Source organism: Puma concolor, chromosome C1, assembly GCF_028749965.1.
Source record: "Puma concolor isolate L17-30 chromosome C1, mPumCon1.1.hap2, whole genome shotgun sequence".
NCBI classification, from domain to species: Eukaryota; Metazoa; Chordata; class Mammalia; order Carnivora; family Felidae; genus Puma; species Puma concolor.
Window position 1 is genome coordinate 137,759,411 of NC_141674.1, and position 144,179 is coordinate 137,903,589.

At 36.1% G+C, this 144,179-nt stretch overlaps 1 pseudogene; it reads left to right on the top strand.

The window, feature by feature from the left end:
- The first annotated feature begins 33,774 nt into the window (after positions 1 to 33,774).
- On the top strand, positions 33,775 to 96,532 carry LOC147578459 (ganglioside-induced differentiation-associated protein 2-like; annotated as a pseudogene).
- The last annotated feature ends 47,647 nt before the right edge of the window (positions 96,533 to 144,179 follow it).

Below are 144,179 nucleotides of genomic sequence, written 5' to 3' on the forward strand. Positions count from 1 at the left end.
TACTCACTACTCACTCTCTCTCTCTCAAAAATAAATAAACATTAAAAAAAATTAAAGTTGAATGTCTTCAATAATTATACTTCATGAGATCTTTTTTCAAAAGCTTTATGCATATTCCTTTAATTTTTTGTCTACATACATTAATAACTTCCAGATTTTTATGTAAAAGATCATGCAATTCATATTATTCTTCAACATACTGTCTTCATATATCAATATATTAAATTTATTTAGCTTATTCCTTAAGATAAAATTAAGGTATCCACATATTCTCATATTATATCCATGTATCAGCATGCATATGTGATGAAGTATTTTAACCCTCTCCTTTGATAGACACTTGAGTTTTTCAAAAATTTATATTATTACACATAATACTATGGTAAATTTTTATAAATGTATTTGTATTGTGGGGGCATTTTTAGAATAAATTCTCAGAAGTAGAAATCCTGAGTCGAAGTTCATACAGAGATTCAACTGCAAGATTTATTGTCAATATAAAGGTGACCAAAACTACATCAACTCTAGATTTAACAGTATTTAATTTGATAGTTAAATAGCAGCTTTTACAGCAGTCAATTTATTTTATTACAGAAATAGGTTGCCTTTTCATATATATATTGACAATTTGTAACATTTTTCGGTTAATTTCCTATTGATATTTGGTTAATTTCAAAATATTTTTTCTTGTTGATCTATAGAAACTTTTTTTATTTTTATATTTTTTATTTTTTTTATTATTTTTGAGAAAGACAGAGACAGAGTGCGAGCAGGGGAGGGACAGAGAGAGAGAGAGAGAGACAGAATCTGAAGCTCCAAGCTGTCAGCACAAAGCCCAACATCGGGCTCAAACTCACGAACCACGAGATCATGATCTGAATCGAAGTCAGATACTTAACCAACTCAATCACCCAAGAGCTCTGTCTGTAGAAACTCTTTACGTGAAAAATTATATGAGTCTCAGTTATCCATGTAGAAAATATTTTAACCCATTAAGGTGTCTTGTCATTTTTTGTATGAGTTAAAAAGACTTTCAATATTTAGTCAATATAGTGTCAATCTTTTCCCTTATCATATTTTAGACTTTATTTATTTTCTTAGAACCATCTGAACAATTTCCAAGGAATAGAGACTTCAGCAAAATTTCAAATTAAGACTGTGATAGGTCCCAAATTCAAGTGGCCAAGATGACTATGTAGTATAACTAATTTTCTTTATACTTTAATAGGGTGAACCTCTGTTAATGCTGTCCTTCTCTAACCTAAGATATTGTAAAAATAAAATAAGCCTTTGTTTCTGAGAGCCCTGGTGGTGACTCACTAGGTAAGTCCTGCCAAAATCAGTGATCACAGGGAAGATTTCTCTGAGGAGCAAAGGTCACCACTTGTATTCTTAACCATATGAGTATTCTGGGCATTACTGGTTTTAGGGGATCCATTTTTATATAAATGGAAATCCTGGTTATAATTTCACCATTTAGCCTGTAGTTGATTCTCTGTTACCTGAGATAGCTCAGGAGACTGTAGATTTACTTTGTAGAAACACCTGAATGGCTGGGGTTAGATTCCGCTGTCATTGCACATCTGATGGAATCCCAGGGAACTTTCAAAGTAGCTCTGGAGTCTAAGGAAAACAGAAAATAAAACTAAGTGATTCTCAATTCAAAAGGAGCCAGCTTTTAATTTCAGGTCAGAATCTGAGGTTGGAGCAGGATATAACACCTTAAAGAACAAATTGTTGGGGCACCTGGGTGGCCTGGTCGGTTAAGCCTCTGATTTAGGCTCAGGTCATGATCTCACGGTTAGTGAGTTCGAGTCCCATATGAGGCCCTCTGCTGACAGACCCTGTGTTGAATCCTCTGTCTCCCTCGTTCTCTGCCCCCCGCCCCCAGCTTGTTACTCTCTCTCTTTCCCTCTCTCTCCCCCTCAAAAACAAACATTAAAAAATTTTTAAAAAGAGCAAATTGTTTCCCTTATTTAGATTGGAAACACAATGCTAAGAAGTGCAATAGAAATGTTGTTTCACTATAACAAGTGTTCTATCCCTTCCCTTCATGTACTAAAAAAATACACATTAAGTATCTACACTATTCAAAGTATTGTGCTAAGCATGTGTAAAATAAAAAAAAAAAAGATGAATACAGATGATGATGATGTCAAGAAACTTTTTGACTTCAGACAAAGCTGTATCAATAAAGTCCTTCACCAACAGAGTAAGCCCAATATCCTAATATCACATGATTGCCTACACTATGGAGACTCTCTCTCTCTCTATATATATACACATATATATTTACATATACACATACATATACATATATTCTTTCAACTCTTGGATACCACCACAAGCTCAAACTCTTAGTAAATTTCTTAAATAAGAACTAAAGATAAACTGGTTGACTTTTATCTGTGATATTGGTAAATAGTTTGACATTTTTCCCGTGTTAATAGATATTCTTCTTATGCAAATAAGAGGTCTGATAAAAGGCAGGCTAAAAGACTTGATATTTTTCATATATACCTTTGTCATATATGTATTTTATGTTAGAGGCATTCCATTTTTTTCCTAATTCAAATGTTTGAAGAAGGGTTGGATTTGCAGATGAGGAAGCGACTCAAAGGCCTTTGATTTTCTGCTTGTAGACCTAGATGAATGCATGTCTGAAAATCAGCATTCTTTTGCTTCTGTGTCCTAATAGGTCAGAGATACTAGAATCCTCACTGATATAGCCTAAAACATGGGTGGGGGGGAATCAATCAAACACTTCAGCGTATACCAAAAAGGAGTGTGTGGGAAGGACTGTCATTTCATCTGGTAGCTACCCTAAGTAGAGGCTCTTGCGAGGACTGTGACCTACCGCATAAAAACAACAGACGAAGCTGATGCTTTGAGCTCCCCAGTTATGTGCAACAACAGTGTAACATTCACAGAGTGTACAGATTGTCTCCAAGAAAATGTTTATTATCAGAAAATGTGAACACGTGTCGGCCTAAGTCCCCCATGTGTAATATGGGACAAAGTGACAGCAGTGAGGAAGCTTGCTTCCTCTTTGCCTCCAACCCAGGCCTGTCATTCTGTGAGGTCCAACATCTCTGACCATAATTTGGGTGCTGTGAATAAGTAAATAGGGGCATCCTGTTAAAACGATCAGTTCCAAGGAAACTGGATTGTTTCACTGAAATAAAGATAGGACAGCTTTGAGAAACTCACTCCTCTGTTCAAGAGTATGTGGGTGTGAAGGCAGGAATATGGCTTGGATGACCTTCCAAAGAATCTTTAAGCCTGAATATTCTTTCAAATATATGGAGATCATTATCCTACAAGAGCTGTATGGAAAGAAATAGCACGCCCTAGAATCAGAATATGCCAAATATCATTGGCGTTAACATGAATTAAAATCCATTTTACCTTAAAAGGAGAAAGACTAAGAGGAATGCAAGGGGCTTAGATACAAAGAACGCATCTCATGCAGTTTGCTCAAGAGGGAGACAGATTGGGAAACCCTCAAGGAAACAAAGCTTGAGCCATAGAAGCAAATGGTCATTGCCGCAAAGCCCAATAAATTCCAGCTTTGTGTATACAAGTGGATTGAGTAGCTTTGGAAAGCACACCTCTGTCAGTTTATACTCATGGATCTGGTCCTGCTGTTACCAGTCAGATTTTAAGCTTTGATTTATGCAGCTTTTGGCGTTTGAGGTTTTGTTTGGTTTGGGAACCAGCACCCCCCCTCCCCATGGCCACTGGTCTTTTTTTTTCTTTTTTCTTTTTTTTAATTGCAGCAACACCATTTGTCCAAAACCACACACCAGAATGTTTAATTATATGTACATATAATGTCATTTCATACAACATGCATATTTAATATAATCTGAATGCTCTAAATCAATGTTGAGCAGACCTTCTGCAACTGAAATAATATGGAAATTTGTGTAACCTACAATTATAAACAGCACAGTTACAGGAAAGAAATGTTTTCCTGTCTCTTCTGGGAACCCTACATAGCTTGTTTATTCACCCTACATTTGATTTATAACAAATGAAATGAATTGCCATCAAACTCCTCAAAATGAAATTATTTCTATAGGTCACAGATTGAAAATTATGCCATAAGAAGTTCAAGTTAGAAGGGACTAAGCCCTTCAGTGTTGTCCAAGCCCTTTAGTGGACAGATGCAGGCAGTGTCAGAAAAGCTGGTTAACTGATGTGTTCAAGATCGTACAACTTGTTAACTCAAGAGTTGTGTGTATGCCCCTAGCCCTTGGGCTCCTACTGCAGATTTCTCTTCTCTACAACATATGTGAGGCAGAGGGGCCTTAAATCTTAAATCTAACATTTCCTTACCTTGGGAATGAGAAATTTGAATATCAAGGTGCCCACAGTAACAAATAAACTGAATTTCTGTAGGACAGAATAGCTTCTATTGATCCCATGTCCCCTATCACCAGGCCTCCTTACAAGAGTCATCCATCTAAACACCAAACCAAACAAAAACAGCAGTTGAGGGAAAAGGAGAGAGAAAATTTTGGTTTTCCAATAAACCAGGTGCTTTAAAAGATGATGTTGAAAAGATTCCCTCTCCCTGTGACATTATGGAAAGGGGTGATGGTTGATCTAGGATTTGGGAGAATTTAATGATTATTACTATTAAAAACTTTATTTTTATTTTCTTTCAGATTTTATAGTACTGAATCAACTAGAAAATCACTAGCTGCTCACAAGTGTATAGTTAAAAGCTTAAGTTGTTGAGTATTAATGCATTTTTTCTTGGAGAATATGGGAGATCTTTTCACATATCTAAGTTTTTTTTAATGTTTATTTATTTTTGAGACAGAGAGATACAGGATGTGAGCGGCGGAGGGGCAGAGAGAGAGGGAGACACAGAATCGGAAGCAGACTCCAGGCTCTGAGCTGTCAGCACAGAGCCCGACCTGGGGCTCGAACTCACTGACCGCGAGATCATGACCTGAGCCGAAGTCGGAGGCTCAACCGAATGAGCCACCCAGGCGCCCCTCTTTTAACATATATAAATTCGTACATGAAATAAAGATTGATTTAGAAGTAAAAGAATGATATGCATGAATACATTCTGTTTTTCAAAGCAAATACATAACAACTCACTATATATTTACAGTAGTTTTTTTTTTTTTAAACTTCCATTTCCTACATTATAGGATGTCGATAAAACCTTTAAATTCTGCGAGAACAGGCAAAATTTTAGATTAGTGCTTTCAACACTGGCTGCTTATTGGGATTACCTTGGGTGGTTTAAAAAATACTGATGCTTGGTTCTCACTTTCAGATTACGAATTTATTAATTAGTCTGGGGGTGTGGCTTGGGTATCAAGTTAAAAAAAATTCCGAGGCGATTGTAATTGCAGGCAAAGTTGGGAACTACTTCGTAGACATTTTCAGGGCCATGACTTCGATATCGTTAGTCCTTGTCTGCTCCTGTCCAATTGACCTGGAGCTACAAAAGCCTCTATGATCAGGTACTGCTGGCTAAAGTCTTGGCCTGGAAAGGATTTGATGGACAGTTTATCAAAAAGATGAGTGGGGTCTGTAAAGAGAGAGCTGGGACACTTCCCCTTTCTGCATACTCCCTGAAATCGCTGGAAAACAGCAAAAACACCCTCTCCACAGATGTCTAACAAAATTAAAATGAAAGAAAATATCACATAACTGTCCTTGAAGTATGACGATCGCATACAAACACTAAAGCTTCCTAGGTTAAAATGCATAATCCATTGACATCCTTCACAACCCCTTAAGCTTTATTTATTTTCTTGAATGGGCATGCAAGGCCTTGGAGTTCTATTTGCTTCTATGTTCAGCCTCCTGGCACTCTTAGGGACTCCACTGCATATGATAAAAGTCAGCCTCACCCCAGGCTAATGGATATCTCACTTCCACAGAGACATCAGCTCTATTTCTCTGGTTTGGTATCATAGTGATCCTCTTACTTCCACCTTTAAGAAGTCACTGACACTGGTATGGAGGGAAGGGGATTAATATCTTTCACTACTAATCAGCACCTCACTTTATTTCTTTCTCTCTTTCCTCTCTTAACCAAGGAGTGTTTTTCCATGTGAAATCTTAAAAGTCTATTCTGTTTCCTCTGACCCTCGAAGGTACATCCCTGTATAGCTCTGTGTCACCATCACAGGATACTCTTATTTATTCTCTTTGCAATTGCATATTCATGCATTGTTTTGCCCTGCAGAGTTGAAGACATATTTCTGACAATTCAGAAAAATAACTTCTTTTACTCAGTGAATGGTATGCTTGATGCATTGTCTTTACAACTAGGGTTTTGTTTGTTTGCTTGCTTGCTTTCAGCCACTAGAATGAGACTTTACTCTCTAAGAGGCAGCACAGCCTGTTGCTGAGATTGGCAAAATTCATTGGTTAGAAGAATCACACAGAAAGCTTATTAAAAATACAGAATCCTCAGGACACCTGAGTGGCTCAGTCGGTTAAGCATCCAACTTTGGCTCAGGTCATGAGTGCTCCGTCTGTGAGTTTGAGCCCTGCTTTGGGCTCTGTGCTGACAGCTCAGAGCCTGGTCTGAGCTTGCTTCAGATTCTGTCTCCTTCTCTCTCTGCCCCTCCCCCACTAGCGCTCGCGCACACGCGCGCTCACTCTCTCTCTCTCTCTCTCTCTCTCTCAAAAGTAAATAAACATTGAAAAACATTAAAATAAAATAAAAATACAGAATCCTAGGTCCCATCTTGGACCCATTACATCAGAATACTTGGAACCCAGATTGTACACAGTCCCGTGGATGGTGGCCCAGGAAGCAGGACTTGGCCTTTAAAGCCATGTAGTTCAAATCTCAGCTGACTAATTTCCTGAGCCTCAGTTTCTTCATCTCAAAATTGAGATGAATTCACAGTGATTTGTGAAGGTAAATGAAAGTATACGTATAAAGAACACAGTACAAAGAACTCAGCAAATATTTGCTTTGGCCCTTCCTCAGAGCTGTGATGAATCAGTGTATTTACAGAGATTTACAAGGGAAAACGGTCCTATTTACAAATACATAATTTTTCCCATTACCTTTTCATTCTTTCTCTTCCAAAAGGAGTTCCCTTGGCCCAAAGCTGCGTGACGAAGAAATGCATTGTTGAACTGATAGTAAGATTGCTGTTCCCATCCAATCTGAAGCTATTCAGCATAGTGCAAAGCCCTCTTTTGGTCCTTCTCTGCTTTGCCCTTTCCTTTCCCTGCCTGGAGAGAGCTGTTCTGGTCCACCCATTTTGTTGAAATAGACCTGAGGGGGAGAACTTTGCCTTTGCTTTTGTCATTAAAACCTCTCTCCATTGCTTCTTTGTTCAGCAGAGGTGCTAAATTCTTGACTTTGCTTTTACTAAGGTCAGTTGGGTTTACATTCAGATTGCATTTCAAAGGTGTAAATATCAATGCGGATAAGGGAGAAAGAAACAATTATTAGGCCCTTTTGAATGCAAATTTGCAAGAGGGAAAATAAGGAAAAATACTTCTGGGTGGATGGTAACTCCAAATGAGGTGTAGAAACCATCTGTGTCTATTTCACCCGAGAACTCTCCTTCAGATTTGCTAGAATATAAAACACGTCTGACAATTCAGTAGTTATATTTTCAGTAAGCAACAGATTAATTTCTATACCTGAACATTTGGAGTTCTGCTTTAAAATACAGAATAGTCACCAAAGGGTGCCTGGGTGGCTCACTCCTTAAGCGTCTGACTCTTGCTTTCAGCTGTTTGATCTCACAGTTTATGGGGTTGAGCCCAGCGATGGGCTCGGTGCTGACAGCATGAAGCCTGCTTGAGATTCTCTTTCTCCCTCTCTCTCTCTGCCCCTTCTCTGCTGTCTCTCGCTCTCACAATAAATAAATAAATAAACATTTAAAAAATAAAAAAGTAAAACACAGCAATAGTCATCACTGACTAGTTCAACCAAGTGGAACTAACCAGAAGGAAAAAAAAAAAAATCTATAATCTTTTCTTTTTCCTTCACAAAGGATAGACCAGAAAGCTCAAGAAATCAATGGGAAATGGAAGGCATTTACAAAATTAAATCTAATTTAGAAACTAAATGTGATTCTGAGAAACAATAGAGCAATTGGAAAGTACTTGTCAAAGTAGGCAGACTACTTCAGGACAGACCAGTACATATGAACTTCCGCCATATAAATCTTAACCAGAGACAGAATCATTTCTTCCCTTCTGTTCACAGGAGTCCTTCCGGGTTAAAAATATCAGAGAATGAAGGGGTGCCTGGGTGGCTCACTTGGTTAAGTGGCCAACTTCAGCTCAGGTCACGATCTCTGAGTCCGTGAGTTTGATCCCCGCGTCAGGCTCCATGCTGACAGCTCAGAGCCTGGAGCCTGCTTGGGTTTCTGTGTCTCCCTCTCTCTCTGCCCCTCCCCCATTCGCGCTCTCTCTGTCTTTCAAAAATTAATAAATGTTAAAAAATATATATCAGAGAATGAAAGCAGAAAACGTTATCACCTTGGGTAATGGAAGGTATACCTCGGCTTGGGTCATGATCTCACCGTTTGTGAGTTCGAGCCCCATGTCCTGCTCTGTGCTGACAGCTCAGAGCCTCAAGCCTACTTTGGATTCTGTGTCTCCCTCTCTTTCTGCCCCTCCCCTGCTCACGCTCTGTCTCTCTCTGCCTCAGAAATAAACATTAAAAAAATTAAAAGAAAAATGCCTTCAGAACACTTGACTAGAAAGCAGAGCATAGAACCCAGCCCACTGCAGATCTGATAGAAAAAAAGACATCAATAATGCTGGACAGAGGACAGGAACTTCAGAAGCCAGTGACCATGTGGAAGCCGAAGTCGGACGCTCAACCGACTGAGCCACCCAGGTGCCCGGATCTGAAGGCATTTTGAACTTCATCTCTCTCAAGTCCTGGTGCACCTAGTAATAATTCACAGTTAGAATACATGCTTAGGATGCATTATATTGTTAAAGAGCTGAGAAAACATGTGTATTGACCCCTGGAATACAAAGGTTTGTGTTTACCACCAACCCAGTGCCATCACAGTTCCTCTGGGTTACAGGTTCTTGACCCTCCCCAGACTCCTCCAACACACCCACACTCTTGATGAAGTCAGACATCTGTCATTCTTATTTTTATTTTTCATATGATTTTTACTTCTTAAGGCACTTAAGCAACTGTTCAGTGAAGATACAGTAAGTACCTGGCTTTTATCTCCATTCAATCTCACTTTGAGTAGAATCGCTAAACCCTTGGTATGTCTTTCCTACCTCTGATCGACAGGTAGCTTTTTCAAAAACTTCCCACTTACCTTCATTCTACTCAGCCACACTAGCCTACTTCTAGAAATATGCTGTCTCTCCCCAGCTCAGGCCTAGGGTGCTTGGTTTGCCCTATGCCTCAAAGCTCTGTTCCAATATATTGTTCAGGTGTCTCTTTAAACATCTCTAAATGGCCTTCTGAGATCACCTTATCTAAAATAGCACCTCAGCCAGTGACTATTGACTCAGTCTGCTCTGGTTTTCTTTTTGATTCCTATCAATCTCTCCATGGGGAGCATGTGAGCCCCACAAAAGTAGAGATATTAAGTTTTCTTCATGTCTGTGTCTCTAGTATCTACAACAGGGATTGGAATATGGGAGTTCAGGAAATATGCTGACTGAATGAATACATGTATGATTGAATGAATGAATAGATATCTCCTATTGAACTAAAAGTTTCAAGAGCAACAAACTAACAGGATATAAAAATAAACTCTCTGGTACATAGCAGGTGCTTAATATAATTTATAAAAGAAAGAATGTGTGAATCAATAAAACAGCTATTTGATTAGCTAGAAAGCATTATTCTCTATCCACAATTTAGTGTATTAGAGAGATTTTCTAAGTGTTAATAACACAGGGGGAAAACGAGAGAGTATCATTGCTGGGGTTTCTAGATTACAATTAATTAAGATTTCTACATTACAGTTTCTTTAGAGCAAGGGTCAATGGATATTCACATAGCCTGAAAAAGGACTAATACTGTTCCAAGTAAAGGAGAATGGCATCTGTGCTTTGTGGACCCTAAATCTCTACTAAGTCATCTGGTATGATTGGGTTTCACCAATCCTTTGGGAGTAGAGTTAATTGAATCCTGATTTAATCTTACTTTGGAAAATTTCATGCTATTTTTCACAGTAGGATAAGCCATACATTATTATTCCATAATAATAGGATATTTGTATATTCTATTATGTTGTGAATATTTTAGAATTATGGAGCCCTTAAGCATGGGGCATTTACTATGCTTCTTCATAGCCTCAATCCCATTCTTTAACCTAGGGAATGATTACATATATATTACTAATAGGAATTTATCCTTGCTGAAAAATAATAGATATGTTTAGACTTTTCCTTTGAAATTTGTACTGAAGCAATCTTTAAGGATAATTTGCTCATTATTCTACAAAATAATTAATACTTAAAGACAAAAAAATACAAAAAACAAAAAACAAATGAGGGGCACATTTCACATAACAAAAGCCTTCCGATGTTTGATTCTGAAATCAGTAGTTGTCCAGGAAAAAAATAAGAAAACAGAAATCCAGTCTTAAATGCTGAGATTCAGTTCTAAGCTCATAGCTGACTGCTTCAAATTGGCTTTAAACTCACTATTATTATTGTGAGTGATTTTATGAGCCCATTATTTTGTAGTAACTCATATGGTGTTTATACTACCAGTATGTACCATACTTGATCTTTGGCTCTTCTGGAAAATACCTCCAATAGATTATCCATAAATTACATATTCATAGTTATCACTGTACCATTTGGGCTTGATGGATTTCTCTTTCTATCCATTTACAATTGTAAGGCAGTGTTTACAGACCTGGAAGTTCTGAACGAAGAAAAGCATTCCATTAGCTGTAATCAAAATGATACTTTTTGTCAGGTGTTACTATTTGTCACTGACCTCATCTTTATAGGCCAGTTCATTGCATGATCTGAATTTCAACTCAAGTGTCATGCTTGCTATTTGCAAATACTGTGCCGAACTTTTCCCCCTTTGAATTCAGAACATCAGCTAGAATGAAATAAGAAAACTGACAAAGATTTCAAGGAACCAGCATAGTGTGTGTGTGTGTGTGTGTGTGTGTGTGTGTGTGTGTGTGTTTTAAGGTCTAAAGGTAACCACAACACTCCAGACTTGTAAATCAAGGAGCAAATTATTTGCATAATAAATTAACACTTAGGTTTTAGAGAAGAAACATGCTAGTATTTTCATTTGTCCCTTTCAAGTCTGACCTCTTCAGGGCTATACTAGAGCACAGTTTGCTCAAATAAGTATGTTTTATGATTTGTTGTGTTTGCAATTTCTGTTAAAATATTTATTTTGTGTTCATGTAGACTGTACTTTTTCCTGTGAATTCGGGTTCCCTGATAAGACTTTTCCTTTTTCATGGGGCAGAATTGGCTGATAGATTTGTAATTCACCTTTTAAAATCACTTTCTCTCATCTTCTATTCCCACCTCTTAATTTTTAATATTATCAGAAACTATAATTATGTAAATTCTCAGGCCACATAAATATAAAGTTTAGATATGTATAGATATTATTCTTTATAAAATGTTATTTTTAATTCCTGAGATCAATTCCTGAAGGGTTAAAGGACTTGTCTAGTGTCACACAAAGTTGTTGGTAAATACAGAACTAAGGGCCTGAGGTTAAACATAAGCTATAACATACATTATTGAATACTTCATTTGATATGTAATATTTGATTTAACCAAAACAATAATATGATACTGATTTTTGTAGCATTTTTATATGTATTCCTACAACATATGCCTAGCAAACACTAAGGTCCAACCCTCAGACCACCTATACATTATTTTTAACTGCAGTTAGCAATCCAAGTGTTACTCTGAGACAATAATGAGACCAACAGTAGACATAATAAAGAATTCCAATAGAATTAGCCTTCGCTATTCTGTCTTATGTAATAACTTGAGATAGCAATTATTTTTGCCTCACATCAAGTCGCTACAACTCAAATATTATTGAATTACAATATATGTTTAAATAAAAATGGTAAATTTTCAAGCTTATTACAAGAATGATATATTATTGAATGGAGCTACATGCTAATACATAACAGCTTTCACTTTATTTGCCATACTACTTATATTTACATCTCAGGGGTGAATCCCACAATCATTTTATATTAATCAAGCCTTAAAAAGTGTCTTAAATCCCCCCTATGTTGTTCCCCTTCCTGAAAACGGATAGGCGATATTGAAAAGAGTGTAGGGCTTCCTTGAAGCATAAAAGCAGGACAATTTTTTTAAAAAAAGAGAGTAGCTGAGAAATGAAAACAAACCATTAAAAGCACAAGGCAAGAGGAAAAGAAGACCAGTTGTTGTTGGGAATAATTGGCACCTGACAAATGCAAGTTATCCTAAAAAGTTTTGCAAGAACAATTGTGCAATATCGGAATTAAAAAAAATCAAAACACTCTTGAATAAGTACATCATCCATCTTGTCTTCTTTATTTTTGTCTGAAGAAATATAGTGACTGGAATTAGCTTTCCTAAATAAACTAATCCTATTGCGGGGAAATGTCATTTTCCATGTGAAAACACCTGTGTAACACTTCCAAGTCTTCTGCGGAAAGTTTTCTCATTGTGTGCGGTGTTTACTTGTTCCTCAGCGGGGTCTGCTGATGCTAATGGACTCACAGCAGTGCCTCCTACTTCAGTTATTACAGGTCTAATTCAGTCATTAACATTTCATTAATGGACGGGCCTCCTAGCTGCCTGTGAGGCTGTGCAGATATTGATGAGCTCCCTGCTAGAAGAAACAAGGCTTTAAGGTGGACTGCTTTAGAAATGAAGTGTCTTAGTGAGGGTGGTGCAGAGAAAAGCAGGGATTGTTTTCTGAGGGTTTGGCTGGGGCTTTAGGATTAGACAGAATGGAGAATGAAAAAGTTCTGTCTCTCACCCTCAGGGATTCCAACAGCATTCTATAAATTGAGCACACATTTCATTCTAGGATGGATGGTTAACTAATAATCCCCCTATCCCCCAAATAAAACAAAGTGGTGTACATATGCCCCTTGTAACAAATCTCAAACCCGTTTCCCATGGCAATTTAATCTTCGTTGCTTTGTTACTGGGAGTATGAACTTGAAGAAGTACTTCATGAAGACATCGTTTAAAACCTCTCCTTTCCAAAAGCTTCTGTCACCATAGAAAAACCTCCTCAGCTTAATGCCTATGGTCACTTTGTCCACTTTCTCCCCTCTATTTGCTCCAATCAGGCTTTGGTCCTAACCACCCCATCGAGGCTCAACTATCAGGAAACCAGCGATTTCCATGTTGCTAAACCCAATGGTCTCCCAAATTTGCAGTCTTTCAGCAGCATTGAATGCAGACCCAGTCCTTATTTATCTTCTTCTATCCCATATTCTCTTGAGTTTCTCATCATTGTACCAGTTATTCCCCTGCAGCCTTCTTGACTAAGTTCCTCGTCTACTGCTTAACAGCTACAGGTTGGAATGCTCCCCACCTTCCATCCTTGGGGGACTGAACCCAACCCAAAAGCATTGAGTATCCTTTTTCTGTGTAGAAGATTTCCAAATCTAAATTTTTGGCTCCAACCTCCTGTCGTGATCTTGAGAGAGTGAAGAAGAGGCTTTTGTTCTAGCTCCGTCACTAATGTTCTATGGTACGTGATTTAAGTCAGATCACGTCCCCTAACTTCTACTTTCTTTTCTCTAAAATGAGATTGTTGAACTATTTGATCTCTAAGGGCTCTTCATGCTCTAAAATTCCATGACTGGGAGTCCAAGCTTTGTATAAAGCAGGACAATCAGATCTAAGAGTATGAACTGTATCCCCAGTCCTCCTATTAAACAAATTGTTATCTTCCTGTGCAACTGAGAATTGAAATATATTGTATCATACACATTTCTAATGCAAGTACTTTGTGAAAATTACTAATTTGATACCACAATTATGCATGTAATGTAAAATTATTAAGTACAGCCATATTGCTTATAACTGTACATGGAACTTATATTGTTGCAATAAAGTGTGTTTAAATTCCATTACATAACCTTATTGTATTCTTTAATAGCATTCACAATTTAGATAGGAGAAAAAAGAGGCAAGCAGTCAAAAGAGAATGATTATGGGTTCTGTAAATTCTATTGTGATGCCTTAAAAGGATAACTAGTGAGTTTTCTACAAGCAACTTTAAATTTTCTTTATGGTCGACATTACAGAACTGTGTTTATGGTAAGCATGGTAACCAGCAGAAGCAGGATTAAGGTTGAGTCCCTTCAAAACACATTGAATAAGATAACACAGAAACATATTCTCTGAGGTATGATTTCTGCTTCATAAGTGGGACTTTCATATTTCTGTTTAGTATAGTTTTCTAGAAATATGCTCTTTGGTTTTAGAAACAAGTAGAAAGTGTACTTATATTTATGGGATGAAGCTAAATATGAGGAAGGAAAAGACCTTTAACAATGACATAAATAGGTAATCCAGAATAAATGGGTGTATGTGTTTCCTACAGAAAACTGTAACAGAAGGTGAGTTAAGGATGTATGTAGATGGTGCTCATTTAATATAGGAGAAAATATGTAGAAATTATAGGCCAATTGACTAAAGCTTTATTTAAACACATAGATCTAGGGGGCTTTGTTCATTTGAGTGTAACAAACCATATCTTTAAAGAAAGAAATAAACCACAGCTTATAAAGATGGACTGAATTTAAAAATAAAAAACACATGACTCTGCTGAAATATCATAATTTTCTTCTTCAGAGATGACCATGTGACCTCATTATGATTTTCTCATCATTTAAAAATTGTTATGTCTTTAAAATAGCAAAAGCCCATAGTCATCACTGATACAAATGTGACACAATTAAAAAATGGGAGTAGGGACTCCGGTGGCTCAGTTGGTTGAAGAACTAACTTCAGCTCAGGTCATGATCTTTCGGTACATGGGTTTGAGCCCTGCATCGGGCTCTGTGCTGACAGCTCAGAGCCTGGAGCCTGCTTCAGATTCTGTGTCTCCCTCTCTCTCTGCCCCTCCCCACTCACGCTCGGTCTCTTTCTCTCTCTCTCTCAAAAATAAATATTAAAATAATAAAAAAAAAAAGAATGGGAATACCTCAGTTTCACCTAATTTTAGTTTTATGCTCTATATGGAGAAAAACATGTAAAAGATAATTTATTTTGAAATTATGTTAAGTGTTTATAACAACTAAAGTCAAGGTTACTGCAGGAAAGAGAAAAACTGCTGCCTGTATAATCAATAAAAATGATAATAAATATTTTTATGACTCAAACCACATCTATAATACAAACCCCAATACTTGATATTTTTTGGAGACTTATAATTTTAATTAATGTTGATCTAGTCACTTGAACTATTTAATACCTTCACATATTTTCCTTTATTCTGTTGGTACCTTGTAACGAGCCTCTAAACAACCACAAATGTTCTGCCATGAACGTGTTTTGGCAAGTGTCTACATCTAAGATCTGGCAAAAAGGCTTATGTATTGGCAGTGTGAATAGGGTATAAAAACGAATCACAAAGAACTTGCCATCGTCCACGTCAGTTCACTTTGATTCAATATGGTCAACTCCCCTCCTAGTATGATGTATTTCCAACTTTCTTTATTTGCAACAATAGTGCGAAGAACTGTAATCCATCTGCCCAGGAGCTGGTAGCCATGTCTCCATCACATATCTAGCTTTCCTGTACAGTTGCCCTGAAATTGTAGAGTTGCTCCAGATTTTCCCATTATCAATGCTGTTCCAAAATTCAGGAGAAGGGAACATTACCGACCTATCACTTTGCAAGCCACTTCTTAGTACTTGTAGAAAATGTGAGAACTGTTGTTGGGTAGATTTTCTCTTTTACTAACACAGTACTTTTGTATTACAGATCCTCCAGTTTAGAAATGCGACTTTATAATGTTCTGTGGAAAGCAATTGGTCTCACATTTTACCTCAGACTACTTTTTCAGATAAATATTATCAGATTCCTCTCACTCATTATGTGATTCAGCTGCATTTTCTTATTGGTCATTTCTAGAATGTGGCATATACTCTCCCCTTGCCAGGGTATGGAATTGCACTTAACTGCATCTCTGTTTGGAATACCCATGTCTGCTTGACAAGCCTTTACTTGAACTTTAAGCCCAAATGTTAGGTTCCCAACTATGCTCTTTCTCTTCTGTGATCCTGAAGCATTGGGTATACTCTCTGTGTTATTTATTTATTATTTTTTTTTAGAATTTTTAATGTGTATTTATTTTTGAGAGAGAGAGAGAGATGGAGTGCGTGCAGGGGAGAGGCAAGGAGGGAGGGAGACACAGAATCTGAAGCAGGCACCAGGCTCTGAGCTATCAACACAGAACCCACTGTGGGGCTTGAACTCATGAATGGAGAGATAATGGCCTGAGTGAAGTCGGTCATTTAACTGACTGAGCCACCCAGGCACCCCTCTCTTTATGTTATTTAAAATGTTGCATAAGGATCATTTATTTGTATAGAGGCTACCCGGACTGAACTGAGATCACAGTTTAAGATGAAGGATCTTCTTCTTCACTTTTGTGCCTCCAATGCTTGGAATATTGCTCGATAAGTAGTAGGAGTTTGATATATGCAAGTTGTTATGAACGTTTGTAAAATTATTGACTAAATTGGGCATTTAGGAAATATTTTGTGCTATGAACTGAACTGTGTCCACCAAATTTCATATGTTGAAGCCCTAACCCTCAGTATGATGGTATTTGGAGATGGGGTCTTTAGGAGGTAATTAGGTTGAGATGAGGTCACGAGGGAGGGGCCGTCATTATGGGGTAGGATTAGTACCCTCCTAAGAAGAGGTATCAGACAGTTTGCTCTCCTTTCTCTTCTGTATATGAGGACACAATTACATGAGGACACATTCTATGAGGACACAATGGCAGTCTGCAAACCAGGTAAAGAGCTCTCACCAGAGTCTGAATGTTCCAGCTCCCTGATCTCAAATTCCGAGGCTCCAGATGTGTGAGAAAATAAACTTCTGTTGTTTAAACCACCCAGTCTATGATATTTTGTCATGGCAGCATGATCATACTAATACATTTAGTATCCTCAAATTTTTCTCTTAGAAAACAGTCTCCTTATAGTTTAGTTACCAGAGTTGCCTGTCAGGAAATATACCAAATCTTTAGTGGCAGTAAATTTTGAAACTCTACTGTTACTATCGTTTTGGGTGTGTTTGTTTGTTTTGATTGTGTTATAAAAACCATTTGCAGGGACGCCTGGGTGGCTCAGTTGGTTAAGCGTCCGACTTCAGCTCAGGTCACGATCTCGCGGTCCGCGAGTTCGAGCCCCGCATCCGGCTCTGGGCTGATGGCTCAGAGCCTGGAGCCTGCTTCCGATTCTGTGTCTCCCTCTCTCTCTGCCCCTCCCCCGTTCATGCTCTGTCTCTCTCTGTCTCAAAAATAAACATTAAAAAAAAAATTTAAAAAAAAACATTTGCATACCTTTAACTTCTCTAATTACTTTTCCCCACTTTCATAGATTTTGTTGCTATAAACCATTACTTAGGGAGAAAATAGAATACAGAAAATAGTTATCCCAAAATTTTGCCAATATGGATTCAACCGTTAATGTTTTCTGGCATTGGTGTTTGAGTTGGGGTCAGTTTTTCATAATTGAAGGAAAGGTTATTCCAAATTTCTCTCTTGCTACTCATAAGGAAGTCACTGGGGTTTACTGGGTGGTCCGATGTTATTTGCAATTGGAAATGAAATTCCTCCTATCTGCTATGGGCTATGAATTTATTCCTGAAAGATGGGAGTTGATTTACCTTTATCATATTCACTTTGTAGCACTGAAAATGTTATTAGTGGCCATAAAATGATCTAATTCTATCTGTGTAGATTATTTAATTAAATCACCCCCTGAGCCAGAAATTCTGCAGGTTAACTATATGCTGTGTGAGAAAATATTTCTTTTTATTTGGTCTATATTTATTGCTCTTTAAATACAATGAAGGTCCCTTTGCTCTCATATTCCACACTGCGGTGAGGAGGAGGGAATGATCAACTGTCATTTGACTCTGAAGGTCTGACTCAGCTCCACATATGTTACTGGTCACTTCTCAAAGTATAGACTCATTCATTTTGTATTTTAAAATACAGGTTGTGTCTTCTCTCCACCTCCAATTATTTTTAGTATTTTCTTTACTTTCCATTTTATTTTTGATAATTTCTTACTCTTTCCTGGTGATGACACAGGTTTAAATAAATATATTCCCTAAAACATTGGGAAATAATCATCTAGGAAGGGAGAAATCCCTGGGGCTATGAAATAGACCCCACACAGGAAGTGGACATGATACCCTGTTAATCACCTCAGCTGTGCCTGGAATGAGTCAGGGTGAACAGGTGGAATCAGTCAGGTGTTAGGATTTCCTGTTTGATTCCCAAATGGGTGTTTCTCTAGACTCACTGTTGTATGGGCAATGGGTTCTGTCAACAGAAGAATTCTTTCCTAGTGGATGATAGGACACTTTCTTAAACTTTGTTCTCAAAAGCTATTAAACAGAAGTCAATAGCAGAGGGAAACAATACTGATTAGATTAGGTAATTATTCTTAAAAATCACTGAACCTTTATATTTTTGATATATTAGTAAATATTCATACTTACAGGATTCCAGAGAAGGAAGATAGACTATATTCATTTGAAACTCTGGCACATTTTTCCAAATGATATTATCCATTTGTTGGCCAATTTATAGATCCTATCAATCCTAATAATGCATGGATTATCTCAATGGCTTATATAAAAATATTAAAATGAATAGAAAAATCATCATATTGAAGAAAATTCTGACAAATAAAAAAAGCAATTGTCTTAGCTCATGCCTGAAAAAATCTAATACTCTACCAAAATGGAGGTAGTCTTATTTAATATGGCTTAGTAGCTAAATTCCCATGCACTGGGGTCAAACTACCTGGGTTAAAAGCCAGGCCTACCTAATATGTGATATTAGGCAAAGTTCTTAACCTTTCTGTTTCACAGTTTTCTAACTTTAAAAAATGTTGATTTTAATATTACATTATAAGATGTGGGAATGAAAAATATGTTAATGTCCTTAAAGTTCTATAAGTCAAACCAATTCCTCATTCAAGTACCATAAGATACTGCTCTCAAAGATGCAGAGTGTAAATCTCTGAAATATCGTAAAAGTTAGCTATTGCTGCCTAACAAACATCTTAAAACTTTAGTGGCTTAATACAACAACCATTTGTTGTTTCTTACCTGTCTCTAGGTAGGCTGGGGATTTGTTCATCTAGGCAGGGATCTGCTGGGCTCTGCTGAGTTCCTCATGGTGTCTGTGGTCAGCTGTTTAGTAGTCTAGGGGCTGATAGATCTAGAAGGATGTTGGAATAGATAATTAAACTCTGCCTGGTCTCTCATCCTCCACATCTCCTGTAGTAGACTTTCAGGGGAGTAAGTAGAAATTTACAAGGAGTTTTTTAGGACTTTGCTTATATAAAGCCTGCTAACATCCTTTTGACCAAAGTATAGGGGCCAAGGACAGGCCACCCCAAGATGGGTCACTTTGGCATGAACATTATTTTGAGTCAAAAGCAATCAAAACCTAGCACATTCTGGAAAAACTCTTTACTTCTCCTTCAACTGCCTTCTGTTATTAAGAAGAGAGCTATTAATAGATTTTCCTCCTTACCTGAGAAATTTATCTACACAACAGGGCAACCTTTGTTTTCCTAGCATCTCCTTTCACCTTCTTGCTAGTGGTCTTCCTTCCCTTTGTATCTCCAGGCCCCTACTCCTCTCCTCAGCTCATAAAAGCTTCATGTTGCCTGTCTTTAGAATTTCCCTATCTGTGTGGATTCCTTGTACTTACACTATCACATTTGATTTTCTCCTGTTCATCTGTCTCATGTCAATTTGATTCTTAGTCTAGCTAGAAGGAACTTGAAGGGTAGAATAAATTCTTCCTACCCAACAAAAGCAATTCACATGTCTATGCCCAGATTCAAGGAGTAGGCAAATAGACCCTAATTCCTTTCAGAGGAAATGCAAAGGCTGTGGCTATAGGGATGGGTAAAGTATTCAGATCATCAGGACTGTCCGTCTACCACAGTTCTGTACCCAATCCTCGGGTGATGTTAAGAAGTGAAATTCATTGCAATGATTCAATACCACCCTTCAGTAAACCCTCAAATGTAATTGTACTTCCTAGCTATGAACATTCACTCATTAAATCTCTTAAGTTTGGAACTCTGAGAAGCAAGAAAGAAAAGTAAAAAACAAAGGAAAAATGTATGAGGGATTGGTAAGAGTTGTAAGACAAGGTAGCGTTTTTCTTTTTGTTCAGAAGTAAAAGGGTAAAATTGCCTCAGAGAAAACAATTCCTCTCATATCACTTTTACACACCACCATAATAATATATATACCAGAAGCACTAAACCCAATAAAAACATAGCAGTCACTTAATCATTTACCAAGACTGGCTCTTTGCATTATCCCATCTCATTAAATTTTTCAATATCGCTTTTAATAGTACCTTTGTGATTTAGAAAAGAGTCTGACTTCTGGTGTCTCAGATGGTCAGAGGGCCACAATATTGTATTTGGTTTACCAATTACACTAACAAGTGGATAAATGGAAGCGTGGATGGATGGTTTTGCAGGATTCTGGAATTGTTATTTAAGTCATTTATATTTGGGTTTATTCTGGTATAATATTTCTGATTTAAAACTCCAGGAGGCTGCGGTTTTGCTGGGTATTATTAGGATGGCTTACATTTAGTTTCAATCTTTCCCCAGAATCTTTACTCAGTTTCTTGCTTTATTCTACTTTTATTTTTTTAAGTTTTATATTTCTTTAGCTATTCTGATTCCACTCTCAAATCATACCTTTCTCAGTTGTACTCAAGCTAACAGTGCACTGTCCTCTCTCTGTGAAATGTGTCAGATGTCCCCATAGAGACTGTGAAGCATCACCTACTCACACGAAAACAAGGAGGAATCCCTTGGATTCTCTTTGAGCTGCACCTACAAACATATTGAGCAGGATCATTTAGCAGCAGGTTTCAGCCTTTAACTCTCATTCTAAAGCAATAACACCACATTTGGAAGATAAAGGGTTTAATTTCCAAAGACTTGCATGACTCCCAGTCTTCTTGGTTTAGGATTTGCATGAAACCCTCCTTGTGACTTTGAATATAAATTTAAGCAAAACTGAAGTGTGCTCCAATAAAACATTTAAAGGTCACAATAGACAAAGACGTGTATGTGTGTGTGTGTGTGTGCGCGCGTGTTGTGTGTGTGTGTACAAATGAATTCATATCTATAGCTTCACCATAAGAAAGGCAATGTTAAGGTAAAATTGAATTTTATAAAAATCTTCATTTTTGATTGACCCAAAACTCCTTGTTTGAAATTACATGTATGTTTGTTACCTGGTGTCATGGAAAACCAATCTGAAAAAAAAGTCAGCAACTGAATTTGATTTCTGCCTCCTTGTGTTCCCAATATTTAAAGTTAGGGAAGCAAGAGTTTAGTTTCAAAACTAGTGTTCCAAATGAAATCTTTTCTGTCCTCATAAGAGTGTGCATTTTTACCAAACTGCTGTTTTTATTGTAATGTGTTAAAATTTTGTACTCTATAACATAGTATTTTGCCCACTGAAAATAAGAGAAAATATTCTCATTCTAGGCTCAGCTAGAATGTGTTTAGAGAGTATATTCAAACCTGGCACACACTTAGCACTAACAGTTTCCTTTTTTCATCTAAATTCTCCTGGGAGAACCGTAAATGGCAATGGATACAGCAGCAGTTGGAGCTAATGTACTGATGGCTGCGGGAACTGTTACAACAGTGAGCCCCTCAGCTAGAACATTCGATTCAAAGACCATTTCTGGAGAAAAATGGTCATTTCATGGAAGATAATTATTAGATAGGAGCTGGATTATATTCATTGCAAAACAAAGCAGAAAATATGCTAGTTAAATGGTGGTATGTCCTTCCTTTAGAAAACTTGACACAACTATAATGTTTGTGTGTGTGTATGTGTGTGTGTGTGTGGTGTTTATACTCACAAAGAGTACACACAAATTTATGTCAAGAATTTTATATATACATATATATATAATTGAGGTGTGATTCATAATTTTGTAAATAATTCAATCATTTCATCTCTTAAGTATTAATGTAACTTAAAAATTTTAAATAGAATTTGGTAAAGCAAAACATACTAAAAAATAGTTCCACATCTAGAAAAACATATAAATAAAAGAAGATTCCGCTCCCCAACCCCACCGCCATGTATGCATACTAATACCTAATTCATTGGGCTATGAGTATTTGTTTTGTTTTGTGATCAATCATTGCATTTTAGAGATACCAAAAAATGCATCTTTTGACTCATTTCAAGTATGTTTTCATATCTGAAATTGTGTGGATACCATCATTTTCCTAAGTCCATTAAAAAATTAATTATAAAATTAGCTATTTCACAATTGGTTTCAGTTATCCCATTTTAAAAGTAGTGTTTCAATTGTAATTCAGTAAAGGATACCAAAAGTCCTACCGGATGTCTGTGGACTGCAAGCAACATCAACAGTTAAGAGTACAGAGCTCAGCAATTACTGGAAATGATGAAAGGAAAGCTAACAGGGCCACTACTCCAAAAGAAATCAGCCAGGAAAGGATTGTGATTTGGCCCCCTGTAGCCTCATAATACACAGTCAGATGGTAGAAACTGGGCTAGAAGAATTCTTTGATACACCTGCAAAACACCAATGTTTCTTCAGAGGAAACATCTTCTAGTGATATGTACAACAGGCAGTGCCACAAAAACACTAATTCTCAAATTGTACAGTAACAAGAACCACTGTATTATCTACATGAAAATCTTTCCTTTGGGATTTATGCCTGTACTTAATGGCTTGCATTTGGTGTTCTACATTTACAAAGTATCTTCACTTTACCTAGTCTTTCTCCCAGAAGTTGACAGAAGCTTAAATTTTTATAGCACAAACAAGCCTGGTATTAGCATACTCAAACTATTAAGTAGATTTTTGTTGAAACTGCTGCCATAATTCACATATATTCTTCCCTCTTATCCTTGCTCCCATCAGTCTGTCTCAGTTATTCTGTTCCTCTCCCCCACCTCAATACATAGTAAGAAACTTACATAATACAAAATACAAAGGAAGAAAGTTTCTCTGTGAAACAGCCTCATCTCTTACATATGAGTAGAAGATGGAAAAGAATATAATTTTATTTCTTACTATATTTACTTAGACTACCCCAAATTCTAAGACAATCACTTATACTCATGGTTGAGAATTTGCACAGGCAGAATAGGATGGCTTGCCTCTCTGTTCCATGTTATCTGGTTCCTTAGCAGGAAAATTAGAAAACTGGGTGCTGGGAGAATCATCTGAAGGTTTACTCATTCATTCACATAACTGATTGGAGTTCAATGCTGGCCGGTGTGGTTGGGGGACTCATTTCCCTTCCATACAGGCACCTCTTAGGGGCCAAATCACAATCCTTTCCTGTCTGATTTCTTTTGGAGTAGTGGTCTTGTTAGCTTTCCTTTCATCATTTCCAGTAATTGCTGAGCTCTGTACTCTTTTACTGTGTGAAAGCCACACGGCATCTTTGAGCTGCATTCTATTTGTTAGGACAATCACAAAGTCCTGCTTAATTTCAAGAGGATGGGAAACAGATACTGTTTTCTCACAGAGAGTGGCAAGGTTTTAGAAAGAACATGTGGGGTTGGAAATAGTGTCGTGGCCATTTTTCAGAAATATAATCTGCCATTGAGAGTTTAGGATTTTTAGGCGAGATTTGACAATGAACAATTCTTCATATGTAATATCAGATTCTCACTGTTCGTGAAGCTAGGTCCCAAGCAAGCCCAGCTTTCCTGATATGGTACATACTTCTTCAACAAACATTAACTAATTATCAAGAAGAACACATTGTGCTACATAATTTAGGAAATACAAAGAACTCACTGCTTAATAAAGGGAAAAGCATGTACATGAACTGGTGTAATACTAAGTGTTGAATTTAGGTGAGAATGGGTAAGAGGAAGATTAACTATATCTGGGAATCTGGAAGAAGTTTTATCTTGACTTAACTCCTGAAGCTTAGGTAGGACTGTTTTGGCAGAGAGAAAAAAGAATATTAGTGCTAAAGAAAAGAGCTTAAAGAAAAGTAGCAAAGTGAGAAACAAATGTATCTTCAGACTCAGTGGTCTGAAATTCTAAGTAGAGAGGAAATACCAAAAAGATAACTAGAAGGTTTGAATTGGATTATGGAGGTTTTAACATGGAGGTCTTAACCTTCTAAAGAAAAAGAAATCATTAAAATTGGTTTTGAGAAGGAAAATGACAATCAAAATTATGCTTTAGGAAGCATCCTCTTACAGAAGCATGTAGAGAGGGGAGAGACAGGAAATGACTGTCAGGCAATGGTAAATATTGTTAAACATAAGTCAAGTAGAGATGAAAGTCTGGAGTAGAATAGATCCAGAGGTCACTGAAAGAGGATACAAGAATAAGAAGTTTTTCCAAGGTAGAAATGATGGAACAGTATGCATAAGTGAGTTTATGGACAAATGATTATATGTTGATTATAATGAAGAGACAACCCCCTATTTTAAAACCAACAACACCTGGATTCTGGTAAGAATAATGATAGTTAACAGAATAGGAAGTATGAGGAGGTTTGGAGAAATAAGGTCATTTTTAGGTAGGTGGATTCCATCAGTTTCAAGTATCAATGCATAGTTTCCAGAAGATAAGTGGAAATCTGGAACTTAGAAAAGTCTGAACTAGAGGAAAAGCGGTATTAGTCAATAGCAGCCATGGTCATCAATAAAATTAGCTAGTAGAAAAAAGGGGGATCAGAGAAAAGTACTGAATCTTACTGACTCACTCTGCAACATAAAGGGAGATGAAGAGGAGTCACAGGAAGTCAGCAATGTCAACCTGTCAGAGATCCTTCCATGCGAGGATGGAAATGTGCTCTCCTCAAATGGGTTACATGCCCCATTTTTCTTACCCTAGAGCAGTGGCCCTGTGCTAGGAATGATTTGTCTCTCCCTCCCAAGACATACGGCAATCTCTGGAGATATATTCGGTAATTACAACTGGGAGGGTGCTACTGGCACCTAGTAAGTAGAGTCAAGGGAAGTTTCTAAGCATCCACGAAATACAGGATAAGCCCCCAATAACACATGATGTGCCCCAAGATGTTAACACAGTAGCCCCTGCTGCTTCACAGTTTTGCTTTCCATGGCTTCAGTTTCCCGTGGCCAAACCTCAGAAGCAAAGGATCCTTTTTCTGATATATTGTTAGAATGTCAACAGTATCCTAACGCTACGTCACAGGGCTACATCATTCACCTTACTTCACCTCATCACCTAGGCATTTTATCATCTCACATCATCACAAGAAGAAGAGTAAGTACAGTACCATATGATATTTTGAGAGGGAGCAACCACATTCACATAACTTTTATTACGGCATATTGTGATAGTTGTTCTATTTTATTATTAGTTATTGTTATTAACCCCTTACCGTGCCTAATTTTAAGTTAAAAATTAAACTTTATCACAAGTATGAATGTATAAATAAGGTTTAATGCTATCCATAGTTTAAAGCATCCACTAGGGGTAATAGAATATATGCCCCACGAATACGAAGAGACTACAATAGGGTCAATGTTGAGAAACACTGCTCTGAAACCTGTTGAGCGCAATTTACCATAAAAGTGAGATTTCTATCCCTTTTCAGATTCTGCAGCCCTTTCCAAATCAGGGAGAGTCCTCAGAATGCCAAAAGTTTTATGGTACCTCTTAATTTAAAAAAAAGTGGGCCCAACAACTCATTTTTTCTCTTTGTAGACTAAGTAGTAGCAACAGATCCTATATGTTTCCAACATTAAATGTCAGGTCTATTTAAGAATCATGAACTGGGTTATATTTACCTTGTCTAATCCAATATGGATTTTTCAATGCACAGCTGGAAAACCAGTCTGCCGTAGGTTTGTATGTTACAGGTTAATGTTCATTTTAAATGCATTAAAAAGTTACTTAAATACATCTTAAAACTTATTTGCTAAGGTCTGTGAATGAAATATACAAAACTTAGCAAAATGTAATTTTTTTTAAAAATCTTCTCTCTAAGGCAGTTATATTTTTAGGGTAATCAAAAAAAAATGTTTGTGGGAAAAATCCATTGTCAGAGAACCTGACATTCTGATAACAGTGATTTTTCCCCCAAATGCATATCTTAAAAATAATTTCTGACACATGTGGTTCTTCTCTCAACAGTGACCAATTTTTAAGGGCGTAATATCACTTGTTTCATCTTCACATGAAGCAAACTTCTTAAATTTACTACCTACACGGTCAAATATCTTTCAGAGGATGTTGATTTATTTATGTAAAAAGCAAGATAATACAAAGTGGCACTGGGGAATTATTTCCCTTCTGCCCTGGGCCTTTGAATCATAGGCTACATCATGCTGCTCAGCTGTTGACTCTGGACAGAGTCCAGAACAGCACAGTACTGTGAAAGATGCCAAAAAGATACACCGCCCTATCGCAAATGAAGTAAGAGTTATCTTCTCTGCAAACTCAAGAGGATAACAGATGATTTGTATTGCAGTTGATATGCAGAACATTCATCTTTAATTTTCAGTGTAGGTCAGGGGCACTTTTAGTTCAGAGGATGGCATATTGCTCTCCTAGGAAGGGAAAGGAAGGAAGACACTTGGAAAACACTTATGCCCATCTTGGCTGACTGAATCCTAGCATGTTTAAGCACACAATACGGATTTCTTCATTTTCTTCATGACTTAGCCATCCTTGCTGAAAGACTCAAGGCTTATCACAAAGGAAAATAAAACAGATTCCTTCTACATGGGCGAGTGACACACTTGTAATAAACCACTGTCTGATTGTCCTTTTGGTAGCATCCTGCTCGTTGAGACTACACAGGTAATAAAATCGGTGTGCTCTTCGTGTTCTGTGGTGAGAGCAGCAGTACGCTGGCATTTCCAGAACTTGTTCATGGTTTCGACAGCCAGGATAGTTGTTGTTTGCTTTATTAGCTTCCCAGGGCTAGGGAAGTTGCCAGGCCTTGCAGCTGTGCACAAGTATGGAGTCTCATTTTACAGGAGAGACTTTCCATGGAATTTCATGGAAATTTCATAATGGAGAAATATTTGGCACTTTGAGAAGAAAGTATTTGTTTTTAATTTTCTTGGCAGAGCTCCTCCATGACAATAAAGTGCTCGGAAAGCTGTGCCGATGTGGGGCTCAAGTCCTTCTACCTCTCAATACTTTGAAAGGTCATCAGAGCCATTTTATTAAGATGTAGGCTTCTCCCAAGTTTAGATGATCTGACCAGGAATAGTGAATAAACAGTTAATTTCACTTTATTTTAAATCAAATGAAGAGCAATAAATCCAATTACTGGATTACCAAGTAAATCCATGAAACCCACCAACTATGGGTGAGCCATACTGGATTCATTTCTGAAGGATAAATTCTAGCATTTATTTTGGACCTGAAAAATAAATAATTTAATATAAAGTCAAACAAAAAATAAGGAGAGATTTTTTGAGGTATTTATCAAGAATTAGTTGTATAAATATTCAGTTCAGAATAGAATAATGTACTAGGAAGCTGCTATGATTGCTAGTGAGTATCAAGCCCTAGGAAGTTTAGAATGAAGTGCTTTGTGATTTAAGACATAACAATTTAGAAGAAATTATAGGGGCCAAGGGCAGACCCCCCTAAGATGGGCCACTTTGGCTGGAACATTATTTTCAGTTAAAAGTGATCTAAACCCATCAGATTCAGAAAACAATCTCTTTACCTCTTCCTCAGCTCCACCCCCAAGAGAAGAGAACTATTCACAGAGACTCCTCTTTACCTAAAAAACTAATCTGCAGAATATGGCAACCTTTGTTTTCCAAACATTTCCTTTCATCTTCTTGCTAATGATCTTTCTTCCCATTGTGTCCGCAGACCAATGCTACCCTTCTTCTCAGCTCAGAGAAGTATCATGTGGCCTGGCTGTCTTTGGAATTTCCTTAGCTGTGTGGATTCCTCATACATACGCTATTAAATTTGATTTTCTCCTGTTAATCTGTCTCATGTCAATTTGATTCTAAGTCCAGCTAGAAGGACCTTGAAGGGCAGAGGGAGTTCTTCTTCCCCAACAAAATCTCTCCTGGATTTTTTGCATATGGTTTACTTCTTGGGACTCAACACCCTTTTTGACCTTTATAAGCTATGACATTAGACAAAAAATATGCTTCTGTATCTGAAACATCTTCACATTTTCACTGAGATTTCATGGACATAGCATATAAGGGAATAAGTTTATGCAGGCATTTGGCACATAAAATGAATTCACTACATGGTAGCAATATTTTTTTTCTTTATGGAACACTGAGAATAACAACACGAACAAGCTAATGTTGAATAAAACTTTTACCATCCATACTCATTAATAAATTAAATCCTATTATGACTCCCAAATGCACACTCCTCCTTTGTCTACCATCCAAGTCCAAAAAAAAAAAAAAAAAAAAGAATAGATTTACTGATTTACTTTTTGGGCATAAAATTGATTACTCATAAATTCACTCATAAATTGTGATGAGGGAGCGTGGGGCAAGCTGGGGCCAAAGTACAGGCTAACAGCACCCTCCTCCACCAGGTGATATATGTGTGATATATCAGACACTCCTGGCTACCCAAGAACAAAGGAAAGGGGTTTAAGTGCTTGTCATGGTGATGTGGGAAACAAAGGCAAATGAAAAATTAAAATTCCCTTACTGCCTACAGCCCATTGACAAGTCTTTGAAACCAGCAGAGTGACCTCCTTCTAGGAGCTCAGGTGCCTCAATGACGACATTTTACTAGAGGCAAAAAGGAACATTGGCTTAACATTATCCTGACCCTCCAGGATCCTGTAAGTCTACTTTCTCATATAAAAATTCCTTTGGAGGGGCGCCTGGGTGGCGCAGTCGGTTAGGCGTCCGGCTTCAGCCAGGTCACGATCTCGCGGTCCGTGAGTTCGAGCCCCGCGTCGGGCTCTGGGCTGATGGCTCAGAGCCTGGAGCCTGTTTCTGATTCTGTGTCTCCCTCTCTCTCTGCCCCTCCCCCGTTCATGCTCTGTCTCTCTCTGTCCCAAAAATAAATAAACGTTGAAAAAAAATTTAAAAAAAATAAAATAAAAATTCCTTTGGAAACTTCCTTTATCTCAACTCCCCCGAGATGTATTCTGGCAATCATACTCCAAACTTATGGCCCCCTGATATACATCTGAAGGACCTCATGACTGAGGTTTTACTAAATGGTAATAAATGGCTTGTTTTCCCTACAATACCTAGGCCCTAAAAGTGGAAACCTTGCTTCCAAAATACGTTAGAGACTCACTCCATCCCTAACCCCCTCCCAACTGGAGGGTATTTAATCAGTATGCATCACAACCCTAGTGCAGCTATTCCTGCCCATGGGTCCTGTCCCCTTGCTTTAATAAAATCACCTTTTTTGCACCAAAGACATCTTCAAGAATTTTTCTTGGCTCTCTGCTCTGAACCCACCACCATCACCCCAAAACTTCATCAAATTGTACATCTGATGAGGGAGCACAAGGCAAGCTGAGGGCAATGCACAAGCTAACAACACATCCCCATCCTCGGTGGGATATATGTGACATTCCTCAGGCGCTTCTAGGCTACCTAAGAACTGTAGAAAGAAAACAGTTAACTGATAGAGATCACAGTCATGCTAGATATGAGTCTCCATCAGTTTATAAATATCTTAGTAAATTACAAGACAAAGGCAACCTATAGAAACCTATAGACTCAGGTTCCTGGAGCCCCAACATCACCCTCCTCTCCATAGTGATGGGGGGAACAAAGGCAAGAGGGAAATGGCAGTTAAAATTAAATGTCCTTATAACCTGCAGCCCATGGACAGATACCTGAGGCAAATACAGAGTATAAACCCCTATAGTCTTAATGCCTTACCAGAGGGAAAACAACCTTAGCTTTACAATAGCAAGGACTCTGGTACCTTATGAGTCTTCGTTAGCGTATGAAAATCCCTTTAGAAACTTCCTCTTGAGTTTATCTCCCTCCAGCTCCATAGTATATAACCAGTCACTCTTCACAACCCCAGTGCAGCTCTCTCTGCCCATGAGTTCTTCCCAGTGCTTTTAATAAAGTTACTTTTTTTTAACACCAAAGACATTTCAAGAATTCTTTCTTGGCCATCGACTCCAGACCCCCACCACTCCAAAATTCCATCACATCCATCTGACAACATACCTTGGCATAGTCTTATTTTCCTCATCTTTAAGGCACCTGTAAGCTAATAGATACTTATTGTGATGTCATGATTTATAATAAGATGTGTATATATGGATTTGTGTATCGTGATGGTACAAAACTCCTTAAGCCCTTGGAATTCCCTAAGTGATAACAGCAAAAGGTGTCTTTTGTTATGTTAATGAGGTGATTTTTGCACCTAAGGATGGACTTTGGTTGCGGCATAACCAATCATGTGATTAGAATGTTGAACTTTCATTCCCATCCCACTGACCTCCAAGGAGAGGACAGGCCCTGGAAGTTGAATCAGCTGCCAATGGCCAATGATTTGATCAATCATATCTCTGTAATGAGGCCTCCATAAAAAGGATGAGATCTGGATGAGAGCTTCCAGGTGGTGGAAATGGAAATTCCATGTGTCACTGTGCTACCCCTGAACTCCATGAGGACAAAAGCTCCTTTGTTTGGGGCCTTGTTCTATATGTCTTCATACGGCTGTTGATTTGTATCTTTTAATATCCTTTGTAATACACCAATAATCTAGTGAGTCGTTTCCTCAGTCCTATGAGCCATTCTAGCAAACTAATCAAATTCAAGGTGGGAGACGATGGGAACCTCTGATCTATAGCCAGTTGGTCAGAGGCACAGGTATTAACCTGGGTTTGCAATTGGCATCTGAAGTACAGGGCGATCTTATGAGCTGAGTACTTAATCTATGGAATCTGATGCTGTCTTTGGGTATGTAGTATCAGAATCCAGGTGAATTTTAGGGCACTAAGTTGGTGTCAAAGAATTGCTTCGTGGTGTAGGAATACCACATTACACACACGCACACACACACAGAGGAAATTTTACCAGAGTATCATACTTGCAATACTTACTAACATTATTTAAGGCAAGTAAAGGAGTTCATTTCCAATATACTATTTTGCTGAAATTCTTTAGATTGGAGTTTAAAAAACTCAAGGGTACCCACGAGAAAAGCAGGAATGAAAAAGCTGAAGAAAAACAAAAAGAAAAAATTTGTAGCAAACCACTGAAAGTAAACAATCTTTACCTCTTTCATATGCCCTTAATCAGAAGTTCTATTAACTACAGCTAATTTCAAGATTCTTATTAAAGAGATCTGAACTAGAGGATATCTGGGAAAAATATAGTTGTGACTGGCAGATTCTTGAAGACCCACATTAAAGTCAATAATTATCTGCCCTACCAGAAAACAGCAATCCCTAACAGCCAAAGAGATAAAATCCAAAATTCCATTTTAAAGTGGTTATTTAGAACTTAAAAATCATGTTCTCCTTGAATAAAATTGTTATTCAGTATTGGGATCCACTATCTTCTATGAATTATGCTCAACATTGAAGATATAAAGATACATTAGATAGAATTCTTACTCTCAAGGAATTCGTGGTCTTTTAGGGAGTCAAAAATTTCCACAGATGGAGAAAATTTTATTTACCAGAATCCTTGTGGTGAGGAGAAAGGCAGGCCAGACTGGCAAGGATGCATCCTACCAAAGAGGTTAGAGCAGTGGAATAAACTACCCTTTTCCTCTGGTATCTGTCCGTCCACAACTGGGCAGGGAATGTAGAAGGTCAGCTGTGGAGGAAGGTGAAGCAGAATACTACAATATGATGTTGAAAAAGGCAAAAATAGAGTCACACAATCTGTTCCTCTCTGGAGCCCCTTATTTCTCAGAGAAGTTATTAAGCTTGTGAAAAGCCAAATATACTTGGATTTCTACTGCAAGTCATGGATTTGTGGGGCTAAAGTTGGAACCAAGGTATGACACAGGACAGAATGATGCAGCCTATAGAGGCCTGTAGAACAGAGCAGGATCTCCTATAGGGTAACAGGACTCAACTGGCATGCAGTGGGGTCACAGCACTGAAAGGAGAAACTAGGAAATGTTAGTGGAGCTCAATAAAGACAAGGTAGGTGAGAAGGGGAAAGAAATCAAAGAAGGCTTCAAGGAGGAGGAAATGCCTGAGAGGAGTCTGAAAGAGAAACAGGAGTTTTTAAAGTAGATCAGGAATTCTAAGCAGAGAAGTAGGAAGGCACAAAGAAACAGCTTATGGTAATTATAGAAGGTACAATGTGTTCCCAGTAGGGACATTGGTGGAGATAGGATCCAGATCACAAGAGACCTTGTATCTATTGTTAGGAAGCTTGAATTTATCTCTCAGGCTGTAGGAAACACTGAAAGCTTTTAAACAAGGAATTGATGTGTTTTATAGTGGGGCTGGGCTTGCAGTTCAGTCTACAAAACTTGTATAAGCCATAGTATGCCTGAAGCCCAGGATGGGTGACAGTTCATCAATCAAGGGCAGCAAACAGACATCATGATTTCAACAAATCTCATCATCCCCCAAAGGCCTTAATAAGTTCCTGTCATCAGAGCCATTCCAGCAGCTGTGTTGTGTAAACAATGTGTCTATGGCAAAATGTTTTGGAGTTCGATAGCAATTTTTCCTACTCTGCAGTAGGATGGGGTATTTAAATGCACTGTTGTCCTTTCCTTCAAGATGTTTTTGGTAGTGGAAATGGGACCAGTTCCAGGAGCTTAAGATATGGTTACAGTCAGTCAAGGGCTGATGAATTTGGGAAGTTCCAAATAAGGGTCTTGCAAGTGAGTTGTGAGAAGCAGACTTTTCTGACAGTGGCTCTCCCGCACTTTCCAAAAAAATGTTGAGTGTGATAGTCAAAAGGTGAACTGTGTTCTCTCATATCTACCAGGGTTCCCTGAAGCATCTTCACTGGGCTTTTTCCCATGAGTTACCTGTGTCTACATGCATATTTATATCTGTAGGTTCTCTAGAAAAATTGGGGAATGGACAGGGAGTTAAAAGCACATGTTTCTTTTTCTCTTCATTTTCTATTTTCTCTCTTTTTACTTATAATTGATTTTCTGCAGTGTTATATTTCAGAAGCAAACTAATGTGGGGGGGCGGGGATGGGGGAGAATGGAGTTTTCATTTTCCGGTGGACAGCAGGGCAGGGCCCCAAGAGACATGGGGCTTGAGAGAAGGTGAGAGCTAGCAAAGATGACTGGCTGGAGACGGGTGATGTGGAAATAGCAAGACCAGCAAGGAGCAGTGGATGTATTGATGTGCCTCTCGTTCAAACTTCCTTTTCAAGACCCTTGTCAGGATACTTTTTCCAAATGTTGAAGGATTAGATCTGTTTTGTTTTTGTATTCCCAGTTCCAGTATACGCTTATGGCTTAGTTGCACTCAATAAATAAAAAAACGAATGAATAGGCTTCCCTTGCACTATGATCTGAATGTTTGTGGCATCTCAAAGTTTATAATTTAAAATCCTAACCTCAAAAGATGATGGTATTAACAGTCATGCCCGTGTGAGTTGCTTACGTCATGAGGCATGAGGATAGAGCCCTCACCAATGAGATTACTGTTCTTAAAAAGAGACCCCAGAGATTCCCTTCCCCCTGGCACAAAGGAAAGGTGCCAACTATGAACCAGGAAGAGGCTCTCACCAAACACAACCACGCTGGTGCCTTGATTTTACACTTCCCATCCTGTGGGACTGCGAGAAATACATTTCTATTGCTTATAAGCTACCCAGTTGGTGGTATATTGTTACAGCAGCCCAAACAGACTAAAACATCTTGCTTGGAAATGAAAAGCAAATGGAAGGATGAGAGGGCCAGATGGAGGAGGTTCACAGGTAATAGTTGATTTAGAATCAGTGAGAGAGCAGATGACCTGGTGATTCCCCATTTCCCCCCAGAGATCCCTTCTCTGCCTCCCTCTGACCCACTCTGTGACCTGGGAAACTAGTTTCTACAGAATGCATTGCCAGCTTTATTGTTGTTGTTGTTGTTGTTGTTTGTTGTTGTTACTTGTTTATTATTGTCTTGCTGGGCTTTCAATTGAGGGTGAATGGCAGAGGTACAGGCAAACTATGAGGGATTGGAAGAGGCATGGTATTTATTTCCCCACTGGATGTCTGGGATATGTGGTTGTCCATGGTTCCATCTCTCACTGGACTTAGATAATAATGTCCCCTCCCTTCTTTCCTTCAGGTCTAGGATTAGCAATAGCTTCCTTTTGTTCAAATGTGGCCAGCACCTCAGACATCTCTAGTTGGTTCCCTTCATCCTGATCTTTCTATTAAATGGTTTTCAGTTGAACTATTTTGAATGTACCATGTTTCTTGGTGAGATCTTGGTTGGTAGAATAGGGAATTCTAAACCATGATGAAAAAGAGGGGTTATGTGACAGATCTTTAGAAATGGACCTCAAATATGCATAGAAAACACTTCAAAAGGCCCATAACAAAAAATAACCATAATTGAATATAATGAATATTATAGATATGAAGCACATATCTTCAATCTGAATATTTTCCCGGCTGTCTGACATTTTGCCCTATTTTTAATTCTATGACCCAGGTCTGGGTTGAGGGTGGGTAGAGTCAGTACTTTTTAGAAGCTTAGCATAACAGCCACCTCCCACACTAATTCTAAAAGCTTGGTTATGGAGCCCAGGACCTGAGGAAACACAATCAATGCAAACAAATCCCAGATGAAAGTGAGTGCTTCCTGATGATTAGCAAACTTAAAAAGATAAAAGGAAAAAAAGAAAACAAAAACTTTAATAGCTCAAAATTGGCTTAATGCAAAATATTAACAGACCACAAAACACATACTTCGATAGAACTGAGGCACTCTTTTTGAGCTTTCTGTGTTTGGCTGCCAGTCAATGCCCAGTTCTCCCTGAGATATTTTGTGATCATTAACATCGGAAGGAAACTCAAGACTTGATGTTCCCTTTACCACTGAGGCATAGGTCTAAGCTCAACACTTGGAAATCAGAAAGGTTTTCCATTCACTCTGGTTATAAACAAAGCAGATTAACTTGGTGAAAGATGTATATTCTTAATTTAATAATCATTCCTTGCATACTTAGACTCTAGGAAACATTGTTGTTCTTATCTAGAATTAGCCATACAGAGATTACCATCACTAATATCTATAAAAAAACAAACATACATTTAAGACACTTACCTGTAACTTTGTCATTGCTCACATAAATAAAATGGGGTATTATTTTATGTAAATTTGGATTGTGATAATTTGAAATAGTGTGGTATAAAATATTCATGGATCCTCAATTTTGATGCCAAATTTGAAACAATGCAATTTTTATTTTATGTTTATTCCTATGAGAAAAATAATTTTGAATTATATGAGTTCAAATTATGTGAAGTCTTTAAGAAAGCATTCCGTTCATAAAATATTATTGCACCTGTCTTCCTTTGCAGGACAATTTATATTATCTTTTGTTAATAATAATGATAGGCAAGATGAATAAATTCAAAAAGCATTTATCAGCAGATTCCAAGAAATATAAAAACTACCCATATTCAAATCACAGATTACAAGGGTTCAAATTCACTTAGTAAATTTATCTAAGCCACATTGAATGGCTGGAATAAATTCAATTGAAATTTTTAAGTAAATATCTTCAAAAACCTAAAGAGTTTGTTTTGATGTGTAAAGATTTTGTTTAGGTCATATAAGACTCGTTTTCTCAGTTGTTTGAAGTGCAGGGCTACATAGACAAGACTGTTAAATGTGTGTTGCACTTGGGTAGGACTGTCAGCTTCCTCAAGGTCAACAATTTGTACTCAGATCACAACCTGTACCATGGCTCCAGCCAGACATCTTCAAAGTATGTGCTTCTGCCTGAAGGTCATTGAGGGTTTGTGTAGCAAGTCAATCACCAATTTGAGCAAGCTCTTAACTTACAATAAGTTTATTCCAGAATAGTAGTTGACAATTTTTGTGTTTAGAGATTAGATCTCATTTTCCCAAACAAGTATTGCTACAAATTTTGAGAAACCTTCACAGTGTTCCACAGAAGTCTATTTAACCCATAACAGACCCAATACTAATTGCACTGTGATTCACATTCCTAAGGGCTCTCTCCCACGTAGATGAATAATAATAAAGTTCCACTGAGGAAAGTACCTTAATATCCTCCAGTTTACACCATCACCTATGTGGTACATGTAAGAAGATGTGAAATTTGGAGTTTCTGCTAAGGAACCAAGACTCCATAAGATGCTATATCACAAACGAGATTTTAGACCACCAACAGAATTTCAAGGTAGAGAACCTATAGCTGACTCAGGAACTGTCACATCTACTGAAGGGTGAAAGGGGGTCAAGAGATAGGGAAAATGTGTAGAGCGTGTCTTTAGAGAACAGTAAGTGTGATTTGAGCTCTATTCCATATCTTCCCTCTGGGTATGTTGGTGGGGGCAATTCCTGCCTCTCTGGGTGCCCAGTAAGAGGGGCTGCAGGAATACCACCAAAAGAGTAAGGACTATGACCCTATTGTGAGACCCCCAGAAGATCAGTTCCTGATTTATTCTTAAGAAAGTAAAGTCTCTTGTGGCATGGAGTGGAATCGATAAAGGAATCGTATTCCCATTCAAAAAGCAGGCAAAGTACATGAACCTCCAGAGAATTCATGGGAATCCCCATTAGGAATGCTGACTTGAGGTCATTTTTAAAAAATCATACTATCCAATGGAGTATGATACCAAGGGAAGTAGACCTAGACAAAAAGATGTTGTGAATTATATTACTGGCATACAGAAACTTGCCAGAGCTCAAGAGCAGTCAGTTTAAGGAGACACATTGCTCAAATCAAGAAAGCTGACTTTAGAGGCACACAGAAGGGAGCCTCTCACAAATGAAGATAGTGCACACAAGGGACAAGCTCTGAGTGTCTCCAGGCTGATAGAGTCCAAGCCATCTTTACATGACTCTTGTTAATAAGAACATATGTCTAAGCTTGACCTCTCTTCTCCACAGTAGAAAATTTTGCAATGAGGCTCCAAGTTCCTATGATCCCTAAATTGCAAATACTCATGGTCCTGGTTTTTTTCTTCATTACTAAGTCAAAGACACACTGTGTTGATCCCATGTTTCTCAGATCCTTGTTCATCTTCTGCCTGCAGCTGTTTACTTCTCAGGGCACAGGCATCGATGCATCACATAAGCATATATGATTCACATATATAAGAACTGCACAAGTAGGGAAAATAATAGACCTGCAGTTGGAAGGGCCTAAAGAGGGGATGACTAAAGAACACGATTGAACATAGTAGTTGACCAGAAACCATGAAATTGAACATGGCCATTAGATTTTCAGTACCTCATAATAAAATGGAGCCCCTATTATGGGTCAAAACTTCTGCTCGCATACTGTCACTAATTTAAATGCTATCTCTGCCATATAGGTTTTATTTTCCCCACTTCAGATAAGAAAATCGAATTTAGAAAATACAAAGTAACTTACAAAAGCCTTGCAGTAAATAGCAACAAATATCCACTTGCATGATTTTTAATCACCCACTCCTCTGAATCTGAGAAGTAAGGTGTTTGGTGTGTGTTTATCTGCATGTGTATTAGTACAACTGTGCATTACTGTGTCTGTGATTGTGTCTGTCATATATTGCTATCTGCAGATCTAGTTATTCATCTATCTATATTTATACTAGCATAGTCTGGATTTACGAGGTGAGAGAAACACCAAGAGTAAAAATGAAAAATTTTTTTTTTTTTAATTTTTTTTTAACGTTTATTTATTTTTTTGGGACAGAGAGAGACAGAGCATGAACGGGGGAGGGGCAGAGAGAGAGGGAGACACAGAATCAGAAACAGGCTCCAGGCTCTGAGCCATCAGCCCAGAGCCCGACGCGGGGCTCTAACTCACGGACCGCGAGATCGTGACCTGGCTGAAGTCGGACGCTTAACCGACTGCGCCACCCAGGCGCCCCTAAAAATGAAAAATTGAAAGCACATTGAATCAAGCCAAACTAGAGTTTTTGTAAAAAAAAAAAAGAAAAGAATTAGTGGAAAATTGAATAGGGATGTAGTATTATTCTGAGGAGTATTATTTCTGACAGAGAGGCCAGAATGTGATGTCTTTAAAACAAATGTAGGGGGGCGCCTGGGTGGCGCAGTCGGTTAAGCGTCCGACTTCAGCCAGGTCACGATCTCGCGGTCCGGGAGTTCGAGCCCCGCGTCGGGCTCTGGGCTGATGGCTCAGAGCCTGGAGCCTGTTTCCGATTCTGTGTCTCCCTCTCTGTCTGCCCCTCCCCCGTTCATGCTCTGTCTCTCTCTGTCCCAAAAATAAATAAACGTTGAAAAAAAAATAAAAAAATTAAAAAAATAAAAAATAAAACAAATGTAGGTTTCCAGGATGGGCATACTCAGTAACTTTTTTATTTATTTATTTATTTATTTATTTATTTATTTATTTATTCAGTGCACTTATTTATTTTGAGAGAGAGAAAGAGCATGAGTGGGGGAGAAGCAGAGATAGAGGTAGAGAGAGAATCCCAAGCAGGCTTTGCACTGTCAGCACAGAGCCCTACACGGGGCTCACACTCACCAACTATGAGATCATGACCTGAGTGGAAACCAAGAGTCAGATGCTTAGCTTACTGGGCCACGCAGGTGCCCCTGTCTTATTTTTAAAATAAAATTTTAATATTAGAATAGATTTATATTTACAGAAAAGTTTAAAGAATAGCACAGCATTCCCATAAACCCCACAGCCAGCTCCTCCTTTTATTAACATCTTTGTTTAGCATGATACCTTTGTCATAATTAATGAACCAATATTGATACATGATTGTGGAAGAAAATCCATACTTGATTCAAATTTCTTAATTTTTGCCTAAAGTTTTTCTTCTGTACCAGAACCTCAGCCAGGATACCACGTTCTATGTAACAATCACGCTTTCTTGGGCTCCTCTTTGCTGTGACACTTTTTCAGACTTCTATTGTTTTTTTGTTGGTTTGTTTGTTTACTGTTCTTAAATTTTTCTTCAAGTTTTATTGAGGAATAATTGACAGACATCACTGTATAAATTTAAGGTGTATGGCATGATGATTTGATTGACATATGTTGTGAAATGGTTGCTCCAACAGGTTTAGTCAAAATCCATTATCTCAATACAATAAAAAGAAAAGACCTGCTTCTTGTGATGAGGACCTTTAGGATTTCCTCTCTTAACAACTTCCCTACATATCCTATAGCAGTGTTAGTTACAGTCACCATGCTGTACATTGCACCTCTAGTACTTACTTATCTTATAAGTGGAAGTTTGTACCTTTGAGGAGTACAGGTTAGGTGTTTTGTAGAATGACCTTCATTTCATGTTTTTTCCATATTTTTTCTCATGAGTAGAATGGGGTTATAGGTTTGGGAACTAAAAAGTGACTTTTTAAAGTAAATATATATTGGTGATGAAAGGAAGAGGGAAATTTTTGGTTTGAAGCGGGAAAGCCTGAATGCTTCTTCCTTCCCTACCACCGTTACTGGTACTACCTTGGGAAAATTATTTAGTCATTGACAGTATTAGGTCCCTAAATAGAATTCCATCTCCTGTGATTCTTTTCTTTTTCCTTTCTGTTCCTTTCCTTTCCTTTCTTTCCTTTCCTTTCCTTTTTTTAAAAATAAGATATGGCTTAATTTCTATTATAAACCTCTAAACCGCCGAAGCTTAAGAAGAGTCATTTGTCTTTGAAGACACATGCTGAAAAACACACTGTCCCATTGCTTATTTCCATCAGTCCACTAGGCTACTGCTGATCATTCCCTATTCCTGCCCACTGGATTCTTCAATCCTACATTTTCTTCTGTTACTTCAGAACCACACTTGGGGCATGGGAAGATATCTGCTACTTGTGCCCATCATCAGGATATTCACTTCTGTCAGGCTCTGTACTAGGCACCATAGCCACCATTGTGTCTCTGGGAGTCTGCTGCCTTCCAAAGGCTCCACCTGGAAGGAAATGCACAGGTCCTCTTCTAGCCTCTGTGTAGTCTCATCACCTCACTGAGGGCTCTGCCCAGAAAATAGAACACAAGACACTTTTCTTTTGGTTTTACAAAACTATCACCAATGGCTCATTACTCCCTATTGTATTACACTTTCCTCCAAAGTTAGGAGGATGCACTTTTCTCCTCCTGAGGAAATCTCCCCCTCTCTTTTCTTGCAGTTTCTATCTCAAAAACAGGCTGTTATGGTTATATCTGCCTATGAATCATAAAGGTTACATCTTTAATTGGATTTATGTCTTTGAAGCCAGGAAGGTTTAGAATACTTTTATTATTATTATTATTTTTTTTTTTTTTTAACATTTATTTATTTTTGGGACAGAGAGAGACAGAGCATGAACGGGGGAGGGGCAGACAGAGAGGGAGACACAGAATTGGAAACAGGCTCCAGGCTCTGAGCCATCAGCCCAGAGCCCGACGCGGGGCTCGAACTCACGGACCGCGAGATCGTGACCTGGCTGAAGTCGGATGCTTAACCGACTGCGCCACCCAGGCGCCCCTACTTTTATTATTATTGATATCATCATCATCATCATCAACATCATCATCATCATCATCTGCAATAAATGTCACTTCTCTAAGGCAAAAATCCAAGGCCAATTATCTGCATACATTTATTTAAAGGTAGGGATAGGAATAACTGGAAGGAAAGAATCCTAGGGGGAAAAAATCTAAAAAATAATTTGAGTATCTACTTCACATATATGCTATAAAGACAAAAAAAAATAACTTGTATAAATCACTTCATACATTAAGTATTCTCATAAAGTAAACTGTGAATTACACATGGTATAACTTGCAAAAATCAGTGGTTTTAATGATTCGTGCCGTCACAACTGCTGCAGACTGGCTAGAAGCATTATAATGCCAAAGTTCGATACAGGTGAAAAAATAAAAGCAAAGCAAAATGTCATCTTTAATACCTTCTTAGTAAGTTAGTATCGTAAGGCAGGTCCAAGGCAATTTAATTGATTTCTGTTTTTAAACAAGTACCAATCCTCAAATTCAACTCTTTCTCACACGTGGGCTGAGGGGGGTATTTTGACTAGATAATATTAGGTTATACCAGCTGACAACTTATGCTCAAATAGATGGATCTGTGAGACAAGACCATGCACATCTATAAAGCAAACACACTTGGGATGGTACAAATGACTTCCTAAACTATGAAACCATGTCCATGAGGGAAATGTTATGATACACAGAAGCAAAGGAAGTGAAACCAGAGCCATGAGAAATAATGATATGGTTTGAGACCTAGGAAGAGTACAGATATTGTAAAACATACCCAGGCACAGGATGAATGTGAAACACTTGGCTGACAGCCCTATCAATCACCTATGTCTGTTATTTTCATTTGGTCAATGTGTCTAGTGTTTAGCCCCAAGCAAGCAGGACCCTTGGCCTGGACTGGACTTCCCCAATCAGAAAATGGTTTTAGGAGTGGAGAAAGGGCTATCAGACAGGAAGAAAATGAAAACTCCACATATTCCACAGGTGATGACATTCTAAGGGACCAAGATATTCTGAGAAGCGTCAACTTTCATATGAGAGCAAAACTGAAGCAAGGAGCACTTTATGGACCAGGCGATAAAGTAAGGACTCTGAGTCTTAAGTTAGGGTTCCCAGAAATAAACTCTGGGATCATTGGACGAAGTCTATTGGAGAATATACTCAGGAACAAGAGCTATAAAGAGTGAAGAAACAGAAATTGTGCAAGGGAGAGATTGAATAGCAGTGTTAATAAACAAGAGGTCTTGGCTGATGCCATAGGAAAGCCTGCAGTTGGAGAGGCCCTTCACATTTTCTCCTACATGGACACAAAGGTAGAGGCCTTTTGTATCCCTCAAGGAATAGACATTGGATGGGGCTGGTGTCAGAGAGTGGGCATAGCTTTGGGCAAAACACTTCTTTCTCTGAGAAGGGTAAAAGGTGTGAGTCTTTAACAGCAAATACTCTGGTCTTCTGAAGAAATGAGTGCTCCTGAACAGAGAATCTGGGTGTTTCACCACAAAGTCTGTTTACTATGCATCCAATCACTTCACATGGATAGCTATCCTCTGAGAACAACTCCTTGATTTTATTTGGTCTTGTTTCTGGAAAAATCTATAAGAGGAAGATTTTTTTTGAAAGAATTACAGCACTTTATATCTCTATCCTTACTACAGCTGTTCTTGGGCTGCAACTGATGATTTTCGTCTTTCTCCTGTACTACTAATTCTAGGTTGTCTTCACCCTTGGCTGACATCTGTGCTGTTCTAAGTAGCTTGTATGCTTAGGTGACTGAACATAATCTCTGAAAGTCCTGAGTCCATTTCACTGTGTCTTCCCAGACGCTGGCTGTTGCACTTGTCCATGTACTGTCAAAAGTTGCCTAGGAAAAAAACTTGCCTAGGAATAGGCACTTTTTGTGTAGAAAGTGTAAAGAGATGCTTTAGTGGATCATCTAGGTAATAAACCTATTTTTCCTTACCCAATCATATGTCAGAAGCTTTTCCTCCTGCAGATGATTAGAAACAATGGATCTGGTTAGAGTCAGGAGATCTCTCCTGTGGACTTTTCTCCTTTCAGCATGAGGAGCTGAAAATGACTGAGCATCAGTCATAGATTAAATTTAAATGTTCATTGGGACTCTTGCTTTGTTTTCTGGCCAAACCATTTCTCTCCAGGGATTAAGTCCTTAGGCTTGAACTGTCCAGTATTATAGCCAGCAACAAACATGTGGCTATATGAGTTTACATTCATATTAATTAAAATTAAATTAAATAGAAAAGAAAGTTCCTCAGTCACACTAGCCACATTTGACATGCTCAATAGCCACATGCATTCTAGACAGCTTGGATAGTGATCATAACGATCATTGCAAAAATTGCTATTGGATGTCACTGCTCAAGATTCTCAGAACCTAAATTTGCAGGGACAAAGTGCAAAGATCCCCTAAGTGGGACCCTGGAGATGATGGCAAGTTGACCACTCTCCTACTTCCATCCTCTGTTTCCTGAACCCATGTGTTTTAGCTACTGGGGACAATTTAGGCCATATAACATTAGAAGTGTCTCATCCTCAGAGAGCAACATATTCAAGTTGCCCCCCAAGTATATATCTTCCAAAGGCTGACTTTTTACTTTATTAGGTTAGCAGATTCTAACTGGTGTGGAATGTGTTATAGCCATAGTCATACGCCCCCTGCTGCATCTCCTTGATGTAAAGTGGACTCCTTAGTACACAGCAATTTTTTCAGTATCTGGTATCAGTGGGATTAAACACTGTCTGAACCTTTGGCTAGTAGTGTTGGCTAAAATAGAAAAGGAAAATCTATACCCCAAATATGTGCAATCCCTATCGAGTCTAATTATTAGCCCTACTGCAGCATAAAAAGTGTTCAATATAATCCATTTGCAGCCAGTAGTATGTTGGTCCTCTCAGTGAATGGTGTTATAAAGGGGGCTCAGAATTCCTCTCTTTTGTTGGAATTTGGACATTGTACAGAAACATGGTTTGTTGAGTTGGAGACTAAGGTATTTTTTTGTTTTTGTTTGTTTGTTTGTTTTGTTCTGTTTTTTGAGACCAAGTTTTGAGGCCATGCATAGTCTATTCCTACCACCATAGGTACTCTGTTTATGAGCCCATTATTCTTGTCAGTGATAGAGGCTGCCTAAAATATTGTGTTTATGTGGTTAATTTTTAGTTTTCTTCTCTTGAATGTCTTCCAGTGAACATTAATGTATAATACAAAGATCTTTACATCTGTATTCACTTTAATGCATCCATCCACATGCCTCTTTTTCATATCTTGTCCCTAATCTTCCAATTCTTTTCCTTCCAGACCCTTGACTAACCAGCCAAAACATTAATCACTGCTAATGACTCTATATGTACTCTTATCTTAAGCTACTTCTCTATCCACACAAAATAGATGATTAGGTAGATCACGCAAAGCTCTGTCTACTGGACAGATGACCCTTTACCACGTTGTTGCAGAGCAACTCCTGTGTGGAGATATACCACCACAGCAACTCATTTCCAGTTTATATTAACATATTAAGCCAACACATCCTGGGATTCTTCCATCCTCTGTCAGCCAGTCAAAAAGATTGTCTGCGAAATGCTCATAGGTGTGAGCTGAATGAAAAGCACTGGAACAACAGAGGAGCTTGATATGGGTTCTGGGCCACATGTGCATGCAGCTCATTCTGATTTCTGGCCCTTCTTATGCCAGATCTTGGCTATCTTCTGAGGAATTGCTGTTGGACTCACCAAGCCTTATCAATTTTTGGTCTGAGAATCCAGCTCATAATGTATTGCCCTGACTACATGTTCAGGTGATGTCTTATGATCAGACACTCCATTGCTGCCAAGACTCAGTATAGGCTAGATGCTGTTTTTCAAATGGTGCATAGTTCTCCATTACAGATGGTACATTCCTTCTCAAAAACCCTGGGTCTTCAAATTGTGGTTCTATATTGGGACATGCTATAAACACTATATATCATTTTCTTATCACAGGTACATCCAGGGTCTACCAGAATATATGGCCCAAGCTGTGGGCTTGCACTATAGTGTTTACTTTGTAGAAGAGTTATTTCACATTCTCCATGCAATTCAGATGTGACTGACCTCCATATCATCAGGTAAAAAGTACAAAGAGTACTTCCAGCTGTGAATTATGTTCTTGCCAGAACCTAAAAAAAGCCTAGCAAGCAACGTATGTCCTTCTTAGTGCTGAAAGGCACAAGATACAGTCGCTAGTCCTTTCCTTTAGAAGATATGAGCAGACATACCCCAGTGAACTAAATTTCTAAGGCTTAAATATTTGTAAAGCTTATCTCCCACTCTCTAGAGTGTCATTCCAAAGACTCCAATGTGTTTTCTACTCCTTGTTATCTATTTTGAGGAACCTGATACTATTGATATAATAGACTAAGTATAGAGTTAGCTTGGTCTTAAAGCAAAGCTGAAAATGTACACTGCTTCTTGTCCCACATAAGTGTAAACTTTTGATCTCCATTTCTCATAGTAATGGAGATGAATGCATGTGCCAGATCAGTGCTCACACATTTTGTATACTAGTCGTGTCAATTGATTCTAGAAAAGATATCATATTCAGTGCAGCAGCTTCAAACGAGGCACTACTTGGTTGTGCCAACTAGTACTTCTGCTAGTTTTACTTTTTTTTCAATGAAAGAATGGACTCAGGTTAAATAGTGATATGATATAGACTGCCACTCCTGTATTCTTTAAGTCATTTAAGGTGATATGAACCTCTAATTGTTCCTAAGATGAAACAATGTTTTGTTTTAATATGCTTGTTGAAGGTGTGTAGCAGTTTCAGAGACTTCCACTGTACCTTCCCCACTATGATGGCTCTTTCCCCACAGGTCAAGTAGATGTAACAATTTTAATTACACATTGGGTGATCAGGGAAATGATTACTGAGTCAATCTATAGACAAAGTAGGCCCATTGCAAACCGGAAGTAGGTTCATTACCTATTGAAAACTGGATGTGGGTTTATCACTTGGCGTTTTAGGTTTCTACTCTAACATGGAAAATATAGTGACACTTTAGGTCCTTGAGTATTAATGTCAACTGAGCTTCTGTGTCTAATAGTGATTCTAATGCTTGAGTATTCCCTTTTTCCAAAAACACAGTTATCTAAGCAAACGGTCATAGATACCTTTGAGAAGTTAGGAAAAATCATGGCTGTACAGATTTGCCATAGTATAGCAAGGTCTTCCCCATTTGGGATCTGACCTCTCCTTTAGTCGTGAGGTTTGGGTTTCGTATGATATATCCATGTTAGCATCCCCACTTCTCTGAGTCTTTCAGCTTCTTACTCACTGTTTTCCATGGCAGCCAGCATTTGTAGTTCACATTGTGTGGACTATTGCATTATTCAACCTTCCAAGAGACATTCTACTAACATAATAGTGTCATCTCTCTGAGTCCGTGCCAGGAAGCTAACTGCTGTATCATGGAAGAATGCTCTTACATTGATACACTCTTTGTTATCCAACTTTTTACTCCATCTTCCTTAAGCCATCATTTTTAATACCCTGTGCCATATATGTCTCTTCAGTGTCTTCATGTTGGCTAGAACCTGCAGCTCCCAGCATTTTCCTAGATGGTATATAATTATCGGTATGTTGGTTAGAAGGAGAGGTGATAGATCCTGAAAAAGTTTATGTTGGAATACAAAACAGAGTTCTCTGCATTTTCTTCACCAAGAGAGGAAGGCCAGATTTTAAAAGGGATAGTGAGCTGCAGATCCAGGATGTTCAGGAAGATCTGGCATTTTAAAATTCTTGACTGCACCAACCCATATATAATTATTTCAAATCTCAATGCCCCACTCCTTCCAAACCAATGCTCTAATATTGGTGTAGCCGATGTTGAGATGAGAGTTTTACCTTCTCTAGAGAGCCATTTTAGTAAGTGCTGGGCCTGATGCTTGTTTTCTTCTATCTTCTGCCTAACAGGAATGCTTATATCTTTACATGCTACCAAGGTACTTCTCTGGCATTTATACTTTGTTTCACATTGTCCAAAATCATCTTTAGCCTATTGTTTTATTTATCTAATACACTTAACAAAACTCTTCCAACTTCAAAACCTTTGCAGTGAATATTCTGTTTCTCTCAAACAGCATAGGTATTGCACTGGCCATTGCCTTCCTTTCTGTTGTTGTTTAATACCTGATCACAACCAAATGAAACTGTAATAATTGACCCTATTGCACATCAGGAGCTATTGATAATCCACTTATCACTAGTAATGAAATTCTCAATGTCAATAAGCCAAAGGATGACCTAGTTTCCAAATTCCATTCCAGGATATTATTATCTTAGGTCGATTTCTCTAGAAGCATACTCTGAGATTGAGATTTATAAGCAGGGATTTTATTGTGGATGCTCCCAGGAACACCTGTAAGGAACTGAAGGTGCCAGTATTAAGCAAAGGGAAAAGCTGAACTGTAATAAGTTACAATAGAGGCATTAGCCAATGCCAATCCCACGTGGAGTCCTAAAACTGGAAAGAGTTTTCAAAACTGACCCAAATTAATGCAAAATGGCTGGGCTTTGGTAGCCTCTCATATGTTGTTCAGTCTATGCAGGCTGATTCTGCAAAGGCAATTCCCACAGAGAAATGCAGCTCTGAATCGTCAGTAGCCAACACTCTCGGAAGCCGGTGGAATGAGTGCCTCCATTTGAAAGGGGGGTATGAGTGGCATATCACACCATCTACTCTAGAGATATCACTTAAAGCATTAAATTCTGATGGGAAACTTTATAGATTGGCTATGGCTAGGAGATTGATTAATGATAGATAAATCGGTAGACGTTTCCAATCTCAGGACCATGAGGGACAATGTAAGAGCCAGGACACGACCAGGACAATGTAAGAAGATTTGTGAGTGAATGAATGAATGAATGAATACTTAGGGAAAATAGTACCATCTTCCAAATAGAAGCTGTACGACAAATGTCATGACCGGTGACAAATTTTGAATGGTTCTGCAGTCTACTCCTGTACATATATATATAAGAATTTTTTCCTTCCAAGAACAAGCCTGGCCTTCAAATTTACATTTCACTAGAGTGAAATATAAAGCCACTAGTGACTTTTTATTTCAATGGTGGAAATTCTTGTCACACTTCCACAGTTCCATTTCTGTAGAACGTTTTGATTTTTTATTTCTAATACCTTAAGATATCAGCACTTCTGGAAAGCATAAACTCATTTCATTGAGTTTTCTTTAGAATAAAAAGAAACAATGAAAAAATAATATAATTTATTTTAAAATACTTATGTTTAATTTGCATTTGTGTTTAATTTGCAACCTCTTTCTCAACCTCAGTGCTATTGACATTTTGGGTCAATGATTCTTCATTGTGAAAGCTGTCCAGTGCATTGTGGGTTGTTTAGCAGTATCCCTTATCTCTACTCACTAGATTCCAGTGACAGTCCCCTTCCCCCAAGCTGTGACAACCAAAAAAATGTCCCCAGACATTACCATGTCTCTGGTTGAAAACCACTAATTTAAAATCATGTTCAGGTGTCAGTTGGGTTTAAAATGCTTGTACAGAGAATAATTTATTTCTAAATCAAGCCAATCTTGTATACATGACATTTAGGAATGTAATTTATTTAAGTGTAAAGTAAATACTGAAAGAATGAGGAACTAAGATCACATGGAAAAGGAGAGGCTGATTTTTTTTTTTAAATAAGAGGAATTAAACACAATATTTAGTTTTTCTTAATGTAGGTAACATGACAGCATATTTTTTCTTGTTTTAGGTTTTGTCCATGAAGGAAAAAAATAATAAATTTTAATGCTAATAAAGAAGATCAAAACTGCTGAGAGGAAAACCTAAAGTCCTTTGAATAGAAAATTTTGGCTCTTTAAAAAGACTTGGAATACCTTTGTGAGGTTAACTACATGAATGGATTTTTTTTTTATTATTGGATAATATCCAGTAACATATGTTCTGAAATTAAATACATATGGCAGGTACTGTGTTAGGCAAATACAAGGATGAATAAGCCATGGCTCCTACCCTTAAGAATCTTACAGTTGAGAGCAGTAATTCTCAACTTGGCCATATGTAAGAATAACTGGGAGACTTTTGCACACTACTGGTGCTCAGATATGACCCGAGACCAATTAAATCAGAATCTTGGGTTAGAGGGAGTCAAAGCATAAAAATTTTTAAAGCTTCCCAATTGGTTCCAATTTGCAGCTAAGGTTGAAAGAGAAGCTTAAGAACAAATGAAAGTCAACACAATCATTATATAATAGGAGCATATGCCCAATGATATTGAGGCACAGAGAAATAAACATCCAAATTTAAATATATGGAAATTTCATGAATTTGAGTATTATCCCTATTGCAAAAGAGACAGAAATTCAAATACATAATTTATATTAGCATAAACAAAATGCAGATGAATAAACTTTAAGACCATTTTAAAGCCTGGCGTTTGTCAAATGAGGAAATTATGAATAAATACAAGATACAGTTTTTGATGCCAAACTTCCATAGAGTCCATAGAGTCACATATACTATCCCAGAAATTTTTATTTTCCCCCCAGAAGATTTTTATCTTTATAGTGAAAATCTCAGATGAATGGTTAAATAACAGAAAAGGTAAGCAGAATGACATTTGATTATAATTACCATATACTGTAGTCATTCAAATTATTGGCCTGGGATGATATATTAATTAAATCTTTATGGAACCACACAAATGTTAGGTATTCCAATGTGTAGTCGTAATTAATTTAATGGTCAAAATGGATAGTCATACTTGCTGTCAATTTTTCCTAACCAGATTAATTAGACTGTGCTCTATGATGTGGAAATCTAGCTTGGCAAGTGAGAATTTATTCAGTGAATCCAGGAGATCCAGTACTACAAATTGGGGATTATTTGAGCCAGTTTTGAATGGATTCTCAATCTATTCCTGTACATATATAAAACTTTTTTCTCTCTCTTTTGAATAAACTATAATTCAGGTTCTTGAGTTTTCATGACACAGAGTAAATACTGTGCTATGACACACAGTTTACACAAAGAACGGGAATTGTTCATTGTCAATATTGCTAATGCACAACTTTTGTCTCCACACGTTTACTACTGCTCAGTCTTGGGCTCCAGCAACCTTCCTGTTGAAAGTCTAGCTTTGAGAATCTATAATTGGAAAAGGATGGCTGAGACACTTAGTAACTAATAATTTCCCTTCTAATTTCCAAGCTTTATGAAAAATCAATTTAGAACCAGAAATCCATACACCTGGACATCTTTAACCTACTTCCCTAGAATAAAACATCCAAATGAAATGACCATGTGAAATACGTCCTTGCATCTTTTGCAAAAGCACTTTTGAGGGAATTTCCCATCATGTTGTTCAATATGACTCACATAGGACATTAGCAAATTCCTTTTAGAATTCAGTTTTGAGAAAAACAACGTTTTTATTATCACAAGGTAGTGTATATTTTAATATAAAGGACAATATTATAAATGTCAAGTTACTCATCCACTTTCGTTATAATACCATAACCATATACTATTCTGTTTGTGACATTTGGGGCTTGCTTTTCTATTTTTTTTTTAATATTTTTATTTCTACAAAACTTTAAGCTAACTGCCATGTTCGATTACAGTAAAACTATTTAAGTTCATGGAGTATTTAATTTTTCTAAAATCTCATCATTTTACATTTTTTATTTTTTACAATTGCATTTTATGTGCATTTTATTTTAAATTGCATCAAATAATGAGAAAAGTATTTATAACAGGTACTAATGAGAAGTTAAATAACTATATGCATTATGTGGATTCATTCAGGTTCTATTTCTTTTTTGTTTTTTAAAATATAATATTTAAAAATAATTCCACTTTCATTAAAGAATGCATTGTTAAGTGGCAAAGTATGGCGATGGTTTTGTTTATATATATACATGAAAAGTATTCCTGTTTGGAACATAAAGTTAAAAGTTAAGATCACAAAAATTAAATAAATATATAAATAAAATAAAATAAAATAAAATAAAATTTAGAATCACAGAAGCTGTCTATTCTGTCTAAAGACAAAAGACCCAGAAGTAAGTGCCCAGACTTCTTTACTTGTTTGGGGTTTAGATTTACTTACTTGAACATCCAAAATGATTACAGATATAGACTATAAAATGATGGTAAAATAACTGCTATTCTATTTTGTCAATATTAATACATATTATTGGTAACATTTGGAAGTTACCTTTCCAAAGTAGACTCACTTAATGACACCTGCTTTAAGAGGCTAATGAGATAAAGTGCATATATTTCATCAAGTTTGATTTCAATAATATGTTCTAAGATATCTAGTAAACATTTTTCCCACCTGTGAAAATATTGATTCTAGCAATACCAATATTGTAGCTTATGCTTTTTTTTTAACATCAATTTTATGTCATATTCTTTCCCAACACATTTTTGTTTTCACCATTTATGTGTCATGAAATTGCAGGGTGGCACCTGTTCAGTAATAGAATGGATGCCAACGGAGTGTTTTAGTCACTACTTTATCTGCATTTTTAAAATAGCTGTCTCCCTTAGATAAACAATTCAAACTGATGACATAATATAAATATATGAGCACATGTAATGATGTAGGTTTACATCATGTCACACTTTGCATGCCCAAATAATGAAGAGTTATAATGCAAGCAGCCTAATTTTCATGGATCTAAATTTCATCACTGATTCTTTCCAAGTAAATTCAAATTTATGAAAATGGCATCTTGAAAAGAGTTTTATTACTCTTGCACCATGTTCAGTAAGTGAGAAAACCTACCAGTTAATGTATTTTCAGATGTAATATAGGGATAGATTGGAAAGGTCTATTAATTTATGGCCCAATTCAGAACATAAGAGAGATTTCTCTAGAATTGCACTGCCCAATATGGTAGTCACTGGCACCATATAGTTAAAATTAAATTAAATTAAATTAAATTAAATTAAATTAAATTAAATTAAAAACTTGGTTCCTCATTTGCCCTAGACTCATGTCAAGTGTTAAATAGTCTTGTGTGGCTACTGACCACTGTACTGGACCATAAACACTTCTATCATTGCATAAATTTCTGCATGGTACATGGATAACCTAGAACCTCATCTCACCAACTGCATTCTAAGTGGAGAGCCCCACTCTTCATAACTAATGGAAAAATTGCACAAATGGGAAATTTTTCCACCCTCACATTGATATGAATTTGTTCTGATATCACAAAAATTTTCATTTTATACAATCTAAGGAATAGATTAGGAAATTAGGGAATAAGACACACCTTACATAAATTAAACTTGGATTTAAAATTGTTCAACTACAGTAGGAAAAAATTGAGAAATCTCCTGAAGATACCTTAGGAAATTGATATGTTTCTCTCTAGGAAGCTATGGCCATGTTCCTCTTCTTAAATTTTGTAATTATTGATAATTATGTATAGTTTTTATAAAAAGTTTTTATAGATTTTTTACAGTTTTATGTTTTTATATACAAACGTGCCTATAAAATTATATTTCCTAAATTAATCTATAATCTTTGATTTTTCTTTTTACACAGTAATGTTTGATACATTAATATACTTGAAGAAAGTAATATGTGATAGATTAATATTTCTAGATAACACGTTAAAATGTTTTTATTTCAATCATTGTTGAAAAATTTCTTAAAATAACTAGCCTATTTTTTGCCTTAATACAACTAATATCCTGAAAATAATATATCATTTTTGATAATCTCTGTGTCCAAAATATGAAACATATTTTGATATGTAGCACTGTTGCTATTCACAGATGTAAGGCATAGGGGTGGATATTGAGCCATTTGATATAATTCCTTTTGTAATAACTTCCTGAATCATTATCCACCCAATGTTTGAAATTGTCAAGTAATGCAGAACCCTATGACTAATTTATATGGGCTTCATTCAATCAACCCACTCACAGATTCTTGAGGAATGAATGTAAACTCATCATATCCCTTGTCCTCAAGAAACTAATAGTTTAGTGGAGGGTTTCTGATAAGTAAGCAGGCAATTATAATAAGGTATGAGAAGTACAACCATACGTTTAAGTATAGATGTTAAATGAGAAGTAAAAAAAGTAATTAAAATAATTATTGAGGTTTATCATGTAATAGACACGTTGACATGCTTGGTCACTTTCCATAAGGAGCTTAACCTGCCTCGTTTGCTGCCCAGATGAGACCACCAGAATGCTCGAAAGTCTCCAGTGAATACTGAATTGCTGAGGAATTTGGCAAAAAGGCAAGCTAAAGTTTCCATTCCATAGATTCCATAGGGGCACAATCCCAGTTTGTGGATGTAGATAGGTACAGAGAGCTAGGCAACTGTGTGAAGATGAATTAAATGCTTCTAATACTGCAGCTGAAACATTTTGGAAAGACGCTATTAAATCACCTTTTTTTTTTTTTTTATATAATAAGGATATCAATGAAAAAGTGGTCCTCTGGAAAGGAGACGTGGCATTACTGATCAACATACAACCCTTGTGAATACCAGCAACGAATGTCTCACAAAGAAAAATCCTGTGTCAGAAAGTACCTTCATGCTTGTGGGGCCTGATCTGAAGGAGGAATTCCAGAAACTTAAAGGTTGATTAACAGGTAAAGAAAAATTGACAAAAGGATTTAAGATCGCCGCCATTTAATCATTCACACATCAGAACCTAAATATAAGAGCCACTATCCAACAGCACCTGAGGGTTCCCTATAAGGCTGCTAAAGACACATAGTTCAGAAAAAGAGTAGTCAGTGTCTTCGTTTGCATTCTGTGTCATCTGTTTCTGCAGAACAAATTTATCGTTAGAGAATGAAACATACACAGCACTTTGCATTGTAAGGAAATTCCTAGAGATATATGAAGAGACCACAAAAAAGTAAGATTTGCTGTCTCTAAACTAAAAGTGGCTACTTATCAAGAGCTGCCACTTCCAGAGTTCTCAAGGTCATTAAAGGAGGAGAGTCGATCACAGCCATACCTACCCGAGGATGTTGAGAATGTAGAAAGATGGACTGTGGGACCTAAAGGGAAGATTAGAATAAGTGAAAAACTTGGTGACTCAGAGAATGGGTGGCTGGAAGAAGACTTGAATAAGGTGAGCCATGCAAAAATTGGTAGAACAAAATAGCAAGAAGGGGGAATTGTGGCTCGAAGGCCCTAAGGCAGGAAAAACACACCTGACCTGTTAGAGGAATATGAGGACCAGAGAAGTCAAAATGGTAATAGAACCCACATCACTAAAGTTCTGGTAGAGCATTGTTAAGTACATCCACTTTACCCTGAGAAGGAAACAAAAACATTTAAGAGATTTGAGCAGGGGATGATATGATTAGAAATTCATGTCTAGACATTTCATACAGACCAGTTCAGGGAGACTAGATGGCAGGGGAACAAGAATGAACTGAAAAATTTGTTAAGAAATGATGGCAGGAATTCTGGCCAGAAGTGGTGGTGGCTACATCTGGGGTGGTGGTGGGAGGGAAGTGGAAAAGGTGAGAAATGGCTAGAAACTGGATTTATTTTAGGCTTCAAGCTAATAGGATTTCCTGAGAGATTGGATATTAAGTGTGAGGACAGTACCTTTTTTGACCTGTGAGTAAGGAGAGCGGACTTGTAATTAAGTGAACAATGAAGGGTGATCATGGAGCAGGCTTTAGGGGAGATCGGTTTAGTATGGGACATATGAAGTTTGGAACATTTACTGACCATTCAAGCAAAGAAAGATATAGGCATCTGGACTTTGGAAAGATGTCTGGACTAGAGATATAATATGACGGTCTTTAGCACTGAGATCATATTTAAAGCCATGAAATAGCCAAGGGGTTCGGTGCAGATAGAGAAGAGAAGAAAGCTGAGAACCTAGTTGTGGGGAATGTCAACATTAAAAGATTAGGAGAAGAAAAGAAAACTACAAAAGAGATGGAATGCCCAGTGAGTGGGAGGAGAAAATAAGAGAGTGTAATGTCCTAAAAGGCAAACAAAAGAGGATATTGATCAAATACATGTGCTCAATTATCTCAAATGCTGCTGACAAGTCCAGTAAGATGGGAAATAAGAAAGCTTAGATATTGGTAGAGAGGATGTGTAAGAGAGAAGAATCAAAGGAATGCTTGGACAACATGCCTGGACAACTGGATATGCATGATGTTTCAAGTCAATGGGATAAAGAATTTAGGAGAAGCAGGACTGTGAGAAAGATAATGTGCTAAGTATTTGGCTTGGACCTCAGTGCACATACACACACCTAGTCTAGTCTCTCCAGTGCCTGAAGGGAGTGGCCAGATGTGGACTAAGGTCTGAATTGGCAGAAGCAAGGACAGAAGGGAACAGTAGCTATAGCAGCAGAGGCGGTAGCAGGTGTCATTGCTGCTGAAGACAGGAGGGCTTCGTATGGGACAGCACCAAGCCCGTGAGTCTGTGCCTGCAGCATCTCACAGAGAGCAAAGATCTGGCCTGAGACCCCTTGTGGGCCATGTCAGTTATCAGACACTAAACGTTGTCTATGCATTGTCAGAAAAGAAAAGTGTGCACAAGGACACTGCAGTAAAGGACAAAAGAGAGATATTAGAATTTTTCAGAGTTTACAATCTCTGGCTTTAAAAACTGCTGCCATATTTCGAAGCACATAACCACAGTTTTATTAGAAATTAACTTTAAAATGACCACATGACAGAAAAGAAATATTTTCAGGCCAAACTTTGGATGAATCAGTTACTAATGAAGAGGCAATTTTGAAATTATTTGTTTTCTTGTAATTGAAGTCATAGCTATAAAACACATGGACTGGACTCTGGAAAACAGTGTGGAGGTTCCTCAAAAAATTAAAAATAGACCTACCCTATGACCCAGCAATAGCACTGCTAGGAATTTACCCAAGGGATACAGGAGTACTGATGCATAGGGGCACTTGTACCCCAATGTTTATAGCAGCACTCTCAACAATAGCCAAATTATGGAAAGAGTTAAATGTCCATCAACCGATGAATGGATAAAAAAATTGCGGTTTATATACACAATGGAGTACTACACGGCAATGAGAAAGAATGAAATATGGCCCTTTGTAGCAACGTGGATGGAACTGGAGAGTGTGATGCTAAGTGAAATAAGCCATACAGAGAAAGACAGATACCATATGATTTCACTCTTATGTGGACCCTGAGAAACTTAACAGAAGCCCATGGGGGAGGGGAAGGAAAAAAAACAAAAGAGGTTAGAGTGGAAGAGAGCCAAAGCATAAGAGACTCTTAAAAAGTGAGAACAAACTGAGGGTTGATGGGGGGTGGGAGGGAGGGGAGGGTGGGTGATGGGTATTGAGGAGGGCATCTTTTGGGATGAGCACTGGGTGTTGTATGGAAACCAATTTGACAATAAACTTCATATATTGAAAAAAATAAAATAAAATAAAAAAATAAAAAATAACAAAATAAAACACATGGACTGGTATTTTAAAATTTTGAATTATTGGGGCACCTGGGTGGCGCAGTCGGTTAAGCGTCCGACTTCAGCCAGGTCACGATCTCACGGTCCGTGAGTTCGAGCCCCGCGTCGGGCTCTGGGCTGATGGCTCAGAGCCTGGAGCCTGTTTCTGATTCTGTGTCTCCCTCTCTCTCTGCCCCTCCCCCATTCATATTCTGTCTCTCTCTGTCCCAAAAAATAAATAAATGTTGAAAAAATAAAATAAAATAAAATAAAATAAAATAAAATAAAATAAAATAAAATTTTGAATTATTTACAAGTCATGAAGCCATTCTTGTGCCTTGTATAATAACCAGTAGTTACAGGAAATGACAGCAAAAACATTAAAATGCTATTGTATAAGTTTACATTCAAAATATATATTTATATTTGAATTATATTAGACTTATATTATTAGTTATAAAAGACATATGAAACTGATTTACATAAAGTGTAAACTGTCTCTAAAAAACTGTTTCTCAAAAATTATCAGCCTGGATACACTAAAATTTATATTTCAAAATAATGTATCTGAAATTTATACCAATATTTTCAAATCCTATAAAATACTAAAAACAGTTCTAGTAACAGTTGTATTAGCAGAAAGATCCTTCTCAAAATAAAAAATTATCAAAAATTATTTGCAAACTTGCGTTTGCCAAGATTAACTAAAGTCATCTTAATTATGTTAATTGAAAATGAGTTGATGGCCAAATATACAAATTTTCTGAAAAGTAAGCCAAAAAAATCATATCATCAAAATTTAAAAATTTTTATTTTAGAGAAAGTGAGAGAGAGAGAGAGAACGTGAGAGGGGGGAGAGGGTCGGAAGGAGCAGGAGAGAATTTCAAGCAGGCTCCACATTTAGTGCAGAGCCCGATGCAGGGCTCAATCCCATGACCTCCGGATCATGACCTGAGCCGAAATCAAGAGTCGGACACTCAACCAACTGAGCCACCCTGGTGCTCCCACATGTATCAATTGTTGGTAAATGTATAATAATTTTTTTTTAAGGAAAAGCCTTATATTTTAATACTTTTTACTGTACTTTTTCCCTGCTTCTTAAGCAAGGGGCTACATTTTTGGGGCCCATTTTTGGCTCCCATTTTGACACAGGTCCCCACATATTATGTAGCCAGCTCTGTTAAGAAGTTGACTTTCTGGGGTATGCTATTTCAGAGAATAGAAAGTTTTTGCAAAAGAGAAACAGGAAAAATTCTTAAAGGAGAGAAAGTATGGAGTGGTTTGAGAATGAGAACAAGGAAGAGGTTAGATGAAGTGGGAGGGAGTGTTCATACTAGGCAGTGCCCAGAGATATTCAGTGTTAGAATAGATTGGACAAATTGGAAAAAAAATGCTGATAGTACTAGTCCCAGCAACCCCTAGTCGGAGACGGAAGAGAGAAGGGTAAGGGGCTAGGGAATCAGAACTGTTTCACCTGTATTATCTAAATGCTGGTTAGTTGCAATTTTCCTCTATGTTTCTCAACTGGCTGCCATTCTCTCAAGAACTCCTCAGGGGAATTACTCACTTCATTTTGTGCATTCATAAGAAGTTATTCCTTCTGAAGTACTAGTATGCAGTTGTCCATGAGAGGCAGCTCTACAGCAAATTAGTGCCTTCATTCCTTGCGACTGTTGCTTTGAGACTCATGTTTGAAATCCATCTTTCAATTATCTGTCCTGGCTTTGCTATTAAACAAGGCAAACCTATCCTTTCTCTTCACCTTTGGGTCTCTGAAAGGCTAATGGCCTATGCTTTCATGGTGCTTCCAAAGAGCCCTCATAGGTATTTGTAAGAACATCGTATTCTGAATGTTAGCATATACCATTCCAATTGGGTGAGGAACAAAATCCTGATTTTCCAGATTGGTGAAAAACTATTCAACTATTTTTTTTTTCTGACATAGACTGTATTACTTTGCTAGAGATGGCATAACAAGTTTTCTGAAAGTGGATAGCTTAAACAACAGAAGCTTATTTTCTCATAGTTCTGGAAGCTTGAAGTCCAAGATCAAGGTGTTGGCAGGTTGGTTCATTTTGAGCTTCTCTCATTGGTTTGCAGATGATTGCCTATTTGCTTCCTTTTCACATAGTTGTCTCTCTGTGCATATCTGCCTGTGGTATCTGTATGTCCAAATTTTCTCTTCCCATGAACACACCAGTCAGATTGGATTATAGCCCATTCTAATAGCTTCATTTTAATGCAATCACCTTTGTAAGGGCCCTATATCTCTAAATATAGTCACATTATAAGGTTTGGGGGCTCAGAGATTCAATGTATGAATCACAGGTGAGAATACAATTGATGGACAAGTAATGTTATTTTTATAGAGCAGAAGTAACATACCAAAATGCTTATAGAAATTAGAAAGAAAACACTCATGGATAAAACAGTTATGTAGAGGAAAACAGCAACACACAAGAGGGTAGCTTTTACAGAAGAAAAGCAATTTCACTGACAGAATATCGGATACTTTGATTGTGTTCAAGAGAAACCAAAAATCTGGATAATTAAGTTAGTTTAGTATGTATGTCTGGAACACACACACACACAAATAAAAGCTCTGGTGGGCATGAACTAACCCAAAGGAAACCTATGTGCAATCTCTGATATGGACAGTAAGCACAGGGTCCTGTACATATGTGTTTCTGAAAAGTAGCAAGAAACTCAGCAATGGGTAATTAGATAAGTTTTTTTTTCATAAACAATCCAAGAAGTTAAATTATTTTCAGGTGGAGACCATGCCAATGCTACAATTTCTAAGAAAAGTTAGAGAAAGAAGAGACATATGGAGACCAGTTAAATCAGGTAAAACAAACAAAAATTAAAGAACTATTTGGTAGAACTAATATGACTCTCAAATTTAAATCTATAGTCCCTTTCCCTCTCTGTAAAGATGTCCTTAATATGGAAATGAATGTCAAAGGGTGGGAAGAGAGGCAGCAATCATATTCAATATGAGATAAGAGGACTCTATCTTTTCTGCATATAAAGCTTTAGTTCTGCATTTTATTTCAAGTTTGGTGAACAGCAATCAGTTCCCATTTGTGATTAGTCTCTGTCTTTGCTCTGAAGAGAGGGTTGAGACAGAGCTTTAAAGGTTATTCTACAGCAGACAAAAGGAATACATGAAAAATAAAAGGCTTTTCAAATGATCTAAAGTGCACTTGAATCTGCCACTTTGATATCATTAGCAAATTGTGATTGATTAAGTATCATAGTTAAATCTCTTCCAAGCATTTTTGGAATAAAAGGGGGTATAGCAAGTGTGGATATTCCCAGTATGTGGCATTATTTTCTAAATGTACAAGTGATATTTTTTCGGGTTGCATAATCCTATCTTTTACTCCTAAAATTTATAATGTTAGATAGAATCCTGAGAGTAGTTGCTTCTGATTCATTGTTCAAGCAGATGATTTTCTCACCATCTCAGCCTGGGGATTCATAGGAGAAGTTGTGGGATGATGCTAACCTTCCACTCCATTGATAATGCAGAAGATGAGTCATGCATAATTTATTTGATTGTTTTTATAAATCATTCTTTTAGTTAGAAATCTTTTACTTGTCATAAGGTTGGTCCATCTTAACTAAACAGTTTGAGAAAATCTGTTTCCAGGGGGGCATAAAGATGCTGTTTTCTTTAATACTGATCTAAAAATATGTACTCACTAAAGGTCACTGAAGTTTTCGTAAATATAATAATAATGCTATACCTATGAAACCAAAGTGGTTTGATATACTAGGTATCCTTTAATCCATGCCTTTCTTCTAACAACTTTTTGGTGAGGGGAGTATTGAGGGATACAAAACAAAATTATAGACTGACACAAGAATATGAAATTCACTGATCCTTTTTTGAAAGTCTATGAAAGTGGAGGCAGTAGATTATACTACTAAAAATATGAAAGGATTTTGAAACTAAAATCCAGCTATACCTCTGCCAATAACTATTTGTTTCACATTGGCATTTTATTCCACTTCTCAAAGATTATATTCCCTTCTCTGTTCTACATTCTTAGTATGATTTTCTTGATTAGAGGGCCCAGAGTAAGATTTTTCACTACCCTACTTCTGTAATCCACTCAAAGCTATCATTAGAATGGTTCAAAAATAATCTATTTGTTTCTCCATGCAGGCATTTGGTAAGATCTCACTTTCCCATGTCTTTTGAAGTTGGGTAGATTTCATGATTTTCTCTGGCCAAAGAAATAGGAGTTGGCAATGACAACACTCATTTCAAAAGACAGCTTTGAGAGCCAAAAAATGATTTCTCTCTGTTGTTTTAATCATGGATTATAATGCTTAATTAAGCATTAAGCAATAAATAAACCTTCAATAGGAAAGCCACTAAACTGTTTGCATTTTTGTTATTGCAATATATCATCACCTATACTGACTGATACAACATGTTTATGCCATAAGTAATTTGTTACATGAAATAATACATCCATGTACATAGCTTATAATTATAGCATAACCAAAACTTTAAAAACATTTTAAAATAAATTTTAATCAAAATTATTCATAACAATTTCTATTCAATGTTAATACAGTAACTCTTTGGCTTATTTTTTTACTAATATACAACTAAATTTTGAGCTTATGAGTGTCATTTATCTCCTTTGCAGTGACTACAGATCTGTCAACTCTTTTCACTTGGTTTCAGTGTGATTGTAACTCACCTACCTGATAGTTATGCAATAATCTCCATGAACTCTCAGTCTTCACAGACTACCCTTTATATTTGGAAACCTTCTTTTAATCCTTCCTTTCTGAAATTGTATTTAGCTTATTTTCAAAACATAACATCTCTATGCAGTTCAGTAAAGGAGAAGGATTTTATTTTACTTAGAGTACCTGGGAAGGTCATTTTTATTCAACCAGTCAGAGACATCCCCTCTCCCAACTTTCCTGTGATTTTTTTTCCCCACACTATCATTCCTCTCTACACATTACACCTCTATCTTGCTTAAAGCCCACTATGTCTATTTGTGTACTAAAGAGTGGGAGAACTTCGGGCTGCACAGCAAATTTGATACTTACCATGTCATTTATTTATTTCAGACATTTTCACCAAGTGTCTAGTAAATATGTAGTACTGTCTCAGATATGAAAGATACAAGTGAGATTTGAGCCTAGATCTTGAGGGGGTTGTTTTCTGGCCAGGGACCCCGCCAGTAGACAGGCAATTGCAAGACAGTTCTTTTAAGTTTATTTATTTATGTTGAGAGAGAGAGAATAAGTGGGGAGGAGCAGAAAGGAAGAGAGAATGAGAATGCCAAGCAGGCTCTGTGCTGACAGTGCAAAGCTGGATGTGGGACTCAAACCCACATACTATGAGGTCATGACCTGAGCTGAAATCAAGAGTCAGACACTTAACCGACTGAGCCACCTAGGCACCCAACAAGACAGTTGGATGGGAGGTTAAGTTACTGTGAGAGCACATAACAGATTATCCACACCCGGCTTTGCCTAGAGAAGCATCTGGTTGTGTTGTCTAATATAAGAATGCGTCAAAGTTTGTGAAGGCATGTAGGAGAGGATGAAGGGCAGTAGGAGGGGCTCCAGACAGAGGAAACATGTAACAAAGCTCCAAGGTGAAGGTTCATTGCTTTTTTCTAGGAATCCCTATAGGTTAGTGGGCCTGATGAAAAATTCTTGCTGAGGGGCAAAAGGCGGACTAGCAAGATTATAAGAATCAGATTGAAAAGTAGATGACATAGGTCTAATAATAAAAATAATTATGCCATGTTCAATAATATGTATTCATCTTAAGGGCGTTTCTTGGACAATGGAGGAATTTTAACATAGCAGTAACAAGATGTATGTTTTTGCCAGTTGATCATCGATGTTGAAATGTCAGTCAATAGTTTATTGTATAAAAATAGACGAGAGAATGAGGGCAGTCTAATTTAGGTAGTGATAGGAGAGTGGAAGGAAGTGGATGATTTAAAAAATATTGGGAGTTATAGAAAAAGATTTTGTAGTTGCTATGCAGACAGGAAGAGAGTGAGGGGAGCCCTAAGGATGACAGTGAGATTAGAAGAAGGTAGGCCATCTGGGAAGAAAGCAGTTCGCTGGGATATGTATAAGAATCAGAAGGCAGGGGAACCAAGTTGTGTGAAAAGAGGTCTGCTTTAGACAAAATGGGTTTAGCAGGACTGTGAAATTATCCTCAAAGTGAAAATGCTCTATGCTCAATTGTATAAACTGGATTGGAATCTCTCAAAAGACTGGTCGATTGTACCTTATCCATTTTACCTCCTAAGTTCTCTTTCCAGAATACCTGACATTCTTCTTATTCTTTTAAGTATTCCCAAGCACAACATGATAATGTTTCAATAATATGGAATGCTAATCTCAAATTGCATTTGTTTTAAAAGTTGCAACACTTTTAAATTTAAAACACTTTCGGGGGAGGAGCCAAGATGGCGGAAAAACATGGAAGTTTTGTGTGTCTCTTATCCATGAAATACAGCCAGACCAACACTAAACCATCCTACACACCTAGAAAACTTATTGGAGGATTAACACAACAATCTGCACAACCTGAACCACAGAATTCAGCAGATACGTGGCAAAGAGAGGTGAACTTTGGAAGAGAGAAGCTGGCCGTGGGCAGGGAGTCTCTTTTGCAAGCAGAGACAGGACAGAGACTTGGGGTGGGGGGTGGGGGAGAACACGGAAAAACACCCCTCCCAGAAGCAGCTGGAGAGAAAGTGGGAAATTGGAAACAGCCTCAGGGACTAAACTAAAAAAGGAAAAAGGAGAAAGGAGAGGGTTAAATTCCATTAAGACTGTAAACAAGGGGAGCGGAAAGGCTGCAACTCCGCAGCTCCATACCAGGCGGTGCTCTGGTGGGAAGGGCGAATCCCCAGGAATAGAGTGGTGTCTGGGAGATTCTTGGGCCACACGGGGAAAAGCAGTTCCACTGCTGGAAGGACACTTGGTAGAGACTGTTGAAGCCACCTGGTCCCAGCAGACCCCACAGAATGGCCATATTCGCTGGTGCTGGAACAAGGTCATTAAGGGTGAAGCCTGGTGCCAGATGTGTATTGTGATTTTCCATAATCCCTGAAACGCTGCTGCTACACCATCTCGCAAACTTTTTCTGGGGCGTGCTGGCACCTGGCCTCAGTCTTGGGGCACTGGCAACAGCAGGGTCCCGCAAGCATTCCTGGGTGCAGCCAGCATTCGGCCATTGTTCGGTGAGACCCTCCCACAGAGGGATGGAACGGGTCAAACCCTCAGTCCTTCAGAATTAAGGGGCTGGGAAAAACAGCCAAATCTGAGACAAAACTCGGGAGAGAGGTACTGTCTGGGGCCTGGTCACGGAGAGTGAAAATGCAGGGAGTGGAGGAGACTTTAAGGCGAGGACAGGTGCGTGATCAATTGCTGATCCAGGAGAACAGACTGGGTAGCTGGGTGGCGCAATTTTCACTGCGCCCGCACATGCGCATACGCACCTAAAAGTGCCACAACAATCCATCCCAGTAGGCTAGCAGCGCCATCTACTGGAGAAAGGAGCCTTTACACTGAGCCCGCCCAACTGGGCCAAACTCGTTCCTTAAGAACACAAGTCTCACCGCCTACATACTTTTTGGACTATAAAGCACTACATAGTCTTTTAGGGGAAAACGAAGTAATATCAGTCCTATTTCAATCTGTTAGCAGGTCCATCTATTCAATTTTCTTTTTTTTTTCTCTTTATACTATTTTTCTTTTTCTTGAATACAGAAAGAGAAAAAAATTCATTTTAATTTTCAACTTTTATTAAAAATATTTTTCTGTTTTTTTTTACTATATTTTTTTTACTTTTGTGTAAATTTTTAAAAGTTCTATCTTATTTCTATCATTTTATATTAGTCTACTTCAGTGTATTTACCTTTTCAAATTTTCAAATAATTTCCTTTTTTTTCTTTTTCCTTTTTCTTTTTTTCATTTTTGTTTCTTTTCTTTTTCTTGAATGCAGAAAGAAAAACTTCATTTTTACTTTTAATTTCTATTAAATATTTTTCTTTCATTTTTTACTATATTTTTTTGCTTTTATATAAATTTTTTCAAATTATATTTTACTTCTATCATTTTCTTTTTGTCTACTACAGTTTATTGACTTTAAAATTTACAAAAGATTTCTTTTTTTTCTCTTTTTTGTTTCTTTTCTTTTTCTTGAATACAGAAAGAGAAAATTTTCATTTTTATTTTTAATTTTTATTAAAAATATTTTTCTTTAATTTTTTTCTACTATATTATTTACTTTTGTGTAATTTTTTTCAAATCTATTTTACTCCCATCATCTCATTTTAGTTTACTTCAGTGTATTCATTTTTTCAAATTCCCAAGTGATTTCCTTTTTCTCCCCCCCTTTTTTTTCCCTAATATGTCAAACCACTTTCAACACCCAGACCAAAACACATCTAGGATCTAGTACCATTTATTAGATGTGTGTGTGTGTGTGTAATTTTTTAATTTTAATATTTTTTTAATTTTAATTTTTTTAATTTAAAATTTTCAACCTCATTAATTCCTTTTCTCCCTTCAAAATGACAAAACGAAGGAATTCACCCCAAAAGAAAGAGCATAAAGAAACGACAGCCAGGGATTTAACCAACACAGATACAAGCAAGATGTCTGAACCAGAATTTAGAATCACGATAATAACAATACTAGCTGGAGTCAAAAATAGATTGGAATCCTTTTCTGCAGAGATAAATGAAGTAAAAAATATCCAGGATGAAATTAAAAATGCTGAGTTGCAATCACGGATGGATGCAGTGGCGGCAAGGATGGATGAGGCAGAACAGAGAATCAGCTATATAGAGGAAAAACTTATAGAGAATAATGAAGCAGAAAAAAAGAGGGAGATTAAGGCAAAAGAGCACGATTTAAGAATTAGAGAAATCAGTGACTCATTAAAAAGGAACAACATCAGAATTATAGGGGTCCCAGAAGAGGAAGAGAAAGAAATAGGGGTAGAAGTGTTATGTGAGCAAATCATAGCGAAAAACTTTCCTAACCGGGGGAAAAACACAGACATCAAAATCCGGGAAGCACAGAGGACCCCCATTAGATTCAACAAAAACCGACCATCCACAAGGCATATCATAGACAAATTCACAAAATACTCAGGCAAGAAGAGAATCATGAAAGCAGCAAGGGAAAAAAAGGCTCTCACCTACAAGAGAAGACAGATCAGGTTTGCAGCAGACCCATGCACAGAAACTTGGCAGGCCAGAAAGGAGTGGCAGGATATATTCAATGTGCTGAATCAGAAACATAGGCAGCCAAGAATGCTTTATCCAGAAAGGCTGTCATTCAAAATAGAAGGAGACATCAAAAGTTTCCCAAGCAAAAACTGAAGGAGTTTGTGACCACTAAACCAGCCCTGCAAGAGATTTTAAGGGGGACTCTCTGAGGGGGGAGAAAAGATGAAAATATATACATATCAAAAGCCACAAAGATTAGAAAGGACCAGAGAACACCACCAGAAACTCCAACTCTACAAGCATCATAATGGCAATAAATTCCTATCTTTTAGTACTCACTCAAAATGTCAATGGACTCAATGTTCCAATCAAAAGACATAGGGTAACAGAATGGTTAAGAAAACCAGAAAGGGTAAGAAAACAAGATCCATCTCCATGCTGTTTACAAGAGACCCACTTTAGACCTAAAGACACCTTCAGATTGAAAATAAGGGGATGGAGAACCATCTATTATGCTAATGGTCAACAAAAGAAAGCTGGAGTAGCCATACTTATATCAGACAATCTAGACTTTAAAATAAAGATTGTATCAAGAGATGAAGATCCACCAAGAAGACCTAACAATTGTAAACATTTATGTGCCAAATGTGAAAGCACCCAAATATATAGACCAATTAATCACAAACACAGAAACTCACCGATAGTAATACCACGATAGTAGGAGACTGCAACACCCCACTCACAGCAATGGACAGATCATCTAAGCAAAAAATCAACAAGGAAACAATGGCTTTAAATGACACAATGGACCATATGGGCTTAACAGATAAATTCAGAAAATTTCATCCTAAAGCAGCAAAATATACATTCTTCTCCAGTGCACATGGAACATTCTCCAGAATAGACCATATACTGGGACACAAATCAGCCCTCAGCAAGTAAAAAAAGTTTGAGATCATACTGTGCATATTTTCAGGCCACAACGCTATGAAACTCAAAATCAACCACAAGAAAAGAATTTGGAAAGATAACAAATACTTGGAGACTGAAGAACATCCTACTAAAGAATGAATGGTCTAACCAAGCAGTTAAAGAGGAAATTAAAAAGTATATGGAAGTCAATGAAAATGATAACACCACAACCCAAAACCTCTGGGATACAGCAAAGGTGGTCATAAGAGGAAAGTATATAGCAATCCAGGCCTTCCTAAAGAAGGAAGAAAGATCTCAGATACACAATCTAACCTTACACCTTAAGGAGATGGAAAAAGAAAAGCAAATAAAACCCAAAACCAGCAGAAGACAGGAAATAATAAAGATTAGAGCAAAAATTAATGCTATCAAAACCAAAAAAAAAAAAAAAAAAAAAAAACCAGTAGAACAGAACAATGAAACCAGAAACTGGTTCTTTGAAAGAATTAACAAAATTGGTAAACCACTAGCCAGTTTGATCAAAAAGAAAAAGGAAAGGACCCAAATAAATAAAATCAAGAATGAAAGAGGAGAGATCACAACCAACACAACAGAAATAACAACAATAATAAGAGAATATGAGCAATTATATGCCAATAAAATGGGCAATCTGGAAGAAATGGACAAATTCCTAGAAAACATATACAGTACCAAAACTGAAACAGGAAGAAATAGAAAATTTGAACAGACCCATAACCAGTAAGGAAATCGAATTAGTAATCAAAAAATCTGCCAAAAAAACAAGAGTCCAGGGCAGATGGCTTTCCAGGAGAATCCTACCAAACAGTTAAGGAAGAGTTAACACCTATTCTCTTGAAGGTGTTACAAAAAACAGAAATGGAAGGAAAACTTCCAAACTCTTTCTATGAAGCCAGCATTACCTTGATTCTAAAACCACACAGAAACCATACTAAAAAGGAGAACTATAGACCACTTTCCCTGATGAAAATGGATGCAAAAATCCTCAACAAGATGTTAGCCAACCGGATCCAACAATACATTAAAAAAATTATATGCCACGACCAAGTGGGATTTATACCTGGGATGCAAGGTTGGTTCAATGTCCACAAAACAATTAACGTGCTTCATCACATCAATAAAAGAAAGGACAAGAACCATATGATCCCCTCAATAGATTCAGAGAAAGCATTTGACAGAATACAGCATCCTTTCTTGATAAAAACCATCAGGAAAGTAGGGACAGAAGGAGCATACCTCGAGATGATAAAAGCGATATACAAGTGACCCAACGCTGATATCATCCTCAATGGGGAAAAACTGAGAGATTTCCCCCTAAGGTCAGGAACAAAACAGGGATGTCCACTCTTGCCACTGTTATTCAACATAGTATTGGAAGTCTTAGCCTCTGCAATCAGACAACACAAAGAAATAAAAGGCATCCAAATTGGCCAGGAGGATATCAAACTTTCACTCTTGCAGATGACATGATACTCTATATGGAAAATCCAAAAGGTTCCACCAAAAAACTGCTAGAATTGATTCATGAATTCAGCAAAGTTGCAAGATATAAAATCAATGCACAGAAATCTGTTGCATTCCTATACACCACTAATGAAGAGACAGAAAGAGAAATCAAGGAATCGATCCCATTTACAATTGCACCAAAAAACATAAAATACCTAGGAATAAATCTAACTAAAGAGGTGAAAAATCTATACACTGAACACTATACAACAGTTATGAAAGAAATTGGAGAAGACACAAAAAAAAATGGAAAAAGATTCCATGCTCCTGGATAGGAAGAACAAATGTTGTTAAAATGTCGATACTACCCAAAGCAATCTACATATTCAAGGCAATCCCTATCAAAATAACACCAGCATTCTTCACAGAGCTAGAACAAATAATCCTAAAACTTGTATGGAACCAGAAAAGACCCTGAATAGCCAAAGTGATCTTGAAAAAGAAAACCAAAGCAGGAGGCATCACAATCCCAGACTTCAAGCTGTACTACAAAGCTATAATCATCAAGACAGTATGGTACTGGCACAAGAACAGACACTCAGATCAATGGAACAGAATAGAGAACCCCGAAATGGACCCACAGACATATGGCCAACTAATCTTTGACGAAGCAGGAAAGAATATCCAATGGAATAAAGACAGTCTTTTCAGCAAGTGATGCTGGGAAACTGGACAGCGACATGTAGAAGAATGAACCTGGACCACTTTCTTATAGCATACACAAAAATAAACTCAAAATGGATGAAAGACCTCAATGTAAGACAGAAAACCATCAAAATCCTCGAGGAGAAAGCAGGCAAAAACCTCTTTGATCTTGGCCACAGCAACTTCTTACTCAACACGTCTCCAGAGGTAAGGGAAACAAAAGCAAAAATGAACTACTGGGACCTCATCAAAATAAAAACTTCTGCACAGTGAAGGAAACAATCAGCAAAACTAAACGGCAACCGACAGAATGGGAGAAGATATTGCATTGACCTATCAGATAAAAGGTTAGTATCCAAAATCTATGAAGAACTTATCAAACTCAACACCCAAAAAACAAATAATCCAGGGAGGAAATGGGTAAAAGACATGAATAGACACTTCTCGAAAGGAGACATCCAGATGGCCAGCCGACACATGAAAAAATGCTCAACATCACTCATCATCAGGGAAATACAAATCAAAACCCCAATGAAATACCACCTTACACCTGTCGGAATGGCTAACATTAACAACTCAGGCAACAACAGATATTGGTGAGGATGTGGAGAAAGAGGATCTCTTTTGCATTGTTGGTGGGAATGCAAGCTGGTGCAGCCACTCTGGAAAACAGTATGGAGGTTCCTCGAAAAATTAAAAATAGAACTACCCTACGACCCAGCAAATGCAGTCCCGTGCATTTATCCATGGGATACAGGTGTGCTGTTTCAAAGGGACACATGCACCCCCATGTTTATAGCAGTGCTATCAACAATAGCCAAAGTATGGAAAGAGCCCAAATGTCCATCGATGGATGAATGGATAAAGAAGATGTGGTATATATATACAATGGATTATTACTTGGTACTTGGCAATCAAAGAGAATGAAATCTTGCCATTTGCAACTACGTGGATGGAGCTGGAGGGTATTATGCTAAGTGAAATTAGTCAGAGAGAGACAAAAATCATGTAACTTCACACATATGAAGACTTTAAGAGACAAAACAGATGAACATAAGGGAGGGAAACAAAACAATATAAAAACAGCGAGGGGGACAAAACAGAAGAGAGTCATAAATATGGAGAACAAACTGAGGGTTGCAGGAGGGGTTGTGGGAGGGGGGATGGACTAAATGGGTAAGAGGCACTAAGGAATCTACTCCTGAAATCATTGTTGCACTATCTGCTAACTAATTTGGATGTAAAATTAAAAAGCTAAAAAATAAAACAAGTTAAAAAAAAAACCCTTAAAACCCTTTAAGTAGCTTTCAAATACTACCGTCTACATTTTGATTGAGGAAGGTGTTTTAATTTACATTTTGTCCAAAATAAATTTAATTTACATTAATGTCAAAAATACAATAAGAAAATCACACATTATACCAAGGACCAGGAGAATCACAACCTAAATGAGAAAAGACAATCAACTGATGCCAAATCCAGAGTGAAACAAATGTTTGAATTATCTGACAAGGATTTAAAGCAGCCATCATAAAAATGTGTCAGTAAGCAATATCAAACTCTCTTAAAGCAAAGGAAAAATAGAAAATTTCAGGGAAAAATAGTTACAAAAAAGAACAAAATAGAAATTAAATAACTTAAAAATACATTAGCCAAAATAAAAATCTTTCTTAATGTTCTTAATAGTAGAATGTAAGCAACAGAAAATAGAATCAGTGATAAATCAGTAGAATTTGCAATCTGATCAACAGAAAGAAAATAGAGCCCCTCCCCCACAAAAAAATTAACTCAGTATCAGAAACTTGTGACACAATAACATAAGATCCAAAATTGTATTATTGGAATCTCAGAAGGATAGGGGAAAGAGTGTGGGACTGATGGAGTATTTGAAGAAATAATGCTGAAAATGACCGAGATATGGTGGGAGACATAAACATAAAGATTCAAAAGACTAAGAAATTTCCAGATAAGATAAATTTATAGAAATCTACAGCAAGACACATCGTAATTAAACTTCTGAAAGTTAGAGAAAGAAAAAAAATGAAAGCAGCTTGAGAAAACTACCACAATACCTATTGGGTAATGCCAATTCAAGATTACAACAAATTTCTCACCTGGAAATGTGAGGGCCAAGATGAAGCAGCACACTGTGGAAAGACTGAAGGAAAGGAAATGTCAACTGTAAATTCTCTACCCAGAAAAACTATCCTTTAGAAAGGGGAAATAAAAACATTCTGAGATAAAACAAACTAAAAGATTTGTAACTAGCAGATTTACCCTTAAACATGGCTGAAAGATATTCTTCAAACAGAAAAGAAAAATGGTAAAAGAAATATCTTGCAGCATGAGGAAGGACAAACAACAGAAAGAGCCAAAATATGGGTACATACAATAAACTATTCTTCTCATGAGTTTTATGAATCATATTTGATGATGAAATGAAAATTTTAACACTGTATAATACTCGAGATGATCATATTTAAAAGTGGGGAAGGTAAAGAGATATAAATGAAACTCAGATTCAGACAATTCACTCAAAACAGTAAAATATGGATACCACTAAAGTGTGATAAGTTACATGTGTATACTGTAATATCTACAGCACCAAGAAAACTAAACAGAGATATACTCAATAAATAAATCAAGATGGAAACCTTAAAATTATTCAAAATCCCACAGGGATTCTAACAGAAAACAGAAAACAAATAATTAAATGACAGAATTAAGCTCATACATATCAATAATTATTTAAATATGAGTACTGGAAGCACACAAATTAAAAGACAGAGATCAGCAGAGTCAATGAGAAAATAAGACTGAATTATATGCTATTTAAAAGAAACTCATTTCAAATATTACAACATGTGTAGGTTAAAAATAAAAGGATGGGAAAAATACCCATGCAAATATTCACTTAAAAAAAAAGACAGGAGTGGTTTTACTTCATCACATAAATAGACTTCAGAGCAAAGAAAATTACTAGGGACAAAGAAGGGCATTACAAAATGATAAAATGATCTATCAAGAAGTTTTAATGATTTAAATGTATATGTAAGAGAGTCTCAATATACTGAACCCAAATCTGATAAACCTAAAGGGAGAAATATACCATTTCTTAATTATAGTTGAAGACTTAAAAATTCTCCTCTCAACAACTGATAGAATTGCTACACAGAAAATCAGCAATGATATCGAAGATCTGAACAAAATAATCAGCCAACAGGATCTAATTTATATCTGTCTATCTATCTATCCATCATCTATATCACTCTAGCCAACAACAGTAGAATATACATTTTTCAAGTATCCATGTTCTAGATTATAAATCAGCTTCAACATATTTAAAATAATACAAAATATTTAAATTTAAATTATTAAATAAGTCATTAAATATATTAATATATTATTAAGCTAATAATAAATAAATTGATACATTATTAAACAAAATAAATTAAATTAAATATTATTAAATATTTAATTTAAATTATTTAAAATAATAGAATATGCTTCTGAATATAATAGAATAACACAAGAATTCAATAGGAGAAAGGAAAAACTATTGATACTTGGAATAATAGTCAAAATTTGGAGAAGGGCAAATGTCCTTCAACAGACGAATGGCTAAACAGTGGCACATCCATATCATGGAATAAATCCCACTCAGCAATGAAAAGAAACAGACTTTTGATACACATAACAATTTGGATGGCTCTCCCGTGACTTTTGCAGAGTGAAAGGCTATATATGATACGATTCCATTGATATAATATCTTTGAAATGACAAAATTTTTTAAATAGAGAACAGATTAGTGATTGTCAAGGGTCAGGATGGGATGAAAGAGGGAGAGAGAAGTAGGTATTATCATCAAAGAACAACAAGAGAGATGAAGGTGGTTATGGAATTCTTCGCTGCCTTAACCATGGTAGTGGAACTTATAAATATAACAAAATTGTATGGAACTACACACACACACACACACACACACACACACACACACATATACACAAACACACACACACAAATGAGTACAAGTAAAACAGGATACCTGAAAATGATCAGTGGATTGTTTTAATGTCAATATCCTAATTGTGATATGGTATTATACAAGTTGTTACCACTGTGGAAAACTAGGTAAATGGCACATAGGATCACTCCACGTTACTTCTCAAAAGTGCATGTGAGTCTACAGTTATCTCAGAATAAAAAAGTTTAAGTAATACACACTGCACTTTAATGTGTTACTAATCCCTTGATATAAACATCCGGAATATTATCTACTTTTGGACATAGCTCAATTTAAACATAAAAATTTTTAAAGTATACTTTTAACTGGATTAAACATAAAAACTTTTGTAATGTTTGTTTAATGTTGCCCATGTTTATGTTTTCGAATTTTTTTAAATTTGTTTATTTATTTTTGAGAAAGAGAGTGAACACAAGTGGGGGAGGGACAGAGAGAGAGGGAGACAGAATCCAAAGCAGTCTCCCGGCTCTGAGCTGTCAACACAGAGCCCAATGTGGGGCTGGAAACCACAAACTGTGAGAGCATGACCTGAGCCAAAGTTGGACGCTTAACTGAGCCACACAGGCACCCCCGTGTTTGAATTTTAAGGCACTGATTTGAAGATGTCTACTCCATTTCAAAATTAAACACTATCTGCTTATGACTTAGTCATAAGCACCTCATAACAAATTTTAACTGTATATAACTTTGGTATATTACAACGAACACATATATGTACATATGTTTGGTTAAGTATATTTAAAGTTAGCTATCTCTTCTTTTTCAAATTTATAAATAGGCAGAACGAGTTTGTCAGATTTGGGGTAATAACAAGGCAGTGGGGTATTGTTGCAAAATTGAAATTTTGTTTTAAAATTCTTTGCTAGTGGAATGGAGGTGTAAGAATTGGCAGCTTCAGCTCTTGTAGTATGTTATCACCACACTGTCAGAAAGAGTGCACGCGTGCCAGCTCTGACGAAACCGGGTGTGTTGTAAATCAAGCATGAGCCATGGGTTTCTCCTGCCAACAACGCATTTCAACTCTTACCTTATTACCGCATTTCTTGGACGCTACAGGATAATATCTTTTAAGCTTTTTACTGCTTGTGTGTGAAATCTCAACCTAGCCAAATGTAGTGAAAATTCAGGCTGCATTGGTTTACTGAATACTGATCTTTGAAAGTTTGAATGTACAAATCCTTATCTATCAATAAGGTCAATGAGATCTCACCCGTCACCTTGACAGAGCATTTTTTCATTGTGTAGATTGTTTTTTTAAGAGGTTCAGTAAAACATGCCACGTCACATAAAAATCACTTTCTCTCAAATACCTTCTGTAAATCCTGAGTTCGCTGTGAGCTATTTTGCATGGTATGCATAAGTATTATATAGAAACAAGACATGTCTCAATTTTGTAAATTATGTTTTCTTCAAAGAAATTAAACAGAAAGCGGACTTAAGGATATCAGAAAAAAATGCTAAGGTATATTTACGAGACAAGTTTGTTATAAGAGCCTCGCGTAAATGAAAAAGCAAACACATTAAAAATTTCTGTAGGGAGGAGCAAGGTCAACCATCTTATAATAAGTAGATAGTGCATGACAAGAGGAACATATGTCAAAAACTTACTTTATTTACCTTTCATTAGAATGTTGTCCTATGGGAAGTTTAAATACTCCAGGAGAGGGATATGATCTTTTTCATGTTAACTAATCCAGACAAAAGTGAATAGAGATTTGCTTTCTTCAGCATTTATTGATATTAATTGCTTTATTGAACTAGCTGTGGGAACAGGGATTTCCCAATGCCAGCATAAAGGATCATTATTTATAAGCTAACTGATCCCACAAATTCTACACTTAGCTCAACATTTCCGTTGGAAATACTGAAAGAATCTTTTAAAAAATGTTGTTATATTTCAGCCTTCATACTGTATGCTAAATTACATAAGCTAAATGATAAAACATTTTCCAGGAAAGGGGAATTTTAAAGTCTCACATACTAGGCTTCAAATCAAGTTCTGAAGCTATTATTATTACGTTTTTCTTCCATTTATTTTTAATTCTTCCCCTTTGGCTTTGTCTTACAGGTGTCCCTAGTTACAGCCATCAGTAAAAACAAAACACATGTGTAGGCTATAAATCTGTATTTGTGCTAATTCATAGGAGAAAAATATCTTCAGTTCTTCCTTCCAATTTCCTTTCCTTTTACCACTTAGAAGCTCTCTAAAGGGCTCTGAGCTTATGATTACAGAAACCAAATTCTGTCCCACGTGATAGGTTAACACGAAAGTTTCTGCGTGTCATTTCTCACTGCAACTATAGATGTCAAGGTGGAAATCCCCAGGTTAATTTAGAACATAAAAGGATTTTGAAACGGAATCGATATTTGGTAAAAGGGAGGAGATGCCAGTTTAGCCTTCTTGTAGAAACCACACAAAGTTCAATCAGACCAATATCAAATACTAGCACTAACTTTTCACATTGGGAAGTCCTAGCCTTGAATGTCAAATAGTTAATAAGTTTCCCAGGCACCACAAGGGAGGCTGTTATAATTTTGTGCAGATATTCATATTATAAATGTGCCAGAGGCAATGCTAAAGCCAAGGTAGAATTGGTTATTTGCTTGTAAAGTCTAATTTGAGTGTTTAATAGATCAGCTGTTTTAAATCGCATCATGTTGAAATGTGATACGCAAATTGTCAGCTTGGAGTGTTTTTCTTCCTTCTTCACTTTTATTTTGATAAAATAATAATTGAGTCTCTAACATGGTTCTTTAGTCTTGAAATAACAATACCAACAGCTAGCAACAAGCATCAGGGCTGTTGTATGTTATAATTTGATAAATCACTGTTTTGTGTTTATATTTTATTTTCAAATCATTTCTTTCTCCAGTGACAGAGGGATACAGTCTTTTGTGAGGGAAAAGTATTTTTACTAATACAAGTATGTATCTGAATACTCATCTAAAAATTGTAGACATGAATTTATATAGTGCTTGCAGGGTGTCTTAGATTTGATTATGAAGTTATTCCATGAGTGGGTCTTGCCAAGACTATCACAGAATCAATGGACTGGACTTATTAGGTCATCATCCCTTACTAACAGTATAGAGTTCTCAAAAGCTTTATTAGGTGCAATTGTAAGTGGCTCAGACAAGAGGTTTCAATCATTTCTTTTAGAGATGATTCTACAGCTTCAGAAATTTCATTGGCAAGAAATGATTCCCAATGCTTAGATGGATGTGTCATTTTTCTCTTAGAACACTTGCAATCAATCCTGCCCCTTACCTCCTACCAACCACTAAGTCTTTGCCTGTATTGTTCTTCTTATTCTTTTTTATTTATTTATTTATTATTTGTTTCCACACTCTTTCACCCAGTAAATTTTGCCCACATGATCTAATACCCACGTAAGAAAAAAAAAAAAGTCAAAATTGGACCAGTTTGCATGAAGAGGGATTAGAATGAGTTGAAGTAAACCGTGGAAAGAGAATATTTAGCTTGGCTTAAATCACTGCTATAATCACTTAAACATGAACAATAACCCATTTGGAAAATATCAGAAACTGTTTTATATCACAGACATATCATTAGGCCCCCATAACATTCCAGAAACCTGCCCTTTTCAACCCCAGCCTACCCCCAGAGAGACTGTCTATTTCAATAATAGCATTCTCGAAAGAGATTTTGAACATTATTTTATTTTTTAACTCACAAAGATAAGACAGTAGGGCAAGGGTATTGTCTTGAGGTCCTTCTCTTTCGAGAATGGAGGCTTTGAGTAACTGTTGCAAGCCAATAGGGAGGCTCTCCGCGGTGCGTAGGGAAAGCTCCTTGTGAGCCAGGAGCCCCACAGTGGGCCTTTTTTCAGCCTATAAACAATACAGCTATGAGTTTCAGTGGGTTAAGCATCAGGCTGGAAATTTGTAATAACATGAGTTCTGATTCCAGAGCTATAATTTACTGGCTTGTTGAGTGACAATGGGCACATAACTTCACTGACATGCCTTTTCTAAAGTTTAGTCTTGAAATTTGTATTAGTTACATATTTGATCATCATAAAATATATCATTCTAAGAAGAAAAGAAAAAATCTATGAAGAAAACTAATTTAAAACAAAAAGGCTAAGTAGATGTTCTGTAAACATAAAAAGTGTATGCTTTAATTAAATGCAATAAGCCACTCGGCACCTTTAAAAAAAAAAAAAGAGCTGGCAGCCTCTTAAGCTATAAAATATTTAAATATATTGTTTAACTTAAATATTTAAAAGTGTGCCTTGCTGTAAAATTAATAAACAAATCACGATATCAGAATGTAGTTCAGAAAAGAAATCAAAAGAATTTGGAATATGATTACATTGACATCAAGATTCAATAGTTTCTTGCATTCATTCTTACTAAATGATGCTAAAACATTAGTTAAATATTTCTACCTAATGAATATTTGCCTTTATTCAATGCTAAAATTATTTCCTTTTTGACTAAAATGTTAAATTAAAACCTTAAATAGAACCATTTTAGACGACTATGCAATGTGATTATATAGAATTTTTCTAAATTTCTAAGTAATGGAGAAATTTACAAGTCAGAATCAATAAATTTTATAACATCAAATGGAATTTTTACATTTCAAAGCAACCTATTAAAATTTGAAAGTAACCAGAAACTAAGGAAATATTTACAGTTCATCTAATAGACATGTAGTGTCTATTCTTAATTTATAAAAAACTTGTTGAATCCAATAAAAAAGACCAATATCCAGTACAATATTGAGCAAAATACATGAACAGGCAATTCACAAAGCAAGAAATAGGGTTAACGAATATATTATTAAAAAATTATTCTCATCAGTAATGCAGTAAATTTAAATCAAGTTTATTTTTTTAGCCAAAAAATATATTTTTCTGGGATAGGTGACTTATAAACTACTGGAAGGCATATTAGTTTTTTTTTTTTAATTTTTTTTTTTCAACGTTTTTGATTTATTTTTGGGACAGAGAGAGACAGAGCATGAACGGGGGAGGGGCAGAGAGAGAGGGAGACACAGAATCGGAAACAGGCTCCAGGCTCCGAGCCACCAGCCCAGAGCCCGACGCGGGGCTCGAACTCACGGACCGCGAGATCGTGACCTGGCTGAAGTCGGACGCTTAACCGACTGCGCCACCCAGGCGCCCCAGTTTTTATAAACTTTATGGGAAAGTGGAAATAGTTGCAAATGTTTACTAAAAATTTAAAATTTGTTGGTGGCGCCTAAGTGGCTCAGTTGGTTAAGTGTCTGACTGAGGTTCAGGTCATGATCTCGCGATTTGTGGGTTCCAGCCCCACGTAGGGCTCTGTGCAGACAGCTCAGAGCCTGGAGCCTGCTTCGGATTCTGTGTCTCCCTCTTTCTTCCCCTCCTCCACTCACACCCTGTCTTTCTTTGTCTCTCAAAAATAAGTGTTAATTTTTTTTTAATTTAAAATTTGTTATGCATAAACTTTTGTATCTTTTTGCATTAATTCCACTTCTAGAAACTTAGCTTAAAAAATTTCAGCCACTCAAAGATTCAAGCACGAACATGTTTATTGCAGGATTATTTATAACAGTGAACCTTTGGAAAAACCAAATGCTCTTTTATAAACAGGATGATCGGTTGAATTCAAGCCCATGGATAGTGCTTCATAATAGAATAGTATGAGCTCAACTGAAAATATGCTAGAATGAAAAACAAATATTATGTAGAACAGTTACATTAGAAAGTAGCCTGATAAGGGGCTCCTGGGTGGATCAGTCCGTTAAGCATCCCACTTAGGCTCAGGTCATGACCTCATGGTTCCATGAGTTTGGGCCCTGTGACTGGCTTTGTGCTGACAGCTCAGAGCCTGGAGCCTGCTTCGGATTCTGTGTCTCCCTACCTCTCTGCCCCTCCCCTACTCACATTCTCTCTCTCTCTCTCTGTCTCTCAAAATTAAATAAACATTAAAAAAAAAGAAAATAGCCTGATAAAATTTTATTTACTCCATAATGTGCTTTGTACTTAAGCAGTTACATAGGTATATGTATATATATATTAATTTTAATATATATTATTTATATATAAATATATAATATATTATTTATATATACATAAATATAATAATATTTAATATATATATATATATTAAAAAAAACTTGAAAAAATAAATCACAGTATCAGTAGTGATTTTCCCAAGAGGAGGATTATGGTATATTCTTTTTTTTTTTCCCAAAATGTCTATTATTAGAATCTAGTACTTTTATAACTGGAGAAGAAAAACATATATTTTAGACATGGTTTTTAAGGAGTCCTTAAATTTATGGTCACATGATATCAAAATGAATAGAAATAAAACATACACACACATAGAGTACACACTTAAGTGGATGTAATTAACAAAATATCTTTTCCTCACACAAGTGAAATTTTGGTTTGTTTTGTTTTTTGTCAAAGTCATGTTTTCCAGTTTAAACAAACATATCTCTGTTTAAAAAAAAAGGAAGAAAAATGTTAAATGGCCATGGTTTGCAATCGCTAATTCATGCTTGGATTCCTACATGGTTCTGGGGAAAAAATGCCTTCTAAAAACTCAGAATAATACAATAGATGGACACCTCCCCAACAGTGGGGTTGTTTAGTTAGGACCCCTTCTGCTTATTCTCTGAGTCTGTGATGACCTGGAATGCAACATTCTTTAAGATCACCACCTTTTTCTCTTAGGAGCAAAAGGAAAAAAAAAAAAAAAGATGGAGAAGGAAAGAAAACGTAGTTCATTTCAAAGGGGTAAGTGATGAGAATTGAGTCAACATGGACAGATATGGAGGAAGAGAAATTGTTTTGATAACTCCGATTTATTATGTCTCCACACAAGGAACAGAGTATAAGCTAAACCATGTGTGAAAAGGCAACTGGGCCCCAAAGCAGCAGCAACTTCTTCACTTGAGAGGACTTAACTGGTCTTTGCAAACTGTTCAGTTTGGTTCCTGACCAAGAAAAAAGACTTTTTCTCCTCCTCCCACACGACGTGCTGCACAAACACCCAGTTCTATGACTTTATTGTTTCCTGCACAGTGACTTTTCATGCCTGTCTACCTTATTCACAATCTCGTGATTCCACCCCCAGGCCTCCTCCACTTCCTTTGCACATGCCAATTGCTGTGCTGTGGGTTCAGGGACAGATCTTGCCCAACCTGCCTGGAAAGGACACTCCTAGACTAGCCCTGGGCTGTTGGTTGTATGTCCTTACTGTAAGATTAAAGAACAGTGAAATGATACCGTTGTTTCAAGTCAAGAGTTTAAAGTGAGCTCCATAATAATTTAATGAGGTTTTTCAAAAACAACTTCCAAATAGGGCTTTGGAGGCTTACAGAACTGGGCCAAGGCTGTCCTACGAGAAAAGTCAAATTTGACTTTGTGGCCATTTACCTTCATTTTCTGCCAAGTTTGTCCCCTCTCTGTAGTATTATCTGGCACTCTATTATTACAGGGTCTCCTTATCCTCAGGTTAGATAATGCTGAGAACAGATTCACTGATGAAATTTCACAATCACTCTGGGTATTGATATTTAGAGAAAGTATTCTTGACACCAACATGAATTTAAGATGGAAAATAATGACATTAAAATACTGGAATGATAAGCAGTGCTTCAGGACAAGCTCACTGCTAATAATTTTGCTCAACTAGTCATCAAGTGTTTATTTAGGACCTAACGTATTGTTGCTCCTGCCATAGTTTCCAAGAGGACATTGTCACACTTGACTTTCCTGGCTTTTGAAAATTGAGATTCTCAGCCTAGCTCAAAATAGAGAACTCAGTGTAGGGCTGTAACACATCTTAATGCATGATGGATGACAGAATGAACTAAACATATGTATGTGTTTGTATATATGTATCTATATATGTGTGTAAATTAATACGTAAATAAGTGTGTATGTGTGTATATACACATAAAATGAGCAGACACCTCATGGAGATATTTCTTATCCCACAATTATTTTGCTGAAGGGTTATTCCATGGTATATATAAACAATGATATTAAAATAAAAACTGATGGTCTGAAAAATATTTCATCAATGATTTCATGTGTGCTTCTGCAAAAGTAAGCTGATCTCAAGTTCTCTTTCTTTTCTATCTCTAACATCTTTTTAAAAAGTAGGAAAAGGCTCAAATCATGAAAAGTGACTGGTACTGAATATGTTTCATGAACTTCATTGAAGTCAAATTCGAGTGACAACATTAAGGGAAATCATGCTTTATAATTTCAGGCGGACACTCTAGTGTGCCTGCTTTGGCCTTGGGCCATTGAATGCCTGTCAGAGGAAAGTGACTTGGGCAGGGCATAACCTCCAGATACACATCATGATCCTCTTTGAATGCATTGGGTGAGGAATATGCTCAGGAAGGGATTCTTTCTGCATCTAATCTCCTACTTTGATAATAGAGAAAAAGTGCAGTTGGGAGCTGTTAATCACCGGATTTCTATCTAGGTCTGCTACTAACAAGCTCTGTGACAAACACCTCAATTCCTTTGGTTTAAATCTTTCTTTTAAATTATTTTTATATACTCCTGAATATGACAGGGTCCCCAAATGAAACATATACCACATTCCAAATTTGATGTGTCCGGAAGGGTTTCTTTATAGATAAACCATTTACAAAGGTTCAGTGTAGGGGAAGCAGGAGAGATTGTCCGGGCTGATGGTGGCACCAGGTTTATGCTGATGTCAATTAAAGAAACCCAAGAGGAAGAGTCCCTAGTGTCAGCAACCAATCCTAATGACTGAATGTTCTGAATACCACGAATTGTCCACTTCAATAGACTATTTTCCTTTAGTAGAATAACTGATTAAATCACCCTGATGTCTCAGATCCATTTTAGAAAGTAACTCTCTACCATTGAATGTGGATGAATATAAAGTGGAAACAGAAGAGGATGTCGTTGCAAATATTCTGGTTAAAGTTAAGGCAACGGGTAACTATTTGCATTTCCTCTCTACCTGGAATGTCTCACATTGGGTCTTACAATATACAATATAATACTGTGTTTGTTCCCACTTATTGCATAAATCTCTTTTGATACTTCAGGCAAAATGACTTTGGACTAAGCTTTGTTTTAAATCGAGTAAGTATGAATTAATAAACTATATAAATTTCATAATTAAAAAATTGTATTAATACTTACTTGGTAGAAATATGGGGGACCATTTTTATATCATGCTGGATGTTGAAACTAGAATACAATTGTTGAATTCCCTTTGTTCAAGAGATTTAAAAGTGGGAATGGATACAGTACCATAACGGGTTAGTCTCACTTTTTAAAAAAGATGGGCATTTCTAATAGTAATAATTGACTAAATTGTTTTAAAAAGCTTATAATCTATTTTAAACACTTCCAGACTCATTTTAACAGGAAATCTTGTAGAACAACTGAAAGCTCACTGGTGCTCACAACCTTAATTTGCTTCTATGCTGCTGCCAATAACTACTTTTCCAAAATTTTGGTGCTTAATCTTATCTGGGATTTTTTGCTTTCGGCTTCAAAAGAGCTGCAACATCAGTTTTTATGTGCAAAGCTTTTCAGGACACTTTAGTCACTAAGTCCTGACAGAAGCATAATATGTAAGGACACTGCCATTGGCTGCCTAGACAGGGGAACCAAGGAACTAAATGATCTTTAAGATTCAGTCATCCCTAAAATTGCAGCACCCTCCTGATTTTTTTCTTGTGGTTGGCCATCTGTCCGTCTTTTCCTGTTTTTTGTTTTGTTTTGTTTTGTTTTTAATCCTTTACTACAGTGTAAACAGAATCCCCAAATAGAGTGAAGGTAGGAAAACGAGGACCCTCAGTGACTGAAGTTCATGCTCTAGATGAGATATTCTGTTGAGACTAGGCATGATATATAAAAAGATCACTTAACGCTTGCTTTTTCCATCCTCAGAAAAGAGTAAGTAGCTCTGTTAACTGGAAATCTTCTAAATCAGTGCTTCTCAAACTTCCACATGAATACAAATCCCCATGGGATCCCATGAACCAGCAGATTCTGATTTAGTAGGTCTGGGGGAGGGTAAGGCCTGAGATTCTGCATTTCTCACAAGCTCCCAGGTGATGCTGATGCTGCCAGCCCAAGGAACAGACTTCAAGAGTAACATGGTTCTAAACTATTCTCCTCCTATCTTTATATCTAAATTTAAAGAGATCTTGGCTTTCTAAATGTGAATCATGTCTCCGTACATTCTTCCAGTTCCTGATTTCTAAAAATAAAATTGGACCAAGAACTGGAAGGGGTATTTTAGATTCCCGAAAGTTAGATTAAATTAAGATCAGGAAAACTCTTCACAAATGCACTTCAGAAGGCCCTTAATCCCAGATCACTTTCTGAACCATCCCATTCCAAACTGAAGTCAGCTCCTTTAGGGAAGGATGTCTAGCGTTTGCCTCTCTTCTCCCCCTTACTGACTGTACCTCTCTTCTACAATCTGCCAAAATACTGCATCCCCACATTTCTTGGTCTCTTCCCGGGCTTATGTAGATCCCACAGAGGTACCCTTTCACATATGTAGACACAATGGGTGAATTGTATGTTAAATAGGAAAGAATCTTTATCATTCACAGTTACAGGAAATCCCCGACTCAGGGCAATATGTATGTGATATCTGAATACACAATCAGACCCTTTGAATAGCATTACATTGTAGGAGCAACAAACACAGCAAAGACTCCACAAAAGCTGTCTTTTTCCAAGTATTCACAATGCAAATGAGCCATGATGAAGGAGAAAATCTGGTTAAAATCACCCACTAACTGGATACGCATATCCACCTTTTATCTTCTATTTCAATTTTCCAATTTAATGGCTGGCATCTGTTAGAAAAGAAAATGTAATGGCCAATGCTGTGGAATTAAATCCGTACCCCCCAAATTTATTAGAGGCTTTCCCCTCCACCCTCAAAAATCTGATACACTGATTAAAATGCTTAGCTTTGTTTTTAAACAGAGTCTGGGAATACAACTTAGGGAAGATTATCTCTGAAGTCTCTGTATTGCTCTAGGAAATTCTGAAGATATGAAAATGATCTCTATTTTGGGATTATTTACTAATGAAATCAGCATTGTCGTGCTTGTAGAAAATACTACCACCACCTACTGGCATATATTGTACATAATATTGAAAAAGCTTCTAAATCATTCGAACAGTACCAAATAAGAGTATGGCCAGAGAAAATAATTATTGCCATTTTGCTCCAACTTTAATTTCAAATTTAGTCAAATAATTCTGTTATCCTTTGGATAACATAACATTTCCTTTTATTGTCTGAATATGTTAACTAAAAGAAAGAAAGGGGCAAACATAAAATATTTAACCAAAGAACTAAGGTATATCTATATTGTTGAAATGACAAATGCCTTTGTCTTTCACCTGTTGCTAAGTTCATTTTTCTTTTTATTGGAAATTTATTTCATCAAACTCAGAATAAAGGGGGAGGTTTGTGGCAATGTGGCAATTCAAAAGCCATTTGTACACATAGCCATGCGAAATTCTTTACAATCAATACAAAAATGTTGAAGCAGAATATAAAGATATATACAAATCCCCTTATAATTTCAGCTGTGATTTTGATAAAGAAAAACAGCTAAAAGATTACATGTACACTAAGCTTTTTGAAATTTTCATTCCATAGTTAACTCTCATTATCTTTTAGATTAGCATTAAATTATTTGCTCTTTTTACAGTCTCCCTTGGGAAAGAATTAAATCCTTGTGTTATTTTTTCAGTGGTTATTTTGAACTTTATCCTCAGACAATCTAGTCTTCGGTACTACAAATTCCCTACAACTAAAGAAACTACTTCTTGCATAGAATCTATTTTCTTGTTCAATGGTTTAATATTTTGCATCAATGAGCTAGACTCACAAGAAGGATATGGAATTAAAAGCATGGGTCTTCTTCCCAAAACTTTACTGTGACACCCCTATTTGTTACAATTATGGAATGGACAACTTACCACTTTAATGATTATTTATAATGACATCTATATGTGTAGATGTATCCATATATACATATATATGTATATATATATGGATAGATTTAGATGGATTAATGATGATATATTTATTTATTGTCAGTGTGTTAAGGAAACCTTTTTTTGGAGGCTAAACAAATTTTAAAGAAAAGTGAAAAACTTTTTATATTTAATTGCAGTTACATATTGAAAATAGATCTTATTTTTGTTATTTTTTCCATGGATATGAAAATGTTTGTAGAAAATATAGTAACTCATTTCCTATCATCTTATTTGAATTATAATCAGCTCCCTACCAGCTTAGTGATTGTTCAATGCCCTTTAGAAAAAATTTTATTGTTCCACAAAGTACTGCTTCCAGCACATTGATAATTAAGGATTTATTGTGAAATATTGAATTACTGGCTTTGTTGGACTATTCCTTTGACAATTGAATTTTTGTTTACTTGCCTACTGTTTCACTTTTTAATATCTGACACTACTTTTTCTCCATTTATTTAAAAAAGAGTCACTGATTCTCTACAATGTGCCCAGCAATTGTGTTAGAATACCTGATTCAGGGGTGCCTGGGTGGCTCCACCAGTAAGTGTCCGACTTTGGCTCAGGTCATGATCACATGATTTGTGGGTTAGAACCCCACATTAGGCTCTGTGTTGACAGCTCAGAGCCAGCAGCCTGCTTCAGACTCTGTCTCCTTTTCTCTCTGCCTCTCCCCCACTCATGCTCTATCTCTTTCTGTCTCTCAAAGGTGAATAAATGTTAAAAAAAACTAGCTGATTCAGTGGTGGACATGTGAGACAGACAAGCCCTTTGACCTGTTGGAGACAGAGTGATGGAGGAATGCAATAAACAAGTAAAGCAATAAAGAAAATAAAAGGACACATAACTGTAAGTGAAGTGGAATGTAAGGGAGCAAGTAGGTAGGCTTCTTAGAATGTGGTCAGGAAAGGTCTCTTCAGAGCATGATCACTGAGCTAAAAGAAAGACAAGAGCCCAACCATGCAGAGTTCAGTTTTGTGGGATTGTTGAAGATTACATGTTTGAGGTTACTATACTAGCTATTAAAGGGTATTAAAATATGCTTCTATTGTATGCAAAAGACTCATGATGAAGCTATTATAATTCCAAAATCTATTTCAACAAGGGTTGAGCGAATATTTTCAACAAGATTTGAGTTAGAATTTTTACAAAAATGTGAATGACAGTGTTATGGCTGAATTGTATCCCCCTGCAATTCATATGTTGAAGCCCCAACCCCTACCCCCGTACTTTCAGAATGTGATGGTATTTGCAACTAGTAGATAAATAAGCCCTGGAGATCTAGTGCCACTGAATAGTGATTATAAGCAACAACATTTTAATATAAACTTCAAAGTTGCTAACACACATACACACACACACACACACACACACACACACACACACACGATAATTATGTGACAATGATAGAGGTATTAGCTAATACTATGGTGGTAATCATGCCACAATATATAAGTGTCTCAAATTGACACAGTGTACACCTTAAATTTATACAATTATAAATTTATGTCAATTATATCTCAATAAAATTAAAAAAAATTTTAAGTAACATGAATGTATTTGGAAAGAGGACCTTTATAGAGATAATCAAGGTAAATGAGGTCATATGGATAGGCCCTAACCCAATAGGACAGGTATGCCTATATGAAGAAGAGATTATGACACAGATACACAGAGGGAAGACCATGTGAAGACACTGAAGAAAGACAGCCATCTACAAGAAAAGGAGAGTAGCCTTAGAAAAGACATCAGCTCTGCCAACACCTTGATCTTGGACTTCTAGACTTCAGAACTGTGATGAAAATTTCTGTCTAATTCCTCACTCGGTGGTACTTTGTTAGGCAGCACTAGCAAACTAATTCTGATTGGATTTGCAAAACATGGAGGAATAAAAGGAATTAGTTAAAAGGAGTGTATGGTCTATGTAGCAAGGACAGTGTGCAGAAAGTCATAGAAGGAAAGAAAAGTGAATTATCAAAAAAATTGTGTCCAGTTAGTTTGGGTGGAAGTGGAAAGTGAATGGAAGGGAGTAAGGAAGATAAATTTGGAGAATTTAAAGATATTTTTTTTCTTTGCTTGGCAATCAAGATCTTCTTTGTTATTATATGAAAGAAGATCTTGATTGCCAAGCAAAGAAAGAGGTTTTAACCCCTTTTTCTGAACATGAAGAAATCTATTACTTTCCCTAAAGTAAATCCTAGTTATAAAAACAGATAAAAGGACAGCTACTATGGGCGAGGTGGGTGCCACGAACCTTGCCCCTCTGCTTCTCTCGTCATCATCGCAGCTCATCTGAGGAAACTTGGAGATCAGTACAATATTTTGAACACCATTGCAATAAAGAGTTGAACTTTATTATTTTTTTTTAGTTGAATTTTATTAGTATGCAATTTGAGCCACGAAGGGAGGTTGCGGTGGGTTGTAACGCTGTATGCAATTTCTTCCTCCCATCCTATCCTATAAAGGGTTAATATACTCTCATCTGCAACAGGTGCTGTGCTGCACCCTGTCAATGGGGGAGGTTCACAGCCCTACCACAGCAATGCTGGGTTTGGTGTTGCAATAGGGTTTGGCCAATGTAATGTGAGCAGAACTACCATGTACCCCCCTAAGCAGAAGCATTAAGAGACATCTTAAACTACTGTTAAGAAAGTTTAGAACACTTCTACCTCTTCTCTTGCTCTTTTTTCTCTGCCATAAAAATATTATGTCACACATAGTGGCTATTCCCTTAGCAAGCGTCTGACATAAGAAGATAACTGGAACACCAGACAACCATCATGTTGAAGTGAGCAAGAAATACACATCTTTTAAAAGCCACTGGAATTTGGGGACAGTTTATGATTGCATCAGAATTGATTAATACAGTGTTTATTAGAGAAATCAAGCAAATCAAACAAATCAAAGCAAGGATATATTTTTGCTTAAAACTGTATTTAGCAAAAGGTTCTAGATTCTACCACAGTGAGAAAAATATGGACTTGATAAACTTGTACATATATACATTTATATACATGTAACTGCATTAGAATTGTCTATCATTCCCTGTTCTCTTCATTCTTTTTCAAGTAACTCCCCTAGACCCACAAACTCTGCTGAATGGGGTCGACTCAACCAAATACCACTGTTTGGATAAAGATGGGTGATTCTAGATCTGTCACTTACAGGAGGTAGCCTCAGGCTGGGCAGGAACTTGTGATGTTTGACCTAGCTCAATTAAACTTCTTATATTGGAAAGTTATTTTATTTTATTTTATTTTATTTTATTTTATTTTATTTTATCTTATTTTATTTTATTTTTATTTTATTATTTTATTTTTAAGTTTATTTTACTTCTTTTGAGGCAAACAGAGAGAGTGCAAGGGGGAGGGGCAGAGAGCGAGGGAGAGAGGGAATCCCAAGCAGAGCCCAACACGGGGCTCGATCTCACCAAATGTGAGATCATGACCTGAATGGAAATCAAGAGTCAGATGCTTAACTGACTGAGCCACCCAGGTGCCCCGGTTTTTGTGAGGTTTTTTTAAGTTTATTTTTTATTTTGAAAATATTAACTAAAAGACTGACAGATAATTTTTATTATGATAAGCTAAAAACTCATACAGATGCTAGGCTAAGGCCAAACATTGTGAAGCCTTATGTATGGTAACATGGTACTGGAGAGTTAGTGGGCACTAGTTAAGAGACAAGAAAGGGAAAACCTAAAGGAAGCTGTGACATTCCTGTCCCTGCCTTATGTCCTGCCCATATCGAGATCTGGTTTCCGTTTTCCTCAGTGCCCAGAATACCTCCTTGTAGACTCAAATGACTGCCCGCCCCCTTTTTATTTGAGCTAATTTGAGAAGAATTTCTTGCCTTGGATACAAAACAGAAAATGTTATTTTTTTTAGAGCACCCAAGCAAAGGTAATGATGCCCCAGGGTAGAATGTTGATATGAAAAATGAAAAAAGAGAGGCGGCTTTGGAGACTAAGAATCCGTGTGTTGAACTGGTTGTGTACATGGGGTGATGAAAGGTAAAAGTTAAAGGTTTCTCTGCAGTTCCATATTTAGTGGCAATAGTATAGGAGAAGGGATGCAGAAGGAAATGTTCGTTTCGGGACATCCTGAATGTGAGAGACTAGGACATTTTGTTGGAGATGTCTACTAATCACTTGCAAAGGAAGGACATCTGTGCCAAAAAAGTGAATAATCAGTTAGCACATATTTGCCACAGTATGCTTGGTACTACATGAAATACTAAAATAGAACCACAAAACTTACTTCTTTGAATGTTTCATTTTTTATAAGTTTGCTTGTTTTTTTCGCAAAAGCTGTCTTACTCCTTTGCCCTAAGTCGTTATTATTGTGTTCTTATGAATTTCTGAGAAGGTGTAACTAATGATTGAAAAGCACATTGAACTATTTTAAGGAAAAAACCTTGGACTTTCTAAAGGTTTTTAATGATTCCTTATTCAACTCATAATCTCCAAAAAGTCATAGGGCAAAAGGAAAAATTTATAAACTAATTTTTATAACTTCACAGTGTTCAAAATTGGATTCATAGCAACCTCTGAAGATTCAGCAGGACCAGATGAATACCCTAAAATTAGGTAAAAGAAATAAGGCAAAGTTTTATAGAGAGAGCTGATGCCAGTAATAAAGTTAAGGTATAGGAGAGTCAGTGAAGCCTTATACCTTTCTTAAAAGTGGACCATAAATATGGCTCTGAGCTTTTTGGTAGCTATTACAATAGGGAAAATGCAATTAGTGTTATTTGAATAAAACAGAACTATTTCCCCCCCGGCCAAGAGAAATGTCTCCCATAGCTACTAAATAGAGATGACTATGTGATACATAGCAGATAGCAAATATAGCTTTAAGTTTTAAATAACTTTTAAAGAATCTCTCAAAATGGGACACCTGAGTGCCTCAGTCGGTTAAGCATCTGTCTGTGGCTCAGGTCATGATCTCATGGTTCACGGGTTCAAGCCCCAAGTTAGGCTATGTGTTGACAGCTCAGAGCCTGGAGCCTGCTTCAAATTCTCTCTCTCTCTCTCTCTCTCTCTCTCTCTCTCTCTCTCTCTCTCTCTCCATCTCTCTCTCTCTTTCTCTTTCTCTCTCTTTCTCTCTCTCCTTCTCTGCCACTCACTTGTGTGCTCTCTCTCTCTCTCAAAAATAAACAAAAATTTAAAAATTTAATAAAAATTTAAAAAAAAGATTCTTTCAAAATAAGTAAACATAGTATCAACAAATGTACATCTACTAGGAAACCAATTGATTTAATGTTGCCAGCTACACAACTTCCCAAAGGACAAGCTTAACCCAAATCAAGTTTTAAAACATTGAAAGTATATTGCTATAATCTCCATAAATGCTTTCATATATCGTTGGTCTAAAATTTCTTTTGATAATCAGGGAATTTAAGATTTTTCTCCCTGACAGGTTCAAGGCTGCTGCTTGCTATGTATTAATGAGTGCAGAGACATATGCTTTCAAAATGAGGCAGGTGGGGCTAGAGAATCTCATGCTTTTAGGCCATTCCCCTCTGTTGGATACAGGACAGATGTTTTATCTTACTAAATAATTTTGAAACGATGGGTAATAGGTGTCTCGCATTTTTATTCTAAGAAGCATCGGTGAGAATTTTAGCTTGGAAAATGGTTCAAACATTGATGGCGGACAAGATCACAGAGTCTGAATGGAGTCCTTGAAGAATGTCTGATTTAGAACAATGCCACTTCCCACTGTATTCTCAACCTGATGTAAAATGGAAACCTAGAATATTGAAATGAGTGAAATGCTTTTTGGGTTTATTAACTGAATGTTGAGACATGTCAACTAAAAATAATGACTCAGGCTTTGGAATAGTTAATCTGTAGCCCCTTTTGCTGGCCATAATTAGATAGCAGGGTTGGTTGATGTGGCAATTTAAGAAATATATTCATTTGTTAAAATGTTCCTGAGCTAAAATCATTTCAGACTTCCCCCCTTTATGCATTCTATACGGAGGCCTATCACAGCTTTGTCTTCATAATAATCATTAAATTCAGTTCAAATACGAGTCATGGGAATTGTTATTTGACATTTATTTATTTTGCAATTTATCTCAAACTGATTTTACTAGGGGGAAAAATGCACTAAGGAAGTGGATCTGCTGTCTCAGCACTTATTTGTTTACAGAAAATTTAAGTGTAGGTGACCCTGTTCTGGTCGGAAACTTTACGATTAGAGCTCTTTCTGCCTCAGTGAAGAGTACATGTACTTTTCGTTTTTCTTTTCAGAAATCACCAGAATTTTAAGGGAAACAAATAAAGGCAACAAGCATCTGTTAAAGGGCCAGATAGGGGACATACTTGGATTTTTGAAATATCCAATAATTTTAAAATAGAAACTGATTCCTATGAGATAACTTGACATTTGATATGCTAGCATGGCACATTTGTTCCAAATAAAATGAGCACAATTTGGAAAATTGTAGGTAGAGATTAAACATAGATAGGCTAATAGCAATCCTTACATTAATTACAAATATAAAATGCATTGATTTTGGAGTATATAGTCTAACTAGTAAGAATGGTTTTGGGCATGCTTTTATCTTCCTTTAAAAAAATAGAATTCTGGGGCGCCTGGGTGGCGCAGTCGGTTAAGCGTCCGACTTCAGCCAGGTCACGATCTCGCGGTCCGTGAGTTCGAGCCCCGCGTCGGGCTCTGGGCTGATGGCTCAGAGCCTGGAGCCTGTTTCCGATTCTGTGTCCCCCTCTCTCTCTGCCCCTCCCCCGTTCATGCTCTGTCTCTCTCTGTCCCAAAAATAAATAAACGTTGAAAAAAAAAATTAAAAAAAAAAATTAAAAAAAAAAAATAGAATTCTAACATTGCATGTTAACTATACTTGAAAAAAAGCAGAACTGTACAGGTTTGTATACACACTTTTATACATATTCTCTTAGAAAAAAACTCAAGATTTCCTTCCTATTTTGATGTCTTCTCCAAAATGGTCTTGTTCTCTGTGGCTGCTTTGTACACAATCCTATTTCACTGTTCTTCAATCTTTAGGAAACCAAAATTAGGGTATTGGAAAATACCTAAAGAAGGATGCAATTAAGACAAAAATCTATCTATAAGTATCACTTTCTTTTGCTCAATTCCCAGAGGATTCGTCAGAAAATAACATTTTGGAGGTAAATATAAATTTATTTATTATTTTGTTAATTAGTTTTATTGATTGATTGATTCTTTTTGCTGCAGTATGAAAGATCTTTGTCTCAAGAGAACATAAGAGAATGTGGTCAGGAGAGTGCAGGTTTTTTGTTTTTGTTTTTTGTTTGTTTTTGTTTTGTTTTGATTTTTTACAGAGAAAGATGCGAGCTGGGGAGACGGGTAGTGGGGGAGGGAGAGAGAGAATCTTAAACAGGCTCCAAGCTCAAAGCAGAGCTCAATGCGGGCTTGATCCCACAATCCTGGGATTATGGCCTGAGCTGAAATCAAGAGTCAGAAACTAAACTGAGCCACCCAGGCACTCCTTGTTACTTAATTTTATCTAGATTTAATAATATTAATTTTTCCATAATGATTTCTGCTGTATAGATTTTGGTCCACCTGAAAAAAACAAAACAAAACAAAACCATAAAAGAAATAAAAAAATATTGATGACCTGTGAAGTCATTATAGTGTGAGCACATACATTACAGAAATATGCATTTAAAAGTATTAAAGAATTAAGAGAAAGTTATTCAAAGAATTTAAATTTAATCAATGCACTTAACACATAGAAACAGATTACTGTAAAAATATCAAATTTTATCTCTCTAGCTTTCTCCTTTTTCAATAGTTCTGCTCATTTTTAAGATGGCATCAACACTAGGGGCGCCTGGGTGGCGCAGTCGGTTAGGCGTCCGACTTTAGCCAGGTCACGATCTCGCGGTCCGTGAGTTCGAGCCCCGCGTCGGGCTCTGGGCGGATGGCTCAGAGCCTGGAGCCTGTTTCCGATTCTGTGTCTCCCTCTCTCTCTGCCCCTCCCCCGTTCATGCTCCGTCTCTCTCTGTCCCAAAAATAAATAAAAACGTTGAAAAAAAAAAAATTTAAAAAAAAAAAAAAAAAAAGATGGCATCAACACTTAATCGGTGTGAAGATACAAGATTAAAGCATAGGTCCCAAATTGAAGCAGATTGGCTAAATCTGGTTTAGAAAAATGTTTTATTTGACTTGCACTGGCTTACATTGAGTTTTTAAAAAATGTTTTTATTTATTTCTGAGAAAGAGTATGAACAGGGTAGGAGCAGAGAGAGAAGACAGAGGATCTGAGGCCAGCTCTGTGCTGGGAGCGAAAAGCCAGATGTGGGGCTTGAACTCATGAATGCTGAGATCTAGACCTGAGCCAAAGTCAGATGCTTAACTGACTGAGCCACCCAGGTTCCCCTGGCTTATATTGATTTTAAATTTGAACATGATGCCGACATTTAAAAATTAAGATATCTTATAAAAAATCCATAATTCAGATATATATATATATATATATATATATATATATATATATATATATCTATCTCGCTCGCTCGCTCGCTCCCAACCCGGGCAGGAAAGCCATCTGCTAGAGCTTCGAACTGACCACCCATTTTAGCTGGGCACTGCTCCCCAGGTTGCCAGAGTCCTATTTCTTTCATTTCCCACACATGCCTGCTCCCACAAGATGTTAGTTTCTGCCTCCTAGGATAGCCTACAGTCCAAATGATAGTTATTTCTCCCAGCAAAAGATGGAATCCTGGTATTTTATTTCCTTCCTGGCAACTTTCCTGCCCACTCCCAAATGATAATAATATAATATGGAAAGTAAAACAAGCAAAAGTGTAAAATAATCGACTGTGAGATAAAGTGGCCACAGTCCCTCCCACCCACTCTGAGTGCACTTTCTTTATGCTTGATAGTTCACCTTGAAATGAAAGTCAGTGAAAAGACCAACTACCTCCATGTCTTTCGTAACCTAGGTTTACATGAGATCTTTAAAAGATACATGTTCCTAAAGGGCCACAGCATCTCAGTTTGTGCAAACCTGCAGGCTAAACTACAGATGGTGCCGTTTAGCAATGGCCAAATTGCCAGTTACAACCCTCTGAAAAATGCAGGGTTTATCATAGAAACTCTGACAGTCGCCGGAATATCATGTCTCTTTTGGGCATTGTTTTAACAAATGCATTTGAAAGAAAAATGTTCTCCGTTAACTACAGTTCCCAGAATACCTTGTAGAACATTCTGTCTCTATTGATCATAAACTGGCAGAGCCACTAGGCCTCCTCTGGCAGAACTCAGGGGAAAGTGAGCAAGTGCATTATACCATGTGACAAAGTTTAAATTATGAAAACACTAGTGTGCAGTTTCATTGGCATTTGCATTCCCTTAGCACAAGAGAGATCTGAAATCTATTTTTATCCGAAGGATCTTATTAAACTAAGATTGTTACTATATGTAGTTGTTTCAACCAGTAGTGCCTGATGGTACTTTTTCTAAACAATAGAGAATAAATCCAAACAAGCTAAAAAATGTTCATTGCAAAATCCTGTAGTTCAAGAAAAATTACATCTGCATGGGCTGCATATTTTGGATGCAATTTATGGTGCAGTTTCTCTTCATTAACCACATCTCAGAGAATTTTCAAAGCATCAGCTTGCATATTATTAACATGTACTTAAAATAACAATATAGGAAGCTTCAGAATTAAAATAAAAGGTTAAGCATAAAATCTGAGGTGCTTTCAGTGTGTCTGTATACACGTGATTCCTTAGAAATTCAGCTTTTTAATTAAAGTGAACTAGACCTTACCTAGACCAGTTAGATTAATAAGCATCTCATTCTACTATAACTATTCTCCTTAATAAAAGTAGATGGAATCCATTTTGCAAGAAAATATATAGTATTAACTACCACTGTTTCTTTTGTATAGCTAAACACATATAATTATCCTATAGCATTTTTCATGCAAAGGGACAGTGACAAAAAGGCAATTACAGCATTTGAACTGAATGGGGATTTTTCTTCAATTACTCTACATTATAGATATGTATTTTGTGAGGTGTTAGATTGTTTTTGTTTATTTTTGGCACTTATATACATTCTCAATTATTTTACAGCTTGAGATTCTTAGAGAAAAATCTGTATCATCAATTGTATTTACAAATGTATATAGCATTTTAAACCATTAAAACGCTAAATGTGAAACCAGTTAGGAAATGAAGTTCAGAAAACTCCAACATTACTATCCAAGTGTCCTGTCTTATCTTTCATACTCAGATCCTTGAGGGCACTTTTTGGAAGTTAGTAGAAGAGGATGGATTCTAATCTTCTACTTAAATGTACAACTTTTGTGCAGAGTATATAATGGAAGGTCACAGTCCTTGCCATTCAGAACTGGGTTTGAATCCTGCTCATAATTCCTAAATTGTGTGATGTTGAGCAAGTCAATTAATATGTCCGAGCTTCTCATTTGTCCAAGTTTTCTCATTTGAAAAATAGAGATAACAATGTCTACTTGGCAGAACTGAGAGGGTTGAAAGGGGAAAAGGCAGAAGATGCGCAAAGCGCCTATTATAGTGCCCAGCACACAGTAGGCACTTTTAAAAGGTAGAAATTGTTATTATTATTTCCTCTCCAAATCTAAAGTAATAGCTAACAGGAGTCCAAGTCAGCTGAATTGGTATAAGATGCTGTTTTAAAATAAAAGTTAAGGGGGCGCCTGGAGGGCTCAGTCCATTAAGAATCCAACTCGTGATCTGGCCTTCAGGTCATGATCTCACTGTTGGTGCACTGCCAGCACAGAGCCTGCTTGGGATTCTCTCTCCCTGTCTTTCTCTGCCTCTCTCTCTCTCTCAATAAATAAATGAAGTTTATAACAAATAAAATAATAAAATAAAATAAGAATTAAGACTGAAATTTTCAATTTGAACAGTTACCACTATTATTTCCAAACTTCCTGGATTGCCACACCCCAGGTCTGGCTTATTAAGACTCCAACCGCATGAGAGGAGAACTAACCTTGTTCTGCATGGCCCGTGCCCTTTCAGATCTCTAGGCCCCCCTTGTTTAAATGCGCTTCTCAGTTTCTGGGGGATCTGAGCGGTTCAGTCAGTTAAGCATCAGACTTTTGCCCAGGCCATGATCCCATAGTTTGTGGGTTCAAGCCCCCCATCGGGCTCTATGCTTACAGCTCAGAACCTGGAGCCTGCTTCGGATTCTGCGTCTCCCTCTGTCTCTGCCCCTCCCTTGTGCTCCCTCTCTCTCTCTGTCTCAAAAATAAATAAACATTAAAAAAAAAATGTGCTTCCCAGTTTCATCACTGCAGTGGATTCCTACTCACCCTTCAATGATGTCTTCTTTGATGCAACAAGATGGAAGTAATGACTCAGAGCTTCTCTTGTTTGTTTCCCAAACTAATACATTACTGGCCAGTTGCAAGAGGGAAACAGCCAAACTATTTGAAAACATACTATGAGAAAGAAGAGTCTTATTAACTAAATGGAAGTTAAGAAAACATTGTCAAAAGCCAGGTAGGTGGTATAAAACCAACTTCTAGGAAGGAAGAGGCGCATTTGTGTTAAGCCACACAATTTTTTCTGTCAGGAAGCTCCCAGGCGGATGGCTGGTCCATCCTGCGGAGGCCTATGCCCCATGCCGTGTGGTGCCACCATAGCCACAGCGTGGCCTGTGGTCGCGACTTTACTTCCTGTCTTCTGTGTGGAGTGGAGGCTGCGTTCAATCCTCCCCAACCCTGCACAGCCCCAGGTAGTTCCAGCACCGCAAGGATGCCATTCCAGCCATCTAGACGATGCTTAAAAATAACAAGACTGAAAGTAAAACGTCCGCGGAGATGTGACAACATCATTTGATATTCGCTATTCTTTTCTATTTATTGCTGATCTACAAACAAATATTCTGTTTCAATAGTTCCAAAATGTTAACTGATGTGGCTTGCTATTTTCTTGCTAACACCTATTCATCCAATGCCATTTGGCCTTGCCACTCCACTGACACGCAGGCTAAAAATACTGCAGAAAATCAGTCACCATGTGCTCACTGGAGATTTTGGTGACTGAATTTTATTTTGGTGGTGGGACATGAAGTTATAAATCGGGGTGTTTTTAAAGCAGCTTAGCCCTATGTAATGCTTCTAGAATTTCCAAGTGAAAAATAAACTCCACGGGAATTTGAAATGTAAGAGTCTGTAAGTCTTTGTGAATATTATGAATGTTGTACCGCATTTGTGTATTTCTTATGCAAAAAAAATGAGTGATTTAAAAATAAATTGACACGGAAGAGTCTTGTAATAGTAGGTTTGAACTCAGATAAATGCAGAGACTTAATTCTTTAGTTGTTTCTGTCTGTGATTTATTCAGAAACCAAACCGGAGAGATCTCACTGATCTTCTCTTTCAAATAAGATAATCTGATATTTCTCAATGCACTTTTATATGATCAGTTCTCTGTAACAGGAACCCAAGCGTTCTTAACTCTTTTTGCCCTCCTACTTCCTAGAGCCCTCAGGCTTCAAAATGACATTGTTCCCCCTCAGTGGAATTATAAATAACCACACAACTCACTTTTTAGCCTTGTAATGTGTGCCATAATAAGGACACAGAAACCAAAATTCCCCGCTTGTTTTATTTGCTAGCAAGCGCTCCAATCTTTAAGGCCCATGACTACCCCCCAAATTCTAGCTCTGAAGTTAAATCAGGCCACCCCCAGGGAAAAGCATAGCAACTTCATTTTAAAAGCATATTTGATTTTCTTTTCCTAATCTTCCAGCTTTTCTTTCTTTCCCTTTTTTTCCCCTCTTACACTGCTGTGTGCTTTAATTTTGCTTTCAGTCGGTAGTTTAAAAACTTTAGCTTCTAATAACTGGAAAAAATGGTTATTTAAAGATAACTGCAACTTGCTTAACATGCCAGGCTATCATATGCTCAGTGCTTTGAAGCTGCAAATTAATGACGAGCAGGAACAGTGACTATCTTTCAGAGGAAACTGACCTCTTTCTAATGGCACATCGCTAATGTCATCTGTCTACTGCATCTCATTATGTGAATTTCATGGAGTTTAAAAAAAAAAGTATCTTAAGGCTGTGCACAAATAAAAAGGACCTTCTAGTATTAAGCACTTTGAAAATTTTTGATCTCTCAAAATACCTTCCTTAGATACTGCTTCCCCCTTTTGTGCATGGCACGCTGCTTATGTCATCTATTCTCTGTGACTAATTATGTTAATTTTGTGCCATAAAAGTAACTGAAGGCTGTTAAGGAATAAAAGCTTTTGAGTGGCCTTATTTCATAAACACCCCTTTTGAACAAGGCGCATTTAGTCATATTTGCAGTAACAGAAAGAGTCTTGTGCTAAAAATACAACAAAGGCTCTTGAATATGGCCATTTATTCCCACTTTATTAGGTAATTTATGAAAAAGTATGAAGGGAAGCCTTTTTGTTACTATAATTTGCATAAAGCTGGTGCCCCATTAATGAGATAACTTCCTGCCTTTTGTGTATCACCAGCTGGAAATAGAAATGGAGGAACTTTTCTGTAGCCCAATTACTTAACCTGCTGAGTTCAGAGCTGGAAAGTAAACAGGATTCCTATCTGCCAAAGAACTTTATTTTGGTTCCTCTAACCTGATTTTAACTAGACTTACTGTGGTGCTCACTTTGTAGTACACACAAGTATCGAAATATTAAGTTGCACACCTGAAACAAATATAATGTTATATACCGGTTCTACCTCAATAAAAAATTACTATACTATTTACAAGAAGGATAAGCGTCAAATGCTAAAACTAACTAAAGGTCAGCAAGGCTATAGGATAGAATGCATATCTACTCCTGGAGAATATTACTTGTTTATTAATCATATTTTCCTCCTTGGAGCAAAATTGTGGGTGTACCTTGCTTTCACTGGGCCAAGTGAACAGCATTTGATCATGTTTTTGATATAGAGCTATACATAAGACAAAAAGAAAGAAAATATGTACTAATTTTAAAATTTTTGCGGGGGTGGAAGGGGACAATGGATTGCTTTGCAATCATTGCAATTATGAATTGTAGTCTTTCAGTGAAAGATGTTAACAGTATTTTATAATCATAATAATTGTCCGCTGCTATTAAAAAATACCTTGGTGATATATTAAATAACTACTTATTAAGGTCCAAAATATGCTATGAAGAGTGTGTAATTTTGCCACGAGGGCTGGAAATTCTAAACATACAGTAGAAGCATGGAAGAGTAAAACAGGGTCAAAAGAAAAGGGGTGTTTTTGAAGTTATAACTTATACGTACATGTGTACGCACAAACATACACACACACACACACACACACACACACACACACACACAATATTGGGAAAAGCTTTGTTGAACTCCTAGAAACATAAGAGTCCGTGGCGAGGAAAATTCTGCTTATCAATATATGACTATATGATTTAACCTAAGCTTTGAAAATTAGAGTTTAGTTAAATTAAACTGTTATATATTTTTTCTCTCCAGTCCCTAATGCCGGCTATATAAATGTAGCTCCAGATGGACACATTGCTAAATGTCATTCTGTGGTACGTCAACATGGAAAATAAACCAAGAGTAAGGACATAGGGGAAAAAAATCACCACCTTTGCTTACATTTAACAAATAAACTAGAAAAGTGAATGGTTAGCCCCACGGGATCATCTTTTAAAATAAAGTCTTCAACACTTTTAAATTACAATAAGAAATTATTTTTTAATTAAACAGATATTCTGCTTTCTATACACCTCTTATACTATGTTGGGTAAATTGCATTTCCTGAAATAGTAGTAGTTACAACAGCCATGACAACTATCAAAAGCTACCATAGGCTTTGACAATTATCACCATGGAAATGTGGCTGTGCTTTAACTTGTAAGGCGAAGCATGATCATGTCATCATTCTACTTACATTCTATATACTTATTCTCTGGACAATATTCTCTACAGTTTCATCCAAAGCCTGACTCCCTGTGCACGAGACATTTCCTTCTCTTTAGGAACCTCCTTGTGTATTGCATCCTGAATAGGAATCTATTAGGCATTTTCACTCAGTCCATCAATTATACCAGGGCAGCATTTCCCAAACATGATAATACACAAGACAGTTAATGCATGGTATGCCTACTTTCTTAGGTACCAAAGAACACAATGGGGGAGAAGCTCACTAGGGAAGTAACTTTCTTATCTGTAGTGCACTGCTGGGGAATTCTTTGCAGTGGGTTTTATGGTCTAAATTGCGTGGTTAAAGAAAGTTATAAACAGGCAGGGAAAATAAGTGCTATTCATCCAATCAATGCAACTTATCTCTTTTTTTGTTTACTTTTACACAGACTTATAGTAAAGAGCATAGATAAAGGCTATCAGGAACACTGAAATTCCAAACAGTAGTCTCCAAGAAGTTATCAAGGAATGAATTGGTCTGAACAGGCACTTTCTAATCCGCCTTCTTTTTATTATCACCTGGGAGAGAAATTGATTCCATAAATTGTCATAGTTTCCTATTTGTTTATAACTGGAATGGTGACAAAATCTATAACTTAAATTTTCATGAGGGTTAGTCATTTGAACCATGGGGACATAGAGGAAGAAAATAGTGTAATGAGTAATCCTTTAAGGGGGTGGAGAAAACAGGACTAGAGCAACCTAATTAAACTCATGGGAGAAAGTAGCCAAAATGCCAAAGTAAAATACGCAATTGTAATATTTTTATTTTAATGTTTTTTGAACCTCAAGATTTTACATTCTAGCTACTCTATTAAAAATTCTGTACTATGACTCCACCCTCTATATCTGATTCAAACTTTTCCAACATAGACCTGAAAATTAGTTGATCTTCCAAAGTTTCCCATTTAAATGAAGAATTTAAGCAAGGACTATGTAGTGAAGTAATATACAGTATTGAGCTTAGGAATATTAATTGGGCAATAACTTGGGTATATATGATACAGGTCCATTTAATTGCTGTCTTATAGGGTAAAGACCTTATGAATATATCAAGATAGTTCTTTCTCCCCTAGGCACTTGCCTAAAATTTACATACACTCTCTCCAGATAGCTCAAAAAAAAAAAAAAAAAAAAAGAATCAACAACCAGCATAAAGTTAATCCAGTGTTAAAGCTGTGTAAAAGTATCGAGAAAGCTAAGGGGGAAAGTTTGAATCAACAAATATTTTCTACATTCCTACCGGTAACTCCAAGGCCTTTTTTTCCCCCTCTGTTCTTTTTTCCCCCCTCCTTGTCTGTTACAAGTTATGATGTGTGGATGAAGGCTTTTTCCCATGCAGTAATGACTGTATACTGAGATTTCAAGGGGCTGTTCATGACAATCCCATTTTCTGTGTAATTTCATGGTTGTCTTCTTGAATGAAGATATTGGCTGCTCTGAAGCAGGGGGTCAGCCGCTCCTGCTCCCTTTCAGTATTGTTCCCGAGTATGTTTCCTTTCAGCTGATGAAAAGTAATTCATCATTTACACCCCTGAATTCTGCCAGCATTTTTTGAACAACTTTTCTTTCCCTGTGGTACCTTAGGCCCATGAAAGAGATAAATAGGTTCAATACAACACGAGGCCCCAGATCCTGGGAGCAGGTTAGGCCTCTGAGGCCCCGAGCTGCCCCTTTCTCATGATAGAGTTTGTCACCTTTCTACCTCTAGAAGTCAAATCCTGTCGACTCAGCCATCTTTCAGGCTCTCTGAAGTGGCTTTGGCACCCACTGGGGCATGTGAGCTTAAAATTGATTTTTTTTAAGATCTGTCAAGTTCCCTTAAGGGACGGAGTTGACAGCCAGCAGGCCTCAACTATCACAAAGCATTCAATGTGTAAAAGACACCTAAGGAACTTCCTTTGAGGGGCCAAAGGGCTTCAGACTTTGTGACACATTGAGAGGGTGCTGTTGCTAAGAAACTGGCTTTTGGCAATAGGCTTTTTCCTGCAACTCTCTTACTTTGGGAAGTACTTTAGGCTACCTCTCTTCTTATGGCAAAAGACAACATTGACTATTATAAAAGTGAGATAAAAAAAAAAGAGGCTAAATGGAATCATTATGTGATTCTTCAGATTCTAATAGCCTACCACTTACGCAATTTAGGAATTAGTTAACTGTAGTATTCACACCAGCTTTCAGAAAAAATAAAGCACTGGGCAATTGAAACTTAATCAAATAATATCTGGTATTTGTTTTTAAAGCAAAAGATATCAACCCTTAGGAATTTGGATATTATAGAAAATAACGCAAAAATAGATTGCTCTTTCTCCACTTAAACAGTGACTGGCTTAACACCTCAGTAATAGCGTGATGCCAGAGTTCACCTCCCATTACTTGAAAAATAGCACCAGAGCAGTTACATCCAGCCAGCTGTTCCTGACCTGGGTCTACCAGATCAAGAGACTGTTTAATTCAGCCTCTTATTTAGCCATTTCTCCCCATTTCATATGCTCTCTTCGAAGTCAAAAAGATAAGGGCTATCATTGTTTTAAAGGCTAAGGAAGTGTTCTCTTCTTTCCGATATTGATTTTGAACAGCTTCAACATGGCAAGTAATTTTTTTTGTTCTAAATAAGAAAACAACTTAGCCTCTTAGCCACAGCTTAACCACTTTTTCTAGCCATGCTATTTGTACAGAGCAAACACAGCATCCTTTGGAAGATTAGTGATTCCTCAAAAGAAGTCAGAAGACAGGTTTTCAAATTCAATTCCAACCTGTGTGGCTTGAAGGCCGTGAAACTTTCAACAACAATATAAATACTGCATGTGTCTCTCTCTCCAGAGGCTGGATTTTACCGACTGGTATGTGAAAGGCCAATTGTATAAGCAGGTGTAGGTCTGAGTTGAAAGGATTTGATGGCATTAATCTCCCTTTAAGAGGTCTTGTTTTCATGGGCTGTTGTCAAGCATAACTCGGTTGTTCTGTGACTATAACTGCAGTTATATGTCCCTTGTCATAGAAAACTGCCCCAGCTTTTGAAGGAATTTCTACATGACTTTTCAAAACACAGTTTCAGTGTTCTCTGTACAGGGAGAGAGATAGTAAAGTGAGAAGAGTTTAGGCTTTCGTGTCAGACATACCTTAGCTTTGAATTTCAGCTGTGTGAGCTGTGTTGCCTTAGTAAATTCATGAAACTTCTCTGAGGTACAGCTTCCTTGTGCATAAAATGAGGACAACCATATCTGGGGATTAAACGAGGCTGTACATGGAAAATATCTGGCATAGTCATTGGAATGGAAGCACAATAAATGGTAATCATTATTACTCTGATCGACCAAATATATCCCACGATTTCATGGTCTTTGGCACTGACACTCAAGACACCATAAATATTAAGAATTATGGACTTTAAAATGCAATTTTCCTCCTGAGTCCAAACACTGGACACGTTAAACTCTAAACTAGAAAGACTATTACCTAGGGTCATGTCAAGATGTGGCTATGATGGTTTTGAACAGATAACCTGGTCAAAATATAAAAGGAATTGCTGAGACATTTTCTGAATCAAGGTCAGTAACAAGAGTTCTTGTACAAAAGAGGAACAGGTAAGAATAGATGTTAATACCACCATACTTCTGTTATTTTATAGACTTAATTTGTTCTGCCATTACTGACTGGCTAGATCCTGCAGCCTATACTGTGAATATACTGTTTTTATTGGGTGGGTACACGTGGTCCTTCTGCATGTTGGTCAGTTCAAGTCATTTGGTCAGCTGTCCCGGGTTCCTGGTTAAATTAGTGTAGATGGGGGAATCAGTATTTCTGAAAAGTTTTCCAGGTGATTCAAATTCCAGCCTAGGCTGAACATCACTGCTTTAGATATCAAAATTCACTAACTTATCATTTTCTCCCAAAATGTGTTACATGTCAGTAACCAAAACTAATTTTGCAGGAGAAATATCATTGTAAATAGGCAGTCACTGAGTGGCTGGAGACAAAACACTTGGAATTTAAAGAAAAAGAGGGGGAGTCTTCAGTGTGTTATAAAGAGGCGTGTGGGTGGCTTAGTGGGTTAAGTGTCTCACTCTTGATTTCAACTCAAGTCATGATCTCACTGTTCCTGAGTTCCTGAGTTCGGGCCCTGCATTGGGCTCTGTGCTGACAGTGTGGAGCTGCTTGGAATTCTCTCTCTCCCTCTCTCTGCCCTTCTCCCTCTCTCTCTCTCTCTCTCTCTCTCTCTCTCAAAATAAATAAATAAATAAATAAATAAATAAATAAATAAATATTTTAAAAATACATTGTTATACTTCTGTGTCCTCCTGACAATTGGTAACACAGAACAATTTCACCCAACAAATTGTGAGATTATATAACCATTCGTGTGTTACAAGGATATTTCTATCTAGACACACTGAAGAGATAAAAATGGGACTTTGAACCTCCTTTTCCCAGGGTCCACTAAGGCTTTACATTTTCCAGTTATTTTTCTAGGAAGTGTCTCCCCCGCCAACAGTAAATCAGATGTATTTGTACTGTGTCTGCCTAGTATTCTTCAATCTTCCCATTACAGCATGGGAGGGACTGAACAAAGGCACTGGACACCATGAAGTGACTTTCTCATTGGCTTGTAGGCCACAGGAAAAAGTATCATGTCTGGTGGGATCACCCTTGTTTTCCCAGTGCCTACTTCAGTGTTTGTTGAATGCAGACACTTTACCCATATTTGCTGAGCGTGTGAAAAATAAATGAGCTATTCCCACCAAGACTTTTCCAAAACCAACACCTCCCCCCAACTAAAGGCTTAATATGTCTAAAGTCTTTGCCCAGAAATCTAACTATTGTTCTACTACAGAACTGTTCCATACTCTTATGGAAGAGGCTGGCAGAATTACTATGGCCAACAAATTCATAATTCATTAGAAAAAAAAAGAGATGGATTTTTCTCTCCTGGAGAGAGAACACTTTGGAATTTATTTGATAAGGTAGAAATGAGGTGAAGCAGGCACATCCTGTTTCTGTACTGGGAATAAGTTCACCGGCAGGATGGGAAACAGCTTGTCTATTTTGGACATTCTTACAGCTATACTATCACTGATAAAGAAAAACTACAAAAGTTTCAGTGATACACTTTGATGCATCTATGTGTTCACAGGGTCATCATATTACAGTCATTATGGCAGTAGACACACTTCCCTCCCTGGTCTATTATAACTGGCCGTAATGTACCATAGAGGCTCAGGATGTTCTCTTCTTGACTGAGTCTGGAGAGTATCTATTTCACAGTGTATTCCCCTTAAAGGGAGAGTCTACAAATGGCAATAGACGAGGCACTTATCTGTACATAAGCATCCAAGACGGAATGGGAGTAAATGATGCACTTCATGGAGTTGCATTACTTCTTCAGTACAATTTGCTGCGCCGAGAGAGAGAGAGAGAGAGAGAGAGAGAGAGAGAAAGAGAGAGAGAGAGAAGGAAAAGTAATTTGGTAAATGGACTCTAGTGACCTGAAAGAGTTAATGTGCTTCTTCCTGCTAGAACAGTGAGCCATTTATATGTAGGCAATGCCTTCTCTTCTCCTGAGTTACATCAATGCTGCAGGAGACATTTTAAAATGGATCTTCACAGACTCCAGGGATGGCGGAAGAGGCTTTTTATCGTTGTCAGTAGTAACTAGAAAATGAGTTTGTAATTTTTTTTCTTGTCTTTTTTTTTTCCCCTCTGTGGTGTCACTCTGAGAAGATGGTCTGAAAGACTTCCTTTCTTACATTTGGAATCACTATTAGGGACAGCTTACCTTCTTGCTATTCTTAGTCCAACCATACAACAACTTGAGGGGTTAGCAAGCATTTTCTGTAATAAAAACAAAGAACAACAGAAAGAGCTGATATGTTTTTCATGTTTTGATAGATTTCCAATTGTTCGCTTCTCTCTACTACACATTACCAATTCAATTCTCATTTTTTAATATCTGTTTCCGGATATTTTAAACATAATTTTGCTTAGGTTGTTCTTTTTAAAATTATATCAGCTTTCTCTTTAGTCATCATTTAAATGAATATTAAATGCATCACAACCTTTTTTAATTATAATTCTCTCTCACAAATTCATCATGCATTATAAGATTCTGATAAATATGCTTTTGTGGCTTTTGCGTTCTTTCCAAAATATCTTTTCCCAGGGCAACCTCTCTTGGATTCCTTTATTTTCATAATATGTACATGTCTAAGTGTTTCAACAGTAAGGATTTTTCAAACATGAAGCATTCATTCACTTCTTTTTCAAATTCTAGGGTACGATTTCACAAATCTTTTACTTTAGCTGAACACAAATGCAAGATGTACTTTTTTTATTCCACCCCCCAAACAAATTTCAACCCTGGAAAGGAAATTTTATCTAGAAGAAAAACATTTGATACTCGATTTTCTCCTCATGCCCTAGAGGTGTATTTCAACATTCACAAAATACCTGACTATCCTTATTTTCCCTAATGTCTATCCAAGCAGTATCTGCTGCGTCAGCTAAAACACTCACAGTCTATCTCTTCCCAGGCTATCATATCTGGGCAATATCGAAGCCTCCCCCTCCTTTTTTGGTTTCTGGTTTCAGTAAACCTTATCCTAGCATTTTAAATCCTCAGTCGTTTTTCTGATGCAACCATATCACTAGTATTTCAATAATATCATGCTTATCCCTGATACTCATATTCATACTTATCATCGATAAAGCTTTGATGTAATAAATCCTTGATATAATATCGTACTTATCCATGCTAGGAGATATAATCAAAAATGAAAGCAGAAATTTAAGATACAGAGTAAAATATATTACTTGCCAATTTTCCACAGTAACTTTTCATCATTACTCCAAAATTACTTTTTAATGCAAAGAGTAGTTTCAATCACATTGAGGCCCACATGATTCAGATACTATCATAATCACAATTAGATTACATTACTGCAATCAGGAATGGAGATCATTAAGAGAAAGAATATAAATTGCTTTAGTTTTACAAGTACTGAGCTAGCAAAATTATAATTAATCTCCATTTATAATCTTTTCTTTCATAGAACTGCAAAGCATGCTACTTTTTTTAGGCCATCAATACAAATTAGAACTAAGTAATAAAGCCCTAACTACTACTACAGTGCTGCTCACAATTGAAGAAACTTTCACATTATGTATAGAAGGCTTTTGATACAAGCAGTGCCCTTAGAGTAGATTGTTTCAATGCAATAAGCCCAACTATTACAAGGTGCTGTATAAAAAACAGAATGCTGCAGAAACTATCTCTACTTTCAGAATAATCAGAGTGTGCATTCCATTTCCAAAATGAGATGGTGCTACTCATGTGAGATGAAATACTGAATTTGCAGTCACAGTGAATGCATCATGCTTTGCATCCCAAATTTTAAATATAGTCTTTTAAAAGGATAGGAAATAATAATACAAAAAAATAAATTCAAAATATTGGGGCCCTCAAAATGCAATCAATTTTAATTATTTTAATTGTTTTGTAAATTTCTAATGGAGTAAGGGCCACCTGGGTGGTTGGGTCGGTTGAGTCGGACTCTTGATTTCAGCTCAGGTCATGATCCCACGGTCGTGGGATCAAGCCCCACATTGGGCTCCATGCTGAGTGTGAAGGTGGAACCTGCTTAAGAGAGTCTCTGTCTCTGTCTCTGTCTCTCTCTCTGCCTTTCTCCCCTACTTGCTCTCTCTCTCTAAAATAAAACATTAAATAATAAAAAATAAAATGGATTGAGTTGTATGATACCTTGGTATTCCAGGTCCCTCCATAGTCCTAAATATACCTTTTGGTTATTCATCCTCAAAACTCACCTCAAAATACACTAGAATATATATTATAGGTAATAATAAGAGTAGATTACCTAATATTTTGCAGCTTCGCAAAAACTTTCCCACAATTCAGAAACCAAAACAATTATAAAAATCAGATGATGATTTTGAACTCCTTTGGTGGCAGATTGAACCCACATGAGGCCAAGTTGACATGAACTTATCTGGCATCAAGATCTTTGTGGATAGTCTTATAAGATTGCTCCAGATCCCAGTAAATAAGTTAATAATATATGGCATACATACACTGCATTACCTTTTCTAAATGGGAAAAAATAGTTTCTAAAAGGCATCTTGGGAGGGTTTTAGATAAGGATTTATGGCCTTGGTTGCTGCATACGGGTCATGCACATAGCTGAGACAAAACTGCCACTAACAGTTGTCTCCTTTGCCTGTTGCCTCTCTACGTCTAAGTCTTCTCCATTGGGCACAGACTTGCTCTCAGCTTCTCTGAGACAGTGTTTCATCATCTTGCTGTGAGTGGGTAGCAGCTGGGCCATTATTCTGATCCACTCAGCCCTCAAGGTAGCTGATTGGAGTTTGGGTAGCTGGAGCCCTGTTTGGACACCACCAGCTTTAAATCTATACATCCAGTTACCTACATTACCAGTAGTTTCAGTGGGCTGCACAGGTATTATTGATTTGAAAATGTGTCATGACTTGGAAGATGTGGGTATCCAGTTTCTTCGCACCTTCTCCTAATTTTCACAAACCAGGTATGGACTGTTGATAACGGTGCCTGACATAATGGACAATGATTGCTTGCTGAGTGTTGAATGTATAAAATGCTATTATTATTATTAAAATGTTTGCATGTTTAATAGATGCATAAAATATTAGTTTCAGGAAACAAGGTATAAGGTATCAGGCTATGGTAGGTTTATCGGAAATGCTGAGTCATTCCAATGTAGGCTAATGTATTTCTAAGGCTGATCCTAAACATAGCTCATTTAAGTGCAGGAAAGAAAAATAGGTCTAATATTCTGTATTTGTAACAAATCCTCTATTAATGGTGGAAAAATATGGCAGCATAGATCTTAAAAGTCATATTCATAAAACACTTTGACAGCTGATAAACCTCTTAAATTCCAGGAATTTGTAATGATCCTTTCTAATAATAAGAATAGGGAAAAATAATGATAAGAGAAATATTTAGCCCTATTATTTTAACTACAAAAACAGAATACAATATTTTATTTATAAATAATTGTTTTAGTTTAAATTGTTAAAAGAATGGCTCTTAGATGGCTCTTTACTGAATCTAATTTAATTAAACAACATGCACACTCCTGCCCATCTCGTATTTTTACTGTATATGCAAAGTAGTAATAATTTTTAAAAAATAAAATAACTATACTTCTAGGCAATGAAATTAGTTTTTAGTGCTAATAAACTCATGCTTTGCAGCTATAATATTCTATGGCTGCATGCTAGAACTTTTTGGCAAAACAAAAAGCTTTCCAGAAATTTTCCTTGTCTGTAGGGACAGTATGCAAAGTTTGATTCAAAAAGAAAATCAAGATGGAAAAAGAAGTTATGATCTCACCTCATCGATTATTATTGGATTAATTATATGTATTTTGTCATATACCCTGTAAATAAGAAATAAAGGCATCAAATTATATATTTGTAAAGAGTAAATCATCCTTCTTATCTGTAATTTTAAATAGTGATGAGTGTAATCCATCAATAGTATATTTTCCCTTCCATCATTAATTAATTAATTTATCTATCTGAATCAGATGCCTGTTGGACACTGATATGAAAAAAACATTGTGTTTGACATTAAAGAGACACAAAATAACTTTTAAAATCCATTGCAAAATACTATAAAAGAACAAGAAAATGCTATTACAGTTAATAGGAGGGAGTTTGCTTCACAGTAGTCAATAGAAAATATTCTGTGTGTGTGTGTGTGTGTGTGTGTGTGTGTGTGTGTATGTGTGTATGCTCGTGTACATATGTATGACTATGTATATGATGGTCTCTGAAGTCTAAATTTCTTAAACAAATATTTAAGCTTCTCTAATAGTCTCAATCTGCATTTATATTCATATAGCATGAGTTCTAACTAAATTAGTTTTCTTTCCAAGTGTGCTTGGAGAAAAGCACGGAGACTAACTGTGTTAGGCAATGAATAGTATTTGTCTTAGGGAATATTGGGGAAAATTATTTTGTTAGCAATTCGAATGAATTGGATGGTGAATGACCAAGGGGAGGGAAGCAAAGGTTTAAGCATAGAGGCAAGAAAAATAAAGACCAGACCTGAAATGAGGAAAGAAAGGAAAGAATAAGGCATCGATGTTTTGAAGAAAGCACTCACACAATCCAGGGGATAAGAAAGAGGGGCACGTTGAAAAATGAACCGCAAAACCTCAAAATGCTGTATTGAATTTGTGAGCAGTTAGGAATATTGTTCCATTAAAGAATTAGTAAATGGTCACAGGAACTTTCCTTAAAATATAGGAGAATAAAGGTGTTTTCCTTTTTTTCTCCCTTATTTAAACTTTCCTGTTTTCCTTGATAAAGCATATAATAAAAACAAAAAGTGTAATTAGAAAAATACTCTCAAACCAAAATAAAATTTTGTGATATTCCTGCTGGGTATAAGTAAATATGGAACAAAATGATAGTAAATGTTGGGGACTCTTCATGTCTCTGAAGATGTTATTAGAAAATTGAGCTCTCAAAATGGAAAAACTGAAGTGTAGGTCTATCCCAATGATTTTTTCTTTAGAGTCAGGTGAACCAGGGATTTGACTAACTGCTCTCTGTAGACATTCAGGTTGACAGTTCAGGATTTCAGTAGAGAACTTGCTGAGGGAGAAATTATGATTTCTGAACCATACCTAGGAAGCATGAAGGTCAAGAGACATGGAAGATAATGCAGAGGAATTCATTTGTGTGTGATAATTAGACCAAAATGAAAATAACCGGTGACTTAAATATTTCTATGCATCCTACCTGCATCTTGAGGACAAAAATTGAGCAGACATACACTCCAAATACAAAGGAAGTAACAGCCTTCATGAGTGAGGAGTAAGAAAAACAAACCTACATTAAAATTAGACTACATAACCTCACTCTCCACCAACCCAAACTCAGTTAGTCATTAATGTTGCTGGCACAGGACACAATTGTACTTCTCAACTCCTTACAGTAACTGGGAGCCATGTGACCTGTTCTGGTTGATGAGTTGTGAACATCAGTCATGAAAGATTATTTAATTGCCCCAAATTACTTGTAGGGATCACTTTTTCTCTTCCATAGTACTGGGTAATATTCTAGATAGCTTTCCATCTATCTTGATCATAGAATGAGGAGGGTAACAATGTAAAAATGATCTGCAGCTAAGCTACAAGATCAAAAAATTAAGAACTTTGTTGTGTAATGTGGGTATTCCTCTTTACTGCTTCCTAATTTAACCTCTCTTGACTGGTACTCACTTCTTCCTCCAAATTCAAATATGAGTAATAATCATAGAAAAGTAAGTATAGTGGTAAGAGAGGGAGAAAAAAGAAAAGGACCAAAAACAACAAAAGTAAATAAATGGCACATCTCATAAAAGGAAAAATCCAAGGAAACTGAAGTTATAAGATGTGATTCCTAATTCCACACATACCTCAAAGAAGCAGAGATAATATGCTCTCTCTAAATCTTTTTAAGTGCAAACAATACATAAATTCAGACAGATATTACAAGCCAACCCAAGGAGATAAAAATAAAAAAAAAAGAATATGTAAAATATTTTGGGAATTAAAAACATCATACAGAAGTGTCAATTGAATCAAGAATATTTGAAAGCAGTGTTCAAATATTGAACACGTTGCAAAACGTGTTCAGTAAAGGGCCAGAAACTGTCGATATTTTAAAATATAGCCATTCTAAAAGATACAGAGCATTATCACATTATGGTATGAGTTTGTATTTTCCTGTTCAATAAATATATGGAGCATCACTTCAGAGGTTAGTTGAACTTGTATATATCTAGTTTTGAGAATTTTATATTAAAATACTTGCCCAGTGTTCCCTAGGCTCTGTTATTAGTGTTATTATTTACATATTATTACTCAATAAATCTTTTCTCATATATTTCATATACATATGTCTCATATATTTCATATATATATCACATATGTAATATTTATTACCAGTGTGTGGCTGGCTTGCTCATTTTTTACTTTTAAATAGTGCTTTGAAGAATAGTGCTTTTAGGTGCATGATATAATGTATCCTTTCTTCCTTTTATGTGTTATCTTTTGTCCTATTCAAGGAATGGTGGCCTCCTGAGGCACCTGGGCGGCTCAGTTGGTTAAGCGTCCAACTTCTGCTCAAGTCATGATCTCACAGTTGGTGAGCTCAAGCCCCACGTTGGGCTCTGTGCTGACAGCTCAGAGCCTGGAGCCTGCTTCAGATTCTGTGTCTTTGCCCCTTCTCTCTCTCTTTGCCCCTTCCTTGCTCACATTCTGCCTCTCTCTCTATCTCAAAAATACATAAACATAAAAAATAAAAAAGAAATGGTGACCTCCTTGTAATGCTAATTGTCTTCTATGTTTTTTTTTCCTAGAAGCTTTATTGTTTTAGATTTTATTTTAGACTTATGATGCATTTTCTTTTATTTTTCAATTTTTAAGACTTTGTTTTTTAAAGCAACTTTAGTTTCACAGAAAAATTCAGCAGAAAGTGCAGAGATTCCTTACATAAGCCCTGCCTCTGCATATGCACAGCTTCCCCACTGTCAAAACCCAGTACCAGAGTGGTACAGCCAATGAACCAATCAATGAATCCATAATACATCTTTATCACCTAAAGCCCATAGTTTACATTAGAGTTTAATCTAAGTACACTGCATGGGTTTCAAAAAACCTATATGTACATATAATGACATACATCAGCCATTATACTACCATACAGAGTAATTTCGCTACCCTAAAAATCCTCTGCTTTATTCAACCCTCCCTACCTCCTAACCCCTGGCAAATACTGATCTTTTTATTTTATCAATAGTTTCACCTTTTTCAGAACATCAAATGGTTGGAATCATCCAATATACAGCCTTTACAGATTGGCTTCTTTCACTTAGTAATATACATTTAAGTTTCCTCCATGTATTTTCATAGCTTATTAGATCATTTCTTTTCATTGTTGAATGATATTCCATTGTTTGGATATAGCATCATTTATTTATCTATTCACCTACTGCAGGATATCTTAGTTGCTTACAAATTTTGGCAACTATGAATAAAACTGCTAGAAATATTTGTGTGCGGGTTTTTTGTGTGATATTTACCAACTCATTTGGGTAAATACCAAGGAGTGCAAATTACTGGATTGTATGGTCATTTTCATTTTTTCCACAGTGTTAGAGTGGTGTGATTTAAATACCGTGATTTTGCCTATTGCAGGTTTATATTGCAATGAATTTTAATAAACTTATGGGGTTATGAACTTAACCATCACAATCAACTTTTAGAACATTTCCTCCGCAGCAAAATTTTGTCATTCTAACCCCCAATTCCACGGTTTGTCTGTATTGATTTGCTTTTCCTGGAAATTTTATACAAATGAAATTATGCAATATATTGTTTTTTACATTTGGCTTCTTTCATGATATGTTCTTTTTCAGGCCCATCTATATTATAGGATATCTAAGTCTCTCCCTCCTTTTCATTGCTCTTATTCCATGGTATGGATATGCCACATTTTGTTTATCCATTTACTAGTGGATAGACACTTTATCTTGGGACTATTGTGAATAATGTTGCTATTAATATACACACACTTATAAACAAATGTTCTCCATTATCTTGAATCTATAATCCATTTTTACTTCTTTTTTGTGTATGGCGAGGTGTTGTAGTGTATTCTCCCTCTGGATATCAGTTGTTCCATCACCATTTGTGTAAAGCCTCTTCTTTCCAAATGGAATTAATTTGGCCTCTGACACAATATTGTCACAACTGATGGTATATATTTGAGTCTATTTCTGGACTTCCTATTCTGCACCATCAATATATAGAATATTATGCCAATGACACAGTTTATTAATTACTGTCGTTTTATAATACATCTTAATATTAGGTATATAAGTACTCCCATTTTATTCTCCTTTTGTAAAATAGCTTTAGCCATTCTAGATTAATTGCATTTCCACAAATATTATAATTTAATCTTGTAAATTTCTACTGAAAAGAAAATGTTACTGAGATTTTAATTGGAACTCAGTAGAAATTACAGTTCACTTTGGGGAGAATTAACATCTTAAATTCATTGAATCTTCCAGTCCACAGGCATCATACATTTCTCAATTGGTTAATTTCTCCCAGTAGTGTTTTATAGTTTCAATGTATAAATCTTACACATATTTTGTTTAATCTATTCCTGACTATTTGGGGTTTGGGGTGATATTTTAATGGTATTTTTATTTCAATGTCCAATTGTTAGCTTGTATATAGAAGTTTTATTGATTTTTGAATATTGACCTTGTATTATTGCCTCAGTATATTGAATTATTAGTTCTAACAGCTGCTTTGTAGATTCCTTAGAATTTTCTATGCAAACAATTATGTTCTATGTGAAAAAAGTTAGTTTTGCTTATTCGTTTTGTTTACTCTTTTCTGGTCTTATGGGGATTTATTTCTTTGTCTTGCCTTACTGCAAAGGCTAGGAACTACAGTGAAATGTTTAACAGAAGTGCTAATCTGAGAGAAAAAGCATTCAGAATTTTTTCATTAAGTATGACATAAACTCATTTTTGTAAAGCATAATAAAAGGTTGAACTTCTCTATTCCGATTTTGCTGAGTGTTTATCATATAAATGATTATTAAATTTTATTAAATGCTTAGTCTGAATATATTGAGATGGTTATTCTTTCTGTTTTATTCTGCTAGTGTGTTGAATTACCTTGATTGTTGTGATAAACTAACTTGTCATGTTAGAATAGGTGTAGATTTACCAAAATCTATAAAGATACATAGTACCGAGATTTCTCATTTACCCCATATTCAGCATCCTCTATTATTAATATCTTACACTGGTATAAAGCATTTGTCACAGTTAAAGAGCAGTACTGATACATTGCTTTCTACTAAGGTCCGTATCTTATTCAAGTTTTTTTCTTATTAGCTAATGTCCTTTTTTCTGTTCCAAGAGTCTATGCAGAATACCACATTACACATAATCCTCATATTCCCTTAAATTCTCTTGGCTGTGACAGTTTCCCAAACTTCCCTTATTTGATTAATTTTACAGTTTGAGGAGTACTGGCAAGGTATTTTGGAGAATGTTCCTCAATTGGGATTTATTTATGTTTTTCTCATGTAAGACGGAGTTACGGACTTTTGGATGAAAGACCACAGAGGTAAAGTGCCATTTCATCACATGACATCAAATGTGTATACTATGGACATGACTTATCACTGTTGATGCAAGGCTTGACCACCTGACTGAAGTAACTGTTTCTCAACAGTAAATTTACTGTTTTTTTTTCTCCCTTTCCATATTTTACTTTTTGAAAGGATGTTGTAATACATGGCTTGCTCTGAAGGAGCAGAAAGTTATGTTCCATCCCCTTCAGGGTGAAGTCACTGTATAAATCACATGGACTCTTTTGTACAGCAGCTTTATTTTTTCCACAATTATTTAATTAATACTAGGATGTACTCATTGATATTTATTTCATACAATTTTTCATGAATGATTTGTAATTTCGCACATACAGATCCTATACATGTTGCTAATGATTTCATTTTTATTTTTACATCATAAATTATATATTTTTTTAATTTCAAATTCAAATGGCTCATTGGTGGAATACATGACAACATAGGTTAGTGAATATTGATCTTGTGTGCTATGTCCTTGCCTTACTCACTTATTGTTTTAGGAGACTCTTATTATTATATTAGGGGAGATTCACTAGGGAACAGTTATGTCATGTGTGAATAAAGCCTGTTTTCTTTCTTCCTGCCAATGAGTATATATTTTATTCCTTTTTCATAATTTATTATACTACTTAGGACTTCTAAAAGTGGTGAAACAGTCATCCATGCCTTCAGAAGATGTTCAGCCTCTCACGACTAAGTAGAAGTGAGCGATAGACTTTCTGTTATTGTTCCTTTTCATGTTGAGAATATTCTCTATTCCTCATTTGTTGAGAGTTTTTACTGTGAATAGGTGTTGGATTTTGTTAAATACTTGCTCTGTATCAATTTATATGATTATTAGATTTTTCTTCTTTAACAATTGGTGTGGTGGATTAAAATGGTTTTCAGTCATTGAACTCTTCTCATTGTTTTTTACATTTTGTACATTTTAATGTATTTTGCATACCTGAAAAATTCATTTGGTTGTTGTACAAATATTTTATACACTTTTGTATTTTATTTGCTAATATTTGGTTAAGGATTATTACATCAATGTATATAAGAGGAATCGGTCTGTAGTTTTCTTGTAATGTCTTTATCTGGTGTTTAAATAGGCTTATGCTCCTCATGAATGATTAAAGAAATGTATCCTTTGTGTATTTTCTGGAAGAGATTGGGGTATGAACATTACTTTTTCCTTAAGTGGTTAGTAGAATTGTATATATATTCATATACATATATATATGTATATATATATATATGAATTTGTATATACATATGTTGCTGAACTCTAATATTTTGTTCATGATTTTGTATCTATATTACTGAGGATATTAATCTATAATTTCCATTTGTTGTAATATATTTCTTTGGATAATGCTGGCCTTATTAGGATAATTCCAAATTCATAAAACAGCTTCTGCATTATTTCTCCTTTTCTGTTTTCTAAAAGAGTTTGTGTAAGATAATTATTATATGTTTTTTAAATGTTTGATTGATTATATCAATGAAGCTATTTGAATCTGGAGTTTTCTGGTAATTACATATTCAGTTTCTTTATATGCTATAGGAATATTCATGATTTTTATTGCTTTATGTGTCTGTTTTTATAATTTGAGTCTTGAAAAAATTACCCATTCTTCAGTTATTAAGTATATTGACATAAATGTGTTTTATAATGTTCCTTAATGTCCTTCACATATATAAGATCTGTAGTGATGTGTCCTTTTCTCTTTTGATACCAATATTCCTTTTTTATTTTATGAACTAGAAGTTTATTAAATTTACTGATGCATTTTGAAAGCATTTTTTTAATGTTTATTTATTTATTTATTAAAAAAAAATTTTTAATGTTTATTTATTTTTGAAGGAGAGAGAGACAGAGTGTGAGTGGGGGAGGGGCAGAGAGAGAGGGAGACACAGAATCGGAAGCAGGCTCCGGGCTCCGAGCTCCGAGCTGTCAGCACAGAGCCCAATGTGGGGCTCGAACCCACGAACTGTGAGACCATGACCTGAGCCGAAGTCGACGCTCAACCAACTGAGCCACCCAGGCGCCCTGAGTTTATTTATTTTTTGAGAGAGAGACAGAGACAGAGTGTAAGTGGGAGGGGCAGAGAGAGATAGAGATACAGGATCCAAAGCAGGCTCCAAGCTCTGAGCTTTCAGCACAGGGCCCGATGTGGGGCTCAAACTCATGAACCATGTGATCATGACCTGAGCCGAAGTCTGAAGCTTAATCCAGCCACCCAGGTGCCCCTGAAAGCACTTTTAATCATCCTTTGGGTTTATTTTCTTTATTGTTGGTTCAATTTCTATCCCATTGATTCTCTATTTATTATTTTCTTCCTTTCACTTAATTGGAGCTTAATTTGCTCTTTTTTACTATATTTTTATGTGGAAGCTTAGATAATTGGCTCTATAATTCATTTTTTCTCAATAAAATATTTGAAGTATTAACTTTCCTATAAGCACTGCTTAGCTGCAAAGCACAAATTTTGTTATATTCTATCTTAATTTTCATTCAGTTCAACATATTTTCTCTCTTATCTGTGATTTCTTCATTGTTGCATATACTGTATGGAAATTTATTTTTACTTTCCAAATATTTTTGTATTTTCCATACATATTTCTTTAATTGATTTCTGTTTTCTTTGTTTTGTAGTTAAGGACTATTGACTACATTACTTAAATATTTATAAATTTAGGAAGACATTTTTATGATCAAACAAATAGTCCATTTTAGGGAATATTTCAAGTGCACTAGAAAAGAATTGCTGTTCTGAAATTCTCTAAATACCAATTAGATCAAGCTGCTTGCGAATATTGTTAATATCTGCTATATGTTTATCAATTTTCTCTTTACTTGCAGACTTCTAGATTAGCCTTATTCTGAGGATAGTTTGCCCACTCCTATGTATAATCCTTCCTTGGGTAGCTATTCAATAGACTATTATTATTCAACAAGATCTCTACTCTGTCTGGTAAGAGCTTAATGCTTCCTGGCAGTTTTGAGTTCAGAGAATTGTTTGGCTTAAAGCTCCCTGATAGTTGTATTTCCTCAGAAGTTTTTCCTTACACAGCCTTACAGAATTTCATCCTATGGATGCACAAACAGATTCATCTTCCACCAATGACTGGAGGGGACAACTATACAGATTTTTGGAGCTTTTCTTTACACAGCTTTCTCTGCACCAGCATTGAGCCCTGAAAATTATGTACACACGGTCTCTCCAAGGTCTGACTTCTGCCCTCTCATCTCAACCAGAATGATGGTCTCTATTAAGTTATTCCCAACAAGCACTGCAGTTTGAAATTGGCTCCATGCAGAAAGCCATTGCAATTAAAAGGCTTCTACTATTTGTTTTCCTTTCTCTCAAAGATCATAGTTCTGTGCTGCTTATAATTCAGTGTCTAAAACAGTTATTGTTAATATTTTGTTTAGCTTTATAATTGTTTGCAGATAGAGAGTAAGTCTTGCTCTTATTACTTTTATCTGGAAGCAGTTCTATAAATGTTCCTGTTGAATGAAATATATCCAACATCTATCTTCCATGCTAACCTGATGCCATTATAAACTTCATGCATTTAATTATCTTTTTCCACTTTGATGTCTCTACCTAATATATTTTTTTAAAGATCCAGTTGATTACTTAATTGTTAAATTATGTTAGAAAACAATTCTAAACTAATTAAGAAAAGTTTAAACAAGGGTACTAATATGGATGTTCTCTTGAATATGTTTCATAATTTTGTGAAGAGAAAAAAATCATATGCTAAATAGGATGGTGACAAGCAGAGATTTTTAATTTTTATTTAGTTGAGGGTTTAAATAAATCTAAGGGGCACCTGGGTGGCTCACTCAGTTGAACATTCAACAATTGATTTTGGCTCAGGTCATAATGCCAGGGTCATGGGATTGAGCCCCACATTGGGCTCCACACTGAGAATGGAGCTTAAGATTCTCTCTCTCTCTTTCTGCCCTTCTCCCCCACTCATGCTCTCTTTCTCTGTCTCCAAATAAATAAATAAATAAATAAATAAATAAGAAGCATGAGGCAACTTCTTATTCCATGGTTTGGCATTGATATTGAAAATGAATTAGGTCAAAAAGGCAGAGATTTTAGAACATGGTATTTGAGTCATTAAAACAACTAAGTAGTCATTCTGTGCACATAGAAAGAAAAGGAAGGGGAGTGATATGTAGTGGTGTGCAATAAATTCAGTTATTCAGTCAAGAATTTTTAAGGTTTTTTTTTTCTTTTTCCTTTTTCTTTTTTCTTTTAGTATCAATTGTAGTATTAATTTAGGGGGAAACAAGAATTAATAGACTTAACTAAAAGACACTAATATTTTATTTATTGTTTTTAAATATTTTTAATGTTTATTCTTAAGAGAGAGAGAGAGAATGGGAGGGGCAGAGAGAGGGAGACACAGAATCTGGATCTGGCTTCAGGCTCCAAGCTGTCAGCACAGAGCCCGATGTAGGGCTTGAACCACGAGATCATGAGATGAATCATGAACCACGAGATCATGACCTGAGCCAAAGTCGGGCACTTAACCAACTGAGCCACCCAGGCACCCCCAGAAAAGACACTGACATTTTAAAAGGAAAATAAGATTAGAGAAATTACCCAATAATTGCATTATTTTAAAGGTCTGAGTGACTTCTCTAAGAAATCCTCATTTTAAAGGGCACATGAAAAATGAGTCCCTGGGAAACCAGAGAGGGTTGAACACACATACCAAAACTGCTTTCATGTAATATAAGTAGATGAACAAGATTAAAATACCCAAGTATATCTCTAACTGGCCACAAAGAACTCTGTTCTCCCCAGCATAACCCCTTGACCTTCCCTTAAACATTCTCTACGTATAAAGGGAGAGTATTCAGATTAAGGACATCATGCATAGTTCATTGATTTCATGATAGCTGACTTAGCTTTTCTGGCCATAGTGCTTTATTCTTTTAATTCTGATAAAACTTTGAGAATGTGAATAATAATGTATTGTACATATTTAGTCTTTTCATGTTGATGGTTCAATAAAATGACAGATTTAGAAATGTCTAATGGCATCTAAGTAGCTGAGGGTTTAGATACTGAGTATGGTATAGATTTTAATTTGCTGATTTCCCCCAAATGTATCTAAACCTATAATGACTCTTCAACTGTTTAAATTGTATTTTTGTCTTTATGTATATTCCATAGACTACACTATAATTTTTCATTTATTATTAATATACAAAGATTGCACTGGTATATGTCTATATAAAGTCAAAAGTTCTGTCTTAACATTTGTTCCTTAGATAATTAACACTGTGACTGACAAGAAGTTGTTTTTAAATAAGAATTTGTTGGATTAATGAATGAACCTATGAATGAATTAATAAATGAAGTCATAAACATATTTTTATTGACTGCTTTCAATATGCCAGACATTGAATCAAATTCAATTCAATAAATATATGTTGAGAATGTTTTCTGCTACAGATGCTGTGCTAAGTGTTGTGGTAGGCAACATTCTGGTAACCAGAAGAGGTTAAATAATTTCAAGATTTATATTCAAATAAAGAAGCATCACTTCATCCAACAAATCAAAATGTGTTCTTGCTAGACTAAAGAAATATAGAAAAGTCATTCAAATGGAAAAAATTTAATGAAATCTTATCAAATTTCTAGAGCCAAAAATATCTTGTCAACAATAGAACTCTTCAAGGAAAAAGCAAGTTGGTTTGAAAATAAAATATGATTCCAAAAATGTACATTAAAAGTAAAATAAACAAAAGACTAGGGAGAATTGACATCCAGTATAATAAAGATCTCATCTCATTGATAACAGGTCAGATAATACAAATTGAGTGAAATCTACTAATGGCATGAATAGGAAATTAAAGCAAAAATACAACCAGTAAATAAACTAGTGGAAATTTTTAAACCTAAAATCAAATATGTAAATTAAAACAAAGGATGTTATTTTTAACACTAGCAAAACTTTGAAGGAAAAAAAAAAAGCTCTTAAAGGTCCAATGCTGTCAAAGATGTGTAAAAAATCTTCAACATTTGCAATGCTGTTGGTATTATAAATTTTGCTTTACAAAGAAATTTTGTTTTTTGAGCAAAAAAAGATATACATCATGGGATTCTGTAACACCACTTATGGGAATTTTAGTGGAAAATGAATTATACCTTATAGTTTATTATAAATTTATTATTTATAATTATTTATAACTATAATAAATTAGAAAAGCTCATGTGATTGAGAAGATTAGAATGATCAAAGAAATTGTGTTACATCCACATGAGGAACTATTTATTGGCTCATATATCATAGTGTTAAGAACTTGCACTTCAGCATCAGATTCTCCTCATTTGAATCACAAATGAAACATAACTATCAGTCTGACTTTTTTTTTTTTTTGAAAATTTCTGTGCCTCAGTTTAATCATTTGTGAAATTTGGATACATACAGTTGAGTATGTATTTGTGCATGTGTGGGTATGTGTGTAGACACACACATATAATTGTACATATATTTGTCCATATGTTTGCGCAAATTCTAGGATTGCAAGGTGGAGTCTCTTTGAATTAACTCCCATAACATTTTGATCAATAAACACCTTTTATGCTTTTACTCCATGCCAGATGCTCAGGATTCAAAGATGAGTAAAAGACTGTCCTTTTCCTTAAGGGAAAGATTATTTGACAGCATACATTCAGTGAAGAGACATATTTCTGTCAATGGGATTTAGTGGAGGAGAAGGGAGGGGGTCAATTTTACCTGAAATATTGTTACTTTTCTATCAATGTGGAGGCTTTTTTGTTGTTGTTAACCTATATAAAACTTAATTTTCAAATCTTGTTAAAACGAATATCTATCCTTAATTAGTTTAGGAGTTATGGTAGATTATCCACTGAAAGATTAATTACATGCTTTCCAATGAAGTATTATAAGCCATAAGTTGAAAGTTGGACCAGATGCATTTCAGCCCTGAAAACTCATTAACCATCTGACCATGTTGCACATATGGTAACAAAGTGAAGAATGTATCCAGTCAAACACGCATAAACACTTCTTCATCATCATAGGACAACTGCCTCTTAATGTATGCCAGTAATCTTTTCATTTCTCATACCTACAAATATCTAGTTTAGGAACAGAGAGCTAGTAAGAGACAGGTTTCAAATGGTGGATTTGTAAACCCACACTCTTTATGTAGAAGTCAATACTGCTGGTATCTACTCTGCTTTTGTTACAAAATTCAGCATTCATCTGTCTTCCTCTCAAACTTAAAATGAGTTTTGGATAAGAAATGTGAAACTCCATGTTGGGAGTGGACAATTCCTCTGTTGGGGAAATCACTTGCTCTGATTTCATTGGCCAAAAGATTTTAATACCTAAATGATCTAGCTATTGGTTTATCTGAGAGGATACCAAACTTCAGACATCTCAAATCTCCTTCACAATTCCTGCTCTCAACACAGTACAACCACTAACAGAGTAAAAATTCTTTGCTGCTCTTCCCTAGTCGCAAGATGGCCACCAGCCTCACCAGCCTGTACAGTGTGATAAATGAGGTGGCTTCAAAGGGAACTTTCTGGCAGTTGTATGAGTAAAGCCAGAATATGTCTGTCCATAAATATACCAGTGTAAGTGGTTTACTTCTTATTCTTTTAATTGATTTTCTTTTTTGCCAAAATGTCTTAATTTGATAGGTATTTACACAGGCATAACAAACACTAGCATTATGCTCGATCTATATATTTTTTTTGTTTGTTTGTTTGTTTTAGTTTTTTTTTGTTTTTTTTTAAATTTTTTTTTCAACGTTTATTTATTTTTGGGACAGAGAGAGACAGAGCATGAACGGGGGAGGGGCAGAGAGAGAGGGAGACACAGAATCGGAAACAGGCTCCAGGCTCTGAGCCATCAGCCCAGAGCCTGACGCGGGGCTCGAACCCACGGACCGCGACATCGTGACCTGGCTGAAGTCGGACGCTTAACCGACTGCGCCACCCAGGCGCCCCTAGTTTTTTTTTTTTTTTTATGTATGAAATTTATTGTCAAATTGGTTTCCATACAACACCCAGTGCTCATCCCAAAAGGTGCCCTCCTCAATACCCATCACCCACCCTCTCCTCCCTCCCACCCCCCATCAACCCTCAGTTTGTTCTCAGTTTTTAACAGTCTCTTATGCTTTGGCTCTCTCCCACTCTAACCTCTTTTTTTTTTTTCTTCCCCTCCCCCATGTGTTCCTGTTAAGTTTCTCAGGATCCACATAAGAGTGAAACCATATGGTATCTGTCTCTGTATGGCTTATTTCACTTAGCATCACACTCTCCAGTTCCATCCACGTTGCTACAAAAGGCCATATTTCATTCTTTCTCATTGCCACGTAGTATTCCATTGTGTATATAAACCACAATTTCTTTATCCATTCATCCGTTGATGGACATTTAGGCTCTTTCCATAATTTGGCTATTGTTGAGAGTGCTGCTATGAACATTGGGGTACAAGTGCCCCTATGCATTAGTACTCCTGTATCCCTTGGATAAATTCCTAGCAGTGCTATTGCTGGGTCATAGGGTAGGTCTATTTTTAATTTTCTGAGGAACCTCCACACTGCTTTCCACAGTGGCTGCACCAATTTGCATTCCCACCAACAGTGCAAGAGGGTTCCCGTTTCTCCACATCCTCTCCAGCATCTATAGTCTCCTGATTTGTTCATTTTGGCCACTCTGACTGGCGTGAGGTGATACCTGAGTGTGGTTTTGATTTGTATTTCCCTGATAAGGAGCGACGCTGAACATCTTTTCATGTGCCTGTTGGCCATTCGGATGTCTTCTTTAGAGAAATGTCTATTCATGTTTTCTGCCCATTTCTTCACTCGGTTATTTGTTTTTCAGGTGTGGAGTTTGGTGAGCTCTTGATAGATTTTGGATACTAGCCCTTTGTCCGATATGTCATTTGCAAATATCTTTTCCCATTCCGTTGGTTGCCTTTTAGTTTTGTTGGTTGTTTCCTTTGCTGTGCAGAAGCTTTTTATCTTCATAAGGTCCCAGGAATTCACTTTTGCTTTTAATTCCCTTGCCTTTGGGGATGTGTCGAGTAAGAGATTGCTACGGCTGAGGTCAGAGAGGTCTTTTCCTGCTTTCTCCTCTAAGGTTTTGATGGTTTCCTGTCTCACATTCAGGTCCTTTATCCATTTTGAGTTTATTTTTGTGAATGGTGTGAGAAAGTGGTCTAGTTTCAACCTTCTGCATGCTGCTGTCCAGTTCTCCCAGCACCATTTGTTAAAGAGACTGTCTTTTTTCCATTGGATGTTCTTTCCTGCTTTGTCAAAGATGAGTTGGCCTCGATCTATATTTTTGATAAAATTTATTAATTTTATCAAATTAATTATCAAATAATTAAATAATTATTTAATTAATATCAAAATAATTATCAAATAATTAAATAATTATTTAATTAATAAATAAAATTTATTAATCAAAAAAAGTTTACAAAAAAAATTCTGTTCATCTCTTTCTTTGAATGTGGGTAATCCTTTTGAATTCCTTAACAATAGCCAGCTTACAATTTTATATGTTGCAATATGTCTGTATTGGCAAAGGAAGATTCTATCTTATAATATGAATCTTGAAATGTATCTATGTCTTCATTTAATTTTTTGTTTTAATGAAAACAACTGATGGTGAGGGAGCCTTTAGTTTGAGTAGAAAGTTTAGTATGTGTTCTCTGGTACACATGGGCCTACAGCAATGGTCATGATCTGTCAAGCAGATAACTTGTTATTTTTCTATGAATATAAAAACATGAATGACAATTTAACTTATTATTTCTCCTTTTGAAATGGAATGAATAGAACTCATGATAATTACCAAATTTATAAATATATACACTAAGTTGCCTGTATGATTAAAAAAAAAAAAACAAACCCTGGATTCTTTTCTTTTTATGGGTATTTTTAGAATAATTTTTATTTATTTGGTGATTGTGGGTATTTATTTTCATGCAAGACCTTTGAAGAATGTGTAAGCACTGTTATTAGAATAAAATGTTTGAGAGAAAAAGGACAATATGGTTTGCTGTAAAATGCACAGGGAAAGCATAAACTTTTATTCATTAAATACGGTGTTACTTCTTTTTCCTTGTATTCAGTATCATCGTTTTCTGTCTTTATTAAGTTAGTAATAAAAGGTTGAAGTTTACCAAAGTTTCATAAACAGAAGGAAAACAGTGATAGAGTTTTGGTAAGGTATGTAGTATTGTTTAATTTAATTAGTTAATTATTTTAAGGACACTTTGAGCAGGTATTATCTTCATGTTACTGAAAATATACTTAAAGGTTCATATCACAAAGACTTGATCACATATATGAATGAAGCTCTTGTTTGTGTGGATAGCACAAAGTAAAGATTAAACGGAAAAAGGAGAACCAGTGTTAGAGCAGTAAATAAATAAAAGAAAGAAAGCAGGTCAGTCTGGCTCAAATTGTGCTGACATTGTATAGAAGGAACAAGAGACCACCGTTTGATGTTTCTATATTAAATTTTGGTATCAAAGTTCAAATACATCTACTGACTCCAGTGTTCATTTTTATCTCCTTGATAATATTATGTACCAACCATCAATTATAAAATAAATAAATAAAAATGGAAGAAAGAAAAAGCAAGCATAGAAGGACATTAAACATAAAACCACAGTAAATTTAAGCACCACAACACATTCCAGAATATTCCATTTATTTAAGCTGAGGGCTGCAAATCTGATCACAGGTATACTTGTAGCCAATACAAGGGAAAACGTAGTAAGTTATTTCACCAAATTTTTTCCAAGGAAATGAAAATAATTTCTCAGGACAACATTCTAAAGACAGAAGCTGTGGAAAGTTGGGATGAGAAAAAATAAATCCATGAATAAAATCTCAGAAAACACCACAGATTCTGTTTGCAATAATGGATATTCTTAACATTTTAACACAATAACTTGTTACAGAGGAAAGAAAGCTGTTCAAAACTTAATACAGGATTATAAAATGTCTTCTAAATAATTTAACCCTGAATTTTGACTACTATTATTATCTGGTTTTAGCCCTTTATTTTTTTTTTTTTATTTTTTTTTTTTTTTAATTATTTATTTTTGGGACAGAGAGAGACAGAGCATGAACGGGGGAGGGGCAGAGAGAGAGGGAGACACAGAATCGGAAACAGGCTCCAGGCTCTGAGCCATCAGCCCAGAGCCCGACGCGGGGCTCGAACTCACGGACCGCGAGATCGTGACCTGGCTGAAGTCGGACGCTTAACCGACTGCGCCACCCAGGCGCCCCTGGTTTTAGCCCTTTAAAACCTTATAGATTTGGTAGAGTTAGTGTATTTTGTATGAAAAATGGTTTTTTTTTTAATTAACTAAGATATCTACAATGAATATTCATCTTATATTCTGAGACATTGGCAGATTATCTGGTGTTTTATTCCTTAATGTAAATCTCTGGAAAAAATTTCTGTGCTAATATGGAAATTATATATGAAATATATATACCATGGGAAAGTCATCATTTGCCTTTAATGTACTATATTATACGGAAGTAATTTTTAAAAATTTTTTACGTTTATTTATTTTTGAGAGAGAGAGAGAGACAGAGCACAAGTGGGGGAGGGGCAGAGAGAGAATGAGACACAGAATCCGAAGCAGGCTCCAGGCTCTGAGCTGTCAGCACAGAGCCCGATGTGGGGCTTGAACTCACAAACCACAAGATCATGACCTGGGCCGAAGTCAGATGCTTAACTGACTGAGCCACCCAGGCGCCCAATGGAAGTAATATTTTTAAGAACTTTTTTTTGAGGTCTTCATGCTGGAAGCTGCAGATTGGGGATCTTTTGATGTTGAAATGGAAAAGTGGTTATAAACCAGAAAGTAAATAGGGAGAACTAGTAAAAGCCATGGGGGCATCTATTATGTATCTGACAGTGTGCTGGGTAAGTTCGCTTTGTTTTTCTCATTTAACTCTTAAAGACAAATCTAAAAATTTGTTATTTTTATCCCAGTTCCTATACCAGGACATTAGCATCCAGGTGGACTGATTTTCTTATCAAATGTTATACAACATTGACCAGGTAGCAAAACCCAGGTCTTTGGCTCTAAAGCCTTTCTTCGTACCACATCACACTACTAAGTAAGTAAACATGTTTGTTTGTTTGTTTTTACTCTTTTCCATTTTCAATTTCAAGTCTAGACAACTTGTTTTGTTGACTGTAATGTTCCTGACATCTCACACTGAATCCTGCTCAGCTTCCCTTTCTGGGATCCCCTTCTGGCCATATACCCTATTCCTCAACACCTCTCCTTTCACGTTTCAAAAAATCCTCACCTGTATTTCAGTAGGATCACAGTCTAACCTGAAATTTCTCAAAAATTGGGGTATGAAACTGACCAATCCGGATGTATATCTACCTATGTAGATATAGATATATATCTGATATATATCAGATAGAAGGTTAACTCACCCAATATGCCTGCTCAGCCTTAATTTAGAAAAATTATATAGATGCCAAGATCTCTCACTATGACTTCATTATTTATTACATAAAAATTATTTAGTATCAAAAACGTATGTACATTGTAAAGATGTGGGGAAATTGGAAATTTATGTACCACTGATAGGACTATAAAATGGTGCAATAGCTATAAAAAATGGTATGGCCTTTCCTCAAAAAATTACAAGTAAAATTCCCATATGATGCAGCAATAACTGCTTCTGGGTATGTATCAGAATGTAAATAAGGAGGATAGAATCTCAAAGACTTAAAAGCAGGGTCTTAAGGAAATATATACACACCCATGTTCATAGCAGCATCACAGCCAAAAGGTAGAAGTAACCCAAAGTCCACTGACAGGTGAACAGATAAAGAAAATGCAGTATATACATACAGTGGCAGATTATTCAGGCTTAACAAAGAAGGAAATTCTGTTACATGCACAACATGTAGTAACCTTGAAGGCGGTACACTAAGTGAAACAGGTCAGTCAGTAAAAGACAAATCCTATATGATTTCCTTTATATGAGGTGTCTATACTAGTCAAATTCATAGGAAAAGAAAGAATTTGGTAGAGGTTCAGTTTTACAAAAGGAAAAAAGTTCTGGAGCTCTGTTGCATAATACTGTGCATATGCTTAATGCTATTACTGTACTGTCCACTTAAAAATGATTAAGATGGTAAATTTTATTCTCTGTGTTTTGTTTTTTTTTTTTTTTTTTTTTTTTACTACAATTAAAAAACATATATGCCTTGGGGCACCTGGGTGGCTCAGTCGGTTAAGCGTCCGACTTCAGCTCAGGTCATGATCTCACGATCCATGGGTTCAAGCCCTGCATCGGGCTTTGTGCTGACAGCTCAGAGCCTGGAGCCTGCTTTGGATTCTGTGTCTCTCTCTCTCTCTGATCCTCCCTCGTTCATGCTCTGTCTCTCTCTGTCTCTCAAAAATGAATAAACATTAAAGAAATTTAAAAAAACATATGTGCCTTGTAACGAGTGAAAGAGAAACTTGTAATATCGAAATAAGGCATACTATATAACAACAAACAGACTGTATTTATTAACAGCTTTCTCAGAAATGGTGAGTATATTTCTTTGAGAGTCTTTATGGAACACTAACTTTTACTAACATTCTATTAACTTGCTTTGAGTAGATTTCCAGTGATTCTGGATAAGTTACTCTATAGACCAACCAGGGAAATATTTCAGCCTTGTTATCACCTGTTCATTGTAAACTGCCAGTTACACTTAGCAGTGTTTACCACTTTGATATTTGGTTCCATTTATAATGGTGAACATGTGCACTTGGGTGATATATGATTGTAAGATTCGTTAAAGAAAAAAAAAGTAGATAGTAGACTGATTTGATATAACTGGTATTATCTGAAATAAAAAGTTGTTCTCTTCATTAAAACCATTATCTCAATTTTAAATTCTATAAGAAATCCCATCATGCTTGATGTAGTTTAAGAGATATAATTCAGCTTTCTTCTTTATTACACACTGAACTGTTACTAAAACCTTACTATTTTTTATTAGTTACTGCAAAAAAAGACCCTTTAGGAAAAATGATATTTAACAGGGGTGCTAATACACTTTAAATTATATAGTATTTTCAAAGTTTATTTTTTATTAAAAATTTAACATTGATTTAATTTTATTGAATTGAAATATACTTATTGCTTAATATTACTTTATATATATATTTATTTAACTAGGTCTTTTATACATGTTTTTGAACATCTTCATGTCTTTAAACTTCTGTTCAATTTTTTTGAACAAAATATGCTTTTATTTTTCTGTTTAACTGTTTTTCTGTTTTTATCCTTTTAAGAAATTATTCCTTTGTGAATTTTTGCTTTTAAGTAGTTTATTGTTATGGATGATTCATAAGGTACTTCTTGAAATATCTCACATTAATCATAGGCAATGTTTCTTCAGTTTTAACCTTCTTACCTAATCAGTTTAACCTCTTTTCAGGAATGAAACTCATTTTGGGATCTTCCTATATATATTGTTAATTGCTTTAGAAAATTTATAGTTACCTAAAATCACCAAGCTTATTCATTTTCCATTGCTTTCAAAATGGCATTGTCAGGATAATGACCCTTAGCCAAGCAGTTATTATTCTGTAAATTATTAATATTGGAAAATAGGCAAATAATATTAAATTTGATTCTCCACGTGTGTTCTTTATACCTTAGGAAGTTCATTTTAGATACCTTTGACATTTACAACGTAGTATAACTTTTAAATAGATCACTCAAATTCCTTGATGAATTGTTGCATTTGTTTCCTAATATGGGGGTAACTACTCACATAAAGGAGAAATGTACCCCTTCTTGGCATACATTTTCTGTTTCAAGACAGTTGCATGATTTAAACATTTTCCAATATTATCATTACTTAGCCTTTTTACAAGCTGAGTTAAATTCTCTAGGTATGTATTTCCATCAATACGACTTTAGATTTATCACATTACTAAGTACTCTATTTAAAAAGTAAACTCATGATCATTTGATTTGAATTTTTGTATGTCTTTACTATCTCTTTGATTAAATAAAGAAATCCAAAATGTAATTTTCCACAAGAAAAGCAAAGACTAAGAAAATTTAGCGACAGATGCTTCAAGGACTTCTTCGCTTGGTATATATGCTTGCTTTATTAACTCTGTGGTACTGGATAATACAACTCTTAAAAATCCTACAACCTCACTGGGACGCTTGGGTGGCTCAGTCAGTTGAGCATCTGATTCTTGATTTTGGCTCAGGTCATGATCTCACAGTTTGTGGGTTCGAGTCCCCGTGTTGGACTCCATGCTGATAGTGTTGCAGAACCTGCTTGGAATTCTTTCTCCCTCTTTCTCTGCTCCTTCCCTGTACATGCTGTCTGTCTCTCCCTCCCTTTCTCTCTCTCTCCCTCTCAAATAAATAAATAAATATCCTACAACCCCAAAATAGCAAAACACATACAAAGCACCAAGAAGCCCAAATACATACAGTGGTCATTAAAGTTATTTCCCCAGTGACCCCCTGAATTAATGATTGCAGCATTCACACAGCTAAGCTCTCATTTCTTTCTCTTACCTTCTGTTTCTCAATGACACTTTGCATCATTTCTGCATATTGTTTTTAATTACTTTTAGAAACTTTTCATCTCCTGTCTCCTCATCTGCTTCAATTACCCTGTATTTGTTATTCAATTTGTAGGCCCTGTTTCTTCAGAATGAAAAAAAAAAGTATAGAAATTCAGAATTGTTTCCAAGATTCTTAGGTAGAAATTCCTGTCTGTTCACTGAAGTGGAAATCCTTACTGATTTAAGGCTATTTGAAGAAAATCACTATGTTCAGTTGCTTTAAATGCAAACTGGCTCCTATAAAATGTTATTAGTTTGAGAATTAGCTATGCAGGGGTGCCAGGGTGGCTCAGTTGGTTAAGCATCCGACTTCAGCTCAGGTCATGATCTTGCAATTCATGCTGTTCGAGCCCTGCATCGGACTGTGCTGACCGCTCAGAGCCTGGAGCCTGATTCAGATTCTGTGTCTCCCTTTTCTGCCCCTCCCCCCACTCTATATATATAATATTTAAAAAAGAACTTGCTGCACAGTTACATAGTTACACATTAGCCAAAATCATCTACTAATATATGTACGTGTGTGTGTGTGTGTGTGTGTGTACGTGTGTGTGTGTAATTTGCCTTTTGGTTTCTATTTCCAAATCTTTTCCCACATGAAGCCCTCATATGTGTAAACACACTTATTTTAAAGTGTTCCTTTATTTATCATTATGACACAATTACAAAAAAAACACCTCTGTATTTGGGAGTGCCTGGGTGACTCAGTTGGTTAAGCATCCAACTCTTGATTTCAACTCAAGTCTCGATCTCACAGTATAGTTCCTGGGATTGAACGCCCTGGGACTCTGCTCTGACAGCACAGAGGCTGCTTGGGATTCTCTCTTTGCTCTCTCTCTTTCCCTCCCCTTGCTTGTGCTCCCTCTTTCTCTCTCAAAATAAGTAAACATTAAAAAAAAAAAAACCTCTGTATTTAAATGCACGTAAGAGTGAGTGAGGGCAAGGGTTCTGTCTTGATTGTGGTTGTCAGGTGCTAAATAAATATTAGTGGATTAATTAATGGATCCTACAAAAAATAATCAATTAACTCAATCAATTCCCTAAACATATAAAGCCAAATTAACTAGACAATTCTGTTAAAATGGACTAATATGTAACTGCTGTGCAGTCTGTATAAATCAGTGATGGGCAATGGGCTGGCTAGTGGCCACCTGCCTCTAAACTAGATGCAGAATCTGTCTGTGGTCTGATTGTAAATAGGACCTCCTCTTCATAAAAGAAGAGGAGGAGGAATTCAATGGAAAACCAAGATATACAAACAGCTAAAAGACTTTCCATTACAACCAACTTTGACCAGGAGAGGAGTCCTTTACGAGTGTGTTGACTCTGTGCAAATGAATTGCGGCAGGGTAAGAAGTCAGGGTGGGAGGCTGGCAATTGTCCAAATGAATTCCCCCGTGGGAATTTGCGCCTACGAAGCAAAGACCCCTGGTCCCAGTCCAGTCTCTACACAACAACATCTTTCTGGTTTAGAAAATAGAGGTGACAACACCGCCCTGGCTTAATTACTCCCTGCTTTTCTGAATAGCAATAATCCCACAACCATATGAAAATGGAGGTCCATGATGGAGGTCTACTTTGATCATTTTAGTACTCCCAGTACCAAACACAAGTTTTCTCACATGATAAACACTCAGCAAATGGGCTATGGGTGGAAATGAAGAAATTCCAGTGACACATCTGATCCTAATAGCTAAGTGACCCTCAAAATCCCTTGAACTATCTGAATACATTTCTCTACCTGCAAAACGGAAATGATAATGCCTGCTTATTAGTGTTTCTTGGATGCCAAAGTAGAAAGAAGCTGGATACACTCTATGAACTCTACAGGAGTACAGAACACACAAAGTCTGAAAAATAAGAATGCTCTGTCTCAAATATGCCTACCTATCAATTTTTAAAATTTTTCCTACATTTTAAATAGGTTTAATGAGGAATAATTAGCATATAATAAACTGCACAAAAAGTTTGGTAACTTTTGACATATGTATACATTTATAAAAACATCACTACATTCAAGGTAAGAAGCATATCATCACTCCCAAATGTTTCCTCATGCCCCTTGGTAATCCCTTCCTCCTACCACGCCCCCTTCCCCCAGACTCTGATCCACCCTACATCACCGTAAGTTTCCATTTTCTAGGTTCTTGTATATAACTTATAGTATAGAATCTTATAATATGTACTCCTTTGTTTTTTATTGTCATCATTCTGGCTTCTTTCACTCACTGTAATTATTTTGAGATCCAGCCACATTTTAGCGTACATCAGCAATTCATTACTTTTTATTGCAAAATTTATTCCATTGTATGCATATACCATAATTTGCTATATATTTAAATGTTTATGGCTATTTGGGGTATTTCCATTTGGGAACAGCTATAAACAAAGCAGCTACAAACAGCTGTGAAAAAGCCTTTTTGCAGACATGTGTTTATACCTGGAGTGGAATTCTGAATGATACAGGAGGTGTTCGGTTACTTTTTAAGAAATTACTACCGTTTTCAAAGTAGTTGCAAGGTTTTCTATTTCTACCAGTGATGTATAAGAGTTCTAGTTTCTCCAATTTTACACCATTGTATGGTCAATGCTTTTAACTTTAGCCATTCTTTTGGCTATGTAGTGCAATTGGTAGTTTCAATTTGTATATCCTAATGATTAATGCTATTGAGCATCTTTTGATGTCCTTATTTGGCAGCAATATACCTTTTTTTAGTGAAGTGTGTTCAAACTGCTTTTCCACTTTTTTTGGTTGCTTTCTTATTATTGAATTTTGATAGTTTTTGACATATTCTGGAAACAAATCCTTCATCATATATGTCATTTGCAAACATCTCCTCCCAGACTGTGGTTTACTTTTTCATTCTCTCAACATATTTTTTAGAAAACACAAATTTTTAATCAAAACTTTTAATCAAAATCAAAGCAAATTTGTGGAGATTGATAATCTGATTCTAGTAGAACAAAAGTAGCATTAAAAGAAGAACAACAAAGTTGTAGGACTAACATTTCCTACTTTCAAGATTTCTTTTCAAGGCAATATAGATTTGCCATAGTAGAAATATAGATTAATGAAGAAGAATAATAGAGTATCCACAAATTTATTCACGCAGTTATGAGCACTTGATTTTTGACAATTTGCAACACAATCCAGTGGAGAAACAATAGTGTTTTCAACAAACCATGCTGGAAAAAGTGGGTTTAGTAGGCTTTTTAGATAATTATTTATATTTTTCTTTGCCACTACAATAAATCTCAACAAATAGTTTCTTGAAGACTAGTTGCAATGTGGAATCTGATATCGTATCAGTATATTTTATGTATTCTGTTACATGAAAATCCATCAGTCTATTTGCATTTGAAAAAAATTAGTTTTACCATTGCAGGCTTTGTCTTTTGTAAAATACTCATTTGCTGAGTTATGCATATTTTTCAAATATTGATATTTTTCATTATACATATCTAATACTAAAACTAACATTTATAATTTTCATTACCAATCTCATCTTGAAGTACTGGTGAGCTGGCTATAAAGTTTATGTTAACAGTTGTAAGTTTTCAATCATTCTAATTTTTGCTTGAAAGTTCAAATTTTGTGATTGGCAGCAAACACTGTTGCTATTCTCCAGGTTGTAAGTCATTTGGTTTATTCATAAGCAAATGTCTTCCAAACACCAAATTTGAATTTCTGTATTTCCTTGCCAGTCATTCTTTCAAGTAAAAATAATGTTTTGAGAAAAAAATGGCTAGTTTAGCTCACAACCCAAATAATTGCACACATGCCTGATGGTTGCCTTGAGATAACCATCGTACTTGGGTGTGTAAGAGAATAGCTTTCTGTGGGCTTGCCATTTCCTCACACAGGATATTGACAATGTCTACTCAATGGCATTCTTAAAAGAAACTGGTTTTTGTTTGTTTGTTCGTTTGTTTGTTTTCCTTTGAGTGTATGAGAAGAATACAATGGTTACTGATATCATTTGGTGCCTCTGTGATTCAGACCAAAATACCAGCACTACTTTTGCAAACAGTAAAATTCAATACAATGAAAATAATGAGTAAATAAATAAACAAATAAATAAGTAAGTAAATAAAGTCTTATAATTAGAAAAATAGGTTTGATTCTTTGGACCTCCCAGGAGCCTCTCATGGATGACTCAGGAGTTCACAGACTTCACTTCAAAACACTGTCCAGACTTTACTACATGCATATTTGGCACATTAAACTCAACTATCAATTAAAACGTTAAACACATCCCAGACAATGCAAGAATGTTAGAATACTCTAATGTCTTTTATGCTAATACTGGCATATATCTGAATATATATTTCTTTGCAAAACCTGTAAGAAGTTGTTATCGTTTTGTGCCGAAAATAATTACATGGGTTTATCCACATATTTAGCATTTCCGTTGTTTTTTTATTTTTTGTTATATATTTGAATTTCTGTCAGGAATCATTTTTCTTTTGTCTTAAGTACTCCCTTTGGAAGGTCTCAGTGAGCTCCAAAAAATTAATTCTCTTCTTTCATATGTTTCACCACATATTTATTTTGCCTTTATTTTTATTAGAGTATTTTAACTGGAGATAAAATTTTATACTGTCATTTATTATTTTTATTAATTATTATTATTATTTTATTATCATACTTAAAAAATGTCATTCTATATTCTTCTGGTTTCTATCATTTCCCAATCCCATCTGGATATTGACCTTTACTGTCCAATTACTTCCAAGTGCTGTTTTGTTTGTTTGTTCCTTGTTTTTTAGTTCTGTGTTTTATCCAGCTTTATTAGTTGTTCTTGGCAGAGCTTTTTTCTCATACAAGCTACTCCATCGTGGCTGGGAACAGAGTTCCTTTCTAATTCATTTTTTAATTATAAAGTAAAATAAATAATGGAAGAAGTGTTATATCTAATTCTAATTGCATTTAATTATTTTAAGTATTCAGATACCACAATATTTGTTTGACCTTGTCTATTAGAAGACTCGAGTGGAAAATATCAGCTACATTGAATCTGTTCACACATTATTTCCTGTGGTTCTAAGGCAGTAAGCTGAAATTTGTCTTTGTGTCAGACTCTTATACTTTGGAATGAATCATTTTGATAAACTCTTAGACATGAATATATAAGCCAAGTACCTTTGTATTGTGTTGGCAGCAGGCCCAAATATATGTTGAGGAGGAAAAATGCCAGATCTTTGTAAGAAGTTGGTAAGGATTTCCATTATAGTGTGAGAGGTTATACCGGTGAAATAGGCAGCTCAGCAGGGGGATGATCTGTATAGTAAGAGGGGATCTCCAGCCTCCTATGGTAAAGTCTGAGGAAAGAGACCGAAGAAGTAAGGAGCTAAATGTAGATGTACCCATGAAGGAAAGGGACTAGCAGGACAGGGGAAAAAGAAAAATAGCCAACAAGAACCTCCCCAGTGGATGTGAAAAAACAATGACCTGAAGAGGAGAACTCTGCTAGACAATTTTAAATACATATTCCATTTCTTCATTTTAATTCCTTAATGATATTTTCCAGAGGAATTATAGTATTGACCTTCCAAAGTACCATTCAATGCAGATGTCTTAAGTGGCACAGAAAAGTGGAGATGAGGCCACCAGATGTTGCCTGAGAGGGACAGTTCATAGCCAGAGGTGAAAACATTATATAATATATATATTTGCAAAGGTATAGCATGCCATCAAAGATACACACACACACACACACACACACACACACACACACATAACAGATGACTGTCTTCTCCAGAGATTCCAGGAATTATGTAAGGAAGTTATTGGACTTGAGTTATTTTATTTTGCTACAAAAAGAAAAGATAGCCTCAAAAAGATAGAAAATGTGGATACACTTAGGTTTCAATGTCTATTGAAATAAGAACCAAAGTAGAGAATTATATAGAAAAAGTTTCATAGAAGGACGTTTTATACTTGAAGAAATCATAGAAAATCCATATGTATTTAAAGACGACTAAATACGCAATGCTGAACAGTGAATATGCCTAAATTAAAGTTGATACTCATTTTTTTTTCTATTTTTGACATCACTACCAATCATAGAAAAACAAAATATCTTTGTTGGCATGCTATACCTTTGCAAAAAGTTGTTCATATTAATAAGTAGTCCAGCCTTTAACCCCAAGAGCTTCCTCGAATGAACAGGCCTCTGGTTACAACTTCTAATATACAAGTTAAGTAGATTTTTAGTTATGCTCTTTTCTGTGGAACCACAGAATGGCAAATCTCTAAAATATGAAAACTTCAAAGCATTGTTAGAAATTGATGTATAGTGTAAAACTCTACATGCTACTAGATGGAAAGGTAAGTTTTCTTCTCTGTCATTTGTTCTTAAAAAATATCTGCAAATGTTAAAGAAACTTTTGTGGTTTGGAGAAAAAGAGTGAAGCAAAATAATAGCATATTTTTTCACTTGCTCAAAATTCTCTACCACTTTCATACTACTATATGCATATCATAGTAAGTCACTGAGAGAAATATTGTTTTTTTTTTAAAAAGCAGTCAATCAACCAGTCGTTTCAATCCTACATATATCTTTTTGTAATGATTTGGCTATACTTTTCCATAAATGAACTAAAGAAACAGTTTATTGCTTGGTGTAAAAATATCATTATTTTACTCATTTAAATATTCTAATTTTAAAATAGGAAATTCCTCATCTCTCTCTCAATGAACATATATTTGACATATGTCAGATATGCATTCATCTAAAGTTACATACTTATAGTATGTACCTATATTCCATATTAATGGAGACAGATACAGATATAACAGATATCACTTTGATAGGTCCCAAATATCTATAGTTTTACTTTCAGTTCAGAGCACACATTCAATTCAATACACTTATTAATCAGCCATTAGGAATGTGTTACTATGTTGAAGCAGCCATGGCCTTTGTTCCATGTCACTTGTGTTGGCTTAGGCTGACACATAGCTACAAGGCATGACGGATCAAAGTAATTAAAGTTCCAATCATTTACCTTTCTATGTTCAGTGTCAACTCAGCTAGCCTTCCCCCTGAATTCCTAGTGTTTTAATATTGCCAGATGTGTGTGTTGTTGGTGCATGTGCACACACACCTGCATGAATATGTGCTGGTAAATAATAAAGAGTGTCACTACTTTTGCTGTATTTATAGAATTTTTCAGCATCTTCATTTTGAACTTTGCTTATGTATTATTAAATCCCTTCATTATTATGATTTTGTAAAATAAAAAATCTTGACTTTCTTTTTTTTTATTTTTTTTTTTTAATTTTTTTTTTCAACGTTTATTTATTTTTGGGACAGAGAGAGACAGAGCATGAACGGGGGAGGGGCAGAGAGAGAGGGAGACACAGAATCGGAAACAGGCTCCAGGCTCTGAGCCATCAGCCCAGAGCCTGACGCGGGGCTCGAACCCACAGACCGCGAGATCGTGACCTGGCTGAAGTCGGACGCTTAACCGACTGCGCCACCCAGGCGCCCCAAAAATCTTGACTTTCAATTAATTTACATTTCACCCAAAGCTGGGACTGGCTTTGCCTTAGTATGTAAGATGGGAATCATCAGTAGGTAGATGTTGTGTCCATATATGGAATGTGGGAGAAAGTTTGCATGGTCCTCTGAGCAATCCTTCTGCATTAAGGCAGATAAATATGAGTCCATCTGTGAAAGTCAGTTACATAACCAACTCCTTAACAGATTTCTCAGATGAAGACTTAGTTTACAATTTAAGTTTATATATCTAACAGCCAGCTTTTCTAATTCAAGAAGGTAAATAAAAAATAATTGGTTTAGATTAAAAATCTAGTTTTCTAACAGAAGTTCACTGTAATGTCATAGTGTTCAATTGTGAATATTACCCAAGTTGATGGACTTCAGGCAATCTTTCACATTACTATTTAATAGTTTCTGTCTTTAGGTGATAGCAACTAAGACTTTAGCAAGATTTACATTTTAATGGCATAACCAACACCACATTAACATTTACCATGGGAATCTATTCAATAACACCAATTTATGATCTCCACCCCTGCCCCTTGTTTTATACCTTGGCTTTATACAGTTTAATCTTGCCTAATACTTTTAGTTAACGATACTAAATATGGCAATAAAACTTTTTAAATATCTGTACTTACTTAGTTCGATGTTATTTGGAAAAGATCTCCATATTTTTAAAATCTTTTATTCATCATTTTTTTGTTTGCTTGTTTTGTGGCAGCTTAGATAGAAAGGAAGTGTATTTCTGAAATATCTACTAAAAAAAAAAGGAATCCAAGCATTTTTCAATAGAAAGAAATTAGCCTATCTATTTAGATAACTATTATTTGGAAAGAATAGTAGGTAAGTGGAATTACTACTTTTATAAAGTATATCAGTTAAGGAATTATACCCTCAACGGATCCATATGGATAATAATGCAGCCATTGTTAGCACTTGATTAGTGGCACGCATTAATTGTTTTTTGTTGATTGATGGCTTTAGGATAATATATTTGTTCCAAGTTTCCTACATGAACATTCTTTTGATCCTGAAAGTTATCCTGTTAGGATCTCCTGGCCTCTGGCATTCAGTTGCTAAAAGCAGCATGTTCATTTAGCTGTGAATGCCATAGAACTTTAAAGCGGCATTTTGTCAACAGGACTCCAAGTCGCATGCAACAAATTAATAAGGCAAGATTCTCTTCATAGAGGTACTTTGTCTTTTTAAAGTCATTGAAAGATTACCAAATGCATTATTTTTGTTGTTTATTATTACACAGAATTCTCTTCAGATTCCCTGGCTCTTTGGTTACGCTGACCTTTCTGGTCCATGAAAGGCAGTTGTAAAAACTATATTTGCCAGATTTTTTATACACTAGTTGAGTGTAGAGAGAAAATGGATGATGGATAAATGTTATCTTGTGTGTGTATGTGTCTGCGCATGTCTTTCTGTCTACACACATATATTATCTTTCTATTTCAAATATAAAAACAATATTAAAATTATCATCTGATTTCATAGTTGTCCAGAAAATCAAGGAGATTTCATGAAAAATGTGAAATAAACTTAATCACAGAATAAGAAAAAACAGACTTTCCAAAATATTGACAATTGGCAAACTTACTCAACAATATATTTTAGAGTTCCTGTATGTAAAAATAAAAAGTCCAATGGTAAAATGTTGGCATGGGTATGAATTTGATAGTACATGAGTCTGTATTTGACAGAATCACAATATCACAAAAAAAAGCCTTACTTTTTACAGCTACCTCTTTCATCAATTTATATTTTAAAAAGGCCATAGTAAAAAGACACATTTAAATATTTACTAAATGTGAACAACATTGCAATTTAAACTATTCTGGGCCATAAAAGAAATCTAAGAAAACGTCACATATGTGACTCATAAGAGTGGCTCTTTTGCCTCTCCTTCTCTAGAACTTGTATCTTTTTCAGTTCTTTATTACACTGACTAGAACAGCCAACACTGTATTGAACGGTTCTGTGATAATGAGGATCTCGTTTTGTACATCTAGATAAAACTCCTCTGAGATTTTACTAGTGAATATAATGAAGCTCTTGGTTTAAAGTAAGTTGTCTTTATCGCCTAAAGAAGATTTCCATTCTTATTTATAAATTTTTATTAGGAATTGTTGTTGAATTTTATCAAAGGTCAGTTCTACATAAATTCAAATGTTTTATGATTTTAATCAACCCGTTATCAATTTATTAATAAATTTTCTTCTGTTAAATCATCTTCATATCCCTAGGTTTAACTTGGATTGAGTATAATGAGATTTTCCTAGCATGGGAATCCTTTTTCACCATCTTAAGTTTTAAGCATTTATTAATATTAAAGACTGATCTAGAGTTTTCTCTTGGATTTTTTAATTTAAGGATTAAGATTATACTAATTCCATATAATCCATAGGAGAGCTCCCCATCTTTTTATTCACTCCTGAAGATGAAAACACACTCCTCTTTCTTTCTCCATTATCTCAATTTTAATCCCTGTAAAATAGAGAATGAAAGATAGAAATGTGTGATAATACAAAGTTAAATCTGACTATAATGAAGAAATTGAGGCTAATTTAATAAATTAAAACTTTCCCTTGTTGCACTTACATCAGCAACCAATACCCAGTACTGGTCGTCTTGATTGCGTTACGGTGTTGGTTGCTATGAAATAACAAGCCACATCAATACATAACATGAGAAACTAATCTGAGAAATAGTCCCAGATGACTTTCTTATTGACACTCATTGTATCATGGGAGTACACCGATTCTTCCAAATATCCATGTATATGTATTAGGGGCAAAATGACACTTATTTTTAAAATTCTGCACAAGCATTTGCATTTTCCATTTTAAAGATATAACACCCTCTACAGACTTATTATTCATTAGTCTGCTAACTTGCACCAATACATTATATCTGCTAAATTTTAATACTATTTTGGTGGTTAAACCTGCTTAAACACAACCAAAGGCACTGCTTCTCAACCTTTGTTTATTTCTCATAGACAACATTGAGTATCTGATGCAAGTTTTTCACCTTTCAGTAGGAAAACAAACACAGACCTAAAATTGTACATTAAATGCCAACGGTTTTATCAATCCATTATAACTCATTGAGGAGCCCCAAGTTAAGTAAATGTGACCTAGGAACAATTAACTACTTAAATGGTCTTCAGATACTTTGGCTTTCAATAAGATTGAGTGAGATTAGAAATTAAAACTTCATCCCAAGTACACTTTTTATGCTATAATTAATAGTTTAACTTTTATATTAAGTTCATGAAAAACTTGTCAAAGAAAATGGCATACACTCCACAATTAATACATTTTTGATTTTAGAAGTACAATAAAAATTCTGGAATTGTAAAGATGAAAATAACTATTTCTTTTTTCTATGATGTGATTTTTATACTTCACCCAACCTCTGAAGTATGCACGTCTTTGTACATGAATATATGCTTGAATGCATGTATTTCTTTATCATACTCCGTGTGCCTTAACAACTAATTTCAAATCACATTAAACCAGGCTATGTGAAGTTGTATCACCTATATTTAGTTTGGCCTCTTTTTTAATCTAGAAAAATGTTGAGGTTCTACTGATCTGATAGATTTTATCTTGACTAACTTCTAAATTTAGATATCAAAATTTGTTATGTATATAATCTCTGCCCATATCTTCCATAAAATAACAAATCACATTACACTTCCAAATGCAGTTACCTCTCTATACATATATCTCATTTTCAATGCTCTGTTTTAAACTTCTGGGGGACAAAAGCATGTGTGATGAGAAATATAATCCCTCTGAATTACTACCCTACACTTGTTCTCTTACACATACATATACACATACACACACACTCACTTAAAGCTTCTGTAAATTCTGACATTGCTATGATTCTATTTGCAATTTTTGGCAGGTGCATGTCAATAAAGGTACTGGAGTTTGGAGAAGCCTTCAAGTATGCATACATACCTCAAATCTATACACATCTGAGTTTGGAAGACTTCAAGCTTCACCAAACAATGGGATTGGGAAACTGGAGGTTTGAAACTCTGATTTAGCTCTCTTGGGAAGGTAGGCCCCAGACGACTTGTGGGTTATGAAGCAATATGTTCAATCTTGACATAATTTTAAATGCAAGAAATTAGTTTTTGATGTGGACATTTTGGGGTTCTGTGCTACCACTTGGTGTTTCCAACAGCATAAACACTTTGTAGATGCAGAATTTCACTAAGTAAAACCATTTAAAGCAACAGATTTAAAGTTAGAAATATAAATAATAAAAGCTAGTCATCAAGAAGTATCTGGATGACTTATTTTTTTTCAGTATGCTTACAAAAATCACTTGTACATTACAAAGAATTTTTTTCCATTATAAGTTGGTAAATAAACTCAACCTTTCATTATATTTTGAATGCATTTGCAAAAAATTAATATAAATATGATGTTTAAGTTTCTCGTACTTTAATGTTTCTTCTGTGTATTTTTAGGAGCCAAAATCTTTGTATGGACAATTAGTCATTTGCCGCTTTAAAATTATGGCCAATGGACAGACTCAATGTTTCACCTGTGTTATAATGTTGCCCAAAATTTGCAAGTTTCCAAAGAAAGGTCTCACTTTGGAAAACGGCCTTATATAAATGAACCTGTGAAAATCTGACATTGTTGTGTGTATGCACAAATAACATATTAATTGCCAGATTTTTTCTAATTTCATGTAGAGAAAATACAATATTTTATATAAAGACAGTATATATTTAAAATAGATCCCAACATGTTAGGTACTCATATATACTTCTAACACATGTCACTCAGTAATCACCTAGTGAAAAAAGAATATTTCTGAAACTAATTTTCCATCTCAAGGATGTCAAGACTATAAAAGGGATAATGTTAACAAAATTATACTTAACGGCACTAAATATCAAGATGCAAGTAGCACTGTGAGCCATCTGGAACTCCCAACGGATGGTATATACCCTCCGTCACACAGACACACAGACACACTTTCTCTCTATGGGAAGCAGAAGACATCTGTTTGGTTTTTTGAAATGCTGCCAAGTAGGCATTAGAGCAGGTAGCATCAGGTTAAACTGCATAACCGAACCAAGCACTAATCCCATTTAGCATATACACAGTTTTTTTTTTTTTTCAACGTTTTTTTATTTATTTTTGGGACAGAGAGAGACAGAGCATGAACGGGGGAGGGGCAGAGAGAGAGGGAGACACAGAATCGGAAACAGGCTCCAGGCTCTGAGCCATCAGCCCAGAGCCCGACGCGGGGCTCGAACTCACAGACCGCGAGATCGTAACCTGGCTGAAGTCAGACGCTTAACCGACTGCGCCACCCAGGCGCCCCGCATATACACAGTTTTTAATGACCGTAATGTTTCATGTCAAAGGAGCTTTTAAATAGTGTTTTTCAAACATTAGAATTACATGTGACTGGACCATCTTTAAAAGAAAACATAGTGATAAGAGAAACTACATTGAAATATTCCAAAAGTTTTAACTAGTAATTAAAACTTTCTTTAATGAGAGTCTCTGGATTTTATATTTCTTGTTCCTCTTATTTTTTCCTTGCTCTTAAATGTCTAGTCTTCCAAACTTTTTTTTTTTTTAATATCATACTGGAATAAACTTTGTGCCTATATAGTGTTTACCCACTTTCCTCCATTTATTTGTCCAGTTAGTACCACGAGATAAATTTAGAAATCTATAGCACGGTTTCTTCAAGTCTAATGACTATAAATGGTATCATATAACTCATAAGTAATTATTGTCAAGGAAAACAGTGTAATTTAAAATGTTACAAAGAAATTTAATATACCAAAATACTTAGACTGCTCAAACGTGCAGGTACAGGCTTATTTGTAAAAAGTATATTCATGTAGAAGATTACACCAATATTACAAATAAAAGTGTTTCTGATAACTTTATGTGAAGCTTAAACAGTTATCTTAATAACTTTTAAGAGACCTGCTCCTATGTTTTTATATCTGTAGTTGAATCACATAAGGTTAGAATACTTGTACTTTTCTTTCTGTGTTTAACTATTATCATCTGGAAAAGCTATAAGATATTCTATCAATAGTTATTATGTTCTTGATTATATACTCCATTTTCATGTCAGTACAATTCAACATTTTAGAAACTCAGTACTAATC